The sequence below is a fragment of the Moschus berezovskii genome, chromosome 5 (genome assembly GCF_049115385.1).
Source record: "Moschus berezovskii isolate FMDL1 chromosome 5, NW_MosBer_1.0, whole genome shotgun sequence".
In the NCBI taxonomy this organism is placed as follows: domain Eukaryota; kingdom Metazoa; phylum Chordata; class Mammalia; order Artiodactyla; family Moschidae; genus Moschus; species Moschus berezovskii.
Window position 1 is genome coordinate 126,277,849 of NC_142464.1, and position 137,371 is coordinate 126,415,219.

Consider the following 137,371-nt stretch of genomic DNA (forward strand, 5'->3'; position numbering starts at 1 on the left):
ACTATAAAATGTGAATGAGAAAATCAAGTAAATCTGAGTAACTGTGTGGTGAGGTGCCTGTCATGGACTGCAAGACTCAGAACTGTTGATTTTAAGTCCCTGTTATAGACTAAATCAGGCCCCCCTCCCTCACACCGTCATCTCCCTGTGACTCTATTTGGAGGCATTTAAGTGAGGTCACAATGGTGCTAGCGTGGGACCCCGATGCTGTAGGACCAGCATCCTCCTGTGTGGACAGGGGGAGCAGGTGCTGGACAGGGCCTCACCAGGATCCAGCTGCCGGCACCCTATTCCTGGACCTGTGGACTCCGGGATTGCAGGAATATCCTCCCATCTCAAGTAGACAGAGACCGTCCTCAAGTTGATCTAGAGATTCTACGTAATTCCAGTTTAAACCCCAGAGACTGGTTCTTTTCCCGGTAGACCCTCATGAGCTGCTTCTAAAACGCAATCTAGAAAACCTAGAAAATGAGTCAACAAAAGGGACCCACACTCCCCGGTTTCAAGGTTTCTGGGACACCAGGACACAACAACTCTTACTTCCAGACATCTACCTGGCAGGAATGAAGACATGTCCGGAGTCATGGGTACCAGTCATCCTGGGTACCAACTGTCCTGGGAACTGCCTGCGTGCCCCTGGCGGGTGGACAGCCAGGCTGGGTGTGCATGGAGAAGCAGGGCCGCAGGGACCACGGTTGTTTCTGGGTGAGATTTGGCAGAGACCCAGAGCTCAGTCTGTGATTCGTTCTGAGTGGAGGTGAAACTCACCTGAGTCATGACGACGGGCGCGACGGCTGTGTGGGGTGAGTGGAGAGTCTGGGGGGCTGGGGTGCTGGCCACCTGGGCCTGCTAGCCGAGGTGTGTGAACATTCAGCAAAACTCATCCAGCTGTTGACTCAGGACCCACGTTCCCACACATGCCATGTTCGCAGAACAAGCCCATGGCAAGCAGGCGCTCACAGCCAACAGCATGTCCAGCGTACATGGAAGGTGGGCGCCGAGCCTGATGAGGTGTGGGGCCCACTCTGGCCAGCTGTCTGTCGAGCGAATGTTAACACAGAACCAGCAACCCCACACCCTCCCATAGAGCACGCGTGCACGCTCAGCCAAAGCCATGCCCACGGATGCTCACGGCCGGTCTACCTGGAAGCAACCCAGTGTCCACCGGTGTGCGGACAGGAAGTCACCCTCACGTGCCAGTGGGCACCAGAGGCAGCAGAAAGGATGAGCTGCCCTGCCTGTGGGTGAGCCACAGGGACCCGACCGTGGGGTTCTGTTTTCACCATGCCCGAGTGGCCTGGCTGAGGCACTCTCACCAAGAACCAGGGCTGCCCAGGACCCTGGCCTGGGAAGGCCTTGGGGGTGGCCCGGAGACTGGACTGGCTTGCAGGCCACGCGCACCAGCATGCTGAAATCCATCTCCTCCATGTGCTCAGTGAAGACCTACTTCCATAGAAAGCAAAGAGCAAGAAAGCAGGCAGAGATGGGGGCGAGGCCAGCAGAGACCCCACTGTCCCCCTCCCTGGGTATGGACGGCAGCAAAGAACCCATCACCCCTCTGCCCAAGTGCCTGCAGAGCCGCAAGCCCGCGTGTGTGCTGGGCCTGACGGGCGGCATGCGGACTCGGTGTCCGGGGAGACCCCACTTGAATCATGCTCATCCTCGGCCCCAACTAGCAGAGCACAGCCGCAACCTGGAGGCCACGGTCTCCGTGGGACGTGGGCCCCGGTAAGGAAGCAGAGAGCCAGGCTGAGGCTTGACACTCAAATGGCCGCACTGGCAAGGAGCCCGGGTGGGCTGAGGGCCAGTGCAGCATAGCGGCGAGTCCAGGAAGGCGGCAGCCAGGGAGCATGGCAAAGCACAGGCGTGAGGAAGCGCCAGCAGAGGCCACGGAGCCCACCCTGATCCTCACAGGAGGGCTCTGCAGGACGACACGGACGGGGCTGAGCAGGCCAGAGCTCACCCAGGCCGGGCACTGGGGACTTGGTGGACCAGGCGGCCCAGGAGGCGCGCCCTGCCTTCACCAGGCCAGGACGGCCTCAGCTGCTTCCAAGCCCTCTTTGGCCACCGTAACAGAAGCTGTGCCAATTAAGAAGAGGAATTTGCCCAAGGGAACTGGGCACTCCTGGACTGCAGGGGCCAAAGCAGTGGGCGGAGGGGCCCGTGTGGCCCCCGAGCTCTAACCCTTAACCCCCCAGGGCACCATTCCTGCTGACGGTCAGCAGGCAGGGCTCAGTAGCAGCCCCCATTCCCTCTCGGGAGGAGGTGCTTCAGATGCCACAAAGGACCCCAGGGGGACCCCCAGTTTTGGGGGTTGCTTAGGGGTGCCATGAGGCTGAGGGGCCCTGGGGCAGGACGCGATCACATGAGTGCAGTTCTTGGGTGCCCCGGGGCCCACCTTGGACTGACAGCCAGGCGACAGACACCACCCAGGGGTCCGACGTGCTGCCGCCGCACACAAAAGCAAAAGTAGAAACGCCTTTCCTGGCGAGTCCTACGCTTACAGTTTATTAGCTAATCAACACCAACATGCAAAAATAAGCGCTGAATACAAACCTCTACCGTACGGTTTCGTGTAAACTACAACAGTTCGTTTGATTTGAAGAGTCATTGGTGGTTACTTCAACTGAACTACTGGCTTCTGTAATGAATAGTGTTTGGAGCTAGAGTCACTGAGCCGTCGGCAAGGCCTCTGCAGACACCGGTCCAGTGGGTTTCCACGAGTTACATTCTCAGGCAGGAGATGAGGCGGCACCAGTGACGTGACACTGAACCTACACGGCCAAACGTGGCCCCTGGGTGCGGCCTCGGGCAGGCGGTGGTCCTGCAGGCCAGCGCCACCTGCAGCCGTGGTGCCGGCGTTTTGGCAGCAGCTCTACAGAGAAGTGACAGGGTCCCTCGTGGCACTGAGTCACCACAGGTCAGTCTGGCGTGGCCACCACTGCTCCCGGGCCATGGCCGAGGACCAGTCCGCCCCGGGGGTTCCTTGTTAGCAGAAGGGAAGGAACTGTGAGAACACGGGGAAGGAATCAGTCCCTGTGGTGAAAGGTTCCAGCCTCCCTCCGCGCGGTCAGTCTGTAAAGAAGCTTCTCTGAAAGGTGAAAGCACTTTAGAAGCATCAACAGCTGACATGTTTCAAATTCGAGTGCACACTTGATAAATCTTTCCCCCTCTCTTCCCAGGAGTGTTGTCGTTGCTCACTGATCTTTGGTCGCAGAAACAAAAAGGCAGGTAGGCAGGGGCCTGAGGCCGCTCGGCGTGGCAACCGCCTACATGATGTACACCTTCTCGGCCTGGGAGAAGTGGAAGACCTCTTTGGTTCTCGGGCAGACGACCTTATCATCCTGCCGGATAGAGAGCAGGGACTAAAAAGGAAGACCAGGCGCATTAAGAAGGGCCAATCCAATTTACATCAACGTTTCTTACGAGAAACCTACAAAACCAACTCTCAGGAAACAAATCGCTTCATTTCACGAAAGTCACTTTCTGCAGGTACCCCTGCCAAGAAGTCCTGAGCTTTCTCCACTGTCCCCCAACCCGCCTTGCAAAGGACAGCTCAGGCCCCAACCCCCCGGGGCACTCTGCCATGGCCCCGCCCCACACGTGACCCCACCCCCTCCGCAAGGCCCCGCCCCCCGGCCCTCACGTTGTAGCCGTAGACGTAGCCGTTGGGCAGCATCATGGGCGGGTTGTTCTCGTTCATGACATCTCCCGAGATCTTGCAGACGAGGCGCGAGTTGGCGCAGTGAGCCATGGGGAGGGGCTGCGCCAGCTTGTTCAGCGAGCGGCTGCACACCGGGCAGTCGGGGCTCCGCGAGCTGCCGTCCTCCTTGTAGCACTGCCTGCGCGCGGGTTAAGGAGGGCGGGCCGGCCGAGGTCCCAGGGTCCCGAGCACCCCGTGGAGGCTACTGAGCGTTATGGTCCCGGTCTGGGCACGGGAGCCCTCCGGGCACTGTCTCAACCTTGGGGCTGCAACGCAATTAAGGCACGGTCTGGGGGGTGGGGAGCACTGCAGAAGTTGTCTCAAAGACAGGGACTGAGGCTCGTAAGGAGCGGGGCCTGGACACCACCCCGCACTAGGAAGGGGGCGCGTGGGCAGCAGCCCAGAGCGAAGGATACGGCGTCTTTATGGCCGAGAGGCCGGCCTGCAGGGTGAGGGTGAACACGGAGTTGTTCCCAAGCTGGTGCAGCCGGTAGTTGTCATACCGGAACTGCTGGATCAGCATCCGCCACCGCGCCGGGTCCAGCAGGTCCTGGAAGAAGCGGGGCAGAGTCGTGGTAACAGGAAACAAGCTCAAAGCCCCTTCCCTGCAGACGGAAGACGAGAGCCACCCCGCTCAGCCACGCGCCGGCGCCCAGAGGGCAGCCTGAATTTGCGCCTGCAGCCAGGCCACCGCGGACTCCCTTTCTGGGACACCGACTCGTTCTGAGCCTATGCTGATGCTCTGGAGTGTGTGTCCTGTGGCCCGGACACAAGTCAAGGACTCGGGGCTGGAAGGGAAGCCACTCATGGAGCAAGCTCCAGAACCTCTTGCTAAGAGCATTACGGAGAAACCTTATTCCAGGGAACAGCTTATTAGAACAGAAAGTTAAATCTAGTTCATGTTGGTCCCTAAAACCACCCAGGTTTAGTCTCAGACAGGGTGGGGGCAGGGAGGGAGGGGGAGGCAGCCAAGCAGGAGCACGGTCAGAGGTTCTGTGAGCTCCTCAGAGCCCTGGCATAGGGCCCATATCACACTCCCAACATTTAAAAAATGATTTTTAACATTTTATCCAACCAGTCCATGGTGAAGGAGGCCCACCCCTAGGGGCTGCCATGCCCAGCGCCACCTGTGAGCCCTGCAGTTTCTGCTACAGCCCCTCTCAGAACACAGTACTTTGTCCATTCCCACTGTGACCCATCTGGACATGTCTGTGACCTCTTGCCACAAGGGACAAAGGCATTGCTCCCTTACTGAGGAGGCTCCAGCGCGTGTCAGGAGTGTCTGGTCCCCTGCTCCTGCTTCCAGGACACCATCCCAACTCTGCTTCTGAGCTCCCTGCGCCCGAGACCCCCGCCTGCGCTGAGCCACGGCCCTCCTGTCACCCAGGCCTCCTCTCGGGTGCTGCTTAACCTGCCAGTCCACTCTAAAGGAGGTCAGTCCTGGGTGTTCACTGGAGGGACTGATGCTGAAGCTCCAGTACTTTGGCCACCTCATGCGACGAGTTGACTCACTGGAAAAGACTCTGATGCTGGGACGGATTGGGGGTGGGAGGAGAAGGGGACGACAGAGAATGAGATGGCTGGATGGCATCACCGACTCGATGGACATGAGTTTGAGTGAACTCCAGGAGTTGGTGATGGACAGGGAGGCCTGGCGTGCTGTGATTCATGGGGTCACAAAGAGTAGGACACGACTGAGCGACTGAACTGAACCTGCCAGACCAGCTTTCTGGACCATAAAGGAGGCTGAGCATGGAAGAGCTGACGCTTCTGAACTGCGGTGTTGGAGAAGACTCTTGAGAGTCCCTTGGACTGCAAGGAGCTCCAACCAGTCCATCCTAAAGGAAATCAGTCCTGAATATTCACTGGAAGGCCTGATGCTGAAGCTGAAACTCTGTAATACCTTGGCGACCCGATGTGAAGAGCTGACTAATTTGAAAAGACCCTGATGCTGGGAAAGATTGAAGGCGGGAGGAGAAGGGAACAACAGAGGATGACATGCTTGGATGGCATCACCAACTCGATGAACATTGAGGTTGAGTTTGAGCAAGCTCTGGGAGTTGGTGATGAACAGGGAGGCCTGGCGTGCTGCAGTCCACTGGGTTGCGAAGAGTCGGACATGACTGAGTGACTGAACTGAACCTGCCAGACCAACCTTGACAGCCAAAGGCTGTCGTGTCCCAGCTGGTGGAGAACTCTGCCCAGGGGAGGGGACACCCGCCCTGGGGCCTATTCTGAGGCTCGGTCCCTCTGGATCCCACAGCAGCGATGACATCACTGCCTGGCTCTTCACAGCCACTGTGAGGCCTCACCAAGGAGTGAAGTGATGTGCTCCACACCCTCCTGAGCTGGGAGCCTCACCCCCAAGGGCAGGCTGGCCTTTGCTGCACTTTGAAAACACTGTGAGTTAAAATCTGAAGATTTTAGACCTGAAGATCTTTGTGACCTGCTGATTTATTGTATTCCCAAACACCACAGAAAGTGTGAATTCAGTTGGGAAGAAGCTTCCAGCAGCTTTCCAAAGGACCTGCAGGCACTTTGGGCAGTGGGGGCTGGGTCTGCCCAGAGGCTTGACAGAACACTTGTCAGTGGGGCTGCAGGGAAGACAGAGGCCGTCTCCAAGGCCCAGAGGACAGGGCGGGTCCACCACCCAAGGGTATTACTCCCTCCCCTGCAAGCACGCCCACCCACACCGGGAGAGGCCCTCCGGGAGGGGCTGAGGTCATGGGCAGGGGGCTCACGAATGGCATTACTGTCCTTCTAAGAAGAGTCCCCAGAGAGCGCCCGACCCTTCTGCTATGGGAGGACCCAGCAGAAGTCATGCCTCAGGCTGGCACCTGACCTTGGACTTCCAGCCTCCCGAACCCTGAACACAAGCCCTGGTCTGTGGTATGCTGTTGCAGCTGCCAGAAGGGACTAACACAGAGAACGGCTACCAGAAGTGGATACCTAAACACGGGGGTGGAGCTTCACAACAGGGGGCAGCAGCTGGACGTTTGCAGACAATGCCCAACAGTACTGACCGTTAAAAGTGAGGGCTCAGGAAAAGAAGAGAATGGCAGAGCGCACCCCAGTCTCTCCAGAGAAAACTAAGAGCTGTGCACCATCAAGGCCACTGTGATGAGACCTCAGACCCAACGAGGGCTGAGTTACTGGGAGCTGGAGCGAAGGCTCCTGGTTACAAAGGGTGGCGAGCCTGGCAGGGCTGTGCTCGTGGACGGGGGCTGTGGGTGACGAGTCTAGCATCCAGCCAAAGCCATCTCGGGGCAGAGTGGTGAAGGTGTGGCTTGGCTTCTCTTGGGTGTTTATCCTGGGGGTGGGGGGATGGGGGAGATGAGTCCAGTGATCCTGACGCAGGGAAGAGAACGCAGGGCAGGAACAAGGGAGGTCAGGAAACACGCCAGCAGAGCCCAGGCCCGTCCAGCCTTGACTGGGCCTCCAGAGGAGTGAGCAGGCACTTGGAATTGCCCTTTCCAGCTGAAGTGCTTTAGGAGCCGTTCTGATCAAAGATTTTGCCAGCAAAATGGGAACAAGATGGGAAAAAAGGCCTGGGTGGTGTGCGGGCCACACTGGTCAGTGGCAGTGACTGCAGGCCCGGCCCGACCCTGAGCCCGGGGCACGCCGTACCTTGTAGGGGGAGATGTGCGTGTCCGGCGGGAAGGCCAGCATGCCCATGACCTGGCGGACCTCGTCCAGCTGGCTCCCCTCAGCCTGGCTGAAGTGCTTCCTGGCGTGTCTGGAAAGGCACAGCGCAGCCTGGAGACGTGTGCACCCCCGCCTCCCCCACCCGGGCACCAGCTGTGCGGGCCCAGACCCGGCCCGGGAGGGGCCCAGAAGCCGGCCCTGCATGTTGATGGGGGTCCTACCTCACCGCATCCAGCCTCTTGTTCTGCCGAATGAGCTCAATGAACTCCTGGATCCTCAGGCTAAACTCCAGGCAGCTCTGAGGGTGAAGACAAGGCAAGGACCAGCTTAGCCAGGATCACCTGAAAGCCGTGTCCCGGCTCGAAGCTGCACACACTGCTACAGAAGCTCGGCATCACCGGGGAGGCAGGGCTGCTGCTGGAATCCTAATCTCAACCTGCAGCCAACACTTGCTGGGTCCTGACAGGCCGTGGCCCGGCCCCACCCCACATCTCTCAGGGCCAGGCCAGGGAGGGCCGGGCGGACGTGGGGGGAGGAGCGTGGGGGTACTCCCGAGCTGCAGCTGGCTGTGCGGACATGGCAGCCTGGTTAGCACAGCACCCCCGTCACACCCTCCAACCCGCAGGCCTCCTCTTTCCAGCCCCCGATCATGCCGAGGCTCCGGGGGGACAGAGCACCACGTGAGGACCCGCACGGTATGGGCTACAGCGACTCTGGGAACGAGCCAGCTCAGAGGCCCTGGGTGGACGGGGCCGCAGCATGTGGCCAGGACTGGGTGAAGATGGCAGAGGTGGGCAAGCAGGTCAGGGCCAGCTCCTGGAAGAGCCCAGGACGTGCCACGGATGCGAGGGCCCCGGGGCTGGGGCTGCTGTGCTGGGAGGCGGCCGTAGACCAGCTCCATCTGGGAGGCGTCAGTCCTGAGGCTCTACAAGAGACCCCGGGGGGATGCTAATACAGCTGCATTAGTCAAGTAGCTTGTAAGAAGCCCAAGCGAATTTTGAATTCTTAGCAACATCAACCCAATTTGGGCTAAAACTCCTGCAGCCAGGGGTAGAGAGAAGCAGGCAAAATTAACTTTTGTGACCTAAGATGAAAAACCTGGATTATTTTACAAAAACACTAAGACTATAACATCTCCAACATGGCTTCAGAAAACACTGTTTCCAACCAGAAACAGAGTACATGGAGTACACGGCCCAGAGGCCAACCTCAGGACCTCCGCGCACTGTCCCACCCACGGTGCCCAGGCCCTGAGACGGTATAAACGTTGCCTTGTGTCTGCTGCTTCCACAAGTCTGCCAACCCCTCCTGACTTGCTCCCCGCCCCCCAGCCTGGCATACACTCTGCGTAGCAGGGAAGCGCCCAGGCTCGAGGGACCCTGGGAGGACACCCTCCATGAGCCCCCAGCCCGGCCCCAGGCACACCAAGCGGAGCGCGGGCTGACCTGACTGCAGACCGTGCCGCCTGGTGTCAGGGGCACTCACCTGGTACCCACACGTCCACTCCGCAGGGGCTCAGAAAAGATGGTCTGTCTCCCTGCCCAAGCCCCCTTCCCCACCCTCTGTGCAGGGCACTGAGCCCCAGGCAGCAGTCTGTCCTGACCCCAAATGGGTGGGGCAGGGCGAGGGTGGCGTGGCAGGCACCGCACAAACCAGTGAAGAAAAACCCGGCCCCTTTCAGAGGCCAGACCAGCAGAGCTGAGCTGGGGACGGAGGGCGGAGGGGCGCTGCCTGCCTCCCAGGGAACGATGACCACTTCCATTTGGGGCTGCTGGCCAAGGAGCGTTACCAGTAAACCCTAGGTCAGCTCTGCAAAACCGACCCGTGGAAATGTGTCTCCTTATTTATGGTGGCTCTTTGCTCTCCAAGTTAACCCTCAGACAGGCCCCTGAGAGGGTGGACACATGCAGGTGTCCAGACTGGACAAGGACTGCCACCATCTGGTGATCACATCACACACGACCTGAGAGGCTCTGCGCGCCCCTGTTCACAGCCCCACTGAGGCTGCAGACACCGCACACACCTTGCCCCTGCCGGCCTGATGTGTCCAGAGACCCACCTCAACTCAGGAGACTTCTGCAGGCTGTACTCACTACTTTGGAGGTGTTTTCAACTACGGGAAACGTGGGTCTCAAAGTTTCTTTTCTCGTGTAGAGCCTCACCACTGATCTAAGTGACCCCTGGCATCTGGCGTGAGCCCCTGACCCCCCACCCCCAGCCTGCACGTGTGATCCAGCACCAGAGCTCGCGTGTGCCCACAAGAGCACAAACTGGACAGAGCCTGCACACCGGCTTGTGTTCAGCCAGAACTTTGTAATGAGCACGTTCTGACGGCCTCTCACCCTCTGGATGTACTTCTGGACAACTACTTATGCTCCCTCCAGTTACGTGACGAGACCACAGGACTGTGCCCTGGTGGATTCGCCCCGCCAGCCCACCCCCTGGCAGGTAGGTGCAAGGCTCCCCGCTACGACCCGACCCCCGTGGCGTGCCTGGCCAAGCAGCAGTGTTCTCGGGGAGGGAGCAGGGCTTGCAGAAACTGCCTGTTGCACTGGAGGCCTGTTTTCCTTCTGCCCTGGTTCCCGCCGAGCGCACAGCCGTGGGGGTGGAGCAGAGCGCGGGCGCGTGTTACATACCAATTCTGGCTTTCCTTTTATGGTTTCCATACCAAGATCCTCACTCTCTTTAGGGGAGCCACTGGCCATTCTACTTTTCCGTCCCGTCTTCGCGTCGTGCTCGCTTTGGCGGCCCTGAGTGGCAGAGAGTGTCACCCTTGGCTGGTGACTGTGTGCACACGACACGCTCAGCGGGGCGGGGTTAAAGGCACTCGGTTTAGGACAGCTTTTCTAACAGAGGCAGGAAAGGTTAATACAATCAAGCATTTCTGCAAGCCCTAAGGCGTTGACACCTTTCAGGAAACAAGTTTAAATTCAATTTTAAGTGTCTATATTTTAAGCTGCTTCTGGGTCTCAAGAAAGGCTGTATTCGAGAATATCCCAGACTGGAACTCTGCATCCTCACAGGCGGGCACCCACTCCTCGCAGTGTGCCTTCCAGAGTCAGTGAGTGGGTGGGTAGGAGCTGGGCCCACCCGACTCCAATCCCTGGCAGCACATGCGTGGTCCATCCACACCACGTGCCTTCAGAACTTCACTCAACATCTGTCCAAACCATAATGCAGAGAGTGCCCTTTTGAGTATTTCCCCTAAAACTCAACACTACCCTCTTATATAACAACCCCAAACCCACAACGAACCCAACAACCCCCTATTATGCATCCACACAACTCCGAAACAACAGGCTCTGGTGCAGGTGGCGCCGCCCCTCCCCACTCTGCAAGCTCTGCCCAGGCACGCCCCGCCCCGCCGGGAGCCCCGCCCCGGCGCAGCCCGCGCACCTTCATCTTGCGCAGCCGGGACTTGTTGTCATGGCACCAGGCCAGGCAGGTGGCAGTCTCGCGCCTCTCCAGGGACTCCTCCACCTCTTTGGCAGTCAGGAACATCTCGATGTTGACTAAATCCTGCAGTGAAGGGAGCCCTGGCTCAGAGCTCTGGACCCCGGACCCGCCCAAGGCTGAACGGACACGGTGCCCGGCAGGTGGCGCCCCGCGCCTCCTCCCATGGGAACACCCTCTCCCGCGCTGGGACACCCCGCCGCGGGCCGTGTCTGCGCAGCACGCAGGCCTGGTGACGGCCCGGGTCCTGCCAGAACCTGGGGCCCCACCAGCTCTCACAGGGCCGACACACGGAGATCCCGGTAGTCCACACTTAACTTCTATGGGTTTTGCTCTGCAGATGGGTTTCAAGTTTAGGTTTGTGAGAAGGGGCAGCTGGGGGCCGCACGTCTCTCGCCTCGGCTCTCTGCTCCTCTCCCCCAGCCCGAGGACTGCAATCTGCGCGGGCCAGCCCAGTGCCGCTGAGCTGGAGGAGCCCGGCAGAGCCAGGGACCCACAAGCGCGAAGCCACCCACTCAGGTGCACTCCTGCAAGGTCGAGGGGGCGCTGTGGTGCCAGGAAGGGCGGGGGCAGGGGGAGACAGGAAGCCCGGGGCCCAAGCAAGAGGTTGGAGCAGCCAGTGAGAAGGACCTCCCTGGCCACACGGGGCAGGTGGTGCGCATTCTGACATGACAAATGAGGGGTCACTGGAAGAAAATTTCAGAAAGGGAATTTCTCTTCCCTCAGGCACAGACGGAGCTGGTCGTTTTCTGTTAGTGGGTGGAGGAACATCCAGCACACAATAGCCCTGGAACTCTTGTGTCTCCAGAGCTTCCACTTAGACTCACAGCCACTTGGACCGTGGAGCACAGGACAGGACACCACCTCACCCATGCTCTCTCGGCCAAGACATGCCACGCAGAGCAGCTCAGAGCTCGCCACGGAGGTTCCGTGTGCAGCACCATAGCCACGTCAAGCTCCGCATGGGAGCTGTGCTGCAGAAGGACGCATAGCCCCTACAGGTGGACACAGCACGAGGAAGGGACACCTGCTCTACTTCAAGAGAAAGTCAGTGGAGGCACACCGCCAATGAGGTCGCCATGAAACCGGGCACTTACAGCAAAATTAACAAGAAGAAATAATCCAGTACTGTTACTAGACAGCGAGATGGTGCCCGTGGACCAGCTCCCGGGGCATCTTCTGTGGAGCCAAACGGGCTCTTGTCACGGGCACAAGAGCAACTGATCAGAGGGCCCGGGGTGTGCTGCTGTCGGGGCTGCTCTGGACCACGCAACAGCAGGGCGGCCACAGGAGGGAGGCTCCACCCGCAGCATCCCCGGGAGGGACAGTGGCAGATGCCGGCTGGGGCCTGCAGGACTCGCCCCCAACTGCCCAGCCTGACTCCTCCTCGGCTCCACGTCCTGACTGCCAGACAGAGCAGGACACAGTCAGAGAGGGCTGGAGTGTGGCTGGGCGCTGGACCCCGAGGCTTCCCGCCACGGCCCACGCTCCACCCAGCCGCTCCCCCTGCTTCGCCCTGAGCATGGGGTTCAGGTGAGGGAGTGCCCTTGGGTGTCCAGCCAGGACTCCTTGATCCAGCCCTCGGCTCGCCGCCCTCCCTACAGAGGGAGCCGCGTTCTGGTGCTGCTTCCTTGGCCATCTCTCCAGTCTCTCCAGAATGCTTCCCGCTAGGCCAAGGCGAGGCTATCAGATGACACGCTGTCTTCCTTCTCTCCTGTGCTCCATCCTTTCCAGGCCTTTTCTAACTTGCAGGTGGTGGCTTGTCCTGCCCACACCCCAGATTCTGGCCTTTCCAAGACTCTCCCTTTCCTGTGGACAGTGCTCTGATGACCATGGACCCTGGGTTGTGGGAGCCATGGTAAAAATGTTAAACCAGCCAGCCGAAGGTGAGCCACAGGGAGTGCGCACCACCCGTGGCCCCCTCCCAGGAGGTTGCCACCACGGAGGCGGCCAACATGGGACCACGGCCAACTCCACCAGGCCTTCTGCCAGCCACAGCCGCCAGCGTGGCCTGCACTCCCCTCCATATTCACAGTGTCTTTGGATGAGAAGAAGGAGCCCCAGCACTACAGCCTCTTCCTGGGAGGCCTCGCCCACCCCAAGGCCAGGATGATGCCCTCCTGTGTCTGCTTCAGAAAGAGAGCTGCGTTTCTGTCCTCAGTGTGAGGCTGGGGGCTCCATGGGAAACCCCTTCTGGGACTGGCTCCTAGACGTTCACGCCAAGTGACCTCCTTCTGAGGCCCCCCGCCCCTGACTGCCCGTCTGCAGACAGATGACCACTGGCCCCTGCCCACTCCCCGCTGCTCTGCGCCTCTTCAGACAGCTCACCTTCACCACGTCTGGTCTGGCTTCACGCTTCTCCCCCCACGGAGCACACCTGGGGGCCAGGAGGCACAGGGAGCTTGGGCCTCACCAGCCAGCACAGGTGGGTGAGCCTGGCCACGCCCTCGCAGGTGCAGGGGAGGGCGCAGGAGTGAAGCCCGACAGATAAGACAAGCTGTGCTGAAGGTGAGGCAGGGAGAGCCTGGGGTGAGGAGGAAGCTGGCATGGTGGGTAGGAGATCAGGTGCCGGGGACCACCGGGCACCAAGCTGAGACTGGCAGCCCCGTCACCCAGAGCAGGAGCCTGGGCCCGGGCACACCCAGGTCGAGGAGCTGCCCGGGGCTGTGGTGCAAGCAGGACAACCATCCCCGATCCCCACCTCGAGTGTGTCAGCCAGGAGCAGAGGCCTGGAGCCATAACTAGGTGGGGACACGGGGCCCGTGGGAAGCAGGTGGGCCGGGCCCGCTGCGGGGACCCCAGGCACCTCCTGGGATGGGAACAGGATCACACACTGGGGTTCGGAACCACCAGGGCTAAGCCCCATCAGCCCAGGGCAGGAGCCACACACACTGGGTGGGGAGGGGATTGTGATGGGGGCCGGGGGATCTGAGGACACGAGGGTGAGGAGGCTCAGGTTCAGGGGTCCCAAGTGCAGCAGAGGAGCCGGCTGGGGCAGGACCCAGGACGCAGAGAGGACACTGCCCTTAGCAGACGTGCTCCTGCCAGGAGCTCCAGTCATGGGAAGTGGGCACGTGGGGCGACCACGCAATCCTGCCGGGCACCCGACTGCTATGCCCGCCACAGTGAAGGCCGCCCTCGGGACACCAGGGTACCGCTGCCCCCAGCCAGCGGCCTGAAGGCTGGAGCACGGTGCGGGTGGACCCGCAGCAGCCAGCACAGGGCACGGACAGCCCAATCACCACCGCACACGGCCTGGGGCATCAAGCGCTTCCACACCTGCACCCCGGGGCCACCACAAAGGGACTGACAGAAAGCATGCCCGGCCCAGAGAGAGGCTCATGCACGAGGAGCGGGCACAGGAGACCTCTGGCGCGGGCGACCCCGTCCACACCCCTGCCCCTCTGAGTCCCGGCTCAGGACACAGCGAGGGCCCCGTCTGTGCCCACCTCGATGCCGCTCTGGCGCGCCAGCTTCACGGCCGTGTTGTAGTAGCCGCAGCGCAGCAGGTGCTCCACCATCATGCGGTCCATGCGCTTCCTCTTCCACACGCTGGCCGCTGCCGGCTGGTCACTGCTGTGCTCCTTGAGGTGCTCGATCCGGCGCTTGCACAGCTTGGCGCTCTCATCCTCCGCCTGGATAGACTCCACTGCCTGCGCCAGACACAAGCGCTCAGGACCTGCGGCTGCCGTTGGCCACCCAGACCGCCCACTGTACCGCCCACTGGACTCCCACCCAGACCGCCCACGACCGACTGACCACCAGGACTGCCCACCGGACCGCTCACCAGATTCCCACCCGGACCGCCCACTGTACCACCCACTGGACTCCCACCCGGACCACGGAAGACTGGGCGGCAGGGAGGCCAGAGTGGGAAGCAGGCCCCCGGGCCGCACAGGAGCCAAGGGGCGGGGAGGAGCTACAGTCTCCAAGGCTACGGCAGGGTCTGTCCTTCCCCACAGGGACGTTACTTTCAGTTTTAGGTATTCAAGCTGCACTGCCGGAGGCAGAGAACTTTACATTTGTCCAGCTTCCCAGTTAATGAACACACTTGTCATTATAACCTGAGTTTTTATCTTTTATAATACTTTCTCTAAAGGCTATTTAGTTCGGAATTAAGACGGCCAAGTGGCAGTGTTCTATGCCTGCTTATCACACAGCAGCCACTGGCGACCACCTGAAGTGTAGCTGTGGGACCCTGGCACTGGTTCCATGACTTTTCCACAGGAATGTCAGTGGCACCGGCGGCTGGTGGCTACGCATTGGACACCAGGTCCAGAGTCCTGGTCAGCCGCTGGCTGCTCCCAGCACATTCCACCGTCAAGAAGTCAGCTGTCAGGGTATTTGCAGCTCCTTGACAAGGGGACTCTCCTCTACCTGCTTTTTTGAGTTCTTCGGCCTCACAGAGTAAAACCCCAGGTAGGCTTGTGTCGCGGTCTCTGAGCTGCGGACTGTCAGGGACACCTCCGGTCACGCTCCCTGCGCTCGGGGCCCACGGCAGGCTCCACCCCACTCGCCAGGCTCTCGCCCCCTCTTCCTGTCTGTGCTGTACCCCAGTAATCTCCTCAGACCCGCCTTCCAGCTCCGTAACTCTCTCTTAGCTGGATCCCATTGTTAAACATTAAGATATTTGTTGTAAGTAAAAGCTGAGTTTTTCATTTATCTTTCTTTGAATTTTTACTTTGTTGTTTTTAACTTCAAATCGCTTACACTCTCTATTCCCTGCAGATATCTCCAAGTTGTTTTTTCACCCTTTAAACACAGTGAAGGGCGGTATCTGCTAGTTTCTACCTCTGAAGTCTGTGTGGATCTCCTATTCCTGCTGAGTCTCCGTCACAGTGTCCTGTGTACCTGTCACCTCCCACTGTGCTGGCTACTGTCGGGGAACAACCTGATGCTCAGCTGGAAGGCAACCTCCACCGGGGAGGACCACATTCATTCCACCATTCCACCAGAGCCCGGAGCAGCAGCTGCTGGGACCACGCCTACCAGGCGGACACTGGGGGCGGGGTCAGGGCACCCAGTTCCCGTGGCTGTGAACCTGGGTGCCAGCGCCTGCTGGGCTCCCTCACCCAAGGTGCAGCACTCCCGCCATCAGACCCCCGCTCTTAACGCCCGAGGCCCGAGCCAGGGAGGCCCTTGGGGGGTGCTCCCCTGAGGCAGCAGGGGTCCCTAGCCTTCTGCCCCACCCCACCCCAGACCGCCTGCTCCCCAAACCTGATGATTCCTGTCTGTCTCATGAGCTCCCCAATACTTTCGATAAAATGTTTCCAAATATCTTATCTCACTTTGGGGGTGTATCTACCATCCTCAGAGACAAGAAAGCCAGCGTGCTGTTTTGAGGTGGAACAGGGAAAATAATAAAACTGCTCCCACCCTGGGCCCAGGACACATGGAGACAGGAACCGGAAAGGGGGTCGGGAAGCCTGCCTTGTGGCGGCAGAGGCCACTGCAGGATGGGGGGACCACCCTCCACCACAGCTCTCCCCCAGGGCAGCCGGGGAAGGGGGCGCCCGTGAGTGCCGGCGGCTGGGGACATGGCAGGCGGCACAGCCCAGGAGAGCACTGACCTTCCTCTTGAGGACGCTGAGCTTCTCCACAACACCGTCCAGGAGGCTGACCACAGAGTCCACGGCCGGACAGCCGCTCAGCGTTTTCTCCAGCTCGGCCACCACCATGGTGACGTGGCTTGTCTCGCGGTCGATGTTCTTCTGCGCGGCACGGAAGCGCTTGTTCAGCGTCTCATAGGGCACCTGCAAGAGACAGAAGGCTGCTGCGTCCGCGCCCTTGGCGGGCAGGGCTGCTTCTCCTCCTTGCGAGGGGTGGCCTCCTTCATGACACTTTCGGAAGCAAGAAGCTTAGGCTTCTCATTCGCTAAAAATGTGTCTCCTCTAAAACCTGCCTGAGCCCCACAAAATGCCCACGTAAGTGAGGGTCACCCGTGTTCCCGGACAAGGACACAAAGGCTGACATGCGCCCGACCGACGTGAGATGCAGGGCAGCCTCCACGCCCCCCAGAAACCTCTCTGTGAACAGAAGCGCCCCCGAGTTCATCTAGAGCAACACAAAGTCCCCAGAAACCTCCCTGTGAACAGGAGCACCCCCGAGTTCATCTAGAACAACACAAAGTTCAGGAAAAGACCAAAAAGCAGAGCCATGCTGGGGGCGGGAAAGCCCATAAGGACCCTCTGATGGCCCCAGTGGGAGTGGGCGGGACGCTGATGAGGCCAGGAGGACGGGCAGGAAGCAGCCCCTTGGACGCGGTTAGAAAAGTGGAGGCGGGCGCGCTCACAAGAGAGAATGGGCAGATGGACTCTCAGTCAGAGGACGCCTGTTCCCCAGAACACAGGACGGCAGACAACCCACGAAGTGTCACTGAAGTCACAGCGCCCTGGGGACTCTGAGAGGGACTCCTTACCACGAGGGGGGCTCCCCGCCGGCACACGCTGCTCACAGGGCCGGTCTCTGGAGAGCAGTGCAGTGGCTGCCCCAAACCCGCCCTGCCCAGGGCAAGGACCGCTCGCGGGGGCCCCGCCAGCTGCCCCGACACTCAGGAGGAACCAGCCCTGTGCCAGGTGCTGTGCTGGGCAGGGAGGAGACGGGGCCTGCCCCAGAGCCTGGGCTTCCCAGGAGCAGAGACCCCAGTGACAGTGGGGCCAGGGCGGGGGCTGGCCAGGAGACCAGGAGACCCGGCAAGGCCACCACCCGCCTGCCCCGGCTGCCACTCCCACTCAGCGTGGAAACACGGCTGACCACACCTTGGCTCTCATCCGTGGGAAGCTGAGCCAACCCGCCAGGCCTCGGGCTCCCTGATGACCGTGGGCGGGTGGGAGGGGGGCTCTTAAAACGCAACTGAGCTACGACCGTGGGCCCAAGGGACACGGGCGATGGCCTGACAGGGCGTTCAGGCCCCTGCTAGTGGTGGACGGCATGGGCTCCCTGCACAGACCACTGACTGGTCCCCTGGTCCACCCCACACACTGCCGCCTCCTCTGGACTCAGTACTCCTGTAAGAAAAGTGGAGGCTCCTGAGGAGTCCACTGCTCAGAAGTGACCACTCATGCAGCACTGTGCGCCAGCACCCAACACAGAACCGGGCTCGAGGCAGACGAGCAACCAGTGACTCACAGACAGCCCCTCAGTGAGAGGTGTGCCCTACCTCCAGAGGCGATTTCTGGAGGGAACAGGCACACCGGGCCTCCAACCACAGTTTGCGGGAGACTGGACTCGGGGCGGGGGCGCAGGGGGGCATCTCTGCAAGGAGATGAGCGGCAGAGCCCCCAAAACCACACCATGCCCACACTGGGTCTGCGACCCGACCGGCACGCCAACCCGGCCCCACCACTAAGCGGCCTGCGTGGTGAGAGCACACGAGACGCTGAGGGGGTGCCGCTGATGACAGCAGACCCCCGTCAAGAGCCCAAGTGGCAGTGCTGGCTCCACTGCTGGACAGAGCGTGCGCTCGGCCGCAGGGACCCCGCCCGCACCCTGCTGTGCCCCAGGGACCCCCCGCTCGCACCCTGCTGTGCCCCAGGGACCCCCCACCCTGCCTGCTGTGCCCCAGGGACCCCCGCCCGCACTCTGCTGTGCCCCAGGGACCCCCACCCTGCCTGCTGTGCCCCAGGGACCCCCGCCCTGCCTGCTGTGCCCCAGGGACCCCCGCCCAGCAGCTGTGCCCCAGGGACCCCCGCCCACACTCAGGGGCCACACACGCCCAGGTCTGAGTGCTCTGGTCCCCCTTCTGCTGCCTGGACCTCCCGCAGACCTGGCCTCCCTTCCCGCCGCCCCTTCACGAGCTCCTGGACCCCTGCCCACCCCGGGACACCAGGCCTGGCCTCTCCCACTGTCCCCAACTGCCCTGTCACCAACAGCTCCACAGGCACCTTCCTGAAGGGCTTTTGCCAAAAGAAGGGATGGAATTTCAGAAATGCTGCAGACGAAACCACCCTAAAGTATCACTGAGAACAAGGCAAAGCTGAGATGCTTTCAGATCAGCGCGGCTCCAGGCTCAGCTGCCAAATACTCTGGAAGAAGAATTACTCAGAGACAGTCCTGGTGCAGAAGACAAAAAAATCATGGAGACACAGGAAACTGCAGTGAGGCTGGAAACCAGGGAAGAGCCAGACCCTGAGAGAATGCGTCGCTCCTCAACACGCTCCCAACAGGACACGCGGCAGAAATGGGATGAGCAACGCTCAATGTTAGAACTTCCATGAAACCAAAGAAACCACCATCAGAGGGAAAAGGCAGCCCAGGAACAGGAGGAAGTGTGTGTGAGCCACACGACCAGGACAAGGTGGCCACCGGAGCCTGAGGAGCCCGACGGCCCTGTGACAGACGGGCAGGACTGGAGAACGGGCGGAGGACTGGAGTGGACTTCTCGATCGGGGCCTGAGGAGCCCGACGGCCCCGTGACAGACGGGCAGGACTGAAGAATGGGCAGAGGACTGGAGCGGACTTCTCGGAAGCAGGACACTGCCCCGAAACGGGAGCGCAGGTGCTCAGCCCCACCGCCGCGCGGGGCAGCGCCCCCCAAGCCTCCCAAAGCGCGCACACCTGGCACACGTGGAAGGACAGGGCAGCAGTGCTGGGGGCGTGTGGGTCCCCCTGTCCCGGGACCCTCCTCCAGGACCGGGAGGAACATGTGCTGTGGCACGCCACCAGGCCATCGGAAGCTGACCGAGGGGCACAGAGCCCCCGCGGGACGCTCAGAAACGATGGTCAACTGGTTTTTACAGTAAAAAAAGACTCTCAATGATTCTGTTCACATACGGACAGTGCGGCCTGACTCAAAGCACTGGTCCAGGGGGGCTCGGAGGCCGAGGAGGCGGCGGACCTGGTGGGAACCCGCGTGTGCAGTCTGTGTGGGTGCGGGCAGAGAACCAGCACGCCCATGGCAGAGGCGCCGGGACGGCCCCCGTGGGCAGAGGGCCAACCTGCGCCCCAGACAGGCTGCACAGAGTCCGTCAGAATGGACCACAGACTGTAAAAGTCCCAGCGGGGAAGCACGGGGGAAACCTTCCTGGCCCTCGGAGAAAGGTCTCCCGCAGGGACACAGACAGCACCGACTGTAAAAGAGGACTCAGTCAGGCTTCATCCAAACCAGGATTCCCGCCTTGTGAAAGACGACTGAAGAGTAAGCGCGATGTGCAGTAAGCCACATCGCTTCCTGTCTTACAAGTTTCTGACGCGTAATTCAGAAGCCAGAGAACTGGCCCTGGTAACCCAAGTACACAATCCAGCGGTGTCTCCTGCGATCACAGGTCGTGCTCCCATCAACACCGTCTACTTTCAGAACATTCTCATCACCCTGAAACAGAAACTCCTGCCTAGAGAATTCTTGCCCCCAGTCAAGGAACCAGCCAGGGATCTCCCGCCTACCTGAACGGACCTGCCTGTGCTGGACACTTCGTTTCAATGTAGCACACAATATACTCTGTGGCCCTTCACGTCTGGCCTTTTAACTGAGCGACATTTCCACGGCTCAGTCTCAGACGCAGCAGGCGCGTCAGTCCTTTCCGCGGCTGAACAGCACCCTCTTACGGGACCCCCCTTCGTCTCTGCACTGGCAGAGAGGCGGACTGCGGCTGCTTCGCCTTCAGAGAGATGCCTGCACAGGTTCTGGACGCTCACATTTCTCTCAGAGCGGAACTGCTGGGCCGTATGATAACTGTTTAAGCATATGGCTTTCCTCAAAGGTCGCACCATTTCACAGTCCTTACCAAGGACCAGGGTTTTGATCTCTCCACATCCACCCAACAAGCCTACTGTCCATCTTCTGACCAGTCGCTCCTGTGGGTGTAAAGTGGAGCCTCGCTGCGGTCTCGCTGTCTGACAACGATGCCTGAGTCTCCTCTGTGCCTATCAGCCATTTGTATCTGTCTTCAGAAGAGTCTCCTCAGAACCATCTGCTAGTTTTTATTGCTTGTTTTTGTTATCGAACTGTAAGAGTTGTTTATATATTCTGGATACGAAAGCCTTAGAGATTATTTGCAAATATTTTCCTTCTGTAAGTAGTCTTTTTACTTCTCTAAACGGTGTCATTGAAGTACAAGGTTTTTCGGTTTAATGAAATTCAATTTATCATCATTTAACTGTAAACAAACTGTTTCCTCCATTTCCCTTTTCACTGTTTGTTTCTAGGGTGGAGAAATGAACATTACTTTTATTTCCTGGTCTTGTATCCTGACACTGCTTTGAGCCAGACTATCAGCTCCAGCAGATCTGTGTACACCCCGTGCACGTGTGTTCCTTAGGAAGATCCTTAGGAGCTTCCACACACACGATTATTTCATCTGCAAACTGCCACTTCTCCCTTTCCAACTGATTGCCTATTTATTTTTCTTGCCTGAGCCCCAGTGAGACTCTCCAGGGCAGCACTGATGGAAGTGGTGAGTGGGCATCCTTGTCCTTTTGCTGACCTTTCCGTGCCTCGCCAGAGACTGTGATGGCGGCTGTGGTTGCTGACCTTTCCGTGTCTCGCCAGAGGCTGTGATGGCGGCTGTGGTTGCTGACCTCTCCGTGTCTCGCCAGAGACTGTGATGGCGGCTGTGGTTGCTGACCTCTCCGTGTTTCGCCAGAGGCTGTGATGGCGGCTGCGGTTTTCTCAGCGACGCTCTTTGTCAGCTCGAGGCTGTTCTCCTCTGTTCCTCCTGGGACGGTGACGGGTTCTGTCGAGTGCTTTCCTCTGTGTCTGCTGAGACGATCACGTGGTTTTGTCCTCTATCCCTTCAGGGTGACAGTGCACCGGCTCTTCCTGGGGCAAACCCCACTCAGGGATGGCACAGGACCCTTCTGACGTGCTGCCAGCGCAGTCTGCAGGCGCTGCTGAGGCTTTCAGCATCTCTGCTTCTTCACGAGACCAGGGCAGCCTTCCTGCGGTCTGCTGTCTGGCCTCGGTCTCAGGGTGACACTGGCCTCTGAGGTCGAGCAGTGTTCTTCCTCTCCCGTAGCTTGGTTCTCTGTGAGGGAGCAACGCTACTTCTTCTTTAAACATTTAACAGAGTTCACCAGAGAAGACATCAGCTCCTGAGTTTTTCTTTATGGGATTTTTTTTTTTTTTCAATTTCTGTACCTGTTACAGGCTATTCAGTCATCATTTTTACAAAACAGCAATGTTGTGATTGCTCAACACACGTTTCCTTCCACATTTTTGTATTCCTTCTACATGTATTCTACGCTTGTATTCCTAGTCCAGCACTCAAGAAGCAGAGTATTGGCGCTTTCTCATTAACTGGAACCAATTCTTTATGGTTCACATGTGGTGGATGCTTTTTAAGGTTTATTATTTGCTTTTGAATTCTGGTTTCGGGACTTTCTGGTGGTCCAGTGGCTGACTCTGCGCTCCCAATGCAGGGGGCTCAGGTTTGACCCCTGGTCAGAGAACAAGATCCCACATGCTTGCAGCTTGAGGCAGTTGTAAAATAACTTAATGTGGCTTTTTGCAACTGTGTATTCTATAGTATTTTTTCATTTGGTGATATTTTAACTGTTAGTGTTTATGGCATTGTGCTTTGTACCATTTATTAAATTAAAAAAAAAAAAAAAAGATCGCACGCGCCTCAAATAAAGCTCCCCTGTGCCAAAACTATGATCCAGTGCACCCAAAACAAATAAAAATAACAACAACTCTGGTTTCATCTTATCTGGTTACACCAAAGATTTAAACATGTGTTAATCAAATCGATTTAATGTTTCCTTGGTAACGTGCTGCAATACAGCGTTTATGATTACAGGGTTTCTCCACTTAATTAGCTGATGTTAAACTATTTCCTCCAGCACCTCCTTGCCGTTGAGTGGCTCACAGAAAGTAACCCAGCCTGTTCTCGTAACTGAAACAGATCCTGGCAAACACCCTCAGCTGAGACCTGCAAGAAACCTCTGTAAGGCCCGTCTAGCTCTACAGCCACCCTCTCACACTGTCATTCGCTTCAGGATGTGTTGCTTCAAACCTTCTCCAGGGTTTGCTGTGGGTTTCCTCATAGTATTTGCTGACAAAGAAGTGCATTTTCATCTCTCATCATGTTTTCAGCCACTTTCTCGAGCACAGGAAGGAAGCATTTTGCCAATGGCACAAGGCCTTTTATGTTTCACAAGACCCTTTTTATCTTTCACAAGAACCTCAGAGGAGGTTTCTACATATTTATCACAAAGCTAACGGAGTCCTCTGAAATTCTGGGCTGCACCCCGAACACAGCAGACGCCCCTCCCTGTCCTGGGCTGACCTCCCCCGACACAGTACACCCCTGCAGGGGCTCGTGAAGGACAGAAGGGCTGAAAATCCCTATTTTAAACAGGCTTCTTAGGAAAATGACGTTTCTGGTCCACACCTGTGGGCATGGGGTGAGATGGACAAAGCTGGAGGGGGAAGGGCATCGTTGGCACCTCTGTGCTCCCTCTCGGGGGGCAAAGCCCTTTCACCTCGATAGCTAGTTCCTCACAGGAGTCTTTCCATGCCACTGGTGAGGCCACTGTGGCTCAGTGTCCAAAGGGGTTGGGGAGCAGATAGGGAGGGGAGTGGGGAGGGGAGGGGGCTGGGGGAAGTGGGAAGGAGGGGGAAGAGGGATTAAGTCACCGCTGGCCAGGGGCCACTCTAACAACCCTGGAAAGTGAAAGTGTTAGCTGCCCGGTGTGTCTGACTCTTTGAGACCCCGTGGGCTGTAGCCCACCAGGCTCCTTCGTCCATGAGGTTCTCCAGGCAAGAACACTGGAGTGGGCTGACATTTCCTCCTCCAGGGCATCTTCCCTGGGTCTCCAGTACTGCAGGCCGATTCTTCACCATCTAAGCCACACTGGACTTCAGTCTCAGTGAGACTGGAGCTGCCAGGTCAAAAGGACGGTGACACTGCGGCCCAGCAGCTGTGCGGGGCACGGTGGAGCTGGGACAGTGAGGGCCGCCCCACAGCCCAGGGAGCCGGGGTGAGAGGCAGTCAGAGTGCGAGTCTGTCCTGCAGGCAGAGTGAGGTGGGGCGAATGGCGGGGAGCGAGCAGCCCAGAATTTCAGAGGGGAGAATGGGGGTCCAGGAGGGCTCCACAGTGCAGCCCTTGGGCTGACTCAGCCAAGTCTCCCCACCGGGACGAGGACAATGGGGAGCGGGTCTGGGGAGGCAGCGGGCGCGGGAACAAGTTCAGACCCCGGCGGCTAAGAGCTGGGCAGACCGAGACAGGACAGCTGACAGGCTCCAGGCCACCCCGCTCTGGGCCGGAGAGGCCGCAGGGGCGCTCAGACGGACGGACGGATGGGGAGTCAGGGCCCGCACGGGGCGCTCAGACAGACGGACGGACGGGGAGTCAGGGCCCGCAGGGGCGCTCAGATGGATGGACGGGGAGTCAGGGAGTCAGGGCCCGCACGGGCGCTCAGACAGACGGACAGACGGGGAGTCAGGGCCCGCAGGAGCGCTCAGACAGACGGGGAGTCAGGGAGTCAGGGCCTACATAGGGCCCTCAGACAGACGGACGGGGAGTCAGGGCCCGCACGGGGCGCTCAGACAGACAGACAGACGGGGAGTCAGGGCCCGCACGGGGCGCTCAGACAGACAGACGGGGAGTCAGGGCCCGCACGGGGCGCTCAGACAGACGGACAGGGAGTCAGGGCCCGCACAGGGCGCTCAGACAGACAGATGGGGAGTCAGGGCCCGCACGGGGCGCTCAGACAGACAGACGGGGAGTCAGGGCCCGCACGGGGCGCTCAGACAGACAGACGGGGAGTCAGGGCCCGCACGGGGCGCTCAGACAGACGGGGAGTCAGGGCCCGCACGGGGCGCTCAGACAGACAGACGGGGAGTCAGGGCCCGCACGGGGCGCTCAGACAGACAGACGGGGAGTCAGGGCCCGCACGGAGCGCTCAGACAGACAGACGGGGAGTCAGGGCCCGTACGGGGTGCTCAGACAGACGGGGAGTCAGGGCCCGCACGGGGCGCTCAGACAGACAGACGGGGAGTCAGGGCCTGCACGGGGCACTCAGACAGACAGGGAGTCAGGGCCCGCACAGGGCACTCAGCCAGCCAGGGACTCAGGGCCTGCACGGGGGATGAGGCGCGGCCGGAAGCCCAGGAGGACCAGGCACGGGCGGTACTGCGGGAGCCAGATGGGACCGGATTCAGAGGAGGGGCCGGGGGCAGGAGGCCAGGTGAGCAGCAGACACCGTCAAGGGCGCACCTGGAGACCCTGGCCAGAGCCCTGCTGGGCAGCGACAGGGAACAGCCAGCCTGGAAGCCAGCAGCCCACGAGGCCGGGTGGTGGCCATCTCAGAGGGGGCCCAAGATGCTGCCCACTCGTTACCCAGAAGGTCATAGCGCACACCTTCGGGCCAGGGCCGGGGTCACGAGCAGACCCTCCTCCCCATCAGCTGACCCTTCAGAGAGGAGAGGGGTGCAGGCTGGGCGGGGTTAGAAAGGAGCCCTGAGGCCTCACACCCAGACCTCCCCTCTCAACAACAAGCAGACGCCAGTGCCTGGAGGCCTCTCGGCGGACAGAGGGGAGGCTCACCCAAACAGCAGGCCCGGCGCCTCCCTCCCTCAGGCCAGGCGCCCTCCCAGACACAGCCCCTCCAAGAGGACCAGGGTCCCAGGAAAAGTCTGACAGAAAGTCACCAGACGCTGAGTGAAGACAGAAAGAAGATGCCAGGGCGCGCGCCGCCAGCCCTGAGCCGGCCGAGGGCAATGGCCAAGACCACGGGGCCACGTCCTGGCGGCGACGCGCTGGCCCAGCCACTGCTGGGGCGTCCGGACGCCCGCTCCGATGGGCAGGGCCCAGGGAGAGCCACGGGGCGCGGTGCGGAGGGGGCCAGGGCCAGGGCCTGGGAGAGGTCTGCTCAGACAGCCCGCTGAGAAGGGGCAGCTCGCCCACAAGGGCAGGGCCGTGGTCGTGAGAGGGAAGGGCGGGGGTGAAGGCTGGGTCTCTGGCCCACAAGGCCCCGGCCCAGCCAGGGCACCTCTACTCGGCCTGACACATCCTGGCGTCAGAGCGAGAGACAGTTACTAAAGGCTGTCTTTAACCGAACAGACTAAAGTGTCTCTTCAGTAGCTGAGTAGTCACTACTCAGCAACGTTTAGTTGTTAAGTAACAGCTCTGTTCCGTTCCGTTCTGTCGCTCAGTCATGTCCGACTCTTTGCGACCCCATGGACCGTAGCCTACCAGGCTTCTCCGTCCATGGGATTCTCCAGGCAAGAATACTGGAGTGGGTTACCATTTCCTTCTCCAGGGGATCTTCCCGAGCCAGGGATTGAACCCGGGTCTCCAGCATTGGAGGCAGACGCTTTAACCTCTGAGCCACCAGGGCAGTGATCAAAACAGTGAATAGCTCTCCTAAAAGATCCTGAATAACATCCACTCGAGAATAACTGACCATCACCAGGGAAACTGCAGGCCAGGTGCCGGTCGGCGTCAGACATCCGCCCTGGACCTTTTCTGCCCGTCTCCCCAACCAGTCTCTTCCCTGCCCCAGTGCCCCTGCCCTCTACAGGGCTTCAGGGACACCTGGAGTCGCCTGCTCCAGCTGGACCACAAGCCTTCAGGGTCAGGCCTGCCAAGATTTCAACTCAGCCCACGCGGCTCCTCCCCAAACCTGCCTCCCTGGCCGCCCCTAAACCGCCAGCCGGCCCCAAGGCCCTCCCCCTCGCAGGACCTCCCTGAACCCAGGTCCCCCACTCGAGGCCTCCTCCACCCAGCGTGTGACAGGGACAACCCGACGGGGCCTCACCCGGCCCTCCGCACGGCCGCCCAAACAGCGCTCACTGAGGCAGAGGCACCAAGGGGATTCACCCCCAGGTGCGTCCCTGAGTGTGCCCCAGCTGTGCTCTGAGCCTCACTAGAGCAGAGGTGAGGAGCTCGGTGGTCACAGCCATGACAGGCCCACCTGAAGCCTGGGGCCTGCACCGCCTGGGCCAGCGCTGCCTGGGGCTAGGGCAGGCGCCGGCTTCAACAGTTACACAGGGAACTGGAGACGAGAAAGCTCTTTCCCAGACTTGAATCTGTGGGGCACCCTCCCGTCAAGCTGCGTCTCTGCGGGGGGGCCGGGGCAGACTATGCTGACGGGTCTCCTCCATGAACTCCCACATCCCAGAGTCAGCGAGTGACACGGGAGTGTCGGGCTGGGAGATCGTGCAGGGTGGGCACGGGGCTTCAGAGAGGGCCTTCCAGTCAAGCGCTAGGTCTATGGGTTCTGGGAGGCCAAGGCTGGGCCAGGGGTGCTCTCAGGTGAGAACAGACAGAGCTCTGCAGGTGTGACAAGGCTGGACCTGAGAACAGGAGGGCAACCGTGCTGCAAGTGTCTGCGGGAGAGACAGTCACTCTGGGATCACAGAACCTAAAGTAAAAAGCTTCCCAGCTGGCGCTAGTGGTAAAGAACCCGCCTGCTAATGCCGGAGATCTAAGAGACGCACGTTCGATCCCTGGGTCAGGAAGATCCCCTGGAGGAGGGAACGGTAACTTACTCCAGCATCCTTGCCTGGAGAACCCCGAGGACAGAGGAGCCTGGAGGGCTACAGTCCATAGGATCGCACAGAGTTGGACACGACTGAAGCAACTTAGCATGCACACAAAGAAAAAGGAGGTAAGGACCCAGCCCGCGGCCACCACACACTCGTCTCCAAAGTCCACGTGCTTCGTGCCACCGGAGCCTCTCAAACCTGAGACCACGCGGATCCCCAAGTCCAGCTGAACCCAAGTTTGGAAAACTGAACTGAAAGTTGTAACTTCAGGCATATACTTGGCACGCAAAGTACAAAGCCAGGATATGAAATTGCAGATAAGTACTTGGTCAACAAAACTGTCACCATGCTAAAAGTAGAAAACTTAAATACTTCTGTGGAGAATTAAAGGACACAGGCAAACCCGTCCCCAGAGAGAGTGAGGGGAGATGTGCCAAGCTGGGGGTGCTGGGAGGGGGTGCTGATGCGGGGGAACCCCGGCCGAGGCGCCCAGATGAGGCTCCAGGTGCCCGGGGGTGGGCCCAGAGGGACCCACGGGAGGAGTGAGGTGCAGGGCCGGTCTCCCACCACCAACGCCACGTCCCCAATCCTGGCTGAGCAGACCCTGCTGATCCATGGGGTGACAGGCCTCTATAAAATACGCCTGTCCTTCAGCTATCCGAAAGGAAAAAAACAGAAGTAAAAACCCCAAAACTGAAATAACTTGGAGAATAAAGACAAATTGCTTTCATAATCGGAAAACACTTCCAAAGACAAATTAAAATTGGGTTTCCAGTTCACAGGTTTCCACTTCTCCTTCTCTGAGGCCTGGGGGGCACGACCCACAACCCGACACCACTCCAGGGAAATGTGCCAGCCAGGGCCAAGGCCCAGGAGTGTCCCCGGCGCCCACTGTGGGAAGAATGCCTTCCCCACAGCGAGGGCATCCAGGCCAGCGGCTCTCACCCGGCGGGGCGGAGGCCAGGGCTGCTGCTGGGCCTCCTACAGCCCCCACTGCAGAGAAGCATCCCAACATCCCCAGGCCTGGGGCTCTAGAAGGAGGGCAGATCAGAGAGTGCCAGCAGCCTCAACCCAGGCAGCGCCCCGCCGCCCCCGACCCCCGCCAGGCCACTCTGCCAGGAGGAAGCTGCCCATCCTCCAGACAGGAGGAATCCGCTCCTCCTGTCTGAAGGAGGCATGCTCGTCCCCACTGCTTGCGGGAGGACCTGCCTTCCCGCTGGAGAAGCACGGCCTTCCAGCAGCGGCCTCAGCCCTCACCCCGCCCCCGCGCACCTCTGCACCCCGCTCAAGATGAGACCAGCAGAGCTCCGGAGGTAACCCTTTTCCTGTGCTGTTTAATTCTACTTCCCAACTGAGCAGCCCTTGTTCCCAGTGAAACTTCCTCATCACCCACCAGGAACTAGTCCAGAGCAAGGTTTACCAGCAGTGACACACATGTCAAGAGGAGAGGAATTATTCTGCAGGATCTAAACAATCTGTGAGGGAAAAATGGAGAAAGTACCTTGTGAAAATTCTACTTTCCGAAATCATTCCAATAAGGAAGTGAAACATTTTCATCCGCAAGCTCACGTGAAGTGACACTAGGATATTTCTCTGCCTCCAAGAATGTTGGCATGCCTCCTTTGTGCCTTTCTGCGACCTTTCTGTTTGACTCTGCAACCCCACAGACTGCAGCCCCCCAGGCTCCTCTGTCCATGGGATTCTCCAAGCAAGAGCACTGGAGCTGGGTTGCCATTTCCTCCTCCAGGGGATCCTCCTGACCCAGGGATCAAACCCACATCTCCTCTGTTGCCTGCATTGGTAAGTGAATTCTTTACCACTGAGCCACCTGGGAAGCCTGCAATGACGACTTTCAGTTCAGTTCAGTTCAGTTGCTCAGTCGTGACCGACTCTTTGCGACCCCATGAATCACAGCATGCCAGGCCTCCCTGTCCATCACCAACTCCTGGAGTTCACTCAAACTCATGTCCATCGAGTCGGTGATGCCATACAGACATCTCATTCTCTGTTGTCCCCTTCTCCTCCTGCCCCCAATCCTTCCAAAGGAAGGATTTAATAATTCTGGAACTCAAACTGCGCTCATGATTATGAAACGAGAGGAGGACTCGGAAGAGACATCCTTCCTGTCTGGTATTTTCCATGTCCTCATCTCTCAACTTTCTCGTCTGTCAGTCGAACAGCGGGCCTAATGGGGTCAGAGTGAGATAAAGGGTCAGCAGTGAACGGCTCCCTACTCATACTTTTTTTTTTTTGGTGGGGGGACACTTAGGTGGGTGCCTGGGGCAGCAGGGAACTCTGGCCTCTGAGTTGCAGGGTCTTCTTGCCTGAGTTGCATATAAAAACACCACCCCCTACAAGTGGGATCCAGCAAACAGGCCTCTGGTTCACGCCCGCGGGGCAGGGCTCCCTCCCTCCCTTCCTGTCAGGGCTCAAGGAGTGAGGACTGTGGCAGCTACCTCCCAAGCCAGAGCCCCCACTGCACCCTGAGCGGAGTAAACAATCTCGAGGGGTTGAGGACCCTCCCGAGGTCTCCTGGGAAGTGAAAAGCAGTCACGGCAATCTTGCCACATCGCACCCACCACTTGTCACCATTTTGGTGGACAGGGAAGCTGGGCCCTCCAGGAGCAGAGACGCTACCTGAGCCCCAGGGAAAGGAACTCAGACTCACAGAGGCTCAGCTGCAGCTCTCCTGGGAATGTTACAACCTTGATCTTCGAGGGCATTTACTCCCAGGTGTTTCACTGCAGCCAATCACCACTGAATCCTCAACTAGGTAAGAACTAGTAGGGGTCCCTCTCCCAGGAACAGCGATTCGACTGCAGTCTTAATTCGACTTACCTAAGTGACCATCCAAGGTCACGCAACTGGCGGCCGAGCGGTAAGGGCTGTATTTCAGGTTTGGTGACGCCCCGCAAATGGGCTCCCATTGGGTCGTGAGGCCTCTCCTCACAGGTCCCTAACTAGAGGCTGGAAGCCATCCGTCAACACCGTCTGACAGAAGCTTCCGGGACGAAAGCTGGACACAACCGCCGGCTATGGTCTCTCCCTAGCTGGGTGACCCCGACCCCACACCCCTGAGACCCCCGCCTCCAGAGCAACCAGCCTGCCTACGGCCAGAACGGTCCCTGAGCGGCTCGCGTTCTTTTCAGGACGCAGGGGCCACCGTCGGGCTCCAGAGGGAGAAGCGGGGCGCCAGGGAGACGCGCTCCCCGCCCTGTCCCGGGGGCAGGCGGCGGCACAGACGGCCACACGCCGCACCCGCCCGGCCAGCAGCTCCCCGGCCCCCGGAGGGCACGGCCTGCAGCCCCTGGGGCCCCAGACAGCACCGCACCCCGAGCCCTCGGCCCCCGCCCGGCGCCCCAGGCCGCGCCCCGGCCTCGGCCCCGCCCCCCCGGCGCCCGGTCGCCGCCCAGCCCGCGGCCCCTGACGGGCGCGGGCGCACCGCGGCCGCAGACCCACCTTGAGGGTCGGGTACTCCTGCACCTTCAGGGTCATGGAGAGCTGAGCGGCGGACTCCTGCACCGCCATCTTGGATCGGCCAAAACATTAGCGGGCGGAGGGGAAGTGCGGCGCGCGGCACGCCGGGTAGTGACGTCGAGGGGCGGGGCGGGCCGGCGTCCGCACCAATCGCCTCCGCTCCCCGCCCTGCGGCTGGGGGAGGAGGCGCGGCCAGCGGGCGCGCGGCGAGAGGCGTCCGGCCCACCCAATCACCGCCCGCCTTTCTCCCGCTCAGCCAATCAACGGGAAGCCCGGCTGGGCGGGTCCCTCCTTGAACCTGAGGCGGGGTGGGCCGGCAGATCAGTGCCGGGAGCTCCCGGGTCCCTGCGGCTCTGGTCCCGGCGCTGACGGTGCGCGGCTCCCGCCGGGTGGGGAGCGGGCTCCCGCGAGCAGCGTGGCCGTGGCGGTCACTGGGCTCTCGCGGGCCGGCCTCCAGCTAGGGAGCCCGCTGTGCCAGGACGTCTGCAGGCCACCAGCGCCTATCCGTGGGCTGCTCTCCGCAGAGGGGTGCGGCTGCAGCCCGAAGCGGGGCCCAGGCACCCCCGTTGGGGAGGGGAGGTGGCGGTTCTGAACTCGGTAAGGAAAGAGGCCGCCACAGTGTACAAAGGCCCGGTGCGGCCAGGGCCTCCGGCGTCCCTGGCTTCCACACCGACTCAAGTAGCCTTTCAAACCACTCCATATACTTAGGCCCTTTCAGTCCTTTCAAAAATAGAAATTAGGTTTCACTAGTCAGAAGACTTTCAAATTAAGCCAAATTTCACACTTTTTTGAAATGATTTTTTAAAAGAAACAGCGTTGAAAACACATACACCTGAGGCGACGCAAGAAATCCACTGTTGCAGGGAGAGCCGCCTGGACCCTCTACACCCATCTTCGCCAGCCTCACCACCAGCCCCACCCCCCCATGCCCTGCAGCATTCTAGCAAAATCCTGGTGATAACAGAACCGCACGAGGATGAGAAGCTTCCTGTCCTGGATAAACCGAGTTCCTGGAACCTGACTATATCAACCTGAGAAAATACATCAGGGCAACCAGAGTCTGCACAGCTCAAGACTAAGGAAGTCTGTCAGCTGTAATAGTGTGGCAGCCAGCTGTTTTCACCAGCAAACGAGGAATGAGGGAGTGAGTAAAAGTCGCTCGGTTGTGTTCGACTCTTTGCGACCCCATGACTACACAGTCCATGGAATGCTCTAGGCCAGAATACTGGAGTGGGTAGCCTTTCCCTTCTTCAGGGGATCTTCCCAACCCAGGGATCGAACCCAGGTCTCCCACATTGCAGTCAGATTCTTTACCAACTGAGCCACCAGGGAAGTGCAGAATAAAAAGATCTGTAATTTAATAATAACTTAATTTTTTACATGGGCAACACATTTCACCAAAGAAGGTATGCCCAAAGAAGGTATCAGTTCAGTTCAGTTCAGTTCAGTCGCTCAGTCGTGTCCAACTCTTTGCGACCCCATGAATTGCAGCACGCCAGGCCTCCCTGTCCATCAGCAACTCCCGGAGTTCACCCAAACTCATGTCCATCGAGTTGGTGATGCCATCCAGCCATCTCATTCTCTGTTGTCCCCTTCTCCTCCAGCCCCCAAACCTTCCCAGCATCAGAGTCTTTTCCAGTGAGTCAACTCGTCGCATGAGGTGGCCAAAGTATTGCAGTTTCAGCTTTAGCATCATCAGTCCTTCCAATGAACACCCAGGATTGATCTCTTTTAGAATGGACTGGTTGGATCTCCTTGCAGTCCAAGGGACTCTCAAGAGTCTTCTCCAACGCCACAGTTCAAAAGCATCAATTCTTGGGCGATCAGCTTTCTTCACAGTCCAACTCTCACATCCATATATGACCACGGGAAAAACCATAGCCTTGACTAAACGGATCTTTGTTGGCAAAGTAATGTCTCTGCTTTTTAATATACTATCTAGGTTGGTCCAACCCTGAGGTCAGGGCCGGCGGCCGAGAGGAGCTACCCCACGTCCAAGAGGCAGTGGCTGCACCGGCGCAGGAGGGCCGAGAGGAGCTACTCCACGTTCAAGGTCAGGAGGGGCGGCCTTGAGGAGATACCCCTTGTCCAAAAGAAGGTATAGGAACAGCTGAAGAACAAATGAAAAGATCCTTAATACAATTAGCCACAAAGAGATAGCACTTCAATCACCAGATTAGCTATAATTAAAAATAGTGGAGGAACTACAACTCAGAACGCGCAGAGGAGCGCAGACCGTAGGCAAATCCAGAGAACAAGCCCTGGAACTTGCTTTTATAGGGAAAAAATCTTGGCGGGGCACTGATAGCCAGAGTCCACTGGAGGAGCAAAGCATGGAATCTCCCGATTCGCTGAGCTGCTGCCGTCTCTGATTGGCTGGGCTGCTGGGGGCAGGGGCAGAGGGAAGTTTTCTTCTTCCTGCCGGAGAGTAGGTAGAAGTCTCTTCGGGTTAGGGAAATTGACCATTCGAGAGCTCTGACCCTGCCTCCAATCCCGTCCTCTTCCCCCAGGTCCAAGGATGGGGGCTGAGGGTTCTCACCCCTGGTCACTTTGCCCTTCTGGTGCCTGCCTTAATTGCAAAGGTTAGCTGACTATTCCTTAATGAATTCCACATTTTCCCCTTTTGATCAAGATCTTTCCTTGAAAGCATTATTGATCAAGAATCAGGGTCTCCCACCTAGCAGTTTGCCAGTGGCTTGTGGGAAAGGCTACCCACTCCAGTCTTCTGGCCTGGAGAACTCCATGGACTATACAGTCCATGGGGATGGGGTCGCAAAGAGTAGGGGTCGACTTTCACTCACTTCACTTTGTAGGATTTTAGTTCCCCCACCAGGGATGAAACCCAGGCCTCCTTTGGAGCCTTAACCACTAGACCACCGGGGCAGCTCACCCCCTCTTCTTAGGACGTCCTATCCCTGGGAGCTCTGCCTCCACGTACCTTCAAATACAGCAGGTGGGATGTTAGTATAAGACTCCAGGAACACGAACGCCCAGAGATTTGCATGTCATGGACATTGTGTAAATCCCCCCACAATCTGTCTGGGGGAATTCATTCTCAGAATTCTTGTATTTGAAGATAAAACTGCATTTTAATTTTTTGGCCCTTTGTGAATAACCTTTATTAGTATAAAAAAAGTTACTTACCTTGTGTCCCTTGCCGTAAAGATGAATCATGCCCCAACCCAAGCTTCTGGAACCATGTTGGATGATGGGCCAGGCTTTGTGGCTGGTGCTCTGGCCAGTCAGCCCCATGGAAACGGTCACCCCTTCAATTCTGAGGGCCTGGGGACTGCACAACCCCATTCTCTGAGGGAAACAAGTTGATACCTCATGTAAACTCCTCTCTGTTACTGTCTGTTCTGTGGCCTGCCGGATACGAGGGATGCTCTTACCCCTTTTGCTTTAGTGGACTATGAGGTGCCCATGTAACAGAGACGTTGATGCCGGGGGGGGGGGCGGGGGCGGGGGCGGGGGCCTGCCGTGAGCCTCCCAGCCCCACCTCCTGTCCACCACCCCACCATTCTCCAGTCTCACCATTCGAGAGCTCTGACCCTGCTTCCAGTCCCGTCCTCTTCCCCTAGGTCCAAGGATGGGGGCTGAGGGTTCTCACCCCTGGTCACTTTGCCCTTCTGGTGACTGTCCTGATGCTATTCGGGGCCCCAGCAGAGTCACCTCACTGGCACAGACTCAGCTGTGCTGGGAGGGGCTGGTTGTGAATAACAAAAGACTCTCTTGTCACCCAAGAACTGTCAGGGATTCAAGTAGCAAAGGCCAAAGCTGATTTTGTTATTCCTCAGTGCCCATCAGCTGCTGGGTCCTCTCCAGCAAGCTTCCAGAATCTTAGTAGCCAATGTCCACACTCATGAGCTGTGTCAGGGCAGGGGTGGGTCATGTGAGGGTTCTGAGACCCCCTTCTTGGCAGATCAGGGGACCTAGAGAAGAGAAACTGGTGGCTCAGGGTCGCTGGGAACTCGACCCCAGGCCACGGGCTTTGTAGATGAGGGTGCAGGCTGTCTGTCACAGGATGGGGGCCACCCTGTCTGGACCCAAGGGCCTTCTTTTATTTCAGTAGCCCAGAGAACAGTGGAGCATCAGTCACCCACCAGGGCTCAGGAACACTGCCCAGTGCAACTGGGACTGACCTCTGATGATTTTGAGCTGCATTTTGAGCTCATCGGGGGCAGCCAACACCTGTTAATTCTGTTTCAAAAGCTATTTCTTCAATTAGACATGTGCCCCACCCAGAATGATGGACTTTATACTGCTTACCGGTAAGAAAATAACATCACTTGGTTTCCCCCTGAGATTATTTAGTAATTCACCCTATAGTTAGTTTCTATGACAACTGTAGAGACTGAATCCACCCAAACCACGTAATTGTTATTTTGATAAACTCTCCAGGGGAGCAGCTTCCAGGGTCATGAGGCTGGAGGCCAGGGCACTGCTGGGCAGAGGGGCCCCCGGGTCCTGCGGTGGGTGCTCGAGAGCCTTCCGTCTGAAAGATGCCATGACCCTGAAAGTAAGCAGCCTGGGACTCAGGACAGAGTTAAGACCCCGCTAGTGTGGCCGATGCTCGCAGCCGTGAGCAGACGGGCACTGCTGTCCAGGTTTCTGAGCAGCTCCAGCTAAAGAAATCAAGCAGCTGTGTGCGTGCAATGTGCATGTGTGGGTGCGTGCACGTGTGTGTGTGTGTGTGCACAGCCCCTGTTCCCCAATGTGAAGCCTCCTTGAAAGGATGCAAGTGGTGTCTCGGGAGATCTGCCTGGAGACACCCCCCGGGTTTAATTTGGGAAGTGGGTGTTGGGAGGGAGAAAACGGGGCCCAGGGTGGAAAGCAGGTGTTCTGGGTGCAAGGTCACCATGGACAGCATTTTCCTTTTCCTTGGGGTCAAAGTAGTGGAACAGCAGCACCCTGTCCCTAACTCTTACCAGCTAAGCCCCGCAGATAACCCCTGCGCTCACAGCAGAGGCGAGAAGACTGCCGCCCACTCCAGCAGGTTGCTAAGGAGACCAGGACCCTCGGCTTTCTTGATCATGTTGCACCCAAACTAGGAGAAAAAAGTGTGCTTACCCGCGAAACAGCAAAGCCTGTCTCTGGATCCAAGGAGGAGCTAGGAGCGGAGCACGGAATTTCTAGAGAACAGTTTTAAAAAAAAGACGAGCAGAGTGAATTCACAGCTTTAAAAAGTCGCATTAAAATTAAACCACAGTGAGACAGCACCGCACACCTGTCAGGACGGCTGTGAGGAAAAGCGCGCAGGGCACAGACAGCGAGGCGTGCGTGGAGAAAGGGGGTCTCTGCGGGCTCCTGCTGGGGATGTAAGCTGCCACAGTTACTGTGCCTTAAAAAGCAGAGTGACATGTGATCCGGCTATTTCACTCCTGGGTATCTGTATGAGAAAAACGAAAACATTAATTCAAAAACATACATGCACCCCAGGACTTCCCTGGTGGTCTCGCAGCTAAGACTCCTCGCTCCCGATGCAGGGGGCCGCTATTTGATCCCTGGTCGGGGAACGAGATCCCAAATGCTGCAACTAAAGATCCTGAATAACGCAACTGAGACCTGGCACAGCCTAACAAATAAATATTTTAAAAATAAAATAAAAATTGACGTTCTCTGCATTTACATGAAGCATGATAGGTTCAGGAAGAAGCGAGTGTGAGATGCATTTTAAAAAAGATACATGCACCCCAGTGCTCACAGCAGTGCTACTGACAATAGCCAACACATGGCAGCAACATAAGGGTCCATCGACAGGTGAGTGGATAAAAGGACTCGGTTTGTAGATACAACGGAACATCGCATGTGGGACGTGCATGCTAACTCGCCCAGGCGTGTCTGACTCTTGGCGGACTCTCTGGACTGTAGCCCGCCAGGCTCCTCTGACCATGGGATTCTCCAGGCAAGAATACCAGACTGGGTTGCCATGCCCTCCCCCAGGGGATCTTCCCGATTCAAGGGTCAAACCCGTGTCTCGTACATCTCCTGCATTTGGTGGTCGGGCCCTTCACTGCTAGCACCACCTGGGAAGCCCACAGTGGACCATTAGCCATAAAAAACGACACTTTTGCCATTGGCAACAGTATGCTGAGTGAATATCAGAGGAAGAGAAATACTGAGTGACATCACTGTGTGGGGAGCCTAAAGAAGAAAGCAAGCAAGCGCACATGAGAAACAGACTCACGGGTAAAGAGAGCCTGCGGCTCCCAGTGGGGAGAGGGAAGTGGGGGCAGAGAGAGCAAGGCACCAAAGACTCTTTCGTTCAATGAGAAAGTTGTATTAGTGACAAAGGAAAGAAGGAATAATCTACAAACCGTATTTTTTAGACAAGATAACAGTAAAAGAAAGAAGAAATAATGAAGAAAAAAAAGTTAGAAATTTTTACAACAGTAGAAGCAATATATAAATGCAGAATATGGTTGTTCTGCATTTATATAAAATAGACAATTCTACTAGCTGACCACTTTCTGTTTAAAGAAAAAAGCAAAATGACAGAAATAAAGAAAGTAGGAAATTACAACAGGGAAACCGCTAAGAAATAAAAGGAATTACAAGAGCCATAGAAGTGCAGAAGCGTCTGGAAATGAGCGGAGCCCTGCCTTCCACCCGGTCCGTCCATAGGTGCACCCACACGACACATGGACGTTCTCACCTGGCTTCTCCCATCAAACAAGCAGGCGAGGTCCACGCAGTCCGTCAGCCAGCAGGTCATTAAATCTCCTAACTCTGGAAGCTGGATAACTTTAGTTTTCACATCAAGGCTTATGTTCCACCTTGAATTAACTTGCAAACTGTGATGCAGCAGCCAGGGCTCATTCCGTACACACACGGGGCGGTGGGGGTGTGTGTTCCACCCTGTGCATGTAAAATGTTTCCTTTTCCCCATGGAACTGCATTGGCAGCTTCATGTAAAGTCAATTGATTGCTTTTGTGCTGGCCTTTTCCTGGACTCTTTATTGAGTTCCACTGACCGCTTGGTGTATCCCTACAGCAAACCACGCTGTCCTGATTTCTGCAGCTTTGTAATAAATAAGTCCTGAAATCAGAGTGCAGGCCCTCCAACTTCCCTTTTTTTCATCAAGATGGTCTTGGCTACTTTAGGGTCTTCCTGGTGGCTCAGAGGTAAAGAATTCACCTGCCAAACAGGAGACCTGGTGGATCCCTGATCCAGGAAGATTACACATGCCGTGGGGCAACTGTCTCTGCACTGCAACTATTGAGCCTGTGCTCTAGAGCGTGGAAGTCACGACTCCTGAAGCCCAAGTGCCCTAGAGCCGGAGCTTCTCAACAAGAGAAGCAACGAGAAGCCGGTGCACCAGACCAGAACGTAGCCCCCACTCAGCACAACTGGGGACAAGCCCGAGCAGCAAAGACCCGCACGGCCGGCACATAAATGAATGAAGGCAAGCACTTTTTAAAGAGATCGTCTTGGCTATTTTAGACCCTTTCTATTTCCATATAAATTTTAGAACAAGTTTGTCAATTTCTAAAAAAACAGTCCTGCTGGGGGTTTGATTAACAGTGCGTTGAATTTATACATGAGTTTGGGGGGCGACTGACATCTTATACAAAAAAAAAAGATCTTCATGACCCAGATAATCACGGTGGTGTGATCACTCACCTACAGCCAGTCATCCTGTAATGCGGTCAAGTGGGCCTTAGGAATCATCACTGGGAACAAAGCTTGATCTGAACTATTTCAGATCCTAAAAGATGATGCTGTGAAAGTGCTGCACTCAATATGCCAGCAAATTTGGACTACTCAGCAGTGGCCACAGGACTAGAAAAGGTCAGTTTTCATTCTTTGCCAAAGAAGGCTCAAACTACCGCACAATTGCACTCATCTCACACTGGCAAAGTAATACTCAAAATTCTCCAAGCCAGGCTTCGGTAGTACATGAACCGAGAACTTTCAGATTTTCAAGTTGGATTTAGAAAAGGCAGAGGAACCAGAGATCAAATTGCTAACATCAACTGGATCATAGAAAAAGCAAGAGAAGCATCTACTTCTACTTTATAGACTACGCCAAAGCCTTTGACTGTGTGGATCACAACAAACTGTGGAAAATTCTTAAAGATACAGGAATACCAGACCACCTTACCTGCCTCCTGAGAAACCTGTATGCAGGTCAAGAAGCAACAGTTAGAACTGGACGTGAGAGAGTAGACTGGTTCCAAATTGGAAAAGGAGTACATCAAGGCTATGTATTGTCACCCTGCTTATTTAACTTCTGTGCAGAGTACATCATGTGAAATGCCAGGCTGCATGAAGCACAAGCTGGAATCAAGATTGCTGGGAGAACCTCAGATATGCACACGACACCACTTTCACCAGAAAGTGAAGAGGAACTAAAGAACCTCTTGATGAAAGTGAAAGAGGAGAGCGAAAAAGCTGGCTTAAAACTCAACATTAGAAAAACTAAGATCATGGCATCCAGTCCCATCACATCCTGGCAAATAGATGGGGAAACAGTGGAAAGAGTTGACAGACTTTCTTTTCTTGGGCTCCAAAATCACTGCAGATGGTGACTGCAGCCATGAAATTTAAAGATGCTTGCTCCTTGGGAGAAAAGCTATGACCAATCTAGACAGCATATTAAAAAGCAGAGACAGTACTTTGCTGACAAAGGTCTGTCTAGTCAAAGCTATGGTTTTTCCAATAGTTGTGTGTGGATGTGAGAGTTGGACTATAAAGAAAGCTGAGCACTGAAGAACTGACGCTTTTGAACTGTGGTGCTGGAGAAGACTCTTGAGAGTCCCTTGGACTGCAAGATCAAGTTAATCCTAAAGGAAATCAGTCCTGAATGTTCATTGGAAGGACCGATGCTGAAGCTGAAACTCCAGTAATCTGGCCACATGAAGTGAAGTACTGAGTCATTGGAAAAGATCCCGATGTTGGGAAAGATTGAAGGCAGGAGGAGGAGCCAACAGAGGATGAGATGGTTGGATGGCATCACCGATCCAACGGACATGAGTTTGAGCAAGCTCCGGGAGATGGTGATGGACAGGGACCTAGCATGCTGCAGTCCACGGGGTCGCAGAGAGTCGGGATGACTGAGCGACTGCACTGAACTGAACTGACATCTTAAAGATACTGAGTCCTCTAAACCATGACCATGGCATCGCTGTCCCACTGTTCAGGCCTCTGTGGGTGCTGTAGTCGGGACGTGTGTGTCCTGGGCTGGCAGTTGGGGCAGGGGGCTGCGTTCAGCGCTCTGCAGAAATCTCCTAGGTTCCTGCTCCTTCCTCAGGTCAGTCTTTGGGCTGGCGGCTGCTCAGCAAGTTATACCAGACGCGGCAATCGCTGCCGGGGGAAACCCCAAAGAGCCTCCCAGAGAACCCAACTCAATGTGGTCCCGCCCGCTGTGCCGTGGGGGTGAGTCCTGGAGGGTGGCCAGAGGCCGGGCCTGGGGGCAACCAGACCACCCGGTTGCTCTCAGAAAGACGGGTCCTGGTGCACACAGGTCCTTGGCGGGACCACAGTCCTGCTGACCACAGTCAGCGTGTAGGACGTTTGGCTGTTGCTGCCGAGATAGTCCACAGCCATAACATGTCAGTTCTGGAGAATGAATGGAAGTCACGTGCCCACAGGCTCTGTGCCCATGACAGAGACCCCCTGGTCGGGCTGCGGCTCCCCTGGGCTCCAAGCACCTTCCATCCCAGGCCTGGAGGCTGGGCTGAGTGGACGGCCCAGCGGCGGCCCCCACCCTGCGTCTCCACATCCTCCGTCCTGGGACTGCATTGGGCCCCGCCCCCGGGTGCACCGAGCATGGACCATCCCAGCGGCACCGCCCCCGCATCTGTCCCCACCAACCCAGGGCAGCCTGGCCTTGCCCCCCACCCCCAACATTAGCCTGGCACCTGCTGCCACCGCGTCAAGGTCCAAACCCAAGTACTGCCACCAGCTGGCTGGGATGCCTCCACCAGAAAGGGTCTCTGCTGGAGTCCTCGGGTGCGGCCCCCCCTCTGCTGGTTTCCCTCCCGTCAGTGTGTGCCCGGCACTGGCCCTGAGCCTGGGGGATCTGCAGTGCAGATCCGTGCGGACCCGGCTGGCTGGAGGGTGAGGACACGTGTGGGCTGCAGCAGCCCTTGATCCTGGCGCCACCCTCACGGGACACTGTCTTCCAACACAACTATTTATTCAGAACTCATGGTGAAGGGGTTGGGGGCGCACAGATGACTGGCCCTCAAACTGTGACCTGTCCCGGGGCACAGGCTTCCAGCAAGCCCCGGATTGTGAGGAAGCAGCCCTCCAGCTCTCGGACCCGTGCCTCCTGCCGCCTGAGCAGCTCGGCGTGTTCTTGTAGCACCTCCACCTCCCCATCCAGGTGGGAGAACCTGTCCCTGAGCAGCCCCAGCTCAGCCATCCAGTCCTCTGTGTGTGGGGCCTGGGGCTCTCCCGGGACATGGCCGCGGGTGCCCTGCTCAGCGTCAGGCTCTTCCAGGCTCTCCTGTTCGAAGACAGGGCATCCCTCTCGCCCTCTGGAGAGAACTCTCCAGAGGACCAGGACACCCCAGCTGACACAGCACCAGAAGAGCCGGCTAAACCTGGTCCCAGGCCAGTGGTCTTCAGGCCCGCGGCCCATCAGCACCTCGGCACTGAGGACCACCAGGGGGACCACACCCTGCACGGCTCCGAGTGCCAGCCACGAGGCGCTGGCGTTTCCGAGCCTGTCTCCCAGGGACGCAGCCACCAACACCTGCGCAGACAGCCGCCTATCTGGTCCCCGCGGTGGAAGGCCGAGGCCCATCGGGGCCAGTGGTCTCGGGTTGGTTCCGCCTGGGTGAGGACGCCTCGCTTCTTTGTATCCAGGTGGCTCTCCCGCCCCGATTTCCCGGTCTCCCGTCGGCCTCACCGAGTGATTGAACTGCTGCTGGGGGTAAGGAGCTGCTGGAGCCAGCCCTTCCCTTTCTGGGGGTTGGGGCACCACCAGGGGGTCAGGGAGCCAGTGAGGGCAAAGGTTGCCTGGTGGCTCTGGGAGGGGTTCGAGGCCGCCCTCATCACCCTCTGCAAGCTCTGGGCGCTGCTTCCGGGAGGAGCGCGCAGAGGTGGGGGGCATAACGGCAGGGCTGAGGTATTTCTCTTCCACCAGGAAGCAGCCCCCTCTAGCCAGCTCCCAAGGGCTGAACAGAGGCGCCAATGGCCACAAGCAGACAAGGACTTGGGGAACACCAAGGGAAAGCTCCGGGTGGGGTTTCCGGCCTGCGTGGGGGTGGGGTCCTGCAGGAGGGGGTGCGGGGGCTGGCCGCTGCCCATGAAGGGGTGAAGGGTCAGTGCTGGAAGGCCTGGAGGGAGGGTCTGCAGGGCTGTGGAAATGCAAGTGGGCCTCTTGGCGGGCGGGAGGTTTCCCTTGGCTGAGTGGGGAGCCCATCTTGGGAACACAGAAGCTGGAGAATGCAGGTGGGCGAGCACACGTGGTGTTCTGAGGGCAGGCCAGGGGCAGCCCCCCACCAAAGGCACCGTCAGGTGCAGAGAGGTTGGAAGGAGGCCGTGCAGGCAGATGGAGTTTCGAGGGACTCTTGCTGTGAGGGGCCTGTTGCTCTCTGATAAGGGAGGGCTCCGCGCAGACCCCAGCTTCATAGTCCACGAGATGAGGCTCTATGGGCTTCTGTCTGCTCCTCCTGGATGGCCCATGGATGAGAGGGGCCTCGACTGCAGACAGATTGGTGGATAGTTGGCACAGGTCCGCAGGGGAGCTCTCATTGGATATGAAGGTGGCCCCTTGTCCTGGGGGGAGACTTGGACTTCGGGACAAGGTGGTCCCCACATTGGACTTTGGTTCCCGAAGTTGCGGGACACCCAGGGCCTCTGGGTGCTGTTGAGTGGCAGGCTCCTGCTATGCAGGGCACCCAAGGTGGGGACCCTGGATGCAGAACATGCAACTGCGCAGGTGTTGCGGAATGGCTGACCGTGGGATGTGGCTTGTTCGGCCACAGGAGGACACTCAAGCACAGTAAGATGAGGTGTAGGGCCCCCAGGCTCAGCGGGGGCAAGGGGAATCCCAGTGTGCATTAGTGGTTCACCTTTAAATGGCCTGGAGTCCAAGAGGACCTTGGTTTTAAGGTTCCAAGGTGGATCGTGACCGCTGGTCTGTGGCTGCCCTCGGCTCTGCAGGCAGCCCACTGAGAGGTTTGCTGGCTGTGGGCAGGAGGCCCGGGAACTCTCCCGATGAGTCAGCGGCAGTCCTTGGTGGAGCAGGAAGTCCCAGGCGGAGACCCTGTGAAGGGGCAAACATAAGAAAGCAGGACTCCATCTTGGGCCGGACTGTGGACTTTGAGCATTATGCCCAGGATCAATGGAAACGGCATACCGATGGAAACCAGGCCCCTGGATGAAGGAGCCTCAGGACTTGTACCTAGACTCACCGGCGCCTAAAAGAACATGCTAATTAGTTCTAACAGAACAAAGTCGTAAATCCTATTAATCCCGGTAAGACCACAGGTCTATTGATAAATGTCCACTGATAATGTCCATGCTTATGACACATGAATCATGAGTTAACTTCGATGGTCTCTCTTTTACCTTGTCCAGACTAGCTTCAAGGAATTTGGGGAGGTGGTTTTGGGCCTCTACACTTAGGATATTTAAGGATTGCACAAACACTGGTCGTGGAGACTCCCGTGTAATAATCTTCGTGGCTACAACACCTGGACCTGTTGTATGGCGCTGCTCCAAGGTAGACGAGCGTCCGAGTCGGGGTTGGAGGCCGCCCTCTGCTCAGCGCTGAGCTGAAGGCCAGCCGCGTTTTGGGGGCGCTCCGCTGGTGTGTGCGGAGCCGGTGTGCGATCCCGGAGGCCTGGGGTTCCCCTGTGCTCCGGTTCTCGGCGCCCGATGTCCCTCTACGAGAGAACAAGGCGAGGAGTCGGGGCAGCTCCGTCCGCGGGAGCGGGTGCGCGAGGCGCCGCGTGCGGGTGCGCGGACTCGCAAGCCCACAGAGCGGAGCGAAACTGGCCGCGAACATGAACGTGGAGTGCACAGTGTGGGTCAGAGGCCCGGGGCAGGAAGAATGGGCGGCAGCAGCAGCAGCAGCAGCAGCAGCAGCATCCACAGTACATACGCCATGTCGCCTCTCTACTCTGCTCTGCCTGGGAGACCACCGCGCGCCGGCTTTTATACCCGCGCCGTGCGTCACCCCGCCTCTCTGTGACGTCACGTACAGCTCCGGCCTATCGCCAGGCGGCTGTCACCGCTGCGCGCCGCGGGCCAATCGCGGGGCGGTTCTCGCCTTGGCCCTCCAATCTGGCCCCGCCCAGCTCCCCGCGTGGTCCCTGAGGCCCTGGGGGGGTGGGGCGTTGCGTCCGCGAGCCGGTCGGGGGAGGGCGCTCCAGGGGTTGCCATGGTGACAGTAAACCTGCCTGGATCCTGACGCTCCAACGGCTCCCTTTGCTGTCTCAGCTTCTGATGGCGTCTGAGAGCGGTTGCACGGCAGGCGCTCAGCGAAAGAGAGGTGGTGTGCAGGGGGATGGGCTGCCGGAGATGTGGAGAAGGACAGAGGCTCACACCAGAGCGTCCGGGCAGCAGAGGAAACGGGCGGCCCCCTCTGCTGGATTCCCTCCCGTCAGAGTGGTGCCCGGCGCTGGCCGTGAGCCTGGGCAATCTGCAGTTCAGACCCGGCTGGCTGGAGAGTGAAGACACGTGTGGGCTGGAGCAGCCCTCGATCCCGGCGCCACCCTCACGAGACACTGTCTTCCAACAGTACTATTCAGAACTCATATACAAGGTGAAGGTCAGGCCAGCTCCGCCCCTCCTTCCAGGCCCCCTTCCCGGCCTTCGAACTGTGAACCTGTACCGCGGCACAGGCTTCCAGCAAGCCCCGGAAGTTGAGGAAGAAGCCCTCCACCTTTCGAACCCGTGCCCTCTGCCGCCCCAGATGCTCCGCGTGTCCTTGTAGCACCTCCGCCTCCCCCTCCAGGTGGGAGAACCTGTCCCTGAGCAGCCCCAGCTCTGTGCGTGGGACCTGGGGCTGGGGGCCTGGGGCTCTCCCAGGACATGGCCACGGGTGCCATGCTAAGCGTCACCACGTCCAGGGACACCTGTCCTTCCCGGGACGTCTGAAACAGATGTTTCTACTTTTGGTTGTTTTCTTCAGATATTTTGAACAATTTCTTCAGTTCAGACACTTCCCTGGACAGATTTTTAACAATTTCCCTCTTTCTGTGAAAAGCTGTCTTCGTAGATTTGTTTACTGTCAAACTCATCCAAAGCTTTATCCATGAGTTTCATTCCAGTCGACAGCTCTTCCAGCTTCTCCTGTTCTAAGGCAGGGCATCCCTCTCACCCGCTGGAGAGAACTCTCCAGAAGACCAAGACACCCCAGCTGACACAGCACCAGAAGAGCCGGCTAAACCTGGTCCTATGCCAGAGGTCTCCAGGCCTGAGACCCATCAGCGCCTCGGCACTGAGACCCACCAGGGGACCACACGCTGCACGGCTCCAAGCACCGGCCACGAGGCGCTGGCTTCTCCGAGCCTGTCTCCCAAGGATGCAGTCATCACCGTCTGCACAGCCACCTACCCGGCCCCCACGGTGGTTGCCGAGGCCTTCCTCAGCCAGTGGTCTCGGATAGCTCCTACCTGGTTGAGGACCTGGATCCCGGGACTAGGGGCCAAAGTTGGCATTTTTCTCCCTGGGACCCCTAATACGATGTGGCCCAGCAACTGCTTGTAAATGCATCCCGTTGCTGTTTTCTCCCTTCTGCCAGAGCTAGCTTTGCTCCCTACTTTGGCATTTCGGACTGCCAAGGGGCTGGCCGCTGCCCATGAAGGGGTGAAGGGTCAGTGCTGGAAGGCCTGGAGGGAGGGTCTGCAGGGCTGTGGAGATGCAGGTGAGCCTCTTGGCTGGTGGGAGGTTTCCCTTGGCTGAGTGGGAAGCCCATCTTGGGAACACAGAAGCTGGAGAATGCAGGTGGGCGAGCACACATGGTGTTCTGAGGGCAGGCCAGGGGCAGCCCCCCACCAAAGGCACCTTCAGGTGCAGAGAGGTTGGAAGGAGGCCGTGCAGGCAGATGGAGTTTCGAGGGGCTCTTGCTGTGAGGGGCCTGTTGCTCTCTGCTGATGAGGGAGCGCTCCGCGCAGACCCCAGCTTCATGGTCCACGAGAATATGAGGCTCTATGGGCTGCTCCTCCTGGATGGCCCTTGGCTGAGAGGGGCCTTGACTGCAGACAGATTGGTGGGCAGTTGGGCAGGGGTCCGCAGGAGTGCTCTCACTGGATATGAAGGTGGCCCCTTGTCCTGGGGGGAGACTACGCCAGGCACCCTGGGCTTTGGTTCCCCAAGTTGTGGGGCACCCAAGGGCCTCTGGGTGCTGTTGAGTGGCAGGCTTCTACTACACAGGGCATCCAAGGTGGGGACCCTGGATGCAGAACATGCAACTGCGCAGGTGTTGTGGAATGGCTGACCGTGGGATGTGGCTTGTTCGGCCACGGGAGAACACTCAAGCGCAGTAAGATGAGGTGTAGGGCCCCCAGGCTCAGCGGGGGCAAGGGGAATCCCAGTGTGCATTAGTGGTTCACCTTTAAATGGCCTGGAGTCCAAGAGGACCTTGGTTTTAAGGTTCCAAGGTGGATCGTGACCGCTGGTCTGTGGCTGCCCTCGGCTCTGCAGGCAGCCCACTGAGAGGTTTGCTGGCTGTGGGCAGGAGGCCCGGGAACTCTCCCGATGAGTCAGCGGCAGTCCTTGGTGGAGCAGGAAGTCCCAGGCGGAGACCCTGTGAAGGGGCAAACATAAGAAAGCAGGACTCCATCTTGGGCCGGACTGTGGACTTTGAGCATTATGCCCAGGATCAATGGAAACGGCATACCGATGGAAACCAGGCCCCTGGATGAAGGAGCCTCAGGACTTGTACCTAGACTCACCGGCGCCTAAAAGAACATGCTAATTAGCTCTAACAGAACAAAGTCGTAAATCCCATTATGCTTACAATGTGTATGACCACAGTTCTATTGATAAATGTCCACTGTTTTAACTATCTAGGCTTATGACACATGAATCATGAGTTAACTTCGATGGTATCTCTCTTTTACCTTGTCCAGACTAGCTTCAAGGAATTTGGGGAGGTGGTTTTGGGCCCCTACACTTAGGGTATCTAAGGTTTTCACAAACACTGGTCGGGGTCCTTGGCTAAGAGGAGACTCTGCCTTGGGCCTGCCCGTGTAATAATCTGCACTCCACCATCTGCATTGTCCTTCTGAGTGAGTTGTTTCCCAGAATGCGTGAACAACACCCGAACAACACCTGGACCTGTTGTATGGCGCTGCTCCAAGGTAGACGAGCGTCCGAGTCGGGGTTGGAGGCCGCCCTCTGCTCAGCGCTGAGCTGGAGGCCAGTTGCGTTTCGGGGGCGCTCCGCTGATGTGTGCGGAGCCCGTGTGCGATCTCGGAGGCCTGGGGGTCCCCTGTGCTCCGGTTCTCGGCGCCCGATGTTCCACAGCGGCAGGGGAACACCAAGGCGAGGAGTCGGGCCAGCTCCGTCCGCGGGAGCGGGTGCGCGAGGCGCCGCGTGCGGGTGCGCGGACTCGCAAGCCCACAGAGTGGAGCGAAACTGGCCGCGAACATGAACGTGGAATGCACAGTGTGGGTCAGAGGCCCGGGGCAAGAAGAATGGGCGCTGGTCGCCAGAAGGGCGGCCGAAGAGGCGGCGAGCAGAAGAAGCAGCAGCAGCATCCGCAGTACATACGCCATGTCGCCTCTCTACTCTGCTCTGCCTGGGAGACTGCCGCGGCGCCGGCTTTTATACCCGCGCCGTGCGTCACCCCGCCTCTCTGTGACGTCACGTACAGCTCCGGCCTATCGCCAGGCGGCTGTCACCGCTGCGCGCCGCGGGCCAATCGCGGGGCGGTTCTCGCCTTGGCCCTCCAATCTGGCCCCGCCCAGCTCCCCGCGTGGTCCCTGAGGCCCTAGGGGGCGGGGCGTTGCGTCCGCGAGCCGGTCGGGGGAGGGCGCTCCAGGGGTTGCCATGGTGACAGTAAACCTGCCTGGATCCTGACGCTCCAACGGCTCCCTTTGCTGTCTCAGCTTCTGATGGCGTCTGAGAGCGGTTGCACGGCAGGCGCTCAGCGAAAGAGAGGTGGTGTGCAGGGGGATGGGCTGCCGGAGATGTGGAGAAGGACAGAGGCTCACACCAGAGCGTCCGGGCAGCAGAGGAAACGGGCGGCCCCCTCTGCTGGATTCCCTCCCGTCAGAGTGGTGCCCGGCGCTGGCCGTGAGCCTGGGCAATCTGCAGTTCAGACCCGGCTGGCTGGAGGGTGAAGACACGTGTGGGCTGGAGCAGCCCTCGATCCCGGCGCCACCCTCACGGGACACTGTCTTCCAACAGTACTATTCAGAACTCATATACAAGGTGAAGGTCAGGCCAGCTCCGCCCCTCCTTCCAGGCCCCCTTCCCGGCCTTCGAACTGTGAACCTGTACCGCGGCACAGGCTTCCAGCAAGCCCCGGAAGTTGAGGAAGAAGCCCTCCAGCTATCGAACCCCTGCCCTCTGCCGCCCCAGATGCTCGGCGTGTCCGTGTAATGCCTCCCCCTCTACCTCCTGGTCAGGCGAGTGTGTGCTCCCTGGACAGATCCCAGCACTCGTGTGCAGGTGAGTCTGAGTGCCCCTGGCACAGCGTGGCCAAAAGATACCGAATCCCTGGAATCTGGAGCAGAGGAAGGTTTATTGCTGCAGGATGTGAGGAGATGCGTGGCTCCCACCTTAAAAACCCCAAACTCCTCAAAGGTTTCAGCAAAGCCCTTTCCTGGGAAAAGTGAGGAAGGGCATGGTAAGTCGTTGCAAACTTCCTGGTGTCAGATCCCTTGTTCTTGAGGTCACGTCATGGTCAGATAACAGTGTTCCTGTAAATGTCTACCAAATGAATGCCATTCTCTGTTCTGACAAGAAAAGACAAGGTCTCAAGGCTCAACTTTCACCCTCCGAGGTCCAGGCTCTGGCTAAGGAGGCAGGGTCCCTGCTAGGACGGGTCACCCTGCTCGGGAGTCTTCACCTAGTCTGGATCCTCCCACCAGCACCCAGGCTGGGCTGAGGAGGCAGACCTCAGCTGGTGGTGCCCTTCAAGCCATCCCCAGACTCTGTCCAGCTGTCATCTTGAGGGAGCCAGGCCCCCTGGGCCCAACTGTCCTCAGTCTCCTCAGGCCCTCCAAACACCAGGGGGTCAGGTCCCTCGCGTGGCAAACCAGGCAAACTGCTGCTGCCCTTCGGTCCCAGTGTGGTGACTGGGGAGAGCGTCACTGCGGCCTCTCAGCCTGGGCCCGGCCAGCAGGCAGCATTGACAAGGGCTGTGGAGCCCAGCAGGACAGAGCCCCTCACCTGTCCCCCCCACCCCCATCCGGTGGCCTGAGACCGGGTGAGCAGGAGGGCTCCAGGGTGAAGGCTAGGGTCCGCCTCTTACCTCCCTCTCTGCCTGACTACCACCACTGCCCTGGCCGTTGGCCCAACAGGCCTTTAATAAGCACCCTGGCAGCTTCTCAGTGGCGACTGCCTGGTGGTTGCTGCCTGGTGGCAGTAGCTGTGCTGGCTGCTGCGCCCGTGCCTGTCGCTACCACACACTATACTTCCTGCATCACGCGCTCATCCTTGGAGGCGTCAGCCCCACTTGCTGGCGCCGTGACCCTCCTGTCTGTATTTTCCACTGGACAGTCTGTTTTCTACTTCAGCTTCTGGTGCTTGAGCTTCTTGCCTCCGGTTGCAAACACTGCTGCTCTTTGCCCCAGCAGCTCTTTCTTCTATACCGAATACAATAAATACTAACACATAAAATGTCAGCTGTCCTGGTCTCCTAATGAAACGGGCTCACAGCAAGTAGGCCCATCCCCAGGGGATGCATCTTGACTAGAGGAAAGCAGGCATGGCCCTCTCCTTCCTCTGCTGGAATGGTGGGGGGCGGGGGGAGAACACGTGACCCAGTTCTGCCCAACAGAGCTGAGAGGAGGCCTGTTTAGGAGGCAGGTGGTGTTTGGGAAAGTTTCATCTCTTTAAAGGAAGGCAGGTGGTGGAAATCAATCATCACCGTTTTCCTTCGACCTGGTAGGGGGAATGTGATGGGAGGAGATGTAGCAGTCAAAGTGAGGCCATGAGGAAAGAGCTAAGGAGAATCCCAGAGGAGCTGGTACAAAGACCTGCCCTTGCTGACCAAATAAACTAATCAACCCCATAGCCTCCGGACTCTGGACTCTTGTTGGCAAAATCATCACCACCTGCACTGAAGCCATGTTGGGCCAGACGTTCTGTTATGGGATCCATTTCATTCACTAATTCAGAATAATCTAAGTATCTCATTAAATAGTTCTTTTGCTGATTCCACTTCTAACCAGTAAACTCTGACGTGCGCAGAGATGATGAGGGCCAGTGGAGAGGATGAAGGCGCAAGGAAGGGGCCCCGGAGTGGACAGCCTGTGGACACAGACTAAGGACATGCAGACTGGGGCGGCACAAGGGCCCTGCCGTCCACCCCAGTGGACTCATCCACAGCTCACCAGCAGGTGGGAGAGGCAGCGGGGATTGCCAGGCGGGCTGGAGGTGGTGCTGGGGTGTGCACCCTGGGAGAGAGACTGCGGAGGGTCACTGGGTGGCCCTGGAGACCGGCCCCAAGGCAGAAGAGGGGCAGCCTCAGGGCCAGCCCTTCAGGGCGCAGGTGAGGTTCTCCTTGGTAATAAGCCCTTTCCAAGTGCACCCTGTGAACTCTCCCGCTGGTATTTCAAACCAATGCAGGCAGCGCTCCTCCCTGCCTTCCCAACACTATGCCCTCCGGGCATATCAGCCTGGTCCTCTGTAGACCCCACATAGGGCCTGCTGCTGCTGCTGCTGCTAAGTCACTTCAGTCGTGTCCGACTCTGTGTGACCCCACAGACGGAGGCCCACCAGGCTCCCCCGTTCCTGGGATTCTCCAGGCAAGAACACTGGAGTGGGTTGCCATTTCCTTCTCCAATGTGTGAAAGTGAAAAGTGAAGTCGCTTAGTCGTGTCCGACCCTTAGCGACCCCACGGACTGCAGCCCACCAGGCTCCTCCATCCATGGGATTTTCTAGGCAAGAGTACTGGAGTGGCTTGCCATTGCCTTCTCCGACATAGGGCCTAGTGGGGGTCAAATGACCACATTCTGCCCACCACTGCCGATCCCTGGCTAGGAAGAGGCAAGGGTTCATAGCCTCCATTTTCCATTGCCATTTCACCCCCTCCTGTCCCCTTCCCCCTGACTCCATTCAAGAAACTTAAGATCATGGCATCCAGTCCCAACACTTCGTGGCAAATAGATGGGAAAAAATGGAAACAGTGGCAGATTTTATTTTCTTGGGCTCCAAAATCACTATGGACAGCGACTGTAGCCATGAAATTAAAAGACGTTCATTCCTTGGAAGAAAAGCTATGACAAACCTAGACAGCATATTAAAAAAAAAAAAAAAAGCAGAGACATCACTTTGCCGACAAAAGTCCATATAGTCAAAACTATGGTTTTTCCAGTAGTCATGTACGGATGTGAGAGTTGGACCATAAAGAAGGTTGAGTGCCAAAGAACTGATCTTTTTGAACTGTGGTGTTGGAGATGACTGTTGCGAGTCCCTTGGACTGCAAGCAGATCAAACCAGTCAATCCTAGAGGAGATCAGTCCTGAATATTCATTGGAAGGATTGATGCTGAAGCTCCAATACTTTGGCCAGAAGGGCCAGCTCACTGGAAAAGACCCTGATGCTGGGAAAGATTGAAGGCAGGAGGAGAAGGGAATGACAGAGGATGAGATGGTTAGATGGCATCACCAACTAGATGGACATGAGTTTGAACAAGCTCCAGGAGTTGGTGATGGACAGGGAGGCCTGGCGTGCTGCAGTCCATGAGGTTGCAGAGTCAGACAGGACTGAACGACTGGACAACAGCAACGCCCCACCTGTGGGGACGAATCAACCTTCCAGCCGACCAAAAGAAAATCTTATCAAACACCCGTCTTCTCTCAGCCCTCTTTATCCTCCCAACAGCCCTCAAAGAGGGGATGTCCCGGGCAGTCCACTCCCACTGCGGGAGGCACGGGTTTGATCTCTGGTCAGGGAACTAAGATCCCTGAACTCCCAGCTGCCCACGAGGAAGGTGCTACTGCAGCCCTCACTGCCACGGGCAGAGAAGCAGGCTCAGAGACCATAGGCCCCTATCTGCTGCCGAGCGGAGGCCCCAGAACCGGACCGGCCCTGAGCCCTGTGGTCCACGTTGACTCCTGACAACAGCAGTTTTCCGCAGGACTCAGGAAAATGGACATGGACGTGTCAGCATTGCCAGATAGCCATCTGGAAAGGAAAGCAGAAGTTTATCTGAGCAAAACCTAGGAGCTGAGAACGGGAGCAGGGATGGGCAGTGATGGTATGAAAGGCGTCCTGGCGGAGCGGGGGCCAGAAGGGACAGCACTGTCCAGGGCCTTCATCTGGATGTGGGCTCTGCTGGGAGTTGCCGGTGGGCCCTGGCTCATCCGTGCCCGTCCCCGTCTGCCCACCCGAGGAAGAGACCCTCTCCCAAGCCCCAATACCCACTGGTGCCCCCCCAGGGCAGGGGAGATGGTGGTGTCCCCAGCTCCTGCATGGCCAGCATCTTCGGTGGCCTTGGTTCCGTGGGTGCTCAGAGCCTCACAGAAGGCTCAGCTCTCATCTCACTGAACAATCAGCTTGAAATGGGGAAGTGAGGGTCTAAGCGGCCGGGGAAGCTTCGCCGACCCTCCCAGCAAGCGTTTGTGGGGGAGACAGCAGCTGTCCTGAGCCTGTGGAGGTGCTTCTATGCTTGACAGGGTGGGAGGGGGGAACCCAGGGTCTCCCCCTGTTCATTCCCGAGTCACGACCACAGCCATCCCCAGGGACAACCACCCCATGCTTCCTGTTGGAGGAGGAGAAGCAATTTCTGCTCGGTAAGAAAGCTTCTGCGCCCCTTAGTCTCCCAGCAGACCAACCACAACGGCACCCAGAGGTGCTGGAGGCCTCTTGCACCCTCCTCCCTTTTGGCCAAAGCCTGACCTGTCATCCACCAGCTCCAGAAGCTGGCCCCCCCTGGTCAGAGGCCCTGTGTCCTCAGCCTGCCTGGGCCCCTCGGGATGGACTGTAGTGGAAACAGGAGGCCACTTTCTGGGAAGGGCCAGCTCCGCGGAAGGCCGGGAAGGCAGCAGGAGCTGCACAGAGGGCTACGCAGGCAGGCGGGTCCCCGGGTGGGCGAGTGAGTCGGCCAAGACGGACGGTGGGGCGGCTCAGCGGGCGTCTGCGCTGGAGGTGGGGGGCGAGGGAAAGCGAAGCCTGGAGCGGGAAGGGCCCGAGGAGTGCGGGCTCAGCTGGTCTCTGTACGCGTCCCCCCAGCATGAGGGCTCTTCCGTCCGGTGGGCTGGGCCGAGGGGAGCGGGTTTGGAGAGCAGGTCAGAGCGCAGCAGCCGGGGACCCCTGGGGTTGTGGGCACGCCCACGCCACAAGGGCTGCGCTCTGGGTGCTAGTCTGCGCCCGACTCGACCCCCATGCCCTAAACGCTGTGTCAGCAGGAGTTCTGTCTGCAAAACAAGAGCAGCTTGGCATGGGGAAGAATCCATTACCCGCGGAGATTGCCCTCTCTTAGGTTAAGCTGGGCTGATTGGACAGCAGAACCGAGGGGCTGGGGGGCTAGCGGGCCAGGCACACAGAGGAGGTCTCCAGGAATCCAGTGCCTGGGGATAAAGAGGCAAGAAAGCAGGACGGACAAAGCAGAGAGCAGCAGCACCCACGCTCCCGGAGCGCTGCAGGGGCTGAGTGGCGCGAGTGGCACCTGGGTGGCGCGAGCAGCTGGGTCCCCCAGAATTCTAAGCCTCAACCAGCAGGCTGGAGGGGCCACTGGCCAAGCAGGGGACAGACTAGAGTAGAGCAGAGGGGACGCGGCAGCTCTCACCCTCGCCCGCTGCGGGCCCTGCTGCCCGCTCCATCGAGGGCCCTCCGCAGTGGAGGCCCCTGCACACCCCATCTCCTCCCGGAAGATCTCCTCCTCCTCCTGCTCTTTCCTGCCCTTGCTTCTTGGCCCTTGTCAGCGCCTGGCGTTGTGGGATCTGCTCTCTGTGCCCCGTGGCCTGGCAGTTCCATGAGCCAGGCGTCGTCTTTCTTTTTCCTGGCCACGTGCCCAGCCTCTGGAGCAGCCCCAGCATATAGGAAGTGTTCAATATTTTTGAATGAGTGAATTGTGGCAGCAAATGCTGTCCAAAAAAGCCACTAAAGATCAAACTCCATTGCCCACAAATGAACAGTAATCTCATTGACAGCAGACTTCTCCTCAGCACCGCTGAGCAGTAGCTCCAGATGCTGAGGGAAAGAACATGCAGCTGGACTTCTATGCCCAGTCAAGAGAGCATTCAGTACCAGCCAAGAGATGTCTTGTTTCCTGGCATACAAGGATTCCAAAAGTTTATGCTCAAACTCTCCGAAAGAATCCTTAAAGCGAAAAGAAAACCAAATCTTGGATACAAGGAGCAATGATGAGCAAAAAATCACTGTTGTTTACAGTTGAGTTTAAGGGTACATTAGTGAGCTGGACGGAGAAGGCACTGGCGACCCACTCCAGTACTCTTGCCTGGAAAATCCCATGGACGGAGGAGCCTGGTAGGCTGCAGTCCATGGGGTTGTGAAGAGTCGAACACGACTAAGCGACTTCACTTTCACTTTCATGCACTGGAGAAGGAAATGGCAACCCAGTCCAGTGTTCTTGCCTGGAGAATCCCAGGGACGGGGGAGCCTGGTGGGCTGCCATCTATGGGGTCGCACAGAGTCAAACATGACTGAAGTGACTTAGCGGTAGCAGTGAGCTGGAGGGTTTTAAAAATAAAGTTTTTAATTATATGTGCCTTTAAAAATGACTTTGATTTTAGTAATGATAATGATTATGGATGATATCAACACGGAAGGGGCACGTGAGCAAAGGTCACAGGGGCAACCCCACATGCACAGAAAGTGCCTAGGAGCAGTGGACCCCCGGGACGTCCTGCAGCGCTGAGCCGCTGGCCAGTGCCCACCCTCGGACTTCTCCACCCCCGGCATCTCCGGCTGGGGCCGGGGACATCTCCACCAGCTCTGATGGACAGCTCTGGAGGAAGATGGATCTGCAGGGGAAGTGAGAGGCCCTCTGGCATGTGGGACCCCTCCCCCAGGCTATTGGGGGTTGAATTGCATCCAGCAGTGAGATATGCTGACATTCTAACCTCCAGGCACTCAGGAAGTGACCTGAATTGGAGACAGGGTCATCGAAGATACAACTAATTAAGACGAAGAATAGGGGGGCCCTTGGTCAGCATGGCCAGCGTCCTTATGGGAAGGCAAGAAAGACGAGGGCACGTGTGGCGATGGAGGCAGAGGCTGGAGTCCGCAGCGTTTATCCAGGGAACGCCTAAGACTTTTCAGAAGCTGGAGGAGGCAGGAAGGACCGTACCTGGGAGCATGCGGAAGGAGTGCAGCCCTGAGGGCACCTTGACCTCAGGCCTCTGCCCTCCTTGACTGCGAGACAATAGAGCTCTGTTGTCAGAAGCCGCCAGGTTTGCCGGCTCATTGTTGCGCTGCCCACATACGGAGCCCTGGACTTCTGGAAGGAAACCTGAACCCTCCTCCGAGGCGTAAGCCCATCCACAGCCCCAGTCATGGCGAAGGAAAGTGCAGCGTTTGTTGGGGGTGAGGCAACCGGGAGATGTTTCCGGAATCTCAGCGATCAGTTTTCTGGGATCTGCGGAGCATTTCCTGGTGGGCAGGGTGTATAACCTCTCCCACCTGGTGGGGGCGTTGAGTGTGGGCATGACCGCTCAGAGATAGGGTTCAGGATGTCAAATGCAGCCTCGGAGGAAGAACTCAAGGTCCTCAACTTCACGTCTAAACTACTATTATTTTGTCTTGTTGACTGTTTTCGTTTTTGCATTTTGTCACTTCAGTTAAATTTGCTCTTTGGAATCCAGGGAAGGCCTAGGAGGCTGAAGGTTGCCTATAAACAAGAGGCAGGCCGGGGATGTGGCCCCCCCAAGGCCCGGCAGGACCCTGCTTGGTTACACTAGGGAACCAAAACACCAGGTCAAGAGGGTTTTCTGTCCAGGTTTTTGAATCAATGAAATGGCACGGAACAGCACTGAGCAGCGGGAAGGAGGGGCTTCTGTGGGGGCTTCTGTGGGCCTGGCTCCCGAAGGACCAGCTGTCCTGCCCAGCAGCGGGTTCCGCACCAGCAGCTCCCGGGTCTGTCCGAGTCCTTTAATCTGCTCAGACAGTACTGTTCCTAATAAAAAATAATGCAGTCTTACGATAGGACCCCAGGAAATAGAGACGTACCAAACTTCCAAAAGCAGCGGCCAGCTCCTCACCCGCCGTCTGCCTCTCACCCGGTGAGGGTCCGCTTGGATGGCACCAGAGCCCACGTCTAGGGGGCGAGTAATGCTGAGAAAACAGGCGGATGAAGGGGGCAGATAAAGCAGAAGAGACTCCATCACAAGGCCGTGGCAAGGCAGGCGCCGGTTTCAGAGCATTCATTCTCGTTTTCCATCAAAGTAACAGAAGGGAAAACGCAAGGAGCCTGGGACAGAGCGCTGAGCGGCAGAGGTGGGTTTTCTGCTGCAAGAGATACTGGCCTCCCCAAAGCCCCTCCAGATTAAGAATAAAGATGATGAAAGGCAGCAGGAGAATGAGCTCTCTGCCAGCTCCCCGCAACGAAGCCACGCAGCAGAGGCACTCATTCAGCCCCGAACCCAGAGGGCAAGGCCCCAGTGGCTCCGAGGCCCTTCCTGTCCTTTGGCTTCCAGGTGCCTGGCAGCCTGGGGCAGTCCTGGGCTTGCAGCCATGGCCTTCCTATCTCCGCCTCCCTCACCACGTGGCTTCTCTGTGTTCACGTTCCCTTCTGCTCATAAGGACATTTGTCAGGTTGGCTCAAGCCCTCCTAAGGACCTCGTTTTAACTTGACTTCTGCAGAGACCCCTGCTTCCAAAGCAGGTTGCACCTGCCGGCCGGCATTAGGTGGAACATGCCTTTGGGGAGGACTCAGGTCCACACGCACCGGTCATTCTGGGTCCCTCTCAGAGCGAGTTTCTGGTGTGAGCCATCGCCTTCCACACTGCCTGGAACCTGCATCCCCCCCGTCCCCCCCCCCCTGCGGTCTGCGCTCTTTCTAATTTGCCGGCTTCGGGGCGTCCATAGCCTGTGCTGCCCCTGTGAGGTGGCAGCTCTCTGCCTTCGGTTCTGTGCCTGAGGGTTTGGTTTCACTACATACAGTCCACTCCAGATGACTCCTGGGCCCGGAGATCCTGAGCTGATCCAGGCCTGCAGGGCCGCCCTGCAGCCCCAGGGAGAGCCGGCTTCCTGCCCCCGGTGGGTCTGGGGGTTCCTTGGGGCACCTGTGCTGGGAGAGGAGCTTTGGCTGCTGGGATGAGGCCCTGGCGACTCAAGTCGGCTGGGCTCTGAGGAGGCCCTGCTTCGGCTGCCACCGCCCAGTTCTCTGCAAACACCACCTCGCTAGGAAACGCAGTCTTTCCTTCCCTTTGGCTGAGCCCTGCCGGGGGAGGCACGGCTGTTGCTGTGCTGACAGTGCTTGCTCCTCCGTGCTGCCGGCGGGACCATCCATGAGTCTGTCTTCGGAGCTAAACTGTCTTCAGAGCCACAGTGCTGGGGCACTCATACACCCCAAACTCCTGTCACAGAGGAAGGGAGTGGAGAAAGGAGGCAGGAAGATGGGAGGCAGCGGGGAGCAGGGGTGGGAGGTGGGGACACAGTTAGCATGCTGCTGCTGCTGCTGCTGCTAAGTCACTTCAGTCGTGTCCGACTCTGTGTGACCCCATAGACGGAAGCCCACCAGGCTCCCCCTTCCCTGGGATTCTCCAGGCAAGAACACTGGAGTGGGTTGCCATTTCCGTCTCCAATGTGTGAAAGTGGAAAGTGAAAAGTGAAAGTGAAGTCGCTCAGTCGTGTCCGACCCTTAGCTACCCCACGGACTGCAGCCTACCAGGCTCCTCCATCCATGGGATTTTCCAGGCAAGAGTACTGGAGTGGCTTGCCATTGCCTTCTCCGACAGTTAGCATGACTCTTGTAAAAAATAAAAACGAGTAGCTATGGTCCAGGTCGGAGGAGGAAATGGCAACCTGCTGCAGTCCTCTCGCCTGGAGAATCCCAGGGACAGAAGAGCCTGGTGGGCTGCAGCCATGGGATCACAAAGGGTCAGACGCCACTGAAGCAACTGAGCACAAGCACACGCAGGGTCCAGGCACCCACAGTTCAGCCAGGCGTCCAGTGTGGATGTGGTTCAGAAGCTTCCTGCATCGCTGAGAGCTTACAGTTCTCTGAACTGCATCAAACTCAAGGACACCAGCAGCCCTCTTCAAAACAATACCTGTGAGCAGCGGCCAGCTGCAACCTTGCAGCTTCAAAGTCCCCCAACCATACTCACTTAACTTCTTCCAGCTCCGATCTGGATTCTCGGGAAGCATTTATGTCACCAAGCCATGTGCTACCTTTCTAAGCCCTCAGCTTGTAGGCTGCAGGACACAGTTCCAGTGCTTGGATCTGGGAAGCAAACCCCAATAAACCCCAAATAAATGTCTCCTTATTACAACCATGTCTTCATTCTTGGGTACCAGAGGGAAGAAACAAGCAACCATTAGGGCTCTCGGTCCTGGAGGGGCCAACAGCTCTGGCTTCGTCCTGCCTTCTTTTTGGCACTGGGCTGTTTGCCATGGACATGTATGATCCTGTGTGGGGCTGAGACTTGGTGTCAGATGATGAAGGAAATGCATCAGAGAGGCCCCTCCTCCCCTTCCGCACCCTGACCCTGGCCCTGGGAGGACCCCAAGGTCCACACACTTGTGATCTGTGACAAAAACAACATACGGGGGTGGGGATGGGACTAAGTAGGAGCAAAGTTTTGTGAACTATCGAAACTGTTCATATGAAATCAGACTGCTGCTGCTAAGTTGCAGCCCCGTGGCTGCGGGCTCCCTATTCCAGAACCAGGATGGTCTTCCAGGATTATGGCCTTAATCTTGGCCTGAACCATGGCTCTTCAAAGGGACCCCAGGAGAAGCTGATTCTACTGCTTTTACAGAGAAGCACATCGGAATGTTGGACACTGGGTGGATGGGCTAGGCCTGAAGTGAGATGGCCAGATTTATGTTCTTTCCAGATGAAATGTGGAACCGCTAGCAACAGGAGACCAGAGATCAAGCCTTGAGCCTTTGGACTGGGAACACTGACCCCAGGACCTGAGACTACCAGAGAACTCCTAAGCCTCAGGAATATTAAACAGTGAGAGCTCCCACAAAGGAAACCACTTCAAAACAAGACCCCGGCATCACGCAACTACCAGTAGCACCCTGTGCAGGACGCCTCATCCAAACAACAAATAAGACAAAAATACACACCCAATCATCAGCAGACAGGATGACCACCTCACTCAGCCCTGCCCATCAGAGGAAAAACAAAAAAAAACTCAGCACAAATCTCACCCTGTGCGAAGCTTACACAAACCGCTGGACCAACCTTATGAGGGCAGAAAGAAAGAAAGAATTCAGCCTTAAAGCCTGGGAAAAGGAGACCTCAAACACAGTAAGTTTAAAAATAATAACAATGAAAAGGCAGAGAAATACTGAACACATGAAGGAACAAACACAGAAGCCCAAATGAATGAAGGGGAGAAAGGCAAACCACCTGAAAAAGAGCTCACAAGGACGATAGTAAAGATGATCAGGTCAGCTCAGCTCAGTCGCTCAGTCGTGTCCGACTCTCTGCGACCGCGTGAATCACAGCACGCCAGGCCTCCCTGTCCATCACCAACTCCCGGAGTACACTCAGACTCAAGTCCACAGAGTCGGTGATGCCATCCAGCCATCTCATTCTCCGTCGTCCCCTTCTCCTCCCGCCCCCAACCTTTCCCAGCATCAGACTCTTTTCCAGTGAGTCAACTCGTCGCATGAGGTGGCCAAAGTATTGCAGTCTCAGCCTTAGCATCAGTCCTTCCAATGAACACCCAGGATTGATCTCCCTTAGAGTGGACTATTTGGCCACAAACCGTGAAAACAGAATGAAGAAAATAGGAGAACCTAGAAGGATTAAAGAGTAAATGTACAGAGACAAACCTGCAGTTACTTAAACACACTCGAGAAGGAGTCCATGGAGAAGGCGATGGCACCCATCTAGTGTTCATGGCTGGAGAATCCCAGGGCCGGGGGAGTCCGGTGGGCTGCCGTCTATGGGGTCGCACAGAGTCGGACACGACTGGAGCGATGCAGCAGCAGCAGAAGGAATCCACAGCAGAATATCTGAAGCAAAGAGTGGACCAGCGAGCTGGGAGATAAAGTGCTGGAGACGACTGCTGAAGAGCAGAATGGAGTAAAAATAAAGAAAAGAACGGAGGACAGTCTCAGAGCCCACATTTGAAGTATAGGGATCCCAGAGGAAGAAGAGAGAAAGAAAGGGCATGAGGAAATTTTTGAAGATTATAGTAGAAAATGTTCCCAACATGGAAAAGGAAATAGTCAAGTCCAAGAGGTCCAAAGAGTCCCACACAGGATAAACCCAAGGAGAAACACACCACAGTTCAACAGTATTAGCTTTTCAGACGGATGTGCCTGACACCAGGGGGAATGACAGTTGTGTGGCCCCGTACTCCACCTGCTGGCTCTCCGTCCCCACCCTGTGTTCACCCCCTGGCTCATACTAACCAAACTAACAAAAATTAAACACAAAGAAAGAATATTAAAAGCAGTAAGGGAAAAGCAACAAGTAACATACAAGGGAAACCCCACACAATTAACAGCTGATCTTTCAGCAGAAACTCTGCAGGCCAGAAGGGAGTGGCAGGATATGTTTAAAGTACTGAAAGGGGAAAATCTACAACCGAGATTACTCAACCTGGAAAGGATTTCGTTCAAAATTCATGGAGAAATCAAAAGCTTTTCAGACAAGCAAAAGTTAAGAGAATTCAGCACCACCAAACCCGTTTTACAACAAATGTTAAAGGGACTTATATAGTCAGGAAACACAAGAGAAGGAAAACCAAACCCAAACAAATTAAGAAAACTGAAATAGGAACACATATATTAATAATTACTTTAAATGTAAATGGATTAAATGCTCCAACCAAAATACACAGCCTGGCTGAAGGGATACAAAAACAAGACCCCAATATATGCTGTTCACAGGAAACCCGCTTCAGATCCAAAGATGCATACAGGCCAGAAGTGAGAGGGTGGGAAAATATACTCCATGAAAATGGAAAGCAAAGGAGAGCTGGAGAAACAATCTTTGTATCAGGCAAAACAGACCTTAAAATGAAGATTACAAGAGATAAGGAAGGACACTACATAATGATCAAGGGATCAATTCAAGAGGAAGACATGACAATTGTAAATATCTATGCGCCAGATCATGGCATCTGTCCCATCACTTCATGGCAAGTAGATGGGGAAACTGTGAAAACAGTGGCAGACTTTATTTTGGGAGGCTCCAAAATCACTGCAGTTGGTGACTGCAGCCATGAAATTAAAAGACACTTGTTCCTTGGGAGAAAATTTATGACCAACCTAGACAGCGTATTAAAAAGCAGAGACATTATTTTGCCAACAAAGGTTCATCTAGTCAAGGCTATGATTTTTTTCCAGTGGTCATGTATGGATGTGAGAGTTGGACTCTAAAGAAAGCTGAGCGCCAAAGAGTTGATGCTTTTGAACTGTGGTGCTGGAGAAGACTCTTGACAGTCCCTTGGACTGCAAGGAGATCCAACCAGTCTATTATAAAGGAAATCAGTCCTGAATATTCACAGGAAGGACTGATGTTGAAGCTGAAACTCCAACACTTTGGCCACCTGATGTGAAGAGCTGACTCATTGGAAAAGACCCTGATGCTGGGAAAGATTGAAGGCGGGAGGAGACGGGGACGACAGAGGATGAGATGGTTGGATGGCATCACCGACTCGATGGCCATGAGTTTGAGTAAACTCTGGGCGTTGGTGATGGACAGGGAGGCCTGGTGCACTGCAGTCCCTGGGGTCGCAGAGAGTCAGACATGACTGAGCAACAGAGCTGAGCGGATGCGCCCTACATAGGAGCACCTCAGCACAGACGACAAACACTAACGGACACAGGAGGAGAAACTGCCTGTGACACAGAACTGCGCTCACACCAGTGGACAGGCCAGCAAGACACAATTACTAAGGAAACACAAGTCCTAAATGATACGTTAGATGAGACGGCTCTCACTGAAATCTTCAGGACACTCCATCCAAACGCAGAAGAACACACCTTCTTCTCAAGTGCACTTGGAGCATTCTCCAGGACAGACCACATCTTGGGCCACAAACCAAACCTCAGTAAAGTTAAGAAAGTTGAAACCATATCAAGCATCCTTTCTGACCACAATGCTATGAGACTAGACATCAATTACAAGAAAAAAAAAACTGTAAAAAAAACCATATGGAGATTACATAATACATTTCTAAATAACGACCAGGTTACTGAAGAAATCAAAAGGGCAGTCAAAAAATTCCTAGAAACAAATGACAAGGAAAACAGAACAAGTCAAAACCTATGGGATGCAGCAAAAGCAGTCCTAAGAGGGAAGTTTATAGCAATACAATCCTACCTTTAGAAACAAGAAAAACATCGAATAGACAACCTAACTTTACACCTAAAACAACTGGAAAAAGAAGAACAAAAGCCCCCAAAAATTAGCAGAAGGAAAGAAATAATTAAGATCAGAGCAGAAATAAATGAAAAAGAAATGAAAGAAACAACAGTCAAGATTAATAAAACTAAAAGCTGGTTCTTCAAGAAGATAAACAAAATTGACAAGTCTTTAGCCAGACTCATCAAGAAAAAGTGAGAAGAATCAAATCAACAAAATTAGAAATTAAAAAGAGAGGTTACAACAGTCAATGCAGAAATACAAAGGATTATAAGAGACTATTATTAACAACTATATGGCAATAAAATGGATAACCTAGAAGAAATGGAGAGATTCTTAGGAAAGTTCAGTCTTCCATGACTGAACCAGGAAGAAATAGAAATTATGAACAACCCAATTACAACCACTGAAATAAAAACTGTGATCAAAAATCTCCCAAAAAACAGAAGCCCAGGAAGTGACGGCTTCACAGGAGAACTCTATCAAACATTTAGAGAAGATCTAATGCCTATTCTAAAACTCTTTCAAAAAACTGCAGAGGAAGAAACACTTCCAAACTCATCCTACGAGGCCACCATCACCCTGGTACCAAAACCAGAGAAAGACAACAACAAAAACAGAAAACTACAGGCCAACATCACTGATGAACAGAGACGCAAAAATCCTCGACATAATTCTGGCAAACAGAATTCAGCAACACATCAGAAAGCTCACACACCATGATCAAGTTGGGTTTATTCCAGGGATGCAAGGATTCTTCAAAATATGCAAATCAATCAATGTGATACATCATATTAACAAATTGAAGGATTAAAACCATATGATAATCTCAATAGATGCAGAAGAAGCCTTTGATAAAATTCAGCACCCATTTTTGATTAAAACTCTTCAAAAAATGGGCATAGAGGGAACCTACCTCAACATAGTAAAGGCCATATATGATAAGCCCACAACAAACACTATTCTCAATCGTGAAAAACTGAAAGCATTCCCCCTTAGATCAGAAGCAAGACAAGAGTGTCCATTCCCACCACTCCTACTCAACATAGTTTTGGAGGTCCTAGCTACAGCATTCAGAGAAGAAAAATAAAAGGAATCCAGATCGGAAAGGAAAAAGTAAACCTCTCACTGTTTGGAGATGACACGACATTATGCATAGAACACCCTAAAGACACCATCAGAAAATTACTAGAGTGAATCAGGGAATTTAGCAAAGTCACAGGATACAAAACCAATACACAGAAATCACTTGGCATTCCTATATGCTAATAAGGAAAAATCAGAAAGAGAAATTAAAGAATCAATCCCATTCACCATTGCAATGAAAAGAATAAGGTATCTAGGAAAAAACCTACCCAAGGAGACAAGAACTGTGCACAGAAAATTCCGACAGTGATGAAAGAGGTGAAAGGCAGCGAGAGCGGAGGCAGAGACGCCCTGCGTTCAGGGCCGGGGGCCAGCACTGTGAGGGCGGCTGCGCGGCCCAGGGCAAGCTGCAGACTCAGCGCGGCCCCATCCAACTACCAACGGCATTTTTCACAGACCTAGAGCAAAAAATTTCACAATTCATGTGGAAACACAAAAGACCCTGAATGCCAAAGCAGTCTTGAGAAAGAATGGAGCTGGAGGAAGCAACCATCCTGACTTCAGGTTATACTACAAAGCTACAGTCATCAAGACAGTATGCTACTGGCACAAAAACAGAAATATAGACCTATGGAACAAGATATAAAGCCCAGAAATAAACCCATGCACCTATGGGTACCTTATTTTTGACAGAGGAGGCAAGAATATACAATGGGGCAAAGACAGCCTCTCCAATAAGTGGTACTCGGAAAACTGGACAGCCACATGTGAAAGAATGAAATTAGAACCCTTCCAACACCTACACAAAGATAAACTCAAAATGGATTAACGACCTAAATGTAAGACCAGAAACTATAAAACTCTTAGAGGAAGACATATGCAGAACACACAATGACATACATCAAAGCAAGATCCTCTATGACCCACCTCCTAGAGTAGTGGAAATAAAAACAAAAGTAAACAAGTGGGACCTGATTAAACTTAAAAGCTTTTGCACAGCAAAGGAAACTATAAGCAAGGTGAAAAGACAACCCTCAGAATGATGAAAATAATAGCAAATGAAAAACTAACAAAGGATTAATCTCCAAAATATACAAGTAGCTCATACAACTCAATACCAGAAAAACAGACAACCCAATCAAAAAGTGGGAGAAAGAACTAAACAGACCTTCCTCCAAAGAAGACATGTGGATGGCTAACAAACACATGAAAAGAGTGCAACGTTGCTCATTATTAGAGAAATGCAAATCAAAACTACCACGAGATATCACTTCACACTGGTCAGAACAGCCATCATCAAAAAGTCTACAAACAATAAATTCTGGAGAGGGTGTGGAGAAAAGGAACACTCTTTCACTGTTGGTGGCAATGAAAATTGATACAGCCACCGTGGAAAACAGTATGGAGATTCCTTCAAAAGCTAGGAATAAACCCACTACATGATCCAGCAATCCCACTCCTAGGCATACACCCTGAGAAAACCAACATTGAAAAGGAACATGTACCCCAGTGTTCATTGCAGCATTATTTACAACAGCTAGAATGTCGAAGCAACCTAGATGTCCACTGACAAACGAATGTCTAAAGAAGATTTGGTACATATGCACAATGGAATATCACTCAGCCATAAAAGGAGCACATTTGAGTCGGTTCTAATGAGGTGGATAAACCCAGAGCCCATTATATGGAATGAAGTAAGTCAGAAAGGAAAAGATAAATATTGTATACTAACACAAGGCTATGGTTTTTCAAGTGGTCATGTACTGGATGTGAGAGTTGGACTGTGGAGAAAGCTGAGAGCCGGAGTTGATGCTTTTGAACTGTGATGCTGGAGAAGACTCTTGAGAGTCCCTTGGACTGCAAGGAGATCCAACCAGTCCATCCTAAGGGAGATCAATCCTGGGTGTTCATTGGAAGGACTGATGCTAAAGCTGAAACTTCAATACTTTGGCCACCTCATGCGACGAGTTGACTCACTGGAAAAGACTCTGATGCTGGGAAGGATTGGGGGCAGGAGGAGAAGGGGACGACAGAGGATGAGATGGCTGGATGGCATCACCGACTCGATGGACATGAGTTTGACTGAACTCCGGGAGTTGGTGATGGACGGGGAGGCCTGGCGTGCTGTGATTCATGGGGTTGCAAAGAGTCAGACACGACTGAGCGACTGAACTGAACTGAACGCATATGTGCTAATCTAGAAAGATGGTACCGAAAAACTTATTTGCAGGGCAGCAATGGAGAAACAGCCATAGAGAAGAGACTTACGGATGTGGGGAGAGGGCAGGAGATGGGGAGACGTACGTAGAGAGTGGCACGGAGGCTCACACTGCCATATTTAAGTTAGATCGCCAACGGGAATTTGCTGTACGTCTCAGGGAACTCAAACAGGGGCTCTGCATCAACCTAGAGGGGCGGGAAGGGGAGGGAGAAGGGGGGTAGGTTCAAGAGGGAGGGGACATGTGTATGGCTGATTCATGATCTGGTTTGACAGGAAACAACAAATTCTATAAAGCAGTTATCCTTCAATTAAAAAACAAATCAATTTTTTGAGGTGGCGCTCAGCTTTCTTTACGGTCCAACTCTCACATCTGTACATGACCACTGGAAAAACCACAGCTTTGACCATATGAACCTTTGTTGGCAAAGTAATATCTCTGCTTTTTAATATGCTGTCTAGATCGGTCATAGCTTTTCTTCCCAGGAGCAAGCGTCTTTTAACGTCATGGCTGCAGTCACCATAGATGATTTTGGAGCCCAAGGAAAGAGAGTCAGCCACTGTTTCCCCATCTATTTGCCATGCAGTGATGGGACCAGATGCCATGATCTTAGTTCTCTGAGTGTTGAGCTTTAAGCCAACTTTTTCACTCTCCTCTTTTACTTTCATCAAGAGGCTCTTTAGTTCTTCTTTGCTTTCTGCCATAAGGGTTGTGTTATCTGCATATCTGAGGTTATTGATATGTCTCCCAGCAATCTTGACATCAGCTTGTGCTTCATTCAGCCCGGCATTTCACATGACGTACTCTGCATAGAAGTTAAATAAGCAGGGTGACAATATACAGCCTTGACATACTCCTTTCCCAATTTGGAACTAGTCCGTTGTTCCATGTCCAATTCTAACTGTTGCTTATTGATCTGCATACAGGTTTCTCAGGAGGCAGGTAGGGTGGTCTGGTATTCCCATCTCTCGAAGAATTTTCTACAGTTTGTTGTGATCCACACAGTCAAAGGTTTTGGTGTGGTCAATGAAGCAGGTTGTTTTTCTGGAACTCTCTTGCTTTTTCTATGATCCAATGGATGTTGGCAATTTGATCTCTGGTTCCTCTGCCTTTTCTAATCCAGCTTGAACATCTGGAAGTTCTCATTTCACATACTGTTGAAGCCTCGCTTGGAGAATTTTGAGCATGACTTTGCTAGCGTGTGAGATGAGTGCAATTGTGTGGTAGTTTGAACATTCTTTGGGACTGGAATGAAAGCTGACCTTTTCCAGTCCTGTGACCACTGCTGAGTTTTCCAAATTTGCTGGCATATTGAGTGCAGCACTTTCACAGCATCATCTTCTCAGATTTGAAATAGCTCCACTGGAATTCCATCACCTCCACTAGCTTTGTTCGTAGTGATGCTTCCTGAAGCCGACTTAACTTCGCACTGCAGGACGTCTGGTTCTGGGTGGTCACTGAGGTCTCTTTGTCCAGTTCTGTGTATTCCTGCTGCCTCTCCTCAGTATCCGCTGCTTCTGTTCAGTCCATTCTGCTCCCGTCCTTTATCGAGCCCAGTTTTGCATGAAGTGCTCGCTTGGTGTCTCTGATTCTCTTGAAGAGATCTCTAGTCTTTCCCACTCCATTGTTTTCCTCTTTCTGAGCATTGATTTTTTGTCTCTCCTTGTTATTCTTCGGAACTCTGCATTCAGATGGGTGTATCTTTCCTTTTCTCCTTTGCCTATGCTTCTCTTCTTTTCTCAGCTATTTATAAGGCCTCCTCAGACAACCATTTCGCTTTATTGCATTTCTTTTTCTTGGGGATGGTTTGGGTCACCACCTCCTGTACAGTGTAATGAACCTCCACCCATAATTCACGCACTCTGTCTACCAGATCTAATTCCTTGACTCTATTTCTCACTTCCACTGTATAATCATAAGGGATTTGATTTAGGTCATACCTGAACTGTCTAGTGGTTTTACCTACTTACTTCAGTTTAAACCTGAATTTTGCAATAAGGGGTTCATGATCTGAGCCTCAGTCAGCTCTTGAGGGGTGATGAAAATGGTCTACAACTGTATAGTGTGATGGTTGCATAGCACCAAATGTACCTGAAGCCACTGAATTATCCACTTCAAAATGATTGAATTTTCTATTATGTGGATTTCCTCTTGATGGAAAAATAATGTTTCTTAGATTTTATAAACATTTATTGTATTTATTGTGATGATTCAGTGAAACATTTTCATTCATTGTTAATGTGTTCAATGTTAATGTGTTTTCTAATGATATATCACTCTTACTTCCCTGAAATAAACTTAATTTGGTGCAATTATTTTTGATACATATTGACAGATTTGATTTGTTAATGTTTTATTTGATAATTTCATATTTCTAAATATGACTTGTCTGTACTTTTAAAAATTTCATTGTAACACCTGGGTTTGATGTTTCAAGATTATTTGGGTAGCTTTCCTACTTCTTAATTACCTGAAATACTTTTATAAGATTTGGATTCAGTTCAGTCGCTCAGTCGTGTCTGACTCTTTGCGACCCCATGAATCACAGCACGCCAGGCCTCTTTGTCCATCACCAAGTCCCGGAGTTCACTCAAACTCATGTCCATCAAGTCGGTGATGCCATCCAGCCATCTCATCCCCTGTCTTCCCCTTCTCCTCCTGTCCCCAATCCCTCCCAGCATCAGACTCTTTTCCAGTGAGTCAACTCTTCACATGAGGTGGCCAAAGTATTGGAGTTTCAGCTTTAGCATCAGTCCTTCCAATGAACACCCAGGATTGATCTCCTTTAGAATGGACTGGTTTGACCTCCAAGGGACTCTCAAGAGTCTTCTCCAACCCCACAGTTCAAAAGCATCACTTCTTCGGCGATCAGCTTTCTTCAGTTTAACTCTCTTTTTTAAATTTATTTTTAATTTTTTATTGGAGGCTAATTATTTTACAATATTATATTGGTTGGTTTTGCCATACATTGACATGAATCCGCCCCGGGTGTACATGAGTTCCCCCTCCCGAACCCCCCTCCCACCTCCCTCCTCCCCTTATCCTCCCTCTGGGTCATCCCCGCATACCAGTCCCGAGCATCCTGTAACATGCATCGACCCTGAACTGGCGATTCGTTTCACATATGATAATATACATGTTTCAATGCCATTCTCCCAAACCATCCCACCCTCACCCTCTCCCACAGCGTCCCTAAGACTGTTCTACACATCTGTGTCTCTTTTGCTGTCTCGTATACAGGGTTATCATTTGCATCTTTCTAAATTCCATATATATGTGTTAGTATACTGTATTGGTGTTTTTCTTTCTGGCTTACTTCACTCTGTATAATTGGCTCCAGTTTCATCCACCTCATTAGAACTGATTCAAATGCATTCTTTTTGATGGCTGAGTAATACTCCATTGTGTATATGTACCAAAGCTTTCTTATCCATTCGTCTGCAGATGGACATCTAGGTTGCTTCCATGTCCTGGCTATTATAAACAGTGCTGCAATGAACATTGGAGTACATGTGTCTCTTTCAGTTCTGGTTTCCTCGGTGTGTATGCCCAGGAGTGCGATTGCTGGATCACAGTCTAACTCTCACATCCATACATGACCACTGGAAAAACCATAGCCTTGACTAGCTTGTTAAATATTTGATAGAACTTTTCTTTAAGCCATCTACACTTTTTAGATCTTTAAACTGGTAACTCATTTTCTTTGCCATTATTGGGTTATTTGGGTATTCTATTGTTTCTTGAGTGAGTTTTTTACTTTGTTTGTTTTAGTGGTTTTTTGGCCTCGTGGCTTGCAAGATCTTAGCTCCTCAACCAGGGATGGGACCCACACCCCCTGTGTTGGAAGTATGAAGTCTTGAACCACTGGACCACCAGGGAATTCCCTGAGTGAGTTTTGGTAATTTTAATTTTTAAGAGAATATTTTGTATTTGATTTAAGCTTTGAATCTGTTGGCAAAGTCGGTTGTAGTATCTTCTTTTGATTTTAAAATCTCTGTTTTGTCTGTGGTTATATCTCACTGTTCATTCCTAATACTGTTTAGTACGGCCTTCTTTCCTCATTTCTTCTTCAATCTTGCCACACTATGACTTTTGTAGTTCATATTAGTTGTCAATTGTTGTGTAAGAAGGTTACATCCAAACTCAGTGACAGAAAATCAGGAACTGGGGTTAGGAAATAGCTGGATTTGGTTTTCTTCATACACTTTGGCAAGTGATTTTTTCTTTAAAGTGGCCAATTTTCTCGGTTGAATGTTAATGTGATTATTGCTTGCTATTGCTCTTGTTCAGTCCCTAAGTCATGTCTAACTTTCTGCGATCCAGCGGACTGCAGCACGCCAGGCCTCCCTGTCCTTCACCATCTCCCGGAGCTTGCTTAAACTCATGTCCATCGAGTCGGTGATGCCATCCAACCACCTCATCCTCTGTCGTCCCCTTCTCCTATCCTCAGTCTTTCCCAGCATCAGAGTCTTTTCCAGTGAGTCAGCTCTTTGCACCAGGTGGCCAAAGTATTGGAGCTTCAGCTTCAGCATCAGTCCTTCCAATTAATATTCAGCGTTAATTTCCTTTAGCATTGACTGGTTGGATCTCCTTGCTGTCCAAGGGACTCTCAAGAGTCTTCTCCAGCACCACAGTTCAGAAGCATCAATTCTTCAGCGATCAGCCCTCTTGATGGTCCAACTGCAACAGTCCAACTCGCTCAGTGGGACACGACTGAGCGTGCAGCTCCAGCAAGGCCTGAGCCCCTTGCCTCAGCCGCCCAGGCCCATGGGCCTCCTGCTTTGTGTTCCTCCTGAGGGTGTCCCCCGTGAGGGCCCTTGTCTCAGGAGGACTGGCGTGGGTGTCAGGAATGACAGCCTGAGGTTCTGAGACCAGCTTGCCGGGTCTGTCCGTCCGCGTGCACTCTGCTTGTGTCCAGCTTCCTCATGGATCGGCTCCACGTTTCGCCTCTGCAAGTTCTGCAGCCGCAGGTCTGGAACTCCTTGTCACGGGTAACGCCAGAGCTGTGTCTCCTTTGTTTGACTTCTAAGGTCACCCTCTGGTCTTATCTTCAGCACATTCGCCGTTCCCCTCTGTGTTGGCTTTCTAGCATTGCCATATCAAAGCACCGCAGACCGGCTGGCTTACAGAGCAGATGTTTGGTGGCTCAGTTCTTGAGGCCAAGGTGGCAGCAGGGTGGAGCCGACTGAGCTGTGAGGAGGGGAGTCTGTCCTGGCTTCTCCCCTCACCCTGAGGCATGCTGGAAGCCTTGAGCTTCACTGATCTCTGCCCACATCCTGACCGTGTCTTCTCCTGGGACGTCTGTCTGGTAGCTCCATCCTCTCATGAGGACACCGGTCACGGTTAGGGCCCACCTTGCTGACCGCACCTCTCTCCAGATAAGGAAACACTTGGTGGTATACGGGGTTGGGACCACAGCATGCAACCAGCAGGGCTGGGGCACAGTTCCATCCATGTGTCCCTGTCACCCGAACTCAGCGGATAACTCACGAGTTCCAGGCTTTTCCTGAACTCACCCACGGGACGCAAATCAAGAGGACCTGCACGGTGGGACCCCTCCCCCTCACCACCCGAGGTGGCATCCCCACACTCAAGGAGAGCCTCCTCAGGGCCGGGAGCTGGGCAGGGGGCTTGCTGTGGGTGGGCCCGCCACACGCCTCTCACGCCAGGGTGTTAGAAGCAGCTTTGGGGCAACACGCCGTTGTTTCATGGAGTCCTAGCCAGCCTGCCAGACCACCGATTTTTACCCCCTTTGATGGAGGAGATGGTACCTGGTCTGGCAGGGGAGAGCACCACCCTGTGGCCACAGACCCCGTCCACCCCCTTGGAGCCCCCCACAGCCGGCAGTCATCCTGACAGGAGGTGTCACAAGCCTCCTCCTCTCATGGCCGAAACCCCGAGGCTTGTACAGAAGTTCTGGGGCGCTCTTCAGGCTGGATCACAAGTGCTGCGGCATCTGTCCGTTTCTGCTTCAAGTGCACCAGCGGCTGGCTTTGTTGACCTGGCCGGCGTCTGGTTGGCAGCCTGGTGCTCCCTTCCAGCTGCTCATCGAAGTTTCCAGGCTCTGCATCAGTGGACCCCGAGGTGATGCTGAGGTGGTACGGACCAAGGCACCTGAAGCCTGGGGTGCAGTGACGGGCCCTGGGGGAGGCGCTGGGCTCAGGGGGTTGCTCAGGCAGTGGGAGTGAGGATGCGACGTCCTTCCCGGCCGGTTCCAGCGTGGAGCGACCCAGAAGGGAGTGTGGCTCCCACACATGGCCGGTGCAAGTTTTTAAGCTGAATTCAGGGCCGTGTACGTGCCATGTCCACGACGACCGCGAGGTCCGCCTGGGCCTCATGATCACAGCTCTGGGCACACGCAGTGGGGAGCCTGGGGCTTTGGGGCCGGAGCCCCGGTATGAGGAGAGGCGCCTGGGACAGAGGGATGGGGTCAGGAACGCACCCCTGGGCATGGGCGGAACGAAGGGACATGCACCCTGTCTCAGCTGGACCTGGTCCCTGGCGCTGGAGCTGCAGCATGGAACCATGGTGAAAGTGCCCCTACTGCGGGAGTCCAAAGTCCACTCAGACTGTGGGAGCCTCCGCTCTTTGCCGCCCTCTCCCCGTTGAACGTCTAGGGGCTGCGGTTTCTCCCCCGCTGACCTGGTGGCCCTCCAGCTCCCGGTGGAGGCAGACAGCCGTCCAACCCTGGGGTCCCAGCCCTAAGTACTCCAGGCCCAGCCGCCTGCAGCCGTGGCTGGCCTCTCCCGCTGTTCTGGCCTTCTCCTGGATGGCCGGGAGGGGGCCCTGCCCTGTGCACTGCCCCTCCCATCCAGAGCAGGAGCCGGAGCCAGACCCGGGCCCCTGCCCTTGCAAGCCGCGGTCTCCTGCCTCTCCCAGCCATGCCATGCCTCCTTTCTGCGCTGCCTTCCCAAGATCCCTGCGGGCTGCCCCTTCCCTGCCTCAGACGCCACACCTGCCCACTCCTCCCACCTGCCACAATCCTCGGCACAGCCGTTTCTGGTGCCTGCCCGCACCCTGCACCCTGCTGAGCCCACTGCCGGCCCATCAGCCTCCAGGTCTGCCGCAAGCAGGCCCTCAGGCACACTGACCTCGGTGGTGGTGAAAGTGGGGAGCGGCCTGCGTGCCCTGATGCCGACGACAGCAGCCAGAGCCACCCCTGTTCAGCCAGAAGCTGCATCTGAGGCTGCCTTTCAGGGCCTGTGGGGGACACAGCTTTCCTGGGAGGCACCCACGATGTACTTGCAGGGACCACTGAGCCCAGGGAGAGCGGATGGCCCACAGCAGTGATGGACATGGGGTGCATCGCTGGTGTCCACACTGCCCACTGTTTTAGAAATTATGCAGGATCTGAACAATGTTCAGAGTGACTCAAGAGACAAAACCTTTTCTTGTTCACAGAGAGAAAAGTAAAACATTAACTTCTGGCATTGGAAAAATTCTAGCATTCCTTAAGAAGCCTGGACTCCAGGGGCAAACCCTCTGGTGACCTGGTGGCGGGTGGTCTGGTCTCTTCCCAAAAGAACCAACATATCCCGGTCTTGCTGGGCCCATCTCTGTAGAGGGCACAGTTAGGGAGGCAGAGTTGAAGCCCCAGGACATATTCTGGGTACACACGCGGGTCCAGCTGAAGGGCTGGGGCTCCTCCCGGGCCCTCCTTCCAGGGGGTGAGTCCTCCTGGGAGGGGGCTTCACCAGGAGGCAGTAGAGCTGGCCGGGTGGGGTGCATGTTCTGTCCTAGGTCCAGGCCTGCCCTGTGCTGTGGGGAGACAGGAGTGAGCTTCTCTGGGCCTCCTCGCTCGCTAGCCCGGCCTTGGTCTGCAGGCGATTTCGGGTCCTTAGGGCCATGCTTAAAGGTGGGGACAGGTGAGCGGGGGTGGCGCATCAGAGGCGGAAGCCTGCGGCCTGGGTGCCCTGGACTGGTCCTGAGGATGCAGGGAATACGTGTGGGACAGGCACGTGTGGAGGGCTGGTCAGTTCCTCCCACAGACCCCGTGTCCTCAGGGCACTCACAGGGCAGCGGGAAGGAGGCCCAGACAAGGCTGAGTCCGACAGCACACGTGGGGCGTGGAGAGACCCACCACGGGAAGCAGGGGGGCAGGAAGGCAGCAGAAACAGCAGATGCAGCAGGAGGCCACCAGGATGGAGCATGGGGCAGGCAGGGAGACGTGCCCGGCCAGGGGGCGGAAGGAAGGCGGCTGGCCCAGGGCTCTCTGAGCCGCCCAGTGCCAAGAGAAGCCAGCAGGGTTCTGAGCAGGGCACAGTGGAATCTGATTTCTGTTCTCACGCTCGCTGTGCAGCTTGCTGGGCTGGAGAGGGGCAGGGGACCCTGGGCTGGGGACCAGCAAAGTAAGGAGAACCTTGGTCTCGGACAGCAGGGGCTGGAGCCGCCACCTTAGGGGCCCCATCCCTGGTTAACAGAGAACAGAGGGGTGTGGGGGCCAGACACGTGCTCAGGTTTGGGGTGCCGGGCTTTCCCTCATGAGTGGCTTTGCGTCTGTGTTCAGAAAAGTTCTCTCAGAGACTTGCTGAATGCTCATTTAACCCTGTTTTCTCATTTCTCCTAAATGTTCTAATCAATCCAGTTCGGGAGGTAATCTTACAGGTGAGTACCGAGTGCGAGGTTAAAAGCATCTGTTCTGTGGATAGATACCCAGGTCCCCTATGGTCGTTTTTCAAACCCACCAGCACTTTCTCCCTGGCTGGCGGGTTTGGAGGATGTACAGAGGCCAGCTGGTCTCAGGACGCTCCTCACGTCTCACCAGCCCACGGCTGTCCCGTTCAGTGTGCTTGTTAGCTATGAAGACAGGGGTAGTGCCAGTCCTCAAGGCCGCCTGACAGCATTCCCACTGCCAGGACAACCCTGCTCTAGGCATCACGGTCTCCCACGGCCAGCCTCCGGCCTTGCCCATAACAGAAGCACCTTGACCTTGGGGCCTGGCGACCTCCCACCCTCAAGACCCTCGAGTGCCAGGACCCCCCGGGAGTTCTGGAACTAAGCACAGGTCGCTCGCTGGGGCTGGGCGGGTGGGGGAGGTAGGATTTGCACCCACTTCGGCCACACACCTGGCCGCTTCCCAAGGACCACCTCCACCGCCCCGGTTCCGGGGGAGCTGCCCCGCCCAGGCCTGTGCCCTCCTCGGTCCCCGGATCTTAAGCACAGGGGCCGGTTATCTCAGAGGAACCCTGCGGGGGCGGCGCCGCTGCCTCCCTCGACCTCGTGGCCGCAAGGAGCCCAAAGGACCCGCAAGACGCCGGTTGGCAGGCGCCGCTCGCTCGGCGGCCGGCGCGCGGGTGCGGGATGGGAGCACGCGGGGCTCAGCGGGCTGCAGGCCGGGGGGCGCGGCGTGAGCGCGCGGGGCCCGCGGGGCGCCCGGCAGGTGCGGCCGGCGGGGCGGGGCGGGGAGCCGGGCCCGGGGGCGGGCGAGGCGGGCGGGCGCGGCCTGCAGCCGCCCGCGTGGTCTGCGCGGCGCCCGCGCCGGGAAACAGGAGGCCGCCGCGCCGGAAGCCCCGCCCGCGCGCGCGCCCTGTCCCCGCCCGGTGGAGCGGCTGCTGGCGCGGCGCGGCGGCTCGGCACGGCGGCGCCCGGGCGCAGGCGAGCGGGCGGAGCGGCGGACGGCGCCCAGGCCGCGCCACGCGCCGGGCTCGCGGCGGAGCGCGCCGGACTGGTCGGGGCCCGCGGCCGCCCGCGCCTTTCCATGGGCAGCTCGCACTTGCTCAACAAGGGCCTGCCGCTCGGTAAGGCCGCGCGCGCGCATTTCCGGCCGCGGGGGCGGGGCGGGGCGGGGCCGCGGGGGCGGGCGGGGCGGGCGCGGGCGCCGGCTTTGTGTGCGAGTGCGCGTGCGCGCCGGCGTCCGCGCGCCGGGGGCCAGGGGGCGGGGCCGCGGGGGGCGCCGTGCGCAGGCGCGGGCCGCTGCGTGCGAGTGCGCCGCCCCCCCTCGCCCGCGGGGGCCGCGGTGCGCGTGCTGCTGCGTGCGTGTGCGCGCCGGCGTCCGGGGGCGGGGCCGGCGTCAGGGCCGCGGGGGGCGCCGCGCGCGTGCGCGGGCTGCTGTGCGCGAGTGCGCGTGCGCCGCCGCCCCGCCCGCGCGCGCAGGTGACACAAAGGGGTGCGGGGCGCTCCGGGCCGTCGCGGCCGGGACTCCGCGCCCGAGGCGGGGGCGCCGCGGGCCTGTCCGCCCTGCGTCCCGGCTGGCGGGGCCCTGCCGGCGGGGCCCCGCAGGGAGGCCGGGCGCGCCGGTGGTCCCTCGTCCGCGGGGACCGGGCCTTCCGGGGCTTGCGCCCCTGCGCGCTGCGGGCCGGCTGTCGGGACGTGTGAGGCGACGCGGCGGCGGGGCGCGCCGTGCCGGCCCCGGCGGAGGAGACACCCGCCGCGGCCCGCGTGCCCGGACGGCCGTGGCCGCGGCCGCCTCACCCGGTCCCCGCCTCGCTTTGCCAAGCGCGGGGAGCAGGCGCTCTCCGTGCCCGGCCGCGCCCCGAGCCTGCGCCGGGGGCGGCCCGCCGTGCTGCCCTGCTGGCCGCCGCGCCGCGCCAGCGTCGGGCCGGGCCGTGTCCGCCTGTCGCTCCCCCCGAGCAGGCCCAGCTCCCCCGGCCGGGGCGCCTTCGCGGCGGGGCTGCCGCCCGCGGCCTCCCGCCCTGCCCCCCGGAGCCCGCAGGCCGGGCCGGGCCCCGGGCTCCGCGGTCTGTGGGCGCAGGGGCGGCCGTGGGTCCGGGCCCGCCCTCCGCGGAGGGGCCCCGGCCCTGGGCTTGCGGGAAGGCGGCCCGCGGCGGGCAGCTTCTGAAGCCGGGAGCCCGGCGGGCAGCCTTCTTGCCGGTGACGCTCTTCTCTGTGGTTGGTTAGGACAGGCTCGCTGTCGGGGCGTGCGATGGGATTGGTTTTCTTCCGAGTCCGCCCCGAGGAGTGATACCACTCCTCTCTCTTCTCTGCACGACTAGACAGTTGGGTCGCACATGAGGGGTCCAGAGTCGGGTGTGCAGGTGCTATCCCATGGGGGCACCTTCTCCCTCTTCAGGACCGCCCCCCCCCCCCCCGCTCTCCCCGGCCAAGTCTCAAATGTATGTCTGTAGACACAGGTACTCAAGAGAAAGCTTGTCTCCAGCAGTGTGGATGCTTGGGGTGCTCTGTGGGTTAGCGTCTCCTGTCAATTCTTGCATGGGGCAGCATCCCTGAGCCTCTGGACGAGTGGCCGCAGCAGGCAAGAGCCCAGGCCTGGCCCTCAGGGAACCCGGGCTGAGCCCCTGACCGGTGCATGGTCGTGGACTCCTTGTGCTCTGTGTGTCATGGCTGTAGAGTGGGGATGGAGCGTGAGAAGTGGGGTCACGTGACTGAGCGGATGTCACCTGTCAGATGGAGGGGCGGGCCGGGGAGGGTGCTAGGCCCTGGGGGGCAGGGGGCAAGGCTCAGGGCCAGGGTCTCTGTGCAGACTCTCTCTGGAAGGCAGGCAGGTGACCTGTGGAGTCACAGTTTGCATCACAGTGAACCTGCTCCCTCTGTGTTCTTTGATGTGGACGAAGTTCTTGCTGGGACTCTGAGCATCATGAAGGTAGCAGGACGCGTGCACACAGTGGGCACGAGTGAAGACGGTGTAAGAGATGAACTCGCGTGGGGAAGACTCTTCGTGACAAGCTCACGCCTCTCGTCACGGCTTTGTCTGGCACGTGTGCGGGGCGCCTTTCGGTTTCTGAGGAGTTGACACTGCAGTGGGTGGGCCTGCTGCAGGTGCTGTGAAGCACCTGCGTGCCCTGGGAGACCCCTGGCCTTGGCTGCAGGGGCTCAGCATCCACCACAGCCAGACCCACCCTGTCAGTGTGGCCAGACCCCTGCTCAGATGGCTGTGCTGGGGGCAGGGGTGAGCTGGACAAGGCGTGGCTGCTGCCTGCTCTTCAGAGTGACACAGGGGTGGGCAGGGGTCCTCGGTGTGTCAGAGCTGTGACTGGTGGTCAGCCAAAGGGCACGTCCTGACCGATGAGCTGGCTTCGTAGAGGAGGATGGGGAGGTACCAGGGGCAGCGATGCGCGCGTTTCCTGCTGCTGAGGCGTGTGCGTGGGATTGCGGTGACCAGGGAGCTGCAGTGTGCAGGCTGGAGGCCTGGTGGAGTGTGGGGGGGCGCGGGGCCAGGGAGTTGGCTGGAGGACTGGACGTGGGGCCGGGGACCCTGTTCGTGGCTGCAGAGTTTGGAGCTTGAGTTTGAGAAGGCAGTTCCTGGGGCTGGAAAGAAAGCAGAGGCTGTTTCGTGCTGAGCTCTGGGTGTATGTTCACTTTGCGATGCTCGGTAGCACTGCACCAACAGGCGTGAGCCAGCCCGTGCCCCTGACCCGGTGCTGTGGGTGCAGTGAGGCCTAGGGCCGGCTTCTCAGAAACCCTGGGCGTCCTGCAGATGCAGGGACATGCTGTGATCAGTCTGGGGGCTCAGCGACTCTGGTGACTCCAGAGTCTGCCAGCCGTAGCCCGGTCCCTCCTAGAACAGCTACACCCTGGGGAGCTGTGCCCGAGGACGTGGCTCAGGTGCGTGGTGGCTGGGGTGGGGCGGGGCCACGCACCTCATGTGTGGAACCAGGCAGCAGTGAGCGCGAGACGGTGCAGCTCCCTGCTGTCGGCATCGCCCCTCAGCGTGGCTGTCAAGTCGCAGCCCGAGTCCCCTGCCGTCCCCTCTGGTCCCTTCCATCCCCTCGTGCTGCTGTGTGGTGTGTTGCTCTGGGGCATCATCTACCTGTCTCCGGATCTAGGAGGGGTGTTGAGGCGGCTGCCTGCTGGGCTCTCAACAGTGCCCTCTGTCCTGTTGGCCCCAAGCTAGGCAGCGGCCAGCATGGACGTCCGCCTCGGCTCCACAGGTCCAGTCATCGCCCTCTCCCAGCCTGGGAGCCAGGGGAGCTCAGGGGCATGTCCAGCTCTCAGAGGGGCTTCCTCTCTCACCGGCCGCTGCGTCCCCTGCCCCTCACCGTGGCGCTGGATGCAGGCGTGCACGCTGGGCACTGCCCCCCGTGATCGGCTCCTGGCTCCCGTGGCCACGCTGCCCATGGCGCCTGTCCTCTACCATGGGGCCAGTGCAGCTTCCGCATTAGGCTGGTCATCAGACGTCCTTGCTTCCCCATGTGCTCACCAGCTGCCCCCAGAACCTAGCCTGGCACAGCCTGTGTCCTGGTCTCAGGGCCCCAAAGGTCCACTGGCACCCATGTCCATCCCTAAGCAAAACCAGAGAGGGCAGGAAGGGACCAGGGAGGCTGGTGGGGGTGAGACTGGGAGGAAAAGGAAAGTGGAGTCTAGCGGGGGCTGCAGCCCAGCACGTGCGGCCCCTCCCCCAGCAGGTGTGCCTGTCTCCCTGCACCCCACCCCGGGCACACCGACCCTGAGCGCCCACAGCACCTCCGTGGGGTCAGCAGGTGCAGGGAGGGAGGGGGAGGGGCCGGGCCCCTGTGCCCAGGGCCCTGGGTCTGCGGCTGACCAGGACGGCATGTGGTACCTGGGAACCCGGGGCTATCATGAGGTGACCTACCTGCTCCTTGCTGCCCCACTGCTAAGGGGATGGAGCCTCTGCCCTGGCAGGTGCCCTGGCTTTCAGCCACCTGCCCCCCAGACGGGCCCTCCCCACAGTCACTGGAGTCACCCAGGGGGCAGGGGGTATCCCCATCACCTCTGTCCCCAGAGTTTCTTTGCAAGGAGCCAGCCATGCGTCGCCTCCAGACAGGGCCCAGTTTCTGGAGAGGGTGAGGGGCAGGTGTGTCTGGAATCTGCAGGGTGAGGGACCTCTGGCCACGACCCCTCTCCCTGTGTCACTCCCACCCCTGCTCCCCTGGGGGGAGGGGTGCAGACCCCCGTGGCTCCCTTGAGACAGGTGGGTCTGAGGGCAGGAGCCCCTGAGACTCGTCCAGTCACGGTGGGGTCAGGGGCCCAGCAGGACAGCCCTGCACTCACAGGGGGCATGGGATGTGTCTGGATGCCACCGTGGGGCCGTGCCTGCTGGACATGGGCCTCGGTCCCTGCAGGCGTTCTCCACCCTTCTTAAAGGGGCGCCGTTTCCCAGGAGGCTGGGAGGCACCTGGTGGGGTGCGCAGGGCAGGGTGGCACGGGGGGCCCTGAGGCTAACTGTTGGTCCCCCCGGACGTGACCGCGACCCCCCAGCCTGTCCCTGCGGCCCCATGTTGGGTTCTCCTGTGGGTATCCTCAGCAGTGAGGTCACTTACGGGCTGCTGTTTGCCTGTTTCTAGAAACCAGGTGGGGCTTAGCGTTTTCACCCCACGAGTTTGCCCAGTGCTAGCCTGGAAGTTTCTTTCTACTGTGGTCTTGCGTTATCTCCAGCACGATTGGACGGTTGAATCTCCAAGTCTTAGCCGCTGGACCCTGCCGTCCTGCCCACAGGGTCCTGGGACCGGCACAGAGCAGACTCGCGTGGTCCATCTGCGGTGCTCGCCAGAGGGTGCCTCCAGTCTGCGTTGGGCCTGAGCTCTGACTGGGGCCCTCCACCTGTCCAGATTGGCGCCCGAGCCCCCAGGCCCACAGTGGGTGGGCACCCCCTACCCCACAGGGAGGGATGTGCTGGCCCCTTCACGCTGCACGGCGCGGCAGGGCTTCCTTTTGAGGCCGTTTTCACGGCAGGTGGGCCGGCAGTGGGCACGAGAGCCCAGGGTCCCAGCTGCCCTACCAGGGCCGGGAGGGCACGGTATGGGGCCTTGCTTGAGGGGTGGAGCCCAGCCCTAGGCAGGCAGGGTGCTGGTGACTGGGGGCCCATGAGTGACCACGTAGGCCCATCGGGCACCCCCCACCCACTTCCTGGTTTCTCTGGGGTTTAGGGAGGAGGCTGGGGAAGCCTGCCAGAAGGCCAGCTGTAACCCCTCTGGAGTCCCATCACCTGCACACACGGGTCTCCATGACAGAGGGCAGCACACAGGCTGGCCCACTCCGCCGCGCAGAGGTGACTGCTGTGGCCTGCCCCCTGCTGCCCCTGCAGTCTGGGCTGGCTGAGTGCCCTCTCCTGGCCCTGCCCGTCGGGGCACAGGGGTGGGCCATGGGGCTATCACAGCCAGCAGAACACCCCCCACCCCTGGTTGTGATATGTCACTGGGTGTGAAACTGGGGCCCCAAGGCAGTTGTGCTGAGCCAGGGATACCCCAAGGGGGGCCAGCGTCCCTGGCGGCCGGCTTGCTGCCTGGCTGGGCACCCCCTGCCCATCACTGTCCCCGAGCGCCTCCTGAGAGGCTGAGGCCTGGGGCCTGGGGGGTTCAGTGAGGTTGCTGCAGCTCGGTGGGGTGGCGTCCTGTCCTGGGGCTGTGTCTGCGGTGTTGGGGGACACCTGCTGTCTGACGGCTGATGGAGGACTGGAGGACATTTTTCATGAAGTGAAGTTAAGGCAGAGGAGCATCACTGTTTGTGCCATAGGAACATCGATTTCCCGTGTTTTGTGGTTTCAGAGAGGAGCACAGCTGCTCTGTATGAGGGGAACCCAGCGTGTGTTTCAGGCTAAGGTAGCATGGCTCTGGGGCACCGAGTCCTTTCACGACAGGGCTGCTGTCCACGCTGCGGGGACGGGACTGGGGCCCAAGGTGCCATGACCGCCGCTCGTGGGCATGTGGCAGGTGCCAAGCAGGACCCAGATGCTGGAGGGGGGCTTCAACCCACACGGCACGTGGGGGTTACTCCTAGGCCACATGGGAGCTGGTGATGGGACTGACTTGGGTGCTGGCTGCCCGTCGGGTGGTGGGCCCGGAGGGGAGCAGCCTGCCAACAGAGGAGCTGTTGGAAGTGGGCTGCCCCTGGCCCATGTCCTGGGTTCGTGGCCTGAGCCAGCTTTGCTGGCAGGACTTCTTGGGAGGGGCCGGATCAGGAAGGACTCGGGCACACCCACGGTGTGGGTCGTGGCTGGGTCACCCTGCCCTCGGAAGGGCTGTGCACAGATGGGAGTTGGGGCGGGGGCCTCTGGACGTCACTGTCCACGGGGCCCAGGAGTCTGTGGGACTGGCCTCCTGCAGCCCGACACAGCTGTGCAGCCCAGGGTAGCGTGAGAAGGAGGCCCGCTTGGCGCTCTCTGTGGACACAGGCCCTTTTCCTGGCGGCCGCTGTGAGGGGGACAGGGCACCTGGGCCTTGTGGGGGCCCCTGCCCCATAGCAGGCGCCCACGGTCCGCCCCGTGCTAGGGGTGGCCTCACCCCAAGACGGTGAACCAGGCGCTCAGGGTGGGGGCTGGGCAGTCAGCGCTTACCCCCCGCCCCCGATTCTCAGCCTGCGTCTGTGATGGCGTGTGGCCGGCGTGTGGGCCCCTCACGGCCCGGCCACTGTCCAGGGTCGTCCTACCCCCTGGAGCTGTTTGGGGAAGACCACCCCTAAATCTAGCCCTGGCCACAGGATGCTGCCCAAGGGAACCAACGTGCCCACTAGCCTGGGGAGCCCCTACCTCCGGGCCTGTGAGGGGGTGTCCAGGTCGGGGTTTGCATCCCGGGGGCCTCTCCCCAGCAATCTCCGTGGAAGCCCAGTCTGCTTGCCCCATGCCAGGCCCAGGAAGCGATGGGTCCCATGAGACAGAAGTTTCCAGAACTGGCCACAGACCTGTTCCCAGAGCCGCCCACTCTCCACCCCTCCCAGCTCACGCACAGGGTGACGTCTGGGGGGTCCCGGGCATGTGGATGCGACCTTTGGGGTGAGCCTCTAGCCTCTGAGTCCTGTCCGTGGCCTGGCCAGTCACCCCCACACCAGGTCCTGCCCGGAGGACGCGGGGGCCCAGGCTCGGGCGTCCAGTCAGCCCTCGGTGGCGCTTAACGTGTCTCTTGTGTTTAATTTTTAGTCAGACTTTGACCCGGCGCGGGCTTCGGTGGTCACCGTGGACAGGCGCCTGGGAGCTTTGGTTCGAGACAATTAAAGCCGTGGGATGAGGACGCAGTGACAGGCCGCGGTTCTGCCGGGGATTCTGAAGATAGCCGCTTTGAACAGTTGAATTCATGGTCGTGGGAGCCGCGCCCATACTGAGACATGGCAGGTTGGTTTGGGCTCGGGAACGCGAGGCTGCCCGAGGAGGAGGAGCCGCCTCGGTCCCCGAGTGCGTGGGGTCAGGTGAGGGATGCCCCAGGGGCCCTCACCTTGGCCCTGGGCTTTGCTTCTGGTGAGGGTCCTGGGGGAGGTGCCAGCCAGGCCGCAGGAGGGAGCAGGCTTCTCCGGACCTCCTTGCTGTGGCTGGGGGTCACTGCTGGCCCCCTGGTCGGTGTCTGGCGAGGCTCCCATCTGTGTGCCCCGCCGGCTGGTTCACTCAAGGCTCCGCGAGCACCCTCTGGCTAAGAGGCCCTGGACCTGAGGGCGTAGTGCTCGGGCTGCAGGCGTCGGGCTCTGCGAAGGTGAAGCTGAGTGCGGCTGAGGGTGGGCATGTGCCACGCCGACATGGGTGCTGTTCCCGCGTGAGACGCTCTGTTCTCCTGGGGTAGCTGGAGAGACCAGGGCGGCGGTGACTGTGTCCCCCGCGGACGGAGAGGCCTGGCACTCTGCTGGGGGCACAGGGTCGGGGTCCGACACGGGCCGTGGAAGCGGCCACCTCGCGTGTCTGCCTGGGCGTCAGGCGGAAGGAGGGAGTTTCTGACAGCCCTTCCCGGTCTCGTTTCGGGAGGTGAGGGGCTCAGGCTGCCTACCCGCATCTTAACGCTCTGCTGCCTGTGCTGTTTCCTGCTCGTCAGACCTGCGGGCAGAGGTTGTCCCGGCTGCAGCCGGCTGGTTTCCTGTCGGGTTTGGGGCAGCAATGCTGCAGCCTGGTCTAAGAGAGAAATGTGAGGCGCTCCCGCGAGCCCCCCACGTTCCGGCCTGCGTGTCTGACAACGGCTGCAGTGCAGGGGGCCTGGGGCTCCGTGTCCCCAAGGCCCTGATTCTTGGCAGGGCATCACTGCCGTCAGCAGCCCCTCGGATGGCAGTGAGCTGTAGCAACCGCCCCGGTTTTTAGTTTATTTTTGACAAAGACCCCGGGGGCTGGACGCACAGAGCTGGAAGTCCTCAGGGTGGGCTGCGCGAGGTCCGTGGCGGGTGGGCTGAGGTCCCAGCAGGAGCTGAGCGTCTGGCCCTGTCGTTGCAGGCGTTCGACCTCCGATCATGAACGGGCCCATGCACCCCCGGCCCCTGGTGGCGCTGCTGGACGGCCGGGACTGCACGGTGGAGATGCCCATCCTGAAGGATGTGGCCACCGTGGCCTTCTGTGACGCGCAGTCCACGCAGGAGATCCACGAGAAGGTACACGGGCGGGCAGGGGGCACAGGGACGTCTCTGCTGTAAGCAGTCTTCCCCAGAAAGCGGCACCTGGGACTCCGCTGCGGTGGTCGGTGCTGGCAAGGGGGGCGCTGTGCCCCCACCCAGCTTGCACTGATTGCAGCGGTGCTGGCTGCCGGGACGCCCGATCCTGTGCCGTGGGGCTGCAGCTCTCATGACTCGATCCTGGAAGCTCCAGGCTCCCCGGGACGGGCGTGTGTTAACCTGGTTTCTGTCTGTAGTCACAGCTGATCAGACTTCAGAACCACCTTTCCCGAATCATTTGAGGAAGCTGGACAAAGGTTTATAAAACCTCGGCATTTTGGAAAGCCCACAGGGTTGGGAGAGGCCCGGATGCTGCAGGGTGAACTGAGGCAATGGCCAGGCCGGGACAACTGTTGGGCTGGGAGTGGCGGCTGAAAGGCTGGGCAGCTTTGGCACCTCGTGGGCCAGCGAGCATGGAACCTGCTCTGGGCTGGGCCTGCTCTGGGCTGAGCTGGAACCAGACCCACCCTCACGTTTCCACATCTGGCCTGGACTGCCCACAGCCTTGAATGTGGATGATCGAGGACCCCGCCCTGTCCTGGGATGCTGGCAGGAGGAAGAGGATGGTTCTCTGTGGGGAGCGGCTGTCAGCCTGGGCCCCAAGTCATCGTGCAGATCACGGGCTAGTGCAACGCCCAGCACGCAGATGAAGGTAGCTGGGCCGTCAGGGAGGAGAAACGGGGCGAGGGCGTCCCTGTGGCTCAGACAGTGAAGAGTCCGCCTGCAGCGCAGGAGGCCCAGGTTCGATCCCTGGGTCAGGAAGATCCCCCGGAGAAAGGAATGGCAACCTACTCCAGTATTCTTGTCTGGAGAACGCCATGGACAGAGGAGCCTGGTGGGCTACAGTCCATATGGTCGCAGAGTCAGACACGACTTGAGCGACTATCACGTTCACTTTCTGGGCTTCCCAGATGGCATTAGTGGTTACGAATCCGCCTGCCAGAGACACGGGTTTAATCCCTGCGTCAGCAGGAGCCCTGGCGAAGGGAAAGGCTGCCCACTCCAGTATTCTTGCCTGGAGAACCCCATGGACAGAGGCTGCAGTGCACAGCAGACACAACTAAGCGACTTACGAAACAAACTGAGCGAAAGCAGAGACAGTCGCGAGACGCCCTGCACGGCCAGCGGGCTGGCTGCTGCCACAGCCACGGCGTGGGGGCCGGGCCCGGGGCTCAGGAAGAGCCGAGAGCAGAAGAGGTGTCGGGAAGAGCTGGAGCTGAAACAGCGGCGCCGACGTGAGAGAGCAGAGCAGACTCGCCGGCCACCTGGGCAGCCGTGGGTGGGAAGGCGGTGCCGGTGAGGGCCTGAGGTGGGAGCCAGCTTCCTGCGGGAACCTCAGGGACCCAGGGTGGAGAGCAGAGCTGACGAGGCAAAGCCCAGAGCTGATGGAGGGGGGCGGACAGCAGGTGAGAGAAGGGCAGCAGCCCCCCGGAGCTCAGGTGGGTGGGCCCCTGAGCTGAGCAGGCTTGGGCCGCCCACCCGGCGGGCCCACGGCCAGTATTTCTCCTCGAGAAGCAAGCCCCACATCCACACTGACCTGCCCGAGAGCCCCCAGCGGCTTCATGTCTTGTGGCTGGAACCAGAGGGAGCCCAGCCGCCCTCAGCCCGGGGCCCGGGCCCGTGGCGCCTTCTCGGCCAGGAGAAGGAAGAGCAAGCCGGGCTGTGGCCTCGGGCGGCAGGGGCAGCCAGTCATCACCCTGGCCCATCTCCGTGCCCAGGAGGCTGAGGTGCCAGGTTCACATGCTGACGGGAGGGCGTTTCTCTGTGGCGATGGCAGTCCTGTGGCGGCTCCTCCGACAGAATGTGATCCGTGGGCAGGTTCCTGTGTCTTACACTGTTTCAAACTGAAAAGATATGTTTAGAAAAACCAGTAGAGAAAAAAGAGACAATACAGGTAGAAGTTTTTAAAAATCATAAGGAGGTCTTCCCTGGTGGTTCAGTGGTAAAGATCTGCCTGCCAATACGGGGGACACAGGTTCAGCCCCTGGTTCGGGAAGGTTCCACGTGCCCTGGAGCCCATGCACCACACTTGGAGAGCAGCCCGTTTGCTGCCAGCAGAGAAAGCCCACACGCAGCAGCAGAGACCCGGCACGGCCAAAAGGGGGTCACCCAATTAAAGAGATTAGAATTTAAGCAACATTAAAACAAGTTTTGCCAATGAATTGGAAAACTAACATAAAACGTGTCTTCTAAAATTGTTAGTTAACAAAACTATTTCAGCCAGTTACTGTAAAATCCAAATAAGCTACTCAGTAGACCCCTGGGCAGGGGCAGGGCCCTTGGCTCTGCAGCGAGCTCTGCCCACCCCCTGCCCCTCCAGGCAGGCAGCAACCCCCGCAACCGGCCCTCTACATCCTGAAACCCACGGGAGCCATGCCAAGGCCTCACCTGTTAGCGAAGAGGCAGAAGTGTCCGGGGAACAGAACCTTCTGCTTCAGACAGAAGAGACGTAGGGACCATGTGACTGGTGTCCTTGGGCCGGAGGGATGCCTGACTGTACACTGCACAGGACACAGCGAGAAAGGAGCCCCAGGAGAGCTGAGGAGCTCGGAAATTAAATGCAGGAGCGAAAAATTTAAGTTTCAGCAGGAAGCTTGGAAGACATAGTCCTGGGAGGCCCAGAGGGAAGGTGGAGGTGACGAATGACATGGGGGGACGCAGGCTCCCCGGGGCGCTGGGCGCCAGTGCAGCCGCCCTCAGGGGCGCCCGCGTCCACCCCCACTTTGAGCTAGGGGTGCCCGGGTGACCCAGTCCTACCGGGGGCGCTGCAGCCTGTGTCTGCAGAGCTGTCCTTTTTCTCGGCCGGCCTGGGTGCCACAATGGCGCCGCAGGAGCGCTGGTTGGATGCCTGGGTGGGAAGACCCCCTGGAGAAGGAGCGGCCACCCACTCCATTACTCTTGTCCGGGAGGTCCCGTGGACAGAGGAGCCTGGCGGGCTACAGTCCAGGTGCCGCAAGGAGTTGAGCACAGCCCAGCGGCAACCAGATGTGATGGCTGGAGCCTGGGCAGCCACCCAGACCTTGAGGGGAAGCTACAGGGAGCCTGGGAACAGTGGGGCAGCCAGACAGAAGTCCAGGACCCCGAAGGCTGTGGGGCTGACATGGTCCCTAGACCACCTGGCTGCAGGCACTGGGGAAACAGCAGCTTGTCTTCATAGCTGGTTGGATGTTGGACGTTTTCACCACAGCATGAGAGAAACTTCAGAGCTGAGTGGAGGCTCCCATGCTTCTGCCATGAGCCCAGGACAAGTGTCAGGGGCCCCGGAGGCCCTGGTTCAGGGCTCAGACATGGGGGTGCCAGGGTGGGGGACGAGAGTCAGAGTGGCCCCAGGCGGGTGCACAGCTCCTGGGAGAAGGGTTTCAGCTGGGATTGCTCCCCGCTCCCCAGCTCTCAGACCCTGAGGGGGCGACTCACCCCTTGGCCGCTCCCTCTGAAGCTCTTGGGGGAAAGTCGGTCCCCCCAAAGTGGAGGTGGCCGTGGAAGGGGGAGGCCTGGGGTCCTGTCGAGGGCCGGGTCAGCTGGGAAAGACGGGCACGCTCAGGGAAGGGTCACAGGGCTCCAGCGGGGACGTGGTCAGCGAAGTCCCAGCAGGGACGTGCCGAGGCAGGCATGAAGCGCAGGGAAACTCAGAGCACGTTGTGCCAGTGGGGGCCCCACTCGGGGGGCCTGAGGGACGCTGGTCAGCGCCCTGTGCACGCGCCACACCCGGGAGAGTGAGGTGTGTCCGCAGGGGCCGCCCCCGCCCCCAACAAGCCACGTGTGGCAGCTCTGCAGGCCACGTGTGGAGAGGAGGGCCGTCTGGCTGTGAGGCCCCCCCGCAGAGCAGGTCGCGTGGAGCAGGGAGCGGGGGGCGATGGGGTTAGCAGCAAATGGGCCCCACAGAGCAGATCGCGTGGAGCAGGGAAGGGCCCCCCCGCAGAGCAGGTCGCGTGGAGCAGGGGAGGGCCTCCCCGCAGAGCAGGTCGCGTGGAGCAGGGAAGGGCCCCCCGCAGAGCAGGTCCCGTGGAGCAGGGAGGGGGGGGCGATGGGGTTAGCAGCAAACGGGCCCCACAGAGCAGGTCGCTTGGAGCAGGGGAGGGCCTCCCCACAGAGCAGGTCGCGTGGAGCAGGGAAGGAGGGGGCGATGGAGGTTAGCAGCAAACGGGCCCCTCAGTGGGCAGGGGCCACAGTCCCAGCGGAGAGCGCGTGGGCCCGCAGGAGCCGGTGACCCGTCCGGCTGTGAGGCCGTCTGGCGGCCTCCCCACAGAGCAAATCGCGTGGAGCAGGGAAGGAGGGGGGCGATGGGGGTTAGCAGCAAACAGGCCCCTCAGTGGGCAGGGGCCACAGTCCCAGCGGAGAGCGCGCGGGCCTGCAGGAGCCGGTGACCCGTCCCCACCCCGGGGCTCACAGACAGCCGGGCCCCCGTGTGCCCAAGTGGCAGTGCTTCGGCAGGCCCCTAAGGATCTGGGCTGCAGTCTTCAGCCCACCGTCCTACCACCTGGGCCATCGTCCGGAAACCCCTGGGGCCATCTGGGAATGTCAGCCCTGGGCCTCGCTGAGAGTTTGTCTGTATGCAGGCAAACTGTGTGCAGGCGTCTGTGTGCGCTTGTGTACACGTGTGTGCGTTTCTGCATGTGTCTGCGTGTCTGTGTGTGCATGTGTGTATTCGTGCGTGTCTGTGTGTGTGCATGCGTGCATGTCTGTGTGTGCATGTGTGTATTTGTGCGTGTCTGTGTGTGTGTGCGTGTGAGTCTGTGTGTGCGTGTGAGATGCATGGTAAGCTTCGAGGTGAGGAGGTGCCCCACCCCCAGCCATGCCCTGGCCCACCTCTGGGCTGGTGCCCGGTGAGCACCCCTCAGGCCCCGCTGCTCCCAGTGCCTGGCCAGGCAGGCCTGTTAGCCCCTGTGGATTTGATAACATTGAGTCATGACAAGCTGGTCACACTGCAGGTGGAGGTCGATGGCATCCCAGGGGTGCTGTGACCATTTTGCAACCAGGAAAAGGGTCGCGAGGATCCAGCAGGAGTGGGGCACAGGGTCTGGCACGGTGCAGCGGCCCTGCCGTGGGTGCACCGTGGGGCTCCCCTTGGAGGGGCTGCACCTAGTACTGGTTCCAGGGATGCTCGGTAGAAAAAGGACCAGGCGTGGGAACAGCTATTTGCCCAGAACTGTGTGTGGGTGAGCGGCACCAGGAATTCAGACCAGTCAGCTCAGCCGCTCAGTCGTGTCCAACTCTGCGACCCCATGGACTGCAGCACGCCAGGCCTCCCTGTCGATCACTGAGTTTAGTCAGACTCATGTCCATCCAGTCGGTGATGCCATCCAGCCATCTCATCCTCTGTCGCCCCCGTCTCCTGCCTTCAGTCTTTCCCAGCATCGGGGTCTTTTCTAGTGAGTCAGCTCTTCGCATCAGGTGGCCAAAGTGTTGCAGTTTCAGCTTCAGCATCAGTCCTTACAGTGAATATTCAGGACTGATCTCCTTTAGGATGGACTGGTTGGATCTTACAGTCCAAGGAACTCTCAAGAGTCTTCTCCAACACTGCAGTTCAAAAGCATCAATTCTTTGGAGCTCAGCTTTCTTTATAGTCCAGCTCTCGCGTTCATACATGACCACTGGAAAAACCATAGCACCTTTGTCAGCAAACTAATGTCTATGCTTTTTAATATGCTGTCTAAAGTTAAAGCTAAAGTCACAGCACCCACCGGCGTGCGCCTCACACAGCACACGTGAGGTTGGGATCTCCAGGTGCTGGGTGGGTGGTGCTGATGGGCGGACGTGCCCGGGGTGGTAGCAGCAGGACCAGAGCTGGAAGAGGCTTGTGGGGAACCCCGTCATCTCCCAGAGCCCAGCAGACACACTGCGAGCCGCACAGCCTCCCAGCTTCAGAACTGTCCAGGCAGCCCCAGGCCATGCCTGCTGCCTCACGGCCCAGGAAGCTCGAGGACCCCTTCCCATCCCGCTTGCCTCAGCCCACCCCCTGATACACACCCCTGTCTCAGCCGAGGGCCACGTGTGTCCCGCTGTCCAGGCCAGAGCAGGCTTCACGCAGGGCCTCCCCTCCCGATGCTGGCCGCCATGTGTCCAGCTCTCCGGTTCCAGCGCTCGCCTGCAGTGGGCGCTGACCTCTGTCTACACGCAGCCCGCCCCAGCCCTGGGGGCCTCCTCACAGCCCCAGCCACACAGCGCGGGGCAGCCGGAGGGGCCTTCCCGGGAACCTGCCGGCTGAGCCTGCCCCTCGCCACCCACCCCACCCCGGCCATGTGCCCTGCCCTGTGCCCCTGCCCACCCCGCGTGCCCCCGTGATCCCTCTGCCTCTGATGCCCGCCACTGCCTCACGCCATCCTCACCTGCGTGATACTTGCGTCTGACCCCCTCCCAGGAGGCCGGGGCGGCTGGCCCATTCATGCACCGGGGACTGGGATCCCTGGGTCCTCTGAGCAGGGAGGGCCCGAGCCAGGCTGGCGGCACCTGTCCGCTCCTGTAGGACCAGGCCCCGGGCCCTCTGCCCTGCTGATGGCCATCTCTGCCCCGGACCTTTCTTCCCCTGTGGTGTGTCCTCTGGGCCCCCTCAGCCAGTAGGACGAGAAGGCAAGCCACGCCAGCCTTGAAACTGCATTCGGGGGGACCCTGCGTCTGGCTCCATCGGAGGCCCTGTGATCGTAGGAGGTGTGCCTGGGGCCGTTGGCTGCCTGAGAGGCTGCTGGCTCCTGCCCAGGGTTCCCCTCAGCGCCCGCACCCCACGGTCGCATTCGCCGCGGGCCAGCTGCTGCCTCAGCCCCGTGCGGCCTTGGGAGTCCAGCAGCCTCCGCCCCCTGGGGGACCCCGGGTCAGCGCGGGACGCTCTGTCGGGAGAGGGGAGGGCAGCCAACAGGTCCCGCGGGCTCCCCGTGGCCTGAGATGTCGTTGATTATACCGGCCTGTTCGGGAGGGATAAACTGGGCCCCCGGCTGCAGCAGGTCCTGGAGTTCATGATGCCTTGGGTTCAGGTGGCCCAGCTCCAGGGCCCCACCCTTGGGTCCAGAGATGGAGCTCATAGGTCCCTGGCTGTTCCGAGCACATCCGGAGCGTACCCTCGTTCCTGGCCCTGGGCTGTGGCCCCAAGCCCCAGCTGGGCACGACTTGCTGGTGGCCTGGCGCTGGCAGAATGTGGGTTCAGCCAGTGGTGGGGTGGGCGGGGCCGTGCACGTGCGCAGGTAGGGGCCTTGCGTGGGGCGCAGCGCGAGCAGACCCCGCGGTGGGGAGGTCTGTGCGCCAGGCTCTTAGGAGACCCTGGCAGCTACCTGCTCACATGGGTTTCACCTGGGGTGGCCCCACTGAGACACGCGCACCCCGTCCCTGCAAGCGTCCTGAGCCTCCGTGGGTGGGGCAGAGACCGAGCTGTCAGGCCCCTCGCGGGGTCCGCACTGGCCAGGCCAGCCTCTTGGCCGAGCGCATGTAAAACCTGTGCCTGCTCTTGATGTCTCTCAGTGCGGTGCCGGGGGAGGCCACCCCCAAGTTTTGCGGTGCGCAGGACGGAGGCCTCGGGTTGCAGCCACTCCCCGACCCTTCCGAGGGGAGTAGCCCACATGGCGACAGTGAGGGGTGGCCACGTCCGCCCCTCCCGGTGTGAAAGGGTGCCGTGCTCATTACTGCGTCTTCACCGCCTGGGGACTCGTGTGCACTGCCCCGCGGCAGCTCCTCTTCCGGGAGCAGTGCGTGCATGGCAGCGTGGCCCCCCTCCCCATCAGGGATTCTGGGGGCCTCGGGTCCTCCCAGTGCCTGCGTTTTCCGTCTGTTGTAGGGTGTGGTGCCCAGGGAGAGGGCAGCCCCTCCCCACCTCCCTGTGCCAGCCAGGCGAGCCCCGTCCCCTCTGTCAACCGGCAGGTGTCCTAGGCGTGTCTGCTGGGTGGCCGTCACCCTCGGGTCATGGCAGGTGCTCACATGGGGACCCGGCGGCCTCCCACCCAGACAGCCTGCTGTGCCCACGGAGGTGCAGGCTGCTCGGGGCAGCACCGGTCACCACGCTCCCCTCGCTGCAGGTCCTGAACGAGGCTGTGGGTGCACTTATGTACCACACCATCACGCTGACCAGGGAGGACCTGGAGAAGTTCAAGGCCCTGCGGATAATTGTGCGCATCGGCAGCGGCTTCGACAACATCGACATCAAGTCGGCCGGGGACCTAGGTAGGCCGCTCGGGACCCTCCCCTGCAGCCCTGCCTGTTGACCTGCTGTCTCCTATCCCCACAGAGTGTCCATCCCGCCGTCATCTGTCCCCACAGAGTGTCCATCCCGCCGTCACCTGTCCCTGGGCAGCATCCACCCTGCCATCTCCTGTCCCCACGCGGTGTCCACCCCACTGTCGCCTGGCAGGCCGGTTGCTTTCCGAGCCAGGGTGTCCCTGGGCCTCGTGTCTGCCTCTCAATTTCACCAGCTGGGGCTGTGTCCTTCCAGGGACGTCTGGCTGTGCCGGGTGGCCCTCCCCTCCACAGCCCCGCAGGGCCTGGTCTCTTGGGCGCCGCCTTGTTTCCGAGTCTGACGGGGCCTGGTCTCTGCTGGGCGCCGCCTTGTTTCCGAGTCTGACGGGGTCTCCAGCTCTTCTCGCTCAGTCTCCCGTGCACCCCCCACACCCCGTCCTCCCTTGTGCTGAGGGGCGGGGAGGCTGCTGCTTGGGGAGCAGTGGCCTGGCTGAGACCCGTTCCAGGAAGGTCCAGTGGTCGGTGGTCCAGGGCAGGGGCAGGTAACCTGCCTTGATCTCCTGGCCTCCAGGCCAGGACGTGTCCCAGGTGATGCCCGAGACCATCCCAGTGACCGCCCCGTGTGTCTCGCGTCTCCAGGCATCGCCGTCTGCAACGTGCCGGCCGCATCCGTGGAGGAGACTGCCGACTCCACCATGTGTCACATCCTCAACCTGTACCGCAGGACCACGTGGCTGCACCAGGCGCTGCGGGAGGGCACACGTGTCCAGAGCGTCGAGCAGATCCGGGAGGTGGCCTCCGGAGCCGCCAGGATCCGCGGGGAGACGCTGGGCGTCATCGGGCTAGGTGCGAGGGCCTGCGCCCTACCCGCGCCTGTGGACGGAGAGGCCCGCCACCACCTGGGAGGGCTGTCCAGCAGGGAGCAGCACTGGGTGCCCGGGTCTCTTAGCTGCCCCAGGAACAGCAGGCAGAGCCCCACGCCCACCCTGGTGTTAAGTGCCCTCAGGGTCACGTGCCCCATGGGCGGGGTCATGCGTGCCCGCTCAACCTGCCAAATGCTCAGGGCTGTCAGGTGGCGGTGAGGCTGCTGCCCTGAGTCCTGTCCAGGGTGGAGGGAGGCTGCTTGCTGTCCCCCTTGCTTGCTCTTGTGCCTTGCAGGCCAGCGCCCTGGGCTCAGGTAGCAAACCAGGGAGCAGAGACGTGCTGGGGGCAGAGGAAATGAGGTCGGGCCTTGGGGGTTGCGGAAGCAGGGGAGGGCGAGTATGGACAGAGGAGCCTACCCTGCCTGGGGTGTAGCTCTTGCGCCCCCGTCGGTGATCCCCAGGGTTCTCCACGGCAGAGGCCCCCCCTGTGCAGCAGTGGGGAGCTGCAGGGCAGAGAGACAGTTGCGTTAGCTCAGGTGAGGACCACGGACGTCTGAGGACGTGGGAATGTCCCACTCCTGATGTGACTTGCTCTCCTGCTGGACTGCTTACAGACACCAGGGCTGGTCAGAGCCCCATAGCCACGTGAGCACCCTACACCCAGTAACGGGGCCCCTGTGCCCGGAACCAGCCAGGGTGGAGCCGGTGGGGCCGCTCAGTGTGATGGAGGAGGAGGAAGGGGTGCGGGAGGGTGGGGTGGCTGAGTGTCCCTGGCAGGTGGGTTTGGGGCCACATCTCGAGTAGGCAGTGTTGGTGCAGAAACCACGGGGTGGGCAGGCCCTGGAGGCTGCATCCTAACCAGCTCCTGGTCGTCCTTGGAGGCCGTCAGGCCCGCCCTGGGGACCACGGCCCTGGCTGTCTGCTCCGGCCCTCCCCGCGCCCGTCTCAAGACCCCCAGAGCCTGTGCCCCGGTTCCCTCGGCCTGAAAGCAGAGTGGTGGCCCCGGCGGCGTGAGCTGAAGCACGGATCTTGCTACCTGTGTCATTTGCAGAGGCCAGGGTCGCAGCCGTGGTGGCTCCACGCTGAGGCTCTGTGTGCGGCTCCTGGGGACCCAAGAGCTGTGCAGTGGCAGCTGTCGCATACACAATTCCACTTTGCACTTTTGTTTGTAAAAAATGGAGGTTCTTTTTGGGCTTCCCTGGGGTTGAGGAGCCGGGTGTCGCAGTGAAGTGGCTGAGCGGGGGCCCCTGGCCTGCATCGCCTGTCCGCAGAACGAGTGGCTGCTCCAGCCGCCGCAGTGCCACCTGTGGCAGGTCCGCTGGACTGCTGGGTGCCCGTGCTCCCGGGGCCCTGGCCCTTCTCCGTGTAACCTCGTTCCCCACGCGCCCACTGCCTGGCCTTTGGGGGCAGGCACCCGGGGTGACGCCCGTCTCCCCCCAGGGCGCGTGGGTCAGGCGGTGGCACTGCGGGCCAAGGCCTTCGGCTTCAATGTGCTCTTCTATGACCCCTACCTGGCGGATGGCACGGAGCGGGCGCTGGGGCTGCAGCGGGTCAGCACGCTGCAGGACCTGCTCTTCCACAGCGACTGCGTGACCCTGCACTGCGGCCTCAACGAGCACAACCACCACCTCATCAACGACTTCACCGTCAAGCAGGTCTGCGCCCGCGGGGCGGGGCGGGGCGGGTCCGCCGGGGGCGGGGGAGCAGGGCGGGGCCGGCCTAAGCCCGCACCGGCCCCTCCTGGGTCCCGGGCCTTTCAAACGACTGTGTACTCAGGCCTCTGTGTTGTGAGCACGTGCAGTGCACACACCCGGGTGTGGGCAAGTTTGGATGACAGTGGCCCTCCACGTGTGTGCACACGGTTGTACGGATGTGTGTGTACCTGTTTCTAAGCGGTTTGTGTTTGTGTCTGTCCACACGTGTACACACGCACACGCATGTGTGGTTGGGCTTCCCTGGTGGCTCAGCTGGTAAAGAAGCCGCCTGCAGTGCGGGAGACCTGGTCCCTGGGTTGGAAAGATCCCCTGGAGAAGGGAAAGGCTACCCACTCGTGTATTCTGGTCTGGAGAATTCCATGCACTCTATAGTCCATGGGGTCGCTAAGAGTCAGACACAGCTGAGCGACTTGCACACACGTGCGCAGACACACGCACGTGTGGTCACATATACGTGTGTGCATGGGGGTGCACACGTGGAGCCCTGACTGTTGTCTGCCCCAGCACCCCAGCCCTGTGGAGGGTGAGGCCGGACACCATTCCCATGCGCTGGGCTGGCCTGTGGGGGTTGTGGAGTTGGTCAGGCCATGCCATCCATGAGGACCAAGTGAGGCCTGGACAGATAGGAGCCTACCAGGGAAGAGCCCTGCACCCACGGACAGCTGCTTGAGCCCCTCAGCGGGGTGGGCTGCCTTGGGGTGAAATCGGGGTCACGGGGAATGCCCCATCTTGGAGCAGGGGGGCCTCCTTCCCAGTACCAGCGAGGGGGCATCTTCAGGTCCACCGTCTGTCCTTCCCAGATGAGACAAGGGGCCTTCCTGGTGAACACCGCCCGGGGCGGCCTGGTGGACGAGAAGGCGCTGGCCCAGGCCCTGAAGGAGGGGCGGATCCGCGGCGCGGCCCTGGACGTGCACGAGTCGGAGCCCTTCAGGTGCCTCCTGCCTGCTCCCGGGGCCCCCGGTGTGGGGCCCGCCCCGCTCATGCCCTGCACTAGCCTGTGTCTGGCCTGGTGGGGGGTGGCACGGTCTCCTGGCCCTGCCTTTGGGCAGCTTGAGGTTGTCTTAGGGTAGACCTTCCTGCAGGGCCAAGCCAGGTCTCAGCAGGAGGGGAGCTCAGCTTTGCGGGCCAGGACAGCCCGGGGTCCTGCACCTGAGGGAGGGGGAGGGCTGAGACCAGGGCCCCCTGCCAAGTGTCCCAGGCCGCTGGCCCCCAGGGGGCCGTGTGTAAACGCCGCGGCCGAGAGGCTGTCGGGCAGCAGGGCCCAGGGGGTCCTCATCCCTGGAGCGTTCAGGGGGCCCAGGTCTGAGAGCTCAGTCACCTGTAGGGGGCTGGGTGTGTCCCCAGTTGAGACCCTGGCCACTGCGGTCAGGGAGGGGCTGGGCAGATCTGACAGGTGGGGGTGGGCTCTGGCCAGGGTCAGGCTCTGACCTTTAGCCTCTGATCTCTCTGACCTCTGTGCAGCTTTAGCCAGGGCCCCTTGAAGGACGCGCCCAACCTGATCTGCACCCCACATGCAGCCTGGTACAGCGAGCAGGCCTCCATCGAGATGCGTGAGGAGGCGGCCAGGGAGATCCGGAGAGCCATCACAGGTGGGCGGGGCGGGGCTGCGTCCGTTGGCTGGCCGGGTGGGCGGTGGGCCAGGGCCGTGGGGCGGGGCACGGGGTGGGCGGGCCGGGGCCGGGAGCCGGGCACTGATTGGGCGCGGAAGGAGACAAGACCCACCGGGGCCTGACGTCTCTGCGCCACAGACCCTGAACGCTTGTGCCCCTGGCGTCGCGTCTGTGACGCTCCTTCGCTGTCCTGGGGGTGTCAGCTCGCGTGTCTTTCTCCGCACCTTTGAGGAAGTCTTCTGTGCTTGCGAGCTTTCTGGGCGGGCCCGTCAGCTCTGAGATCTCCAGTCTGAGCAGGCACCAGTGAGCTGAGGTCGCCCGCCCGAAGCTGGGGGTCCCTGCCCAGACAGGCGGGGCCGCTCTGCCCGAGGGCCGTGCGCCCGCGGGTGCAGCCTCGTCCCCCTCAGAGCCCCCACGGGCATCCTTCGCTCCCCTGCGTTCCCCAGGCCGCATCCCCGACAGCCTGAAGAACTGCGTCAACAAGGATCACCTGGCAGCCGCCACCCACTGGGCCAGCGTGGACCCCGCCGTGGTGCACCCCGAGCTCAACGGGGCCGCCTACAGGTAAGCGGGGCCCTCGGGCGGACGTGTGCTCGCTGGGCCCTGTGCCGTGGGCGGCTGGGGCACGCGCCCTGAGCGGGCGGCAGCCTTCGCCTTCGGGGTGGTGGCCGGTTCGCCGTCCTGGGTCTCGGCCGCACGGAGCGGGGCGGGGCGGGCTGGACGGGGCGCCCCCGGGGCTCACGCGCTGCCTCTTCCCCCAGCAGGTACCCCCCGGGCGTGGTGGGCGTGGCGCCCAGCGGCATCCCAGCCGCCGTGGAGGGCATCGTCCCCAGCGCGATGTCCCTGTCCCACGGCCTGCCCCCCGTCTCCCACCCGCCCCACGCCCCTTCTCCCGGCCAAACCGTCAAGCCCGAGACGGATAGAGACCACGCGAGCGACCAGTTGTAGCCGGGGGCGGAGCTCTGCAGCCAGGGCGCCGGCCGAGCCCTGGACGGGCGTGTGCAGGCGCGGTGCCCACGGTGGCCTGGTCTCCAGAGACGGGCCGGGCGCCAGGGCAGAGCTGGCGCCGCTGCCCGCGTCGACTGTAGTTGTCCCGCCCCGAGGGCCGGCCGCGCCCCGAGTCCTCCGCGTCCTCGTTAAGCAGCAGAAGTTAGTAGTTCGCTCTCCCCGAATGTCCTCGTCTGTGTCCAGTCTCTGCAACATCACAGGTGTGTTTGCTCAGCTGTCGGCAGGGGAGCCTGGGCGGCCGCGGCGCTGCTCTCGGCGGTTCCTGCGTGTGGAGCGCCCCAGACAGGCAGTTGGCAAACTTCTCAGGACAACGAATCCTTCCCGTTTTTCTTTTTACGCCACACAGTGCATTGTTTTTTCTACCTGCTTGTCTTATTTTTAGAATAATTTAGAAAAACAGAACCAAGGCTGTCTTTCCTAACTTTGGCATGAACCCTGTGTTTCCAACGAAGACGGCGTCGCGAGGCAGCCGGGTTGGGAGCGCGCGGCCCCCATCCGGCGGCGGGTGCAGCGCCCGGCCCGCGGTGCCGTCCTGCTGATGTGGTAGGCTAGCAATATTTTGGTTAAAATCATGTTTGTGACCGTAACCATTTGTATGAATTATTTTAAAGAAATAAAAGTCCCAGAAAGAGCCGGCACGCCCAGCCTCTGTTTTAGCGGCTTTGTCTCACGGGGACACTGGTGGAGTCCGTCCTCTTCCCGGCCAGCGCCGGTGGCCTCGGAGCTGGACAGGCAGCTCTGGGGGGTCCACGCTGGGCTCTGCTTCCTTTGGCTTCTGGAGCCGCTTGCCCTTTGTGTCCCTACTGGAACCTGGGGGTCCTCACTGTTCTGTGTGCAGTGCCTCCCCCTTCCTCTTGGGGGTCCTGAACCACGGTGGAAGTACAAGGTACACACGCAGGGCAGCAGCTGGAGTAACGGGCCTGCTGGAGCAGAGGCTCAGGAGGAGACTGAGACTCAGGAGCGGCTTCAGAACATAATATAAAGGCTGGAGTAAAGACATGTTTATTTGTATCTTCACTAGAAACAAGGAAAGCTAAAGGTTTAAGTCATAGGTGGGTGTACAAAATAAAGTTGGAATTAATCAAATAGAGCATAAACACAGTATCAAGCAATTCAACAGTTGGTTCTTTAAATTAGTAAAATTGTTACCTTCAGGTAAAGGAAGAGAATAAGACAGCTACAGCCCAGATCAGGACTCAAGAGGAGGTTGCTGAACAGTTACCAATGTCAGTCAGATCACAGAGTGACGAAAGCTTTCTGGTGAGAATTTACAGAGAACACTTGCTCAACCAACACAGAGTAAAAGATCTGAATTGCTCTATAACTTTCTAAGAAATTAGACTTAAAAAGCTTTCCCAAAGAAAATTACAGATGGCTTCAAACCTTAGTTCTTAAAAATACTTTAAAAGCAGAAAAAAACTGATTTCCAGTTGAGAAGACAAAAGGAGGTGCACTTTCCAATCATTTTGAGATTAACTTTTCAAATCTTTAGAGAAAAAAAGACAATCCAGCCTCATCTTAAGGAGTGAGCCAAGTGGGGGACTCCTACACTGTGAGCCAGGTGGGGTGACTCCTACACCCTGAGCTAAGGTGGGGTGACTCACCTTGTGACCAACGGGGGGTGACTCCTACACCATGAGTTAAGGTGGGGTGACCCCTACACCAAGAGCCCAGGTGGGGTGACCCCTATACTGTGAGCCCGGGTGAGGTGACTCCTACACTGTGAGCCCAGGTGGGGTGACTCCTACACTGTGAGTTAAGGTGGGGTGACTCCTACACCGTGAGCCCAGGTGGTTATAGGCCTCATATGGGGACAAGCCCCCAGGTCTCCCCCAGGTAGGGGGTGGGCCCTGTGGAGCCCAGTTGACCTCAGGACCCTCTGTGGGTTGGAGGGTGACCGTGTGAGGTGGGTGCCTTTGCCCTCAGGCCCAGGCCTCACTCCCCGGCCGTGGAGCGCCGGCTGCTGTGGACCTGGCGGGGCCCTGGCCTGATGCTCTCAGGGTGGCTACGCTGAACACAGGAGCTTGTTTCCAAAATGCTGCCCCTCCGACTCCACTGAGGACGGTGTTGAAGGGCGGTCCCGAACCCCGAGTCCCCGTGGACTCTCTGACCCTGGCCCAGGGATGTTCCTGCCATGCTGTGCAGGGGTTGGGGCGGGCACCGCTTGCTGTGAGCCATGTGCAGAACCACCCAGCGTCCCTCTGCCAGGCCCAGTGATCACCCCCCACCCCGTGTCACCACAGAACTGAGACACGCAGCGCTGGCAGACGGGTCCAGGGACTCTGTAGCAGCTTCTCACAGCGATCAGGACAGGGCATCCTGTCCATCAGCCCTGCCCTGGGCTGGCCTCTGTGGGCCTGGCCCAGCAGTGGAGCCGGACCCTGGGTGTGTTCATGGAGCTCGGTGCGCGTGTGTCAGTGGAGGGGCCCAGTGACCGGGGGCAGCAAGGACTGTTTCCCGGAGCCGGCTGCTCACCTGCCCACCCGGCCCCCAGCAAGTCCCACAGACCCTGGACACCCCCGCCTGGTCTGCTTCTGCAGCCTCGGCTCCCAGGGAATGGCTCGCGCCTGGTCGTGGCTATCAGCCCTCCCCGAGACTGCAGGGGTTGCTTGGTCCCCTGACCTTGGTTCTGCGTCCAGGAAACCCTGTTGACATCTCTTTGTTGACAGAGCAGGGCTGATGACTTCTGATCTCGTCCCCTGTCAGAGCTGAAACTTTGTATTTTCCTTTAGGCTCTTGGTTTAACTTCCTTTGCAGAAGTGTGAGTTTCAGGAGGCCTGCCCAGTGGCCAGGGCGTGGGGGTGAGTAAATCAGTGACGGGGGCGTTTCCTCAGACCGGAAGCTCAGGTTGGCCCGGGACCTCCATGCTGGCTGCCCGTTCCCCCCGCAACGACTTCCTCTTGGGTTTTCCTGCTCCGAGTGCTGAAGTAGCTTCCTGAGAATGGGCTCAGGGGGCTGGTTTGTAAAACCTCGTGTCTGATATGCCCTCCCGGTCTAGGGGGCAGGTGGGGCTGGGGCTTAACACCGAAATCCCCAGCGCGTTTCCCACCAGGAATGAAGTTCAGGGTAACTCGGTCAGAACGCCAGCTGTTTATTGTCAGTAAATTCTTATCTCCAAATTGATGTGGACTCACAGGGGTCTGCGAACTTGGGACTACGCTACTTTGAGGCTTGTCAAAAAGCAGGCATAGCAACAGAGACCGATGGGCCAAATGGAAGGGAAGCCGGAGAAAGCTGGTGTGCGTGTGCGTGCGTGTGCACTCGTGTGAGCTTGTTTAGGGGAACTTGAGCCGTGACGGGGACGCCAGTGCATGGAGCAGGGCGGCGGGTCTCTGTGCCCGGAGTGTGGGCAGAGCGGCCTCCCCCATGACAGGACCGCAAAGGCGCAGAGCTCGAGGGGGAACCAGCTGGTGCCATCTGCCCCCACGGCGGGTTCAGCCTCGGAGGGGCTGGGACAGCCGAGGGCCAGGCACGCCCCGACGGTGGTCCTGCCATCCGCAGCACCGAGCGGAACCCGGCCTCCCCTCCATCAAGCTGTCCCTGCTGTGGTCCCTTCAGGAGCCCAGGGTGGCTGCCTCAGCCCTCTGCCCTCAACCTGGGCCCTGGGCAGGGCGCTGGGGGCCAGCAGTCTGGGGTGGCCTGAGCAGGACAGCGGGCAGGGGCAGGCCCTCTCCCTGCAGCCTCTGAGTCTCTGGTCAGCCCCATCCTGCCCGGGCCCAGAGAGGCCCGGGGCCTGCGTTTGCCGCAGCGCCAGCCGGACCGCCCCCAGCTGCTCCGGGCCCAGGCCCAGCTGGATTCGCAGAAGTGATTTTCCAGCAAAAAACAACATCTGGGAGAAGCACGGAGAGCAGGGCCAGCTGCAGGCTCTTCCGGGCTCTCTACCCTGGCTGCCAGTGCTCCCCTCATAAAGAGAAACATCTGGTGCCCTGGGCCAGCGGCCGGCGCCCAGCGGAGGACCTCAGGCCCCTGTGACCAGCCCAGCCCCCCGGCTCACCACATGCAGCCCTGGAAGGGACACCCTATTCCTGTCCTGTGTCTCTGACCCTCTGGCCTCAGACCTGAGGCACACTGAGTTCCTGGGGGAACACATGCTCCCCGAGACCCCCGCACAGCTGACACCACTCTTTCTTCTGGTGATGGCCAGGATCCGGTGATGTCCGCGTGGGGCTGCATCGTGGAGATGAGTCACTGTTTCCTCCCCATCCTCGTGCCTTCAGCCTTTCGCTCTTACAAACAGCAGCTCAGCCTGAAGCTTGTCCTTGGATCACTGTCCTGGGGGATTCCCAGGAGTGTCATAACTCATGCAACATCAACCCTATATAGTCTGGGGAGATATGCCCACACTGGCCAATTTAAACACGTGTAAGCACTGCTTCTCCACAGCCAGTAGGACACCCTGGTTATCAGACTTGCCAGTTCACAGTGATGTCACAGAGGGACACGGAACCTCTGTGTGTGCTTGTCTCCTGTGAAACTGAGCACTGCCCATGGCTCCATGTCCTGGGATGCATCTTTGTTCATTTCCTGTTTGGGAGATTATGGATGGTCTTTTTCTTATTGATTTCTAAGAGCTCTTTATATATTAAGGAATTAAACTTATCTACAACATGAGTTGTAATAGTTTCTTCTTTTGTTCTTGGGCCTCCCTGGTGGCTCAGCTGGTAAAGAATCTGCCTGCAATGCGGGAGACCTGGGTTTAATCCCTGGGTTGGGAAGATCCCCTGGGGAAGGGGAAGGCTCCCCACTCCAGTATTCTGGCTGGAGAACTCCAGGGACTGTATAGTCCATGGGATCGCAAAGAGTCGGCCACGACTGAGCGACCTTCACTGCAAACACCTTTGTTGCCTTTCCTCAGGAAGGTCGGCCCCAGGGAAGAGGCATGTCCTGGCTGACCCTGCTCGGGTTGTCTTCACCTGGGAGCTGACCCCACCGAGGCCTGGGGCCCAGGCTGAGGTGAGACCCTTCTCCCCTCGTTCCAGGAGCTTGCCAGAGGAGGAGGCCAGAGGAGGGCTCCGAGGGAGAGGCTGGCGGGCCCCCTAAGGAGGAGAGACTGCCTCCTCGCTCCGATAGAGGTGAGGGGCTTCAGTCCAGGGCAGCTGACGTCTGATGGTTGTCGTTGGTCCAGAAACTAAGGTCTCCCATGGGGGAAAACAGCTCCCAACCCACAGCCAAGTCAGGGCTGGCAGGTGGCACCCAGAGTGCAGAGCCCTGCATCCGGAGGGGGAGAAGGGGCATAGCCCCTCTTCCCTGTCCTTGAAGGTGAAATGCACTGTCCTTGGCAAATGTCCGGCCTCAAAGGACACTGGTGGGCCCGCCTGCCATCTCTGTGTCTCCTGGCTGTTCCAGGGCGTCCCCCAAATCCACACACACAGCCCCCCATCGTCCTAGGGCGGCTTCCCCCACCGCGGCCCTGCTGGAGGAAGCAGCCCTTCCCAGCTCCTCCTCCTCGCCTGCCCCCGCCCATGGCTGACTGGTATGCTTCGTCGAGCGTGAGCTGGGCCTGTCCCCTGGGTGGTCAGGGGTCAGACTTGGAGTCAGCCCTGGCCCCCGCCCCAGGGCAGGGACGAAGCCAGGGGCTGGGCAGGGAGGCGCGGCAGAGGGGGCCCTGTGCAGGGGGCCAGGCTGGGCCCTTGGGACGAGACGGGAGAGAGACCACCTCCATCCCTCTCGGGGAATGTGGAGGGTCCCCGGAGGCAGACCCGCCCGCGTCCACCCCCACCTCATGCGGGTCTCAGCGCCCCCATCTGAGCCCCGCCCCAGGCCTCGACTGGCTGCCCTGTGCCCTGTCCCCGGGGCCCTGTAACCAGGTGGGGGCAGGCCGGGGTGACAGTGCCCCGTCAGGACTGGGGGCCAGCCTGCCAACAAAAGCCGTGAGTGTTTTAACAAATGGAAGATCCTGGAAATTGCTGAGGAAAAACCTGTCCTTGGGCCCTTGAGGCTTGGCTGGAGCGACCTCAGGAGGAGCAGGCAAGAGGGCCACAGGCTGGACGCGGCAGGGTGTCCGATTGCCTGGCCCCCACCCTGGGCCGTGCCATGTCTGCAATGGAATTCCTAGGCCGGGCGGTTACGCCCCCTGGAGCCCCACGGAGCTCCCCGGAGTCCCCCGGGACCCCCAGCCAGTGCGGGGCGTTGGGCCCATCCAGCCACTCCCCACAGCCTGGGGCACCCTTCACCCCACTGCCTCCAGACCCCTGATGGGGGAATTTGGGGTAACCTGGTCTGTGCTGCCACTCAGCTGTGCCCTCACTCGGGACCACCCACCCCGGGCCAGTCATGTGGACCCCACGGACCCTCACGTCCCCACTTGGACCAGGGTGGCCTCTGTGCCCCCTGACCTTTGACAGCACTGCCCCTCCTCACCCCCAACCTCTCCATCTGTCGTGTGTCCCATCACCCCGCACCCCATGACCCTGCACCGGTGGCCCAGCCACCTGCTCTCCCCCAGCCCACGGCTGGGCATTGGCAGATGTGCCCCCAAAGATCCTGGGGGAACTCCAACCCCCACCTCCTGGGGTACCCCAGCTCTCTGTCCTGTGACCGAGACGGCCAGCCCTGCACCCCAAGAGCTGGGCTCAGGGCTGAGCCGCCATGACCTCTGCCTGGGATTCATCTCAGGAGGAGATCCATCTTTCCCCGGGACCCCTATCAGCCTCAGGCTCCCGTCCCTGGGAGGCCAGCGGCCCCCGTGTCACGGCTGAGCCAGTGGCTCCCCCCACCCTGCAGGCAGACCATACAGCTCGGGGGCCGGTGCCTGACGTGGTCCCCAGGCCTGCAGCCATTGTCATCAGCCGACTCTCATCAGCACCCTGCCCCGGGGTGTGGTCCCCACGGGGTTTGTGAGGTCAGTGCCTATGTCACCCTTGGCAGGAAGGGTGAATGGAAGGACAGGGATGCAGAGCAGTCCGGGGTTGGGGCAGCCGTGCGATGCCTGGCCAGAGTCACACGCCAGCAGGTGACCTTGGCTGTGGTCAGCCCAGGGAGCGGGGCCTGGCTGTGGAGGACGCGCCGGGTCCGCAGCTGGGTCGCCCATGGGGAAGTTGGTGGGCAGTGCCACCCCGTCCCGTGCTGGGCCCCTTAGTTCCCGAGGTTGCCCTGGACAGTCCTCAGGCACCTGGAAGCTGGCCGAGGCTGGGAGCGGCCCACCGGCTTGCGTGCTGGGGTGGAGGCCACCTCCCGGGGAGGCCGTGTCCCCTCGGTGGCACCCAGACTGTGGCCTCCTACGGGGGCGCCGTCACTCAGAACCAGTCCCCAGGCTGGCAGGGGCACCCTCTCTCTGCTTGTGCCCCTGGCCTCTTCCCGGCCTGGGCACCGGATTTGGGGGTAGAGGGACAGGGCGGGCCATCATGTCCACCTGGTGCCCCCAGGAGAGCTCAAGGTGGGGCCAAGGACCAGAGGGCTCCCCGGCAGCCCCTCTGGGGCCTGGGGACCAACTCCTGCTGGCTGCCGGATCTGAGCCCCCAGCCTGTGAAAGGCTTGAGTGGTGGGAGCAGCCCCGCGGGGCCCTCTGTGGGGGGCAGCACGTGCGGACCCATGTGCTGGGTGCCCAGGTGCTTCTGACAGGGGTGTTGGGTGAGGGGGGCATCCACCCCTGGGTCCACCCCACCCTCTCTGAGGCCTGGCCAGGCGGGGTGGACCCAGCATGTGCCGACGGGGCCCCGGGGTGGTGGGTGCTAGGCTGTGACCTGGCTTCCCCGAGGGAGACGCAGGTTCCTGTTTGTGACCCCAAATCCTGACACCCACCGCATGTCCCCAGCACAGCTCCCCTAAGGACGAAGAGGGAGGAGGACAGGCCTGGCCTGCAGCTCCCTCCCCCGGTGATGCCAGCCCGGACCCAGGCCTCCCCTGGCCCAGCCTTCAGAGCCCACGCTGCGCTGCCCATGTGCCCCCCAGAGAATGTGGAGGCTCACACGCGCACACACACACGCACGTGCGCACACACACACACACGCACACACGCCCCGCTGCAACCTCGTGCAACCCAGGAACCAGCAGAAACAGAAGCCACAGGTGAGTTCACGAGGAGATGCATACACAAACTAACGTTCAGACAGCAAAGCAACTCCCAGTTAGAAACGCTGACAAGGAGAACATGGTATTTATGACAGCGATATATGCTGTAAACTGTCAAAGCTCAAACTTCTCGCCAGGTCTCCTGGGAAAAAGCCCCAGGAGGCGGCCGGCAGCCCGCTGTCCCGGGCAGGAGTCCCTGCCATCCAGAGACACCTGAGCTGCTCTAAATGCGAGCAGGGTTCAAGAGGTCACATGACTATTTCTGGCCAAGGACAGAGGCGATACTTCTGAGGCTGTCATAAACAGACACACCAACCATCTCCTGCAAGTCAGCGATCAATAAATGAACAGCTGAGTGTGTACACAGAACACGTGGGCTCCTGATGATTTACACGAACAGCCAGCAAGCACATGAGCGATTGCTGAGTGTCTGCGGTCATCAGGGAACGCGGATCAGTGGGTCAGGGCTTCACGCCCACTGGGACGGCAGCCTCTGTGGGCCCAGGGGGGTGTCCGGAATGTCAGAGAGCCGCCACCCAGCCCCGCAGGCCTGTGCGCACACGGATGTCCACACCAGGCACAGGTGTTCTCACAAGGGTTCCAGCAGCCAGGAGGCGGGAGCAGCCCGCTGTCGTTGGCAGATGAATCGATAAACCGTGGTCCACCCCCACGGGGAGCACTGCTCAGCTCAGAGAGGAGCCCGGCACGACGCCTGCAGAACAGGGAGGAAGGAACCTCAAAAACACGACACGGTGTGAAGGGCGAGTCCCGAAAGCCACGCCTGCAGGTTGTACGCACGTGAACGCCCCGCACGGCCGATCCCGTGAGGCAGCGCAGGCCCCAGGGCCAGGGAGGGTGGTGGGAACGACCACGGTGATGGGCATGGGGGCTCCCTGGGGGGCAGTGGGAAGGTTCTGGAACTGGGTAGAGGTGACAGTTGCATGACACTATGAACAAACTGAAGACCACTGACGTGCACGCTTTTAAGGGGTGATCTACGTCCCGTTAGCTGCCTCTCAGAAAAGCTGGGGTGCTTCCTGCATCCGTCTTCGGGGGCTACAGGGCCTGCATAAAGCAGAGACTGTGCTGGGCCCCGAGCGCGGCCCCCTTCTGGGAGGACGTGTCAAAGGCCGTGGCCCCCGAGGCCGTGTGGACCCCGGCTCTTCTGCCAGTCAGGCCAGCGAGACCCTCTTCTATGAGGGCCTCCGTCCTCCCCCGTGGTTTCTGAGGCCTGGACTGCAGGGCAGAGACCTGCGCCCCAGAGCACCCGCGGCCGGTCCAGAGGGACGTCCAGGCAGGGAAGGCCAGCCCCACGCTGCAGGCCAGCAGAGAGCCAGCCGGGTGGAGAGCAAGGGACCCCCTGAGAAGCTCTAGCCCAGGGAGGGGCCTGGGGAGGGGAGCGGGGACCTGGGCCCTCCTCCTCCCCGGCCCTGTCCCCCAGGCCCCTGTCTGTCCAGAGGGCTGCCCGGGGCGGGGCGGGTAGAAGGGGCGCCCACACCTGGCTTGCAGCTGCCGGGCCTCAGGGTTCCTGCTGAAGAAGGGCCACCTGGCAGGCGCGGCGGGAGCCTCGTCTCCGAGCCGTTCACTCACGGTTCACACGTCCTCCGCAGGCTGCCACGGCATGGGCAGCGGGCAGTGCGGTGCTGAGCCAGCGAGCCGCCCGGGACCTCCTCCTCTGATTGGCATCCTCGCTTGCGCCCAGCGCTGGTCGGTATAAGGACAGACCTCCTCACGGCAGCCTCAGTCCCTCACCCAGGGCAGGGCGCCCCATCCACTTGCCCCTCAGCACCCCGGGCGTGTCCCGTCCCGGCCACTGGAGGACTGCTCCAGCTCCTTGTACAGGATGGCACGTGTGTGTGTGCGCGTGCAGGCTCAGTCGTGTCCAGCTCTGTGACCCCGTGGACCGTAGCCCACCAGGCTCCTCTGCCCATAGAACTCTCCAGGCAAGATCACTGGAGTGGGTTGCCATTTCCTCCCCCAAGGATGGTATTTATGACTTAATCAAACAGCGTTTTGCGCACTGACTTTCTACGTGGCTTTGCTCATATATTCCAGAATCCTGCTCTGGGCTCCATTCTGGGCACCAGATGACTTAGTCTCTGTCACCAGCACACGGCTGGGGTTTCTGCAGTTGCAGGTCTGTTCTGAGTCATGTGAACACTGCCCCCAAGATGAGCTGCTGTTCGTCAAGCCCTTGCCAGGTGTTGCCTGCTGCCGCGGGTCCCTGCGCCTCACGTGGGTCTGCCCACAACACCCCCTCGACAGCCGCGGGGCCCGGGTCTCTGGGCTCAGTGGCACCCAAGGCCACTCAGCTGGATCTGGACCGCTCTGGCCCCTCGCCTCCCTCCCTCCACGGCAGGAAAGGCTGGAATCCACCAGGAGCGTGTGCACCTTCTGCGTTGGCTTCCCAGAACTCCAGGAGCCGAGTCTTTCCATCCAGTCAGGTCTCGTTTGCTGCGCGCTCACCAGGTGTGGGTCTCCTCCTGCAGTTCTGACCTGTGGGCAGACTGCCGCTCACCACGTTTGGTGCCCCTCCATGGCATCATGCCCTAGCCATGCACACGGCAAGGCTGTGCCCAGGCCCCTGGCAGCCAGGCGAGGGCTGACCAAGCAGTGACCACGAGACCCCAACGGGCTGGCGTGGCCACCTCCAACACGCAGCCTCAGAAGAGGTGGCAGCCACTCCCTCCCACTCTCCCCCTCCTATAGGCTGGACCCTGCGGCCCAGGACACAGCCCCAGAGACCAGAGGGGAGGTGTGGCGGAGGGGGCAGTTCCTGGGCCTGGGGGAGCGGAGAGGCCATCAGATGCAAGAGCTGTGAATGCCTTTGCCTGTTCATCACCTTTATGCTTGGGGATGATCAACCACACGGTTACTGCTGCAAATGGAATCTCTGCTGCTTTTGCTTCTAGGTGGGCTTCTGTCTATGGGGTCACACAGATTCGGACACGACTGAAGTGACTTAGCAGCAGCAGCAGCAACTCAATGTTTAAGAAATTACTGGCTTTTGCATATTTATCTAGTATCATTTTATTATTCATTTTTAATTTTTTAAACTAAGGGATATGTGAAAATCTCTAGATTTATAATCATAGCCACACTAAAAATTTTGTCTATTTTTTCTAAGGTTAATGTCATTTATTTTTCTTCTCTTATTGGATTTGCTAGAACCACCAAGAAAATGTTGAATTACAACAGACAAAGGGGAGTTCAGTGCTTTCTCCTGCATTTTTGAGACAGTTTTGTGTTTTCCGTGTAGCATGATGTTCGCCTCTTGTGGGTAAAATTGTTACCCGTTTTTTTTAAATTTTAATTAATATCATTATTAATAAAATTGCTAAATTTTGTCACATTTCTTTTCCGTTCCGTTCCGTCACTCAGTCGTGTCCGACTCTATGCGACCCCGTGGACTGTAGCCTACCAGGCTTCTCCATCCATGGGATTCTCCAGGCAAGAATACTGGAGTGGGTTACCGTTTCCTTCTCCAGGGGATCTTCCCGACCCACATTTCTTTTCAGTACTTATTAATTTGGTTTTATTAATTTTATGTGCTAGTTTGTCCGTGGAAGTTATTTAAATGAATCACTGAGCCACGCTTAGAAACCTGGCCTAGGCCCATTGTAACACATAATCCTGCAGACTCTCTACTGGGTTCTCTCTGCTACTATCTTATTTAGAGTTTTTTCCTCATCTCCATTTATAAGTGATATTTGTCTATAGTTTTCCTTTCTGTAATACATCAAGTTCTTGTATTAAATTTTACCGGTTTCATGAGGTGAATTAGTTTTCCATGTTTTTATGTGTCTCAGAAAAGTTAAAATAACATTGGAATAGCTTTTCTTGTAAGTTCAGGTCAGCTCACTGTCAGCTGTGAACATCTGTCCCCACTCGTTCATTTTAAATCACCTTCCCAGGTCCTCGCGTTCGCTTGCTCATGTTTTCCTTACTGTAAGTTATTTTGGTGATTTGCACTCACTAGAAAATTACAGGTTTGCCTCGGGTTTCTGACGGCTGCCCCAGAAGGCAAACTGTGGAGTGTGTCATCCTTCCCACCTTTTCTGTCCCCGAGTCTCCCTTCCTGTTCCTAATTATAGGCGGGTTTCTGAATTTCTTATGCAAAGTCTAAATCGAGACCACCATTCCTGAATCAGGCTCTCAGGAGCAGTGGCTCCTCTGATTCTCTTTTTTTTTCCCCTCTGATTCTCTTTTAGAAGAAACACTTTATCATTTCTCTTTTTTTACTTATTCTCTGCTTCACTGATTTCTGCTTTTACCTTCATAATTTCCTCTTCTACTTTTTGAAAGGTATCTTATTCAAATTCTAATTCCCAAAGACAGTCAGGAAATCCCTCACTGCTGTTCTTTCCTCAGAGAATCTGAGCGAAGGTCGGCAGAGCCGGAGGGCTCAGTTGAGATGCTGAGATTTCCAGAGAGCCTGCATGCTCAGATTTAATTTCCTGCTTTATCTAAGTTTCCCTGGAAATGTCTTTCTTAGTTTCTGAGTAATCAAGATTGGGGGTGTGTTTAAAATTTATTTAAAATTTTGTTGGATTGTAATAAGATTTTTGTTAACCTACTTTTTTAGCTCATTGAGGTTTCCTTTCTGGGCGAGTCGACGTCACGGCCTCATAGTACAATGTTTCCTCTGTGGAGCGTGAAGACCGGCTTCTACACCCACTTCTGCTGGTTCTTCAGTGGCCACGAGACCCGGCCATGATGAGGGCCAGGAGAATCCCCGCCTGCACCCACAGTCCCCGTGTTGCGTCTCGGGGGCTTTATGAAGTGTCCCCTGGCATGGGTGTTCACAGCTTCCCGCCACGCGCCAGCTCAGGGAACAAAGGCGGGTGCCGATGCCCCAGTCTCACGTCAGCCTCCTTGCCGGACCTGCGTCCCGTCCCCAGCCTCTTCTGGACATCATCTTCTGCCTTGTCTCTGCTTCGTGGGCAGTGCAGGTCTTTTACTGGAATTCTCCTCGGATGGGCCACGTGGGTGCCAAGCTCACAGCAGCTGCTTCTGGGCTCGCCAGGATCCTGGGCGGCGTCCCCCGCCCCCGTGACCCGCGGGGATGACCTCGCACCGTCCTCAGCTCCCGGGTTGCTGATGAGAACTCCAGGCCTCTTCCTATTTTCTGTCTTGAAGTAACACGTTGCGATGACAGGCGTGGAAATTTTCCCTCCCGGGGGTTTGTGAGAGTGAGGAGGGCGCCGGCGAACCCAGCAGCTTCCGCGGGCTTCCTCCTGGTGCCCGCCGGGCAGTCCCCCGCCTTCCCTGCGCTCGCGCGGTCAGCGACCCCCGCTGGACAGCGTGTGTTTGCCAAGGGGCTGGTGGTGGAGGTGCGAGGCTGCCACCGGGCCCCCAGGGCTCCTTAGCGCCTCGCAGGCCCCGTGTCCGGACAGGGGCGGGGAGGCCCCCGAGAGGCAGACACCTCCCTGAGGGTGCGCAGCTGGTGCGCGTCGGGCTCTGCGTCCCTGACCCCGCAGCGCTGGACCTCCTTGGGCAGGACCCCGTGGGCGTGGCCCGCGTGGGCGTGGTCCCATAGGGTGTGGCCTCTCGTGGGCGTGGCCTGTGGGTGTGGCCTCTCACTGGCGTGGGCGTGGCTCCCGTGGGCGTGACCCTGTAGGGAAGCCGAGGTCTTCTCTGGGCACATCCCAGGCCGGGTTCCCTGTGGCCACCCCTTCCCTGCCCACAGAAGACAGACAGAGGACGGGTGGGTGAAGGGGCTGGGTCAGCGGGAGAGCGGGCAGCCTCCATGGGCCTCCTAAGAGATAAGAGTGCCGAGAACTCCCCCAAATTGGTCCCTTCTTGTATTAGAGGACCCCACTGAGACCACCACAGCAAAGGGGACACTCACTGTCTTACAAGGGCAGTGGAGGGCAGCCCCCGCCCGGCCCAGCGGGACCTGAGTGTACCCCTTTGCCTTCACTGCTCTCCCCAGGGTGGGCTTCCCCAGAGCCCTCATCACTTGTCACCCCCCTAGGCTCAGTGTGGTCCTGACATTCAGGACATCGGGGGCTTGATTGCCAGCCCCTACCCCACCAAGGACAGTACCCCCCCAAACAGGGTGAAGCCCAGAGAAGGGAGAAGGACAGGGTCACCCTGGGGAGGACTTGGAGAAGCAAAGCCCATCTGCTCCACCAGGAGCTGTGCCCATTGGGTACTCACCCCAGCAGCTCTGGGCCCAAGTGCCCACTCCGAGGACACGTCACCCAGGTCTAATGCAGGGGTCCACACGTTAGCCTTCCCCGTGAGAGCGATGGCCACCTCAGCCGCTCCCCTGGGATTCCCACCCAAGCCAGCCTCACACCTGGGTCAGCGGACACGCCTGGACTTGGACACTGTGTCCCATGCCTGGTCTCGCCCTTCAAACCGCCCAGGACTCACAGGTTCCAGGCAGTGTGGGGTCCCCCAGGGGGTCCTGCATGGAAGGACCCAGAAGAAAACTGCTAACGTCTGGGTGGGTCCCCTGCGGGGCTAGTGGACCATAGTGTGGGGCGGAGGGTGGAGGGTACAGGCAACTGGACTATTTCTGCAACTTTTCTGTAAGCCTAAAATTATCTCAGAAGCAGCCTTTTTTGAACAAGTGTCCCTGCGGTAGGGTCAGTGGGGGTGAGGGTTTGTGATGTGCCTGTGGGAGCCTGTCACCCACGTCCCGCTGGCCACCCCTGCTTCTACCCAGAGGTTACCCGGGGCCTCTTGGCTCCCTGGAGGGTGGGTGTTTGCTCCAGCCCCTCCTCGTCAGACACAGGCCCCAGGACTCCCCAGGAGGGCTCCGTGCTCACCCCTCACCGGCAGACAAAGGGCTGCTGGGGCTGGGGGGAAGGGCAGCTTAAATCATGAATAAGGCTCACTTCCCACGTCCGGGAAGTCCCAGAAGGAAGAGGGGCATTTCACAAAGTATTCTTGATCCTCGCAGCGCCGCCCACCTGCTTTGTGCCCCGTGGTCTGCAGGGGCTGCAGCAGGCACCATGCTGGGGCGCCCTCCCAACAGCAGAGCTGTCTAGGGGATGGGGGCCACAGGGGCAGAAGCCCTGCAGAGGTGCAGGTGCTGGGTGGCAGGGCCCCCCGGACAGGCAACCCCGGTCTGGGGGTGGGGGTCAGTGCAGGTGGGACAGCTACTGGGGGCGGGGGCCCTGCCGGCCACGGGCTGTGCCAGTGATTTTCCTACCAGTGGCTCTGGCCCCCGGCCAGGTGAGCAGACGTTGACCCATATTTCCACTGCGCCCGGCGGAAAGCAGGCCACCGTGAGACTGGAGCGGGGGCGTCCGGCCGCAAGGCTGTGGACTCAGAATTTCCATGCTGGGAAGTGGGTCCCCGGGGAAGTGGGTCGCCGGGCTGGGGGTGGGCAGTGGGGGCTGCCTGGGCAGATCCCGGTGCTCCTTGCAGTCCCCCGACCACCTGGCGGCCCCTCCCCACTGGGGCGGGTCCAGGAGCCCCCATCTGGCACTGCCCACGGGTCTGAAAACAGCCCCTCAACTGGAGCCCTTTCGGTTGAACCTGCCACCCTGACTGGACAGAACGGCCTGGACACGACACCCCAGACCCCAGATGTGGGGCCACTGGCCATGCTGGGGGAGGGGTGGATGGCGGCCAGGGGCCACAGCTTGGGGAGGGCTCCTTGTTCTCCGGTAGCCTTGCCCAAAGCCCAGGCTGCGTGTCTCCCCCTTGACACACTATCCCCAGCTGCCCCTTGCCCCAAGATGGCCGAGGAAGCTGCAGTAGACACCCCCCCCCCCCCGCAGTGCTCAGAACCATGGCACGTGAGGCCAGCAGGGGTGTCACAGCCTCACTTACCAGCCCCAAAGCCGGGCTGGGGGAATGGCAGGGACTCCGGGAGAAAGGCCAGGTCCCTGAGCTGCAGGGCAGCCCCTCCCCCTGGACAGACAGGTGGACACATCTCAGGACAGCTACCCAGCAGAGTAACAAGGAGCAGGGGGCATGGGGCTGGTGGAGAGGGGCAGGCCTGGGCAGGGCAGGCAGGCCCACGGAGTCAGTCCAGAGCCAGACCTCCCGAGCAGGTGTGTCCTCAAAAACAGCTGCAGGGTCAGCCTGGGACTTAGTCTGCTATGCGGAATGCCTGGCAGTTGTGTGAGGTGTGTATGCACACATGTGCCATCCTGGACCCTGGTGTGGTGGGAGTGGAGGCCCCGGGGACCCCAGCCCCCCAGACACTAAGGTCCATGACCCACACATTCTCCACCCGAAAACCTCTGTCCAGCACCTTCCTCCTCCGGAACTGGACCAGCTCTGCTCCCCAGAAGAGCCCACCCTAGGGTTTGCCCCCAGTTGTCGCCCCTGGTCTGCAGCCCTGGCCAGCCTCTTCCCCGGGGCTCAGTCTCCCTGTCGACAGGATAGGTGGGTGGTGTGGCCCCTGGGCGCCTGCTGGACCAGGGAGCGATGTACAAACAATCCCAGGCCAAGCCCCTGGCTGGCAAAGAAATGTCCAGGCTCTTAGCAGGACAGGCTGTGCCCACCTCCTCCTGCCCTGCAACCCAGCCTGCGAGTCCTGTGAACTGACAGGGGAAGGCACAGATAGAGGTGCTCTCTGCCCCGGGACCCCAGGTTTGCCTGAGGGCATCCCACTCCGGGGAGCACCTCCTCTCTGGGTAGCACTCTCTCCTGGGAGCACCTCTCTCCTGGGGAACATCGCTGCTGGGAGCACCCTCTCCTGGGAGCACCCCTCTCCTGGGAGCACCTCCTCTCTGGGAAGCACCCCCACTTGGAGCACCCCCTCTCCTGGGAGCACTCCCTTTGATGGCTCTCCCCATGTTGCACCCCTACCCACCATGTGTCCTTCGGGAAGGGGGCTCCCTGAGTGCATCACGACAGCCTTCAGGTTCAGATACAGCTGACAACTCCACAGTCCTGTGGAGAGTAAGAGGAAATCCAAGGGGAGGAAGCAAATGTGAAAATTAAAGCGTAAATCCCCAAATCCCAAACCGCTCCCGGGGATCCACAGCCAGCCTGGCTGCTAGGGAGCCACTGAGCCAGGGCTTGGACTGAGCTCCCTTCCCACACAGCTGCAGGGCTGGCCTGTGGGGTCATGGGGGGTGATATCGTGGGGAAGCACTGGGGTATGGCCAGAGGGGCTGGAGGGCCATCGGGGAGTGGTCACATCGCACACGCAGTAGACTCTGAGGCGACTCAGGCTCAGGGACCCCTCAGGCCAGCCCACCCTGGTGCTGAGTGTCCACTGCCCCGTCAGAGTCCAGAAACTCCGGTGCTGGGCAGCCAGCCCCGGATGGCAGGGGCTGCTGCCCCGGGCGCCCGGCCCCCTCCTCCTGCCCTGGTGCAAACCCTGCTGTATGTTTGGGGAACCCACACAAGGGGGCTTGGCGGCCCCTCTGGGCTCTGCATCCATGGCAGTCACCAGCCCCCGTCTCCACCCTAGCCCGCACTCTGCTCCCCGACCCCCAGTCCTTCCCTGTCCGTCTCAGAGCCCCTCCCGAGGCCGAGCTCTGCTGAACAGGGTCCCAGGGAGGGTGTAGGAGGTGGCAGAGTGCGCAGCCCGAGAGGAGGCCTCGGGGCTGGTGTCCCTGGGGAGGCCTGTTGGGTCCTTCCTGGGTGCCAGCCCTTCTGCACGGTTCATCTACACTCGTGGCCGAAACTGCGAGCAGACAGGAAAGCATAGACTCAACCAGCCCATGTCCTGCTGGGGGGAGCTGGGAAGAGGCTAGGGACAGCTCACACCTGGGGGACCTCACCCCGACACCCTTGTCCTGGGCTGGGCGTGGAGGGACGCGGGTGAGAGCGCATCCTGCGGGAGAACTTCCTCCCGGCCCATCGCCTGCTCTGAACTCCCTCCCAGCTCGGTGCATGTCAGCCGCCTACCTGGAGTCACCCTGGGAGCCCATCTCCGACTGGCAGGTTGCGTTGCGACTGGGGGCTGCAAGCAAACCTGGGCACTGGAGCCCCTTCAACAGGCCACACTTTGGCCCCTGGGCATGGTGACCCCAGAGCTGGCCTGTCCCTGTGTGGCCTGGAGGCCTGGGCGGCAGCCCCCATTCCCCCAGGGGCCACCAGCCCCCCAGTCCCGTGTTGTCTAGGACCACGCCACCCCTGTGAGAGGCAGGGTCTGCTCTCCTCCCTGTGACGGGGCTGTGGCTCCGTGTCTCACGAGGGCAGGCCCTTGGGCTGTGCAGCTTCCCCCTGCTCCTGCTCTCAGGATGCCCGCCCAGGCGCCGGCCGCCATCTGAGAGGAAGCACGGGCTGGGCAGAGCCACGGGCAAAGGCTCCAGGCCCTGCCAATGCCCCAACCCAGTGTGAAACCCCGGCTGTGAGCCAAGGGGCCTCTGGATGACTCCAGCCGTGGCCTTCCTGCCGCGCAGTGACCCCACGGGGAGCGGGACCCGCTGCCCACGGAGCCCTGACTGTGTGCAGGTGTGTGGGCAGAGCAGACAACGTGGTGGGTTCTGGGTGCCAGGTCCTTGGTGGCTGTTCACGCACCAGCCAGTAACCAGAGCCAACCCCAGCGTGGCCCTGGGTGCTCCCTGCTCATGGCTACGGCTCCTTCTGGACCCTCAGGGGCCTGAGCCATCCCCGCAGCACTGGGAGTCCGAGGACTCTCAGGGGCCTGAGAAGGCTTCTTGCCAGGAATCCAAAGCCCCAGGCGGAGTGTCTTCCAGAACATTCTGCAGGGAAGCATGTGGGCAGTCAGGTCTCCACCAGAATGGCTGCCCACGGGTCTGCCAGGTTCTTTCTCTTCGGAGCCCACGTACCTCAGCCTCCTCCGCCCCCGAGACACCCAGATTCTCGGTTACTCCCGCTGGCGGCTCTGTGTGCACCTGCAGACCAGAGCTTCCTCCATGGGAGGAGCAGTTCTTTCTCTGAGTCTTCCCCGTGTCTTATTCTCTCTGCAAACACCAGCAGTGTATGCGGAACACCTGGGCCTGTCTGGCTTCCTCTGCATCTGGTCTTGAAGACCAGGCTCTGCCCTCTGACCCGTCAGGCACTGGGGACCCTGACACGTGGCAGTCACTGATGGTGTGCACTGTCTCTTCCTCTCAATGGTGTCCTCTGAAGCTCAAACGCTTTTTTTTTGATGAAGCATAATTTATCTATTTTTCCTTTAGTTGTTTGTGCTTCAGGTGTCAAATCTAAGAAATCGTTGCCTAAATCCATGGTCACAAAAGTTACACCCAAGACTCCTTTTAGAGTTTTATAGTTTTAGCTTTCATGTTCGGGTTTTTGTCTCGGTGCGAGGCAGGAGCAAGTTCTGTCTTCTGCACGTGGACGTCCGTTCGTCTGGGCACATCTGTGAAGGTGCCGTCCTTTCTTCTACTGCTGGTTTGGCACGCTTGTCAAAAATCAACGTAAGGGCCCATTTCCGAGCTGTCAATCATCTCCACTGGTCTCATCTCACGACGGTGCCACACTGTCTTCACTCCTGTAGCTTTGTAATGTTTTTGAAATTGAGACATGGGCGTTCTCCCACTTAGTGCTTCTTCTATAAGGTCGTTTTGGGTATCTGCGGCCCTTGCAATTCCATATGAATTTCAGGATCAGCCTTTCCATTTCTGAAGGGAAAAAGTAGCAGTTGGGATTTTGATAGGGATTGTAATGGACCTGTGGGCTTCCCAGGTGGCATTAGTAGTAAAGAACCCACCTGCCAGGGCAGGAGACTCAAGAGATGTGGTTTCAACCCCCTGGGTCAGGAAGACCCCCTGGAGGAGAGCACGGCAACCCACTCCAGCATTCTTGCCTGCAGAATCCCAGGGACAGAGGAGCCTGGCGCGCTACAGTCCACGGGGTTGCAGAGAGTTGACACCACTGAAGCCGCTGAGCATGCCTGCACGAAATGCGTCTGTAGGTCGATTTGGGGAGTGTCCGCATCTCGGCAGCACCCACGCGCCCAGTGAGTGAACGCGCCTCCCACTTCTTTACGCCTCTGGTTCCCACCCGTGCTCTGTGGCTGTCACTGCACAGCCTTCCCACTTCTCTGTTTAAATTGACTCCTAAGTATTTCATCCTCTTTCGATGCTAATGTGAATGGAACTGTGTTCTTAATTTTGCTCTCAGATTATTCATTGCTGGTGTATAGAAGGGCTTCCCTGGTGGCTCAGACGGTGACGAATCTGCCTGCAATGAAGGAGACCCAGGTTTGACCGCTGGGTCGGGAAGATCCCCTGGAGAAGGGAATGGAACACACCCCAGCATTCTTGCCGGAGGAGTCTGCCAGGCTGCAGCCCCTGGGATCGCAGAAAGCTGGACATGGCTGAGCGACTGGCACAAGACGTGTAGAAGCTAATTTCGCTGTGCTGACCTCACATCTGCGGTCTCGCTGGGCTCACTTGGTAGTTCCAACACTTCTGTATAGATTTCTTAGGATTTTGTATGCAAGGTCATGTCATCTGCAAACAGATAATTTTACTTCATCTTTGTCAACTTTTGTTACATTTTCTTGCAGAATTTTCCTGGCTAGAACCTCCAACATTGAATAGAAGTAACAGGAGTGGGCATTCTTGTCTTGTTCCTAATTTTAAGGGAAAAGCTTTCTGTTGTCTTCTTTTTTTGCAATGACTTTGTCTGGTTTCAGTATCAGGGTAAAACTAGGCTTATAGAGTGAGCTGGGAAGTAGTCCCTCTTCTTTGGTTTTGGAAGATTTAGAGAAGGATTGGTGTTAATTTTCCTTTAAATATTTCGTGAAATTCACTGATGAAGTCATATGATCCTGGGCTTTTCTTTATGGTATGTTTTTAAAATTATTAATTAAATCTCTTTATTATAATTCTATGCAGATGTTCTATTTCTTCTTGAGTCAGTATTGGCAGTTTGTGTCTTCCTAAGGATTTGTCCATTTTATGTAAGTTACCTAATTCGTTGACACACCATTATTGATAGAATTCTCTCATAATCCTTTTTTATTTCTGTAAGGTAATTAGTAATGTCTCCCATTTCACTCTTTTTTTCTTTGTCTAGCTGGTCAATTTTATTGATCTTTTCAGAGAACCAACTTTAACTTTCACTGACTTTTCTCAGTTTTCTCAATTTTCATTTCGTGTATTTCCGCTCTGATATTTACTGTTTCCTGTGTTATTTGGATTTAGTTTGCTGTCCTTTTTCTCAATTTTTTAGGTGGATGGTTAGGTTACTGATTTGAGATCTTCTAAGTACTGCTCTGCTTCATTCCATAAATTTCCATATGCAGTGTTTTCATTTTTCTCAAAGTATTTTCTAACTTATAACGTGATTCCTTCTTCGATCCATTGTTACTAAATAGTATAAGGTTTAATTTTAACATATTTTTTAATTTCCAAATTTTCTTCTTTTTTTATTGTCTTAAAAACATATTTATTTAGTCACTTGGCTGTTCCGGGTCTTAGTTGCGGCCTGCAGGGTCTTCCATCTTCCTTGTGGCATGCAGGGTCTTTCCAGTCATGACACGTGGGATCTAGTTCCCTGAGCAGGGTTTGAACCCGGGCCTCCTGCATTGGGAGTGCAGAGTCTCGGCCACCCAACCACCAGGGAAGTCCCCTGTTACTGATTTTTAATTTCACTCCGCTGTGGTGAGAGAGCATATGTTGCAGGATTTCAGTCATGTTTTTTCATTTTTATATTTTTATTTAGAAATGGGATTCCAATCATTTTAAGTTTATTGAGACATTTCACCGTGCGGTCTGCTTTGAAAGGCTCCCTGTGCTGGAGAACACAGCTCAGGTAGAGGTTCTCAGACCCTGCTGGGCCAAGTCCATCTGCAATGCGGTTCACGTTCCCCGTTTCTCTTTGCTCTGCTGTCTTGCTCTTTAGCCATCCTTGAAGACAGGCTACTGAGCGTCGGCAGGCCGCAGTGACTGTTGCTGGGTTGCCCATGCTCCCCTTCGTTTGTCCATCTGCACGTCATGCACTCCGGGACTCTCCTGTGAGGCGCCTGTGCGCTCTAACAGCTCTGCCCTCTTGCGGGGCCTCCGCCCTCCCTGCCGCCCCGCCGCTGGTGCCGGCGCCGCCCTGAGCCTGTCTCCCTTCCTGGTGGGGCTGCCCCGGCTCTGTTCTGTGGCTGCATGGTTACCAGGCTCCGCCCTCTCACTTCCCCGATCTGGGTCTTTGATATCAGTCTTTTGCAGGCAGCATACGATAAGATCAGGTTTTATTTTTTATTTTATCTGCCATTTGCTGGTAATTAATTGATATTTAATTCATATTGAATCTTTAACTGTAAGGTAGGATTTAGATTTGCCGTTTGCTATTTGTTTCCCACACAGATTGTATCCTTTTTGTTCTTCTGTTCCTCCATGCTGCCTCCCTTTGCGTTGTTCAGTCGCTCAGTCGTGTCCCACTCTTTGTGACCGCATGGACTGCAGCACACCAGGCCTCCCTGTCCATCACCAACTCCCAGAATTTACTCAGACTCACGTCCATCGAGTCAGTGATGTCATCCGTCTCATCCCCTGTCGTGCCCTTCTCCTCCTGCCTTCAATCTTTCCCAGCATCAGGGTCTTTTCCAATGAGTCAGGTCTTCACATCAGATGGCCAAAGTATTGGAGTTTCAGCTCCAGCATCAGTCATTCCACTGAATATTCAGGATTGATTTCCTTTAGGATTGACTGGTTTGATCTCCTTGCTGTCCAAGGGACTCTCAAGAGTCTTCTCCAGCACCACAATTTGAAAGCATCAGTTCTTCAGAGCTCAGCCTTCCCTATGGTCCAACTCTCACATCCGTACATGACTACTGGAAAAATCATAGCTTTAACTATACGGACGTTTGTCAGCAAAATGACATCTCTGCTTTTTAATACACTGTCTGGGTTATGGAAGAGATCGTTGGGCAAGTGAAATGAACCACTACCAACCATACCAAAGGCCAGTCTTCATCTAAAGAAAGTGATGTTGTGTATATGATAGGATTGTAAGGGAATCCTATATTATGAGCTTCTTCTGGAAGACCAAACAATTCCAACAAGTACTGCTCCCAATTAGACCAACTGAAAGCACTCAACGAAAAGCATCTGGAATTAATCAACAGAAAATGCATAATCTTCCATTAGGATAATGCAAGACAGTGTGTTTCTTTGATGGCCAGACAAAACCTGTTACAGCTTGCCTGGGAAATTCTGATTCATCCACTGCATTCACCAGACGTTGCACCTTGGGATGTCCGTTTATTTTGGTCTTTACAAAATTCTCTTAATGGAAAAATTTTCCATTCCCTCAAAGACTGTAAAAGACACCTGGAATAGTTCTTTGCTTAAACTGATAAAAATTTTGGAAAGATGGAATTATGAACTTGCCTGAAAAATGGCAGAAGGTAGTTGGCAAAAGGGTGAATGTGTTGTTCAGTGACGTCCTTGGTGAAAATGAAAAGCACGGACTTCCGTGGTGGTCTGCGCTCTCAATGCAGGGGGCTGGCTTTGATCCCTGGTCGGGGAACTAGATCCCACATGCCTCAACTAAAGATCCTGCATGCCACAGCTAAGACCCGGTGCAGCAAATAAATAAATAAAAATAAACTGAAAAAAGAAAATGAGAAATGTGTCTTTTATTTTTACTTAAAACCGAAGGAAGTTTTTGGCCAACCCAGTATGTTTTTTAAGTTATTTCGTTAGTGATTTCCCCGGGGTTTGTTGCTGCTGCTGTCTGCTGTAGTTTGTTTAGTGGCATTTCTGAATTAATTCTGTAAAATTGGTATTCTTTGCCATGTGGTCACTACACCTTGCTTCATCAGCTTAGTGGTCAGCTCATGACCGAACAGAGTTCCCTAAATGCCTGGAACCAGCGAGCCTCCCGGGGTGTGTTGTGGGACTCCGCAGGACCCGGGCCAGGCTGTCGCCCCTCGGCCAGGCAGTCGGCATTCCTCGGACTTTCCCTCTCAGCTCCCTGGCTCGTCTCTTGTTCAGCCCCACGTTCTCATCACCTCGGGCTACTGTACAGTTCATTAATAGCCTGGAAACATTTTCAACAATAAGCTGGGAAAGGGCTTTTCATTCCTGGGTGGGCTCTGGATCGAGTCCACTGCAGACGGCCTTGCAAGTGGGGTCTTCCAGGAGACCACCAGCTCGTCAAACAAACCAGTCCATCCTAAAGGAAATCAGCCCTGAATACTAATCGGAAGGACTGAAGCTGAAGCTGAAACTCCAATACTTTGTCCTCCTGATGCGAAGAGCTGACTCACTGGAAAAGACCCTGATGCTGGGGAAGGTTGAAGGCGGGAGGAGAAGGGACAACCGAGGACGAGACGGTTGGGTGCTATCGTTTCAGGGGATGTTGCTCTGAGGCCGCTGGCCCCACTCTTCTCTCCAGTGGGGAGGACAGGTGATTGGTTTGCACCATGGATCCGGGGTGTCAGCTTTCAAGGCTACAGAGCTGGTGGGTGGGGGGTGGGTCCGGGTCAACTTAAACACCTCACGGCTCCGAGAGGATGTGGAGAAGCTGCGCAGTTAACAGGAATGTGGCACAGCCGCTGTGGGAAACACTGCGCAGCTCCTCGAAAGACTGAAAACAGAGCTGCCAGCTGTGCTTCAGCAGAAAAACGGGAGAGGTGGAACGCACACCACTCAGCAGTTCGAGACGTGCCCAGAGGATTGAAAGCAGGTCCTGAGGGATACGCGGGGCCCGTGTCCACAATGCCGCCGTCAGGCTCTCAGTTGTGGGCCACCCTCTGTGACCCCATGGACCGCGGCGTCCTCCACCGTCTCCTGGCGTTTGCGCAGGCTCATGTCCATTGAATCAACGATGCCAACAGCCAACGGTAGCAGCAAATCCGTGTCCGCTGCCAGATGAATGAATAAGGAAATGCCGTCTCCATACAGGGGAATATATCACTCAGCCACAAAAAGGAAGGAAACTCTATGAAGAAGCCAGACAGTACATCATGTGACTACCGGTATCAAGTATAAAAAGAGGCAAAAATAATGCGTACATTTGTGAACTGGCTGGTGTTCACTTTGAGGATGGTAGTGACTGGAAGGTCTTATATGCTCTAAAATTTCTATTCCTTGATCCAATTACTGACGATACGAACGCCTTCCATTTCTGAAAATCCACTGAGCAGATGCAAGGGAAAATGTGATTTTCTTTAAGTACATAATACGCTGCAAACATTTACTTACAAGGAAAAACATACATTCTAGGGACTCAAAAAAAATAAAAGGAAGGAGATGCTGACACCTGCTACAAGGTGGATGAACCGACAAACATTATGCTCAGTAAATAAGCCGGAGACCAAACGGCAAGCCCTGCGTGATTCCACACGGATCACGTTCCAGCAGTCATCAGGACGACAGACGGGGCTGAGGGAGGGGGACCTGGAGCTATTGCCGGAAAGGCTGAGTCTCAGATTCGGAAGACGCGAAGGTTCTGGAGTGGATGGCGGTTGCTCGGCCACGTTAATGTACTGAAAGCCAGCATTGTCACCGAGAACTGGCTAAGGCAGCAAATAACAAAACCTCACAGCTGTTCTCACCGAGAGTCAGTTAATTTTCTGATTGAAAAACAAAAAAACTCCAAAGGCTGCCGCAAGCCTTTGGTTGATTTCCAGGGTCTCAGGAGGTCAGTTCGGACCATTTGGCTTGTTTTCTCGTTGCTCCCACGACAGGGAGCGTTTTCCGAGGCCCTAGCTCTGCCTGTCTTGCCGTGGTCCTGGCATCTGAACCAGGGTGAAGACACACAGCACATTCCACTGCACAGACGGCCTGTGTTCAGGGGCTGGGCGGCCGCACAAGTAAAGAAAGTCCGTGTTTCCAGCCAGACGGAGGCGGAGGTCCCCCAGGGCCTGCGGGCGGCCGCGGGGCCTCCCCGGGGAAGGTGAGGCCTCCTGCAAGGCACGCTCGCTCACAGGGGTGACACCCCCAGAGGCTGAGCAGCGGCAAGGCCCCCCCAGGGCCTCCCTGCAGGAGTGAGGGGAGCCAGCTGCTCTTAGGGGCTCAGCTCACCCAGAACCCGTTCCAGCGCCCTCCTGGGTCCACAGAGGCCCTGAAGTTATTCCCTGGACCCAGCGCTCCCTGACCCAGCGCAGGCCCACCAACCAGAAGTGCCAAGAAGTCTGTACCCAGGATGGAGTAGACAGGGACGGTCCCCGGGGAAGGCAGTGGCTAGCTGCAGGACTCTGGTGGCAAATCCCTGCATGTTGGGCAGACTGACCTCTGTGCAGAAGCCCTGGCTATAATCCAGGCAGGGGCCCTGTCAGTAGAGGATGAGCTGCCCAGGCAGAGGGAGCCGCAGTGCAAAGGCCCTGGGGCGCCCGGGGAGGCTGCTGGGACAGGAGGGCGTCGAGGGGCCCCTGGGAGCGCTCAGCCTCAGGGGCTCAAAGCCCGTGTGGCCTCTGGCTGTGGCCTCTGGCAGGAACGCAGCCCTTGGTCAATGTCTGGTGAGTTGGCCACTCAGCAAACAAATGTGCCCCTGTCAGCCGGCCAGGCCCTGGGAATCAGACTCCACACCGCGCCTGTGCGCTCCCGAGGAGACCGGCGGTCCCTCGGACACCCGGCCGAGCCAGCCTGGTGGCCTGTCCATCCCCAGGGCCCTGCCTGAAGGAGCCCTTGTTACCCCAGCCCCTTGGGCCCCCTGGGTTCCGGGCCGTGGCAGGGCCCAGTCGGGCACAGACATGGCCGTGGTGTCCCTGTGTGCCTGGCCCACCCTTGGCAGCTCACACTCCTGAGAACCACAAGCCCCACTGGGGCAGGCCCCAAGTCCACCGTGAGCAGCTCTTGCCTGGGAGACACCTCGTAAACCTGGGGCACCCGGGAGGACGGGCCGTCAACAGCTCATCCTGTGCTGAGCACCATGCAAGCTACAGCAGCGTTGGGGTGGGGGTCTGAGGTCGGGGTGCCTGCTGTGGGGAGGGGGTGCAGATGGGCCTGGGGATCGGGGCACAGACAGTGCTCTGCTGCTGGGGCGGGGGTGAGGCAGTCAGGGAGCCTGGGGTCTGCAGAGGCCTGGCCACAGCACAGCCCCGAGCTTCAGCCCCCGAAGCCACCTCAGGAGTGACTGACGGCACGGGCTGACTTACAGGAGTGCGCCCTGGTCTCAGCGACCGCCAAGAAGCAAGCAGCCACAGGACAGCGGAGTGCTCCATGCCCCCGCCCCCATCCGATGGCTGCAGTCACTCCTACGATCCTGATGCTGAGACCCAGGGGGAGGGGAGGCTGGTGGGGGGCATGCCGAGTCCTGGGGGGACTGGACATGTGCTGATGGACAGATGACTGTACCAGGGCGGGTGGAACTCTGTGCAGAGGAACCTGTGTCTGTGGGGCTGCCAAGTGCTTCCCAGGCCTGGCCCCAGGGGAGATCAGAGGAGGAGCCTGAGGGTCAGAGTGTCTGCCATGCACCCGGGACCCACAGGGTAAACTGGGCCCCTCAGAACAGGGCCGAGGACTGGCCCTCCCATGCCCCACTGTGTCCCAGGACCCCAGGTGCTCTCGGGCTCTCTCCACAGCCAAAGGAAGGAGCTCCCTGCTCGGTCTTCCTGGGGGAGCCCTAAGCAAACATCCTCCAGACTTCAGTCTCCCACGGGCCGCCCATCAAGGCGGGGGCGGGGAGCCTGGAGCACTTGGCAGCTGGGAGCATTCTGTTGTCCCGTGACTGCTAGGTCCTTTGGCGGACACTGAGGCCATGGTCCACTCCTGTAAGTCAGAGGCCGCCCCAGGGCGCAGAGCCTGTCCATGTGGATGGGCAGCTAGGAGAGGAGCCTCCTGCAAAGGGGGACAAGCTCCTGGACTCAGTCCCTGGGCGGCAGCAGGCCGGGGCTGCCTGAGTGCGTCCTCACTTCCCGCACGAGATGGCCTGGCGTCCCAGCTGCCTCCCTCCTCAAACCACCTCCCCGAAGGCAGGGCGTGAGCAGAGACACCTCTGCCATTCTGCTGGAGTTTGGAAGGGTGTGGGGAAGTCCCATCCGTGGGCCGAGCTGTGTCCATGCACGGCTGGCCTTTCTGCGAGGACGTCAACCAGCATGACACACCCCACGGATGGGCTTGGTCTCCCAGGAAGCCCGGCAGAAAAACATCCATATGTCCAGTGGTTTTGTTTTTGAAAAAGAGTTGTTTTCATAAAGCACTGCTCTGTTAACATGCAATAGGTTTGTTTTTCCGTGAGTTAGCAGTTTTTTGAGCTTTTCCACTCAAACACAGTGAGCTCGATGGATGTCACCGTGGGGGGGTCTCAGTGACTTTTCAGAGTGTAAGGGGTCCCTGGGCCAAGAGGGTAGCAGGCCACCACCCTGGGTGCTGTCGAGGCCTAAGGACACGTGGTCGGGTTCACAGGCGCTCCCGCGGTGGGGTCGTTTACTTGAAATACAGGTTAGATTATCTGTTTTTGTTTGCTTTCTATTCTTGTTGATTTTGTTTATTTTTCTCTCTTTTTTTAGAGTATGTAAAACATTAACATGGTTTCAAAAATCACAACGTTTTCTTTTGAGCTTTGAAGCTTTCTGGGCGGTTCCTAAGAGCGAGACCCCCCCACTGCCCTCCGGTTTGGCCCGAATGACGAGGGCTCTGGAAGTGTCTTCCTGATGCTGAGCAGAGACAAACTCCAGGACCCGCTGGCGGTTCCCTCCCGCTGGGCATGCCGGGAGTCTTAGCCCCTGGGGGAAAGTGGGGGGCCCCCCGGATCACCTCCCGGCCCCTAGGGAAGGGCGGCCGCGTGGCTCTCACTGCCCGTGGAGGGCTGGCATCCAGAGGCCCAGCCACTCCGTGCACAGGAAGGAGCTGTGTCCACTGAGCCCGCAGCCCCCCACCCCCGCCCCAAGAGTGTCCCCAGCGCTGGGCCCGACGTCAGGCCTGAGCCCGGCCCCCCATGTCCCACCCTGTTCCAAGGGCAGCACACGCCAGTGGCCCTGGCCCAGTCCTCCTCCGGCGCTGGCTTTGGCAGGCCGGCCCCCGCCCCCCCGCGGGGACACACCAGGGAAGGCCTGATGGGAACGGGGTGGGGGGGGTGGGAAGACAAAGGAAGGGGTGCGGCGCGGGCAGGCGCCAGGGGAGGAGTGAGTTCAGCGCTGGAGCAGCATCTGCTCCGCGTCAGAGCCGGCGGGCGGCCAGGCCAGCACGGAGGTCCGGCTCTCTCCCTGTGTCCCGTCTGCCGCGGTGCAGGGCCTGGGGCCTCATTGGCCGGCCGGGGGCCGTCTGTGGCATAAATTGGAGCCCTGGGCTCTTGCTGGGACTTCAGCTGCCCACAGCCCAGTGTCAGCCCTCCCACCTCCTGCTGGGTGAGTATGCACGCCCTCCCGGGCCCCCGGCCCCCAGGGCCGCCTGGTGCTGCCCCCCAGAAACCAGCATAACGCCCCCCCAGGGAGGCCGCTCCATCGAGGCAGGGCCGGCGACCCTCCTGTTCTCAGGGTTCCCTGGGACAGCAGCACCAGAGGCGCGGCACTGGGGAAAGCCCCAGGGCACTGAGCCGGCTGCGAGCCCGGTGCCAGGCATGACCTGCCAGCACCCTGAGCTCCTGTAACCCGACACAGCCTGGGATTCCAGCTGTGGGGTCTGGCCCAGCCCAAGGCAGAGAGGAAACTCAGAGGGAGGTGTCTAGTGTCCTGGGGGCCCCACGCGGGGGGCCACGCCCACGGCGTCGGGGGCCAGGGGTGCAGCATGTGCCCCCTTCTCGTAGGTGATGGGAGCCCCGCGTCCAGTGTTCCCCCGGGTGGCCGCCCTCTGGGCCCTCCTCCTGGCCTTGCTGGGCGGCGTGGCCAGTCAGCCGCTGGGGGCAGAGACCATGTGCACAGCCCAGCCCCTGGCCAGGTACAGCATCACCTTCACGGGCAAGTGGAGCCAGGCGTCCTTCCCCAAGCAGTACCCACTGTACCGCCCACCCGCACAGTGGTCGTCCCTGCTGGGTGAGTGCAGCCCCTGCCCTGTCCCCAGGGTGCCCCGTGGGGACCGGAAGGGCTGGTTACCCAGCAGACGCCCCGCACTTCACAGTTCGGGGGGCACCCTCACCCCTCACTTCAGTGCAAGAGATATTTGCTAACCGCCAGCTATGCCCAGCCTTCAGGGACGTGAGGGGACAGGGTCACGCAGCAAGGTGCCGGGGGCAGGGAGGGGGCTGGACGGCATCCCCAGGGTGGCGCTCACCCGGGCTGGGGGCACCCCCGCCAGGGGCCACGCACAGCTCGGACTACAGCTTGTGGCGGAGGGACCAGTACGTGAGCAACGGGCTGCGGGAGTTCGCGGAGAGGGGCGAGGCCTGGGCGCTGATGCGGGAGATGGAGGCGGCGGGGGAGCGGCTGCAGAGCGTGCACGGCGTGTTCTCCGCCCCCGCCGTGCCCAGCGGCACCGGGCAGACGTCCGCGGAGCTCGAGGCCCACTCCAGGCACCCGCTGGTGAGGGGCGGCGGCGGGCGGCGGGCGGGCTCAGGCGGCGGGCCGCGGGCTCGGGCCCCTGCTGAGCGCTCGGCCCCCAGGTGTCCTTCGTGGTCCGCATTGTACCCAGCCCCGACTGGTTCGTGGGCGTCGACAGCCTGGACTTGTGCGCCAGCGGCCGCTGGCGGGAGCACGTGGCCCTGGACCTGCACCCCTACGATGCCGGGACCGACAGCGGCTTCACGTTCTCGTCCCCTAACTTCGCCACGGTCCCGCAGGACACGGTGACAGAGGTGAGGGCCGGCGGCGCTCTGGGGCCTGGGAGGCTCCCGGGGAGGCCCGCGGAAGCCTGCAGCGGGGGCCGGCCCCTTGGCGAACCCCAGGTTCGGACTCACCCTGTCCCCTGCAGATCACGGCCTCCTCTCCCAGCCACCCCGCCAACTCCTTCTACTACCCGCGGCTGAAGGCCCTGCCCCCCATCGCCAGAGTGACTCTGGTGCGGCTCAGGCAGAGCCCCAGGGCCTTCGTCCCACCCACCCTGGGCCTGGGGGCTGGGGGCAACGAGATCGTGGACAGACTTCCAGGTGAGTGTGGTTCCCACCCCACCCTTCACACGCGTGACCCTGCTGCCAGGCGCTGGCGCTCTGAGCGGACAGATCTCGGATGTGCGCGGCATTTGGGCGGATGCTCAGACACCACTTGGTCCTGGGCCTCCAACTCTGACCTCTCACTCTTAGAGACCCTTGAAAGTCAGTGTCCGCCCCGCAGACTCACCCCAGGGGGAATGCCTGTGACGTGACAGCTGCCACGGTCACTGAGGCGCCCCGTCCTCCGCGTGCGCACCCCAGGGGCACTCCCCACCCCGCCAGGGCCTGCCTGGCTCAGCCCCACTGCCAGACTCGAGTACCGATCACCAGGCCACACAGCCTGGAGAGGCGATCTGTCTATTCTAAGCCAGGCTCCTGGGGGGCCACGTGGGGCGGGAGGACAGGTCACACCAGGAGAGGCTGCTCGGGGCTCAGACGCCCAGGCCCTGGGGGTACCTGACTTCAGAGGGGAGTTGGAGGGGAGCACTGGGCACCAGACGCAGGTTCTGAGAGGTTTGGGAGCTGGTGCGCTCAGCTCCAAGCTGGGGAGCAGACCTGTGCAGCACTTCCAGCTGAAAGCCCTTTAGGCTTCTACTGGCCAGAAGTGAGTGGTGAGAGGTCGCAGTGCCCGCTCCGTGTCCCTGCTGACCGGGAGGATGTGCTCAGGGGGTCCCTCTGGGTCTTCCCGGTGCCGGACGCTGGGGGCGGCGCTGCCCACGGAGAAGGGTCCAGCATGGGGCCACCACGGGCCCAGCGGGTCGGCTTCCCCCAGGGTGGGTGCCCGAACAGCAGAGCAGCTGGTGGAGAACCCACGGGTCTGTGATCGTCAGCGCGCAGTTCCCTGCCCCTCCTGCACCCAGAGCGGATGGGGGTCTCAGGATGCCCAGGTGGCTTTCAGGGGGTCTGAGTGTTGGCGGCACCCTGGGGCTCGCTCCCCAGCACGCTGAGGAAGCACCCGTGTCCTTACCCCGTCTGGAGGTGGGTCTGCGGCAGGGACCCCTCCTGCCCGCGGCCCCGTGCCGCTCACCGCCCCCCATCTCCCCAGACCCAGAGACGCCGCTGGACTGCGAGGTCTCGCTGTGGTCGTCCTGGGGGCTGTGCGCCGGCCCCTGCGGGCAGCCGGGGGCCAAGAGCAGGACGCGCTACGTCCGCGTGAGGCCGGCCAACCACGGGGCTCCCTGCCCGCCCCTGGAGGAGGAGGCCCCCTGCGACCCCGACAACTGCATCTGACACCGGCGCCCACCCCAGCGCGCAGGGACTGACCCCTGGCCCGGCTGCAAAATACCTCAGACCCAGGGACCCGGGTCACCGGCCTCGTCAGGGTCACGTCCCAACTCCTGAATAAAGACTGGTGTCTCCTACATCACAGCCGCCGTCTCGTGTGTCCCTGGCGGAGCAGGGCGGGCAGGCGGGGCCCACGCGCCACCGGACTTTCCCCAGGAGCAGGTGTCACCCCTCAGGGATGAGCCGGGGACACCGCGCACACAGGCGCACACACACTGCACATACACGCAGGTTACACACATGTCATACACACACACACACACAGGGCACACACACACGGGGAGCTTGAAGGACCAGCAGCATGGGACCCACTGCATCCCCAGGCCTCTGAGCATTCAGTTCAGTTCAGTCGCTCAGTCGTGTCCGACTCTTTGTGACCCCATGAATCACTGCACACCAGGCCTCCCTGTCCATCACCAACTCCCGGAGTTCACTCAAACTCATGTCCATAGAGTCGGTGATGCCATCCAGCCATCTCATTCTCTGTCGTCCCCTTCTCCTCCCGCCCCCAATCCTTCCCAGCATCAGAGTCTTTTCCAGTGAGTCAGCTCTTTGCATGAGGTGGCCAAAGTATTGGAGTTTCAGCTTCAGCATCAGTCCTTCCAATGAACACCCAGGATTGAGGCCCCTGAATTCCGGGGGTGGGGGGGTGGGGGGGTTGCCCTGAGGCCTTACCATTGACCTGTCCCAGCCCTCATCTGAAGTCAGGCCCTGCCCGGACACCTTCTGACCTGTGACCCCAGGTCCCGCCCTCACACCCTCTGACCCGGCTCCTTTTGGTGGCAGTGCCTCTTCCCATGAGCTTGACCTCGGACCCCCACCATCCTCTCCGCAACAGATTTCCATCCCCAAAACTCACCCCCAATCTCAGGGATGCAGGAGTGAAGGCAGCCACCCGGCCCACGCCACTCGGGACAGAAGCCCTCGTGAGCCAGCGCCTGGAAGGCCTGCGCTGGGCCGCGAGTTTCCGAAGGAGACTGCGTGCGCCAGGCAGAGGCGCTCCGAGGACACGGCCCGGTGCCGCCCACACCCCCGGGGGCTCGGGAGGAACGCCGCCCCACAGGCCCGCTGCCCTGCACGCCACGCTGCACCCGCCAGGCCAGGCTCCCCGGGAGGCAGAAGCGCAACGTCCCTCCCGCGGGCAGCAGGCTCCCAGAGAGTGGCTCTGAGGCTCAGGGCAGGCGCGGGGTCACCTTGGAGTGGGCAGGGAGCTTGACTCCCCTCCTCTGTCTTGTCCTGACATGGAGCTGCTGGCTGGGCCCAGTGGGTGTTAGGACCCAGGGCCAGCCTGCTGAGGAGGAGGCAGGAGTGGCCAGAATGTCCCCTGCTGGGGAAGGGGGCTCATGAGAGAGCAAGCAGGCAGTGTGGGCAGGGTGGGCAGTGGGGCACTGAGGAGTGACAGGAGGGGTCTTCCTTCAGAGCCGATGGGCTGAACACACCCACAAAGACTCCCCTGAGACCACAGAAAACGATGTTTAGACAGCAAAACCCAGACGCCTGCCTTGGGCACCAGGTCTGCTCCTCGCCCTGAGGAGACTTCTTGCATTCCCACTGTACAGCTGGATCCCTAACTCTGGACGGACATACCGCCTGAGACGCTGCCTTTTTCATAAGAGGCGGGGTGTACTCTTACCTCCCTCCCTACTTCCAAAAATAAGCACACGATAAAGGGACCTGGGCCTGGAGCAGAGAGGGCTGTGGTTAGGCCAGATGGAGAAAGCGTGTGAGTCCCACAGGGCTGCAGCTCAGCTCCAGTCAGCAACAGAGTTGGGAAGACCCTCCTGCGCTGAGCTGAACTCTCAAGGTCAGCAGCGGCCTTTGAATAAGGGAGTAGGAGAAACTAATCTCTCTGTAGAAAGCTTTCCTAATCAAAACCAAGCTGCAAGTGCAACACAGAACCACCAATAAAACAAGAAAGCAGGTCATTAAAATGGAAAGTCAGCGGGAAAAAAACAACCCAGACCACAGATAATGAAACTGTCGGAAATGAAACCCAGAACAATGAAAAGTGACCAGTAAACAAGGGATAATTAGAAGCAAACAGAGACCTCTGGAAAAGAAAAGCGGTGTGGAATGACAGTCCTCAGTGGGTTGAACAGCTGAGCTGGGCACAGCTGGAGAAAGAATTAGTGACCTGGAAGATATATCACCCAGAATGCAGCACAACGACACAAAGAGGTGGAAATATTCAAAAAGACGGGATATAAATGGCAAGTTACAAAATGCTTTAAATCCAACTCTGAATGATATAATAGGGATAATGGGAAGAGATGGTATTTAGAGAAAAAAGTGCGAAAGTTGTAGAGCTGGCCGAAATAAAAAGGTATCTTAAGAAACAGAAAGCACAATGTATCTCAAAGATGACAAATGAACGAAAGCAATCCAGGTCCAATCGGGGTAAAAAGCAAAAAATGAAGGGGTGGGGAGGCTGCTGCCCTTTTAAATCCCTGGAAGTCACTTCAGCTGGAGGGGGAGGGTGTCACAACAATGAGGGAGGCGCAGCAACCATGGCCACCCTCCTGTTATTAGAAGCAGCGGTGATGAGAACACAGTCCCCAGTATCTGCTCAGTTCAGTTCAGTCGCTCAGTTGTGTCCGACTCTTTGCGACCCCATGGACTGCAGCACGCCAGGCCTCCCTGTCCATCACCAACTCCTGGAGCCTACTCACACTCATGACCATCGAGTCGGTGATACCACCCAGCCATCTCATCCTCTGTCATCCCCTTCTCCTCCTGCCTTCAATCTTTCCCAGCATCAGGGTCTTCTCTAACAAGTTAGCTCTTCCTATCAGGTGGCCAAAGTATTGGAGCTTCAACTTCAGCATCAGCATCAGTTCTTCCAATGAGTATTCAGGATTGATTTCCTTTAGGATGGACTTGTTTCATCTCCTTGCAGTCCAAGGGACTCTCAAGAGTCTTCTCCAACATCACAGTTAAGAAACATCAGTTCTTCCGCGCTCAGCCTTCTTAATGTTCCAGCTCTCACATCCATACATGACCACTGGAAAAACCATAGCTTTGACTAGACAGACCTTTGTCAGCAAAATAACATCTCTGCTTTTTAATATGCTGACTAGGTTGGTCATAGCTTTTTTTTCCAAGGAGCAAGCGTACTTTAATTTCATGGCTGCAGTCACCATCTGGTGATTTTGGAGCCCAAGAAAAGAAAGTCTGTCACTGTTTCCATTGTTTCCCCAACTTTTTGCCATGAAGTGATGGGACCAGATGCCATGATCTTGGTTTTTTGAATGTTGACTTTTAAGCCGATTTTTTCACTCTCCTCTTTCACTTTCATCAAGAGGTTCTTTAGTTCTTCTTCACTTTCTGCCATAAGGGTGGTGTCCTCTGCGTATCTGAGGTTACTATTTCTCCGGGCAATCTTGATTCCAGTTTGCGCTTCATCCAGCCTGATGATGTACTCTGCATATAAGTTATTAAGCAAGGTGACAATATACAGCCTTGACGTACTCCTTTCCCAATGTGGAACCAGTCTATCGTTCCATGTCCGGTTTTAACTGTTGCTTCTTGACCTGCATACAGATTTCTCAGGAGGCAGGTGAAGTGGTCTGGTATTCCCATCTCTTGAATTTTCCACAGTTGGTTGTGACCCACACAGTCAAAGGCTTTGGCATAGTCAATAAAAAAGAAGTAGATGTTTCTCTGGAACTCTCTTGCTTTTTCGATGATCCAGCTTTCATAGCATCATCTTTTAGCATTTGAAATAGCTCAGCTGGAATTCCATCACCTCCACTAGTTTTGTTCACAGTGATGCTTCCTGAGGCCCACTTGACTTCACACTTTAGGATGTCTGGCTCCAGTATCTGTACAGGGTCTTTTGCACCCACCCTGGTTCCTGTAAGCTGTGTGTAGGGTGCTCAAGTAGCACTGCGCGGCCCCCCATCTAGTGACTCAGGGTTGAGGGGTGGGTAGCCGCTACCCACTGAGAGTTCAGATTGACCAATATTAACTACACTGCCATTCAAGGCTTCCCCTGGAAGCTGCAAGCCTCCAGAAGACTCCAGTTTCCAGACTGTCACATCAGGGGATTCTGCCCCTGCAGTCGTTGTCCAGGTGGGAGACAAATTCTCACCTCCCAAGTGTTTCCTGCTGTGCCATCTTCCCCTGTCTTTCAACTCCTGTGTCTGTTGGGCAGAATAACACTAGTTCCTTCATATGAAAGCCTGGTGTAAAAAGTGTTTTCTCCTGGGCTGCTGTTGCCTTTAAGCTTCGTCAGAGGACAGAGGTAGGAGACACTCGTGCTGAAGCACGTCTTTAAAGTCCCTTGGTGTTAAAGTCTCTCAGTTTCTGTTGATCTGAAATGTATCTAAGCCCTCATTCTTGAAAGACGTTATTGAGGTCATGACTCCGGGTTGCCAGCTCGCTGCTCTCAGCACGTCAGAAGCTCTGTTGGGCTGCCTTCTGACCCCCTTGCTCACTGTTGAGAAATTGCTGTCTTCCCGCAAACACTCCTGTACAGGCGATCTCTCCTCCTCCTCTGGGTCCTTGGAAAGTCTTTGCTCAGCAAAATGACAGAAGTCCTTCCCTATCAGCCATTACTTTATGTGGAAATGGATTAAATGTTCTAATCAAAAGACAGACACTGGCAGAATGGATAAAAACACATGACCCAACTATATTTTGTCTGCAAGAGACTCACTTTAAATCCAAAGACTCAGAGAAATTGAAACTGAAAGGACAGAAAAAGACACTCCTGAAAACAGGAAGCAAGAGAGAACAAGGGTGGCTATGCAAGTATCATACAAAACAGGCCTTAAATCAGAAATAGTTACAAGAGAGTAAGGACAGTAAATATTAATAAAGTTTCCAATACAGCAAGAAAACAAGTTATAGATATTTACATGCCTAGTGATAAAACATCAAAAATATAGGAAGCAAAAACAGACAAAATTGAAGGAAGAAATAGCTTGACAATAATAGATGGAGACTTCAATACCCAACTCACAATAACGGACAGAAGCACCCGTCAGAAAGTAAGTAAGGAAACAGAGGACTCATCCAACACAGCAAGCTAACTAGATCCAACAGAGGCGCACGGAACACTCTACCAACAACAACACACACACAGTCTTCTCAAATGCACACGAGGCCCTTTACAGACCAGATCTACAGCAGGCCATGTGTGTGTGTGTGTGTGTTAGGCACTCAGTCATGTGCAACTCCGGGGAAGGCACTGGCAAGCCACTCCAGTACTCTTGCCCAGAAAATCCCATGGATGGAGGAGCCTGGTGGGCTGCAGTCCGTGGGGTCGCTAAGGGTCGGACACGACTGAGCAACTTCACTTTCACTTTTCACTTTCACACATTGGAGAAGGAAATGGCAACCCACTCCAGTGTTCTTGCCTGGAGAATCCCAGGGACGGGGGAGCCTGGTGGGCTTCCGTCTATGGGGTCGCACAGAGTCGGACACGACTGAAGTGACTTAGCAGCAGCAGCATGTGCAACTGTTTGCGATCTCATGCACTGCAGCCTGCCAGACTTCTCTGTCCATGGGATTCTCCAGGCGAGAATACTGGAGTGGGGTGCCATTCCTTTCTCCAGGGGATCTTCCTGACCCAGGGATTGAACCCAGGTCTCCTGCATTGCAGACAGATTCTTTACAGAGCCACCAGGGAAGCCCAGGCCACATATCAAATCTCAATTTATTTTAAAAGGTGATATCATCGAAAGTATCTTCTGCAACCACAACAGGATGAAGTTAGAAACCAACAACAGCAGAGGTGAAACTAGAACATTCACAACTTTGTGGAAATCAAACAACACACTCTTAAACCAGTGGATTAAAGAAGGAATCACAAGGAAATTAGAAAATGCTTAGAACAAATGAAAATTTATGCATGCATGCTGCCAGGCTCCTCCAACCATGGGATTCTCCAGGCAAGAATATCAGGGTGGGTGGTTATGCCCTCCTCCAGGGGATCTTCCTGACCCGGATCGAACCCACATCTCTCGCACTGCAGGCGGATTCTTTACCACTGAGCCACCAGGGAAGTTGAAAATGAAAATACACCATACCAAAACATATGGGATGCAGTGAAAGTAGTGCTACTGGGGGAAAGTGCAGCTGTAAACAGGGCTTCTCAAGTGGTGCGAGGGGTAAAGAATCTGCCTGCCAGCGCAGGAGACGCAAGAGATGTGGTTTCAACCCCTGCACCGAGACGATCCCTTGGAGAAGGAAAAGGCAAGCCACTCCAGCATTTCTTACCTGCAGAGTTCCATGCACAGAGGAGCCTGGGATACAGCCATGGGGTCACAAGAGCCGGACATGACTGAGCGTGCGCGCACACACAGCTATAAACACATTAAAAATAGGAAAGATGTCAACAACATATCTTTAAAATCTAAGGAACTAGAAGAAGAAGAAAGAACTACACCCAAAGCTAGCAGAAGGAAGGAAATAATACAGGTTAGAGCAGAGATAAACAAAACCAGGACCAGAAAAATAGTAAAGAAAATCAGCGAAACCAAAAGCTTGCTTTTTGAAAACATCAGCAAAACTGACAAACCTTCACCCAGATGGACTAAGAAAAAGAGAAGACTGAACTTAGCAAAGTCAGGAATGAAAGTAGGAGCATCAAAGCCCACACTGCAGAATGAAAAGGGCTACAAGAGTGCCACGAGCAACTGTACACAAGTAAGTTAGACAGTTTAGCGGAAACGCACAAATTCCTGGAAATACACCTGCCAGAACCGGATCGCGCAGAAACAGAAAATAAGAATAGAGATGTGACTAGTGGGAAACTGAATCAGTAACAACAACAACAGCAAACCTCTCAGCAGGGAAGCTGCACCTAATGGCTCGCCGGTGAATTCCACGGAACGTTTAATGAGGAACTAATATCTACCCTTCTCAAACTTTTCACGAAAACTTAAGAAGCGGGGACACTTCCTAACTCTTTATTTGAGGCATTACCCTGAACCAAAACCAAAGACACTACAGGAGAACTACAGACAAATATCTTTTATGAGCACTGATGCAAAAATCAACAACAAAATATTTGCAAACTGAATTCAACAGCATATGAAAAGGCTTGTACACCAGGACCAGAGCAGGACCACTGATAGCGCGGCCTATGTTGCTAGGCAACAGGATGCCCACGCCTGTTCCTCCCAATGCGGTTCTCAGCCCAAACTGGGTGGAACCTCTAGAAGGAGTCAATCCTTGCCCTCAGAACTGGTCCACGGGGCAGCAGCATTCCATTGTTCCAAGATGCACGTTGAAAACTGATGACAGAAAACCACCTCTGATCTAGAATTTGCTTTAAAATACTCCAGGAAAAGTGTGATTGCGTGTGTGTTGGTTAAATGAAATAAGATTGGGGTTCATTGCACACTCCCCTGGTTTTATGTGCTTGAAATTCCATAATGAAAGTTCAGTGGAGGTGCGTGGAATTGGAGTAGAGACACCGCGTCAGGACCAGTCTCCCAGGGGTCAGTCTGTGACACAGTAACAGAAGATATTCCGGAGGTTCCCCCACGAGCCAGGGGTCCTACTCTAAACATGTCACACGTGTATCACGTGGGCTTTACAAAGCTCCGTAAGGCAGAGACTATTACCACCCCAGTCCTGTGGGTGAGGAGACTGAGCCACCTCAGTCTCAGAGAAGGCCTGTGTGGACAGGGCAGCCCAGAACGGCCTGTGTTCAGGCTGTGAACACCCTCTGTGGCGCTGTTCACAGGCCCGTGTTCAGGCTGTGAACACCCTCTGTGGCGCTGTTCACAGGCCCGTGTTCAGGCTGTGAACACCCTCTGTGGCGCTGTTCACCCGCTTGTGTTCAGGCTGTGAACACCCTCTGTGGCGCTGTTCACAGGCCCGTGTTCAGGCTGTGGACACCCTCTGTGACTCTGTTCACAGGCCCGTGTTCAGACTGAACACCCTCTGTAGCGCTGTTCACAGGCCCGTGTTCAGACTGTGAACACCCTCTGTGGCGCTGTTCACAGGCCCGTGTTCAGACTGAACACCCTCTGTAGCACTGTTCACAGGCCCGTGTTCAGGCTGTGGACACCCTCTGTGACTCTGTTCACAGGCCCGTGTTCAGACTGTGG

General features: G+C 58.1%; 5 protein-coding genes and 2 long non-coding RNA genes across 16 annotated transcripts; 3 read left to right on the top strand and 4 right to left on the bottom strand.

The window, feature by feature from the left end:
- Positions 1-2,462: 2,462 nt before the first annotated feature.
- Positions 2,463-30,815, bottom strand: MAEA (macrophage erythroblast attacher, E3 ubiquitin ligase). 4 transcript variants are annotated; one of them, XM_055434488.2, is made up of 10 exons: positions 30,691-30,815; positions 16,372-16,554; positions 14,251-14,454; positions 10,745-10,867; positions 9,985-10,098; positions 7,570-7,646; positions 7,331-7,439; positions 4,120-4,253; positions 3,647-3,842; positions 2,463-3,344 (listed from the first exon to the last, which is right to left on the bottom strand). In XM_055434488.2, exons 1-10 carry the CDS (start codon positions 30,757-30,759, stop codon positions 3,270-3,272), a joined length of 1,284 nt encoding a protein of 427 aa, XP_055290463.1. In that variant the 5' UTR covers positions 30,760-30,815; the 3' UTR covers positions 2,463-3,269. The 4 variants fall into 4 exon arrangements, with proteins under 4 accessions (XP_055290463.1, XP_055290462.1, XP_055290466.1 ...); XM_055434487.2 differs by having other exon boundaries at positions 2,464-3,365; XM_055434491.2 differs by lacking the exon at positions 30,691-30,815 and adding an exon at positions 30,070-30,275 and having other exon boundaries at positions 2,464-3,365.
- On the top strand, positions 29,883-33,683 carry LOC148777950 (uncharacterized). The gene is made up of 3 exons (XR_016037486.1): positions 29,883-30,004; positions 31,517-31,852; positions 32,651-33,683. It is a non-coding gene; the product is annotated as an uncharacterized LOC148777950 (long non-coding RNA).
- A 175-nt stretch (positions 33,684-33,858) lies between these two features.
- Positions 33,859-39,504, bottom strand: LOC129562119 (uncharacterized). The gene is made up of 4 exons (XR_008687111.2): positions 37,364-39,504; positions 35,936-36,097; positions 35,779-35,840; positions 33,859-34,014 (listed from the first exon to the last, which is right to left on the bottom strand). It is a non-coding gene; the product is annotated as an uncharacterized LOC129562119 (long non-coding RNA).
- A 1,047-nt stretch (positions 39,505-40,551) lies between these two features.
- On the bottom strand, positions 40,552-43,889 carry LOC148777951 (uncharacterized). The gene is made up of 3 exons (XM_088836628.1): positions 43,360-43,889; positions 42,736-42,929; positions 40,552-42,364 (listed from the first exon to the last, which is right to left on the bottom strand). The coding sequence occupies exons 1-3, from the start codon at positions 43,671-43,673 to the stop codon at positions 40,899-40,901; spliced, it is 1,974 nt and encodes a 657-aa protein (XP_088692754.1). The 5' UTR covers positions 43,674-43,889; the 3' UTR covers positions 40,552-40,898.
- LOC129562053 (uncharacterized) lies at positions 43,889-47,391 on the bottom strand. Of its 2 annotated transcripts, XM_055434998.2 has the most exons (3): positions 46,946-47,391; positions 46,225-46,418; positions 43,889-44,179 (listed from the first exon to the last, which is right to left on the bottom strand). In XM_055434998.2, exons 1-3 carry the CDS (start codon positions 47,389-47,391, stop codon positions 43,896-43,898), a joined length of 924 nt encoding a protein of 307 aa, XP_055290973.2. In that variant the 3' UTR covers positions 43,889-43,895. The 2 variants fall into 2 exon arrangements, with proteins under 2 accessions (XP_055290973.2, XP_088692755.1); XM_088836629.1 differs by having other exon boundaries at positions 44,059-46,418.
- A 27,750-nt stretch (positions 47,392-75,141) lies between these two features.
- CTBP1 (C-terminal binding protein 1) lies at positions 75,142-97,846 on the top strand. 6 transcript variants are annotated; one of them, XM_055435221.2, is made up of 10 exons: positions 75,148-75,352; positions 82,384-82,575; positions 83,650-83,804; positions 91,862-92,006; positions 92,658-92,864; positions 94,322-94,536; positions 95,397-95,527; positions 96,058-96,185; positions 96,653-96,770; positions 96,968-97,846. In XM_055435221.2, exons 2-10 carry the CDS (start codon positions 82,569-82,571, stop codon positions 97,152-97,154), a joined length of 1,293 nt encoding a protein of 430 aa, XP_055291196.1. In that variant the 5' UTR covers positions 75,148-75,352; positions 82,384-82,568; the 3' UTR covers positions 97,155-97,846. The 6 variants fall into 6 exon arrangements, with proteins under 6 accessions (XP_088692758.1, XP_088692756.1, XP_055291196.1 ...); XM_055435226.2 differs by having other exon boundaries at positions 82,388-82,575; XM_055435223.2 differs by lacking the exon at positions 75,148-75,352 and adding an exon at positions 78,164-82,239.
- A 28,262-nt stretch (positions 97,847-126,108) lies between these two features.
- Positions 126,109-129,390, top strand: SPON2 (spondin 2). Its single transcript, XM_055435229.2, has 6 exons — positions 126,109-126,348; positions 126,747-126,972; positions 127,235-127,458; positions 127,539-127,730; positions 127,847-128,021; positions 129,070-129,390. The coding sequence occupies exons 2-6, from the start codon at positions 126,750-126,752 to the stop codon at positions 129,252-129,254; spliced, it is 999 nt and encodes a 332-aa protein (XP_055291204.2). The 5' UTR covers positions 126,109-126,348; positions 126,747-126,749; the 3' UTR covers positions 129,255-129,390.
- The last annotated feature ends 7,981 nt before the right edge of the window (positions 129,391-137,371 follow it).

Bases quoted from the DNA above. Each gene is read 5' to 3' on its own strand.
- MAEA (XM_055434487.2), bottom strand. From the start codon at position 30,759: ATGGCGGTGCAGGAGTCCGCCGCTCAGCTCTCCATGACCCTGAAGGTG. The intron at 7,647-9,984 runs GTATGTAACACG...CTTCACCCTCAG, and splicing joins TAAAAGGAAAGCCAGAATTG to AGCTGCCTGGAGTTTAGCCT. The intron at 3,366-3,646 runs GTGAGGGCCGGG...CTTCCTTTTTAG, and splicing joins GCTACGTCTACGGCTACAAC to TCCCTGCTCTCTATCCGGCA.
- LOC148777951 (XM_088836628.1), bottom strand. From the start codon at position 43,673: ATGTTCGCGGCCAGTTTCGCTCCGCTCTGTGGGCTTGCGAGTCCGCGC. The intron at 42,930-43,359 runs GTGTTGTAGCCA...GCCCCTTCACAG, and splicing joins GCGCCATACAACAGGTCCAG to GGTCTCCGCCTGGGACTTCC. The intron at 42,365-42,735 runs GTGAACCACTAA...ATCTGTCTGCAG, and splicing joins GGACTCCAGGCCATTTAAAG to TCGAGGCCCCTCTCATCCAT.
- LOC129562053 (XM_088836629.1), bottom strand. From the start codon at position 47,391: ATGGCGTATGTACTGCGGATGCTGCTGCTGCTTCTTCTGCTCGCCGCC. The intron at 46,419-46,945 runs GTGTTGTTCGGG...GCCCCTTCACAG, and splicing joins GCGCCATACAACAGGTCCAG to GGTCTCCGCCTGGGACTTCC.
- CTBP1 (XM_088836630.1), top strand. From the start codon at position 75,313: ATGGGCAGCTCGCACTTGCTCAACAAGGGCCTGCCGCTCG. The intron at 94,537-95,396 runs GTCTGCGCCCGC...TGTCCTTCCCAG, and splicing joins ACGACTTCACCGTCAAGCAG to ATGAGACAAGGGGCCTTCCT. The intron at 96,771-96,967 runs GTAAGCGGGGCC...CTCTTCCCCCAG, and splicing joins CTCAACGGGGCCGCCTACAG to CAGGTACCCCCCGGGCGTGG.
- SPON2 (XM_055435229.2), top strand. From the start codon at position 126,750: ATGGGAGCCCCGCGTCCAGTGTTCCCCCGGGTGGCCGCCCTCTGGGCC. The intron at 126,973-127,234 runs GTGAGTGCAGCC...CACCCCCGCCAG, and splicing joins ACAGTGGTCGTCCCTGCTGG to GGGCCACGCACAGCTCGGAC. The intron at 127,731-127,846 runs GTGAGGGCCGGC...TGTCCCCTGCAG, and splicing joins CGCAGGACACGGTGACAGAG to ATCACGGCCTCCTCTCCCAG.